This window comes from Pinus tabuliformis, chromosome 3_1 (genome assembly GCF_031772625.1).
Source record: "Pinus tabuliformis cultivar Carrire ecotype Pingquan chromosome 3_1, CPIR1, whole genome shotgun sequence".
NCBI lineage: Eukaryota > Viridiplantae > Streptophyta > Pinopsida > Pinales > Pinaceae > Pinus > Pinus tabuliformis.
In genome coordinates, this window is record NC_142301.1 from 725,085,881 (window position 1) to 725,230,059 (window position 144,179).

General features: G+C 39.7%; 1 protein-coding gene across 1 annotated transcript; it reads left to right on the forward strand.

The window, feature by feature from the left end:
* Positions 1-7,668: 7,668 nt before the first annotated feature.
* On the forward strand, positions 7,669-96,457 carry LOC149189332 (putative 4-hydroxy-tetrahydrodipicolinate reductase 1, chloroplastic). The gene is made up of 8 exons (XM_089411796.1): positions 7,669-8,290; positions 67,759-67,996; positions 68,283-68,416; positions 68,556-68,630; positions 95,114-95,215; positions 95,417-95,526; positions 95,667-95,754; positions 95,935-96,457. The coding sequence occupies exons 1-8, from the start codon at positions 8,045-8,047 to the stop codon at positions 96,001-96,003; spliced, it is 1,062 nt and encodes a 353-aa protein (XP_089267922.1). The 5' UTR covers positions 7,669-8,044; the 3' UTR covers positions 96,004-96,457.
* The last annotated feature ends 47,722 nt before the right edge of the window (positions 96,458-144,179 follow it).

Below are 144,179 nucleotides of genomic sequence, written 5' to 3' on the forward strand. Positions count from 1 at the left end.
TGCTCAACTTGCTCAAGAACTCCTCAAATCGACTTTGCAAGGATTCACTTAGCTTGTAAGAGGCAAATGGGTTGCAAATGAGGAGTGATGTGCTTTTATAAGTTTCCTTTTGATTTTTACTTGCCCAAAACCCACTTTGTAATGTTTTGAGTGTTGACACTTTTTGAATTAATTGGCCCTGACCTTTGATTTCTTTTCTTTGAAAAATTGGTTGAAATGATGATTTCTTCTGAAAATTTTTGCAAGGATAGCTTCTAGGATGCTTTGGCAAAGGAGACCAAGGCTGCACTTCGACATTTGAAGAATTTGATATTTTGAGAATTTTTACAAAAATGAGATAATGAACTTTGTTTTCAAAAATAGAGTTTTTGAGAACAAGGTGAAAATTTAGCTGTACAATGATGAGAATTTTTGAAATAATGTTTAATGAAGAACATCCCTCTGGCCTGCTGGTCCTTTATGACCTCTCAAGACAAAAATGGACTCAACCCTAGACCTAAGACCTCAAAACTTAAAGCAAGATGAATGACCCTTTGAGGATTTTATTTACTTGAACAAACCTGAACCAGCAGTGCCAAACAAGAGGGGAATAACGACACAAACTCCCTCCACCAGGATTATGGCATGCCTAACAGAATGCAACATGATCACACTGATGGGACACCTAATCATGAAATGCAAAGAGCTTTGATCTCTGGTGGAGGGCTACCAGACCGACTCTAACAGGGTCCATTGCTCCCCATTGTGCATCTCTGCTTGTTCCTCAACCTTTTTCTTGCAGTGTTTTGCGAAATGGCCGTGACCATGGCAGTGTCTACATTTAAAAGGGAGTTGTTCGTAATCCAGTTCTTGAACATGCGTCCATCCGACGACCGTTAGCTTGATTGCTTCTGGCAGTCCCTCCTCCAGATCGACTTCGACACATATGCGGGCACATGAATACTGATCTTTTTTGACTGCTTGGTCTATGTATTTTCCTAGAGTGTTGTCGATTAGCTGAAGAGACTTTTGGTTCCAGCAGTGGAGGGGAAGATGGGGCAAACGCACCCAGACGGGAACAGCTGATGGAACATCCTGAGTAGGGTCAAAATTGGGCGACCATTTGTTCAGATATAATCCTTGTGGACCCATAAAATATGGTCCATTCCTAAAGATTAAGCTTTAGTCCTCTATACTTTTGAAGATGAAAATGAAGTAGCCCTTGCCCACAAAGTATCTTTTTATGGCCTCTTTGGTTAACGAGATCCAGTTTCTCTAAACCCACTCTTCAACAGATTTTGGTGAAGGCCAGAGGCTAGTGAATTGGCCTATGAGGCCTCTCTCTGCAAGATTCAGAGCTGCTTTGCACGTTTCTTCTTTCGGGAGTGCAATAGAGGGTATGCTGTCCATTTTCTTCACGAATTTTTGTTGCATGGCGGAAGGGGTTCTCTTAATGCAAGCTGCTATCATCGTTTTGAAAGCCAGAACCTCTGGGGGGTGAGGGGGCGGACCCCCGTTGGAGTCCATTGGAGAGCTGAGGGGCTCAAGAGCTGCTGTGTGCAGCAGCCACCGGGGGCGCACAGAGCAAAGGCGGCAGACCTAGTTTGCAGCAGAGAGGCAGCACGCGCCGATTTTTTTTTTTTACCTTTCTTCATATTAGAATTGGCCCTAATTTATAACTAAGTAGATGGTATGGATTTAACCTCTAAGGAATATTTATAATATTTTGAGTAGTAGTCACGTGTCAAAGGTTAAGATTTATCTTAAAAGTTGTTATATCCTTTTCACCTTTTTAATTAAATTGATTAAAAAATGCCATATAAACACGTGTCTTATGAATATGGGTAATGGTTTTTTGGGTGCGTGGTATTATTAAGTCATGATATTGTATCAAAGCCTAATTACAAATTAAAATTCTCTATAATAAAATAAAGGTAAATTTTAATGATTAAAAATCTTATTACATTTTTCTTTTTAATATATATATATATATATATATATATATATATATATATATATATATATATATATATATATATATATATATGTTTAACTCATATATTAATTATTTTTTATAACTGATAATAATAAATTGTTGTGAATTAATAAACTTTGTATTACTCAAAAAACTAGATTACATAAACATCAAATGATGCATAGAGGGAGAACAAACTATCAACCCTCGACCTTTGTTGCCTAGACGAACCATAGGAAAATTCCACAGAAAATACAAATATATCATGTCCATAACAAATTTGGTTATCATCCCATACAAAATTGACGTTGAAGAACAGGCCAAAGCCCACAAAGCACAGATTGAAGCCAACACCCTCATCAACATTTGCCCAAGAGCACATAGAAACCAAAACTTCCGCCACAATTGAAGTTCTGTAGGGTCAATATAAACTTTCCAGTCTCGAAACTCCAAAAGAGTTTAATCATAGAAGCACACAACCGTGACCATATAATGTTGTGGTAATCCATAGGTACGATCACCACGAAAAGGCCATCCAAGAACAAAAACATAAGCTCCAGGAAAGACTTTGATTGCGCCGCCCACCACCCATACCCATATTCATTGTTCATTATCGAAAGATGAGATATGAGCTGGAACCTTTGTGCTAGAGCTAGGGGGATCCTCCATGTCTCCATCGTTTCATTCATAAGATATGTGGCTCTCTAGATGCACTGATCGAGCATCAATTTTTTCCACATAGAACCTCAAGTTTTTTAACATTCTCTTCACATCCTCTAGGGAGGAAAAAATATTATATTTTTCCACCTACTTATCTCTCAGAACCAGTGCCAGCAACGTCTTCATTTGTTAGTGGAGCATAACATAATCCAAATACTATTTACACCTACCCCTGGTGTGTCCAGGGTCTGGCACCCAAATTCAAATATCCTCTATCAACTTAGAGTCCAAAAGAGACTTCCTCTCCCACCCTACTTTAATTTCAAGCTACCAAATTTCTTGATATGTTTCAGGCTGAATTGCGTTGAATATATATATATATATAGAGAGAGAGAGAGAGAGAGAGAGAGAGTCATTTTTTATAATAATAACTCCCCCCAAAGTGGCTTCCATCCTCAAATCCTCTCCACAAGGTTTGAACCTTAGAGTTGGCGAGGACTAAACCTCATATAAACCAATTGATCTACACCTCATGTGTTTAAATGTGTGTGTGTGACACACACACACACACACATTTAAACACATGAGGTGTAGATCAGTTGGTTTGCATGGGGTTTAGCTCTCTCTCTCTCTCTCTCTCTCTCTCTCTCTCTCTCTGTATATAGATATATATATATATATATATATATATATATATAGATATATATTCATTTTTTATAATAATAATTGCGTCGAGAGGTGCTCGCCAACTGAGTATGGAAGATATGTTGTAATATTCTGTTCTGTCCCATTAAAAATTTTGACTTGGTCAAATTAGATAAAATAAAAATAAAAATAAAGTTAAAACTAAAAAATAGAAAAAATAATAATTTTAATTATTAATAAAACATTTTGAGAGGATAAAAAAAAAATTAATAATTGTTTTGGGAGGAGCTCCCTAGCCCAGTATGGTAGAGATGTGTAACGTAATATAATGTGAATATTTTGACTCCGTTAAAATAAAATAAAAATAAATAATTGACCTCCATGGTATAGATGGAGTAAATAATGTAATGTAATGTAAGTTAAACATTTTAACTCCGTAAAAATAAAATAAAATAAAACTAAAAATAACCAAATAAAAGTAAAATAAAAATAAAGTAAAAATGATCGATAGTTTCGTGTGAAATATAGGCTATTAGGGATTTTAATCATGTGAAATATAGGCTATTAGGGATTTTAATAGAATTGAATATTTTAAATTACATGAACTAAAAATAACCAAATAAAATAAAAATAAAAATGACCCATAGTTTCGTGTGAAATATAGGCTATTAGGGATTTTAATAAAATTGCATCTTGAAATTAAAGGAAATTAAATCCGATTAGGTATAATCCGTGAAACATTAGGTATAATCGGTGAAACATTGCATTATTTGAAGGAAATCGTATCACTTTATTTTAAAGGGTAAGTCTCCATTCAATCGTAATAGCCCGAATGTGATTTGCTATGATTTAATTTATCTTAGTGGATTTGTATTTCATTGTTTTGTTTAATCTTATTTAGGGATAAAGGTTTTGTACGCGAGTGTCAAAATTCTAAATTTTATTTTTTTAATTATAACTTCAAAGTAATCTTACAAAACTTCTTTGTAAAATTTCATCCTTAAATATGATGGATTGAAATTTATCTCATTGTATATACAATTGTTTTCTTTATTTTAGTGATTTTGACTATAATTATTAAATTCATAAATAGTATTTATTTTCCATTAAAGTAGATAGGCATGGTATACATGAAAATTTATTTTCAATAAAGTAGATGAAAGATTATAAAACATATATTTTACTTATTACTAAAGTTTTAAATGTTAAGATTTATTTTTTCAACATTATATTATTGTGAGTTTCACGAATTAGAACTATTATTTCAAATGTTATAATGTAATGAATTTTATAAACCAACGTAGATCCATCTAAACTTCGGATCTATCAAGTGCTGAGAGGGCTCAAATCTTTTGAGGTGCAAACCTCTTTTTTGAGTGCAAAACTTAAGAAAATGTTTGCACCTCGAGAGATTTGATCCATCTCGATGCTTGATAGATTTGAAGTTTAGATGGATCTAGACAGTGGTAATAATAATTTAGTTAAATTTTAGGATTTTATTTTTAATCTTGATAATGTGAGATGTATCATGAAGTAAGTGTTTTGATCCTTATTATGAATTGATGCCTATAGACATTTACCATCTATTTAATTTATATGGATGAACCATAGGTGTGTCTATTTTGAAATAGGACTTTCGAAATTTTAATTTAATTATCAAAATTATTAAGTAGATGGTAGGGATTTAACCTCTTAGGAATATTTAGAATATTTTCAGTAGTAATCACCTGTCAAAGGTTAAGATTTTTCTTAAAAGTTATATCATTTTTCACCTTTTTAATTAAATTGATTAAAAAAATGCCATATAAACATGTGTCTTATGAATATGGGTAATAGTTTTTTGGGCGCGTGGTGTTAGTAAGTCATGATATTGTATCAAAGTCTAATTATAAATTAAAATTCTCTATAACAAAATAAAGGTAAATTTTAATGATTAAAAATCTTATTACATTTTTCTTTTTAATACATATATGTTTAACTCATATATTAATTATTTTTTTAACTAATAATAATAAATTGTTGTGAATTAATAAACTTTTAGTTACTCAAAAAACTAGATTACGTATACATCAAATGATGCATAGAGGGAGAACAGACTATCAACCCTCGACCTTTGTCACCTAGACGAACCATAAGAAAATTCCAGAGAAAATACAAATATATCATGTCCATAACAAATTTGGCTATCATCCCATACAAAATTGACGTTGAAGAATAGGCCAAATCCCACAAAGGGCGGACTGAAGCCAACACCCTTGTCAACATTCACCCAAGAGCACATAGAAACCAAAACTTCCGCCACAATTGAAGATCTGTAGGGTCAATATAAACTTTCCAGTCTCGAAACTTACAAGGAGTTTAATCATAGAAGCACACAACCGTGACCATATAATGTTGTCGTAATCCATAGACACGGTGACCACGAAAAATCCATCCAATAACAAAAACATAAGCTCCAGGAAAGACTTTGATTGCGTCGCCCACCACCCATACCCATATTCACTATTCATTATTGAAAGACGAGATATGAGCTAGAACCTTTGCGATAGAGCTAGGGGGATCCTTCATGTCTCCACCATCTCATTCATAAGATATGTGGCTCTCTAGATGCACTGATCAAGCATCAATTTTTTGCACAGAGAACCTCAAGTTTTTTAACATTCTCTTCACATCATCTAGGGAGGAAAAAATATTATATTTTTCCACCTACCTATCTCTCAGAACCAGTCCCAACAACGTCTTCATTTGTTAGTGGAGCATAACATAATCCAAATACCGTTTACACCTACCCTTGGTGTGTCCAGGGTTTGGCACCCAAATTGAAATATCCTCTATCAACTTAGAGTCCAAAAGAGACTTCCTCTCCCACCCTACTTTAATTTCGAGCTACTGAATTTCTTGATATGTTTAAGGATGAATTGCGTTGAAATATGTCGCCATAGAGTCATGGGCAAAGAGCTTTGCCCCATGCTGCCTTGGCTGGGATCTACCACCTCCACCCCTCCTACTTCTTATCCTCTGCCTTAGCAACATCAATGAGACACAAGAGGGCGCCTTAATATCTCTACAGGGGTTTCCTCGACCTACAAAAGAGCACAAATACCAACTCGACCCAACCTCAAGAAAACCAAGATACTAGTAGACTATCTTGTCGCAGTAGCACCAAACGTAAGACTGAACCTTTGATGAAGACCCACCAGAGAGGGCAAAGGAAAACACTTCCTCAACCAATGATTTCTCCCCCTTGACCATTGAACAAGAGCTACACCACCTTGAGACCGCGAGACATCAACACCTGAAAGGCCACAAACAATTTATGAGACCCAACCTACTACACTTGCTTAAACACACAAATAAACCCATCCATACCAAGTCACGAAGAGAATTCCAACAACCCCTACAACCAAGAGGATAAGAAGACACAAAACCCGACAACTAACCACTCCAACATTCCCAACAATTTTCTCAGAACCCAAACTGCAAACCCCACAACAAGACTGAGAGACAAAACCCTGAGGACGAATTTTTTCGAAATAACTAAACAAAGGACCCAACTGAAGCAAAGATGAGACCAGAATGAGCACAAGAAATGTACAAATTGAAATCGCCAATGAGTCTTTAAAAGTAGCGAGTCACGACCTCCACCAACTAGCGAAAGCACACTACGCAAACATCTTCCTCTACCAACCACGAGAAGGGAGAAACTCTTAATATTGCTTTCCCCTTAGCCCAAACCTCCTCTGCTCTCAACACTAGAGTCTCCACAGAGACTTTATTCACACACAAATTACTCTAGGGTGTCGAGGACCTCACCTTAGCTCTAACCTTTTTATCGCAAATGGTTTCAATTACCATTCAACTCAAGATATGAAACCCTCGTCAACTGGAGCACCTCATGCTCGTGCTAGTTGCGTCCGTACACCATAAATACATAATTACTAGATCAAGCATAACAGACAAAATGCCATAGACCCCATTCCATTAATCATAATACCTGCTACATGAAACTAATAATAATAATAATTTGAAATAAAATTAATCTTTAATTTTTTTTAATCTTCACACTATAAAATAAATCTTTTAAAATTTAACCCTCATTTAATTTTTATAATTACACTAAATATACTCCTCATAATTATAATTATAATTAAAATAAAAATTATAATTATAACCTTATTCGTAAAATCTCATCCATAAACAAAATATTATTTATCTAAAGTACAAAGTTTATGACAATCTAACCAGAATTTCGATAATCCACATCGTACCATATAGCAAAATCTCTCCATACTGTGGGAGATTTTAAAAGCTTCTAGATCTACCTAAACTTTTAAATATTTGGATACAATCTTTAAAATATTTTATTTTGAATATTTTCCTTGACCAAATTCCAACTAAGCACGAAGGATACATACAGGCCTCATACTGTACTCAGGAATGGTAATCGGGTGGACAAACGAACCAATCATCTAAGTGGCAGAGGTTAATGGCTCACTAACAGCGAAAATGCGATTAATGAGAAACCCTCACTGACGCCTACTAGAGTGAAACTTACGCTTTGTATTCTGAAACTGTACACAGTCCATAGCTGAATTTAGTATACCGCCTTATAGTTGTGCCGTTTCTCAGTTGCGATCCTCTTTACCAGCTTTAGGCTGCTGAAATTTTGTTGGAAACGACAGCTGGTGCCACCGCTAGGAATAGAACGCGAACAAATTTTAATCCATTTGGAACTGATTGCAGCCAAGTGCCAATACAAGCAGGTTGCTGTAGAAGCTGTGAAAAATGTCAGCGAGGGCCATTGGCACTCCTCTTCAATCTCGCTCCCCGCTTCTGCAAAATCAACGGCGAAGCAATGCAGAACTGCACTGTCAGTGGGTTGGAAATGTACGCCCCGTAACATCTCCAGTAGCCATTCCACGGAGGTTACATATGAAGAAGAGTCTCACCTGTAAATGCGTTGCAAATGCGGACACGCTTCAAAATGTGACTCTCAAATCCACACCCACACAAATCCCTATTCCCGTAATGGTAACACCTGTTGCTCGGACCCTTTTTTTCTCGCTTATATTAAGTATTTGTTGTAATCGGGTAGCTATCAGGGTTTATGTTTAAGTGTTTTCGAGTTCCCTAAGAAACCACGCCAAGACTGTTCTATTTGGTGCTTATCATAGACTATTCGTTTAGAGACTACTGTGCTTGAATATCACGCGGTCACGTTTTGGCATATTGTATTATGGTTGTTGTGAACTTATTTTAGTCACCAATTTTCGTATGGATAACTACTATTTGAGTTAGGTATATATATTATGTTCACCTCGATTTTCTATATCAGTCCAGAGCTGTCCCTATGTTGTCGTTTCAATGATATTTGATTTTAGCTGCTAGGATTTAGGGTTTAAGGTTCTTAAATAAATCACTAATTTGACAGAAACGTGTGAAATTGCCATCACCAACGACACTTGGATGCCCAACTGTTCCTTATTCTCCCAAAGACACAAATTAACCACGCAATTTATACTCCTCCAAAACAGAAGTGCAACACTCCTTTTCAGGATCATTTTCATATGATAATTGTTTACATTTGACAGAGCAGGAACACTAAGTTAGATCAGCTAGATCATGTTTAATGGAGACCGCAATCTGTTTCAAATTACAATCTTATATTTGGAAGAACAGACTGCTTTGAACTTGTCAATTGGCAAAATCCTCAATGGCTCATCTGCTTCCTGAAGTGACCTCATCAACATCAATAACATTTATATCTACTTTTGAAAGCGCCTTAAGGTTGGCACTACACTAAAAGTAAACTGTTGGAGAAATTAATGTCTATTCATCTCTCCATGCCGTTAAGTTTAGAAGGAATGGCTTTAGATAACCTATTCTCTGATACAACCAAAAAACCCAATTTGTCTTGCCTTCCTGGAGCTGCAGGAAGGATCGAACTTTATCATTCGGTGTTGAGTGGCAACTTTCTGTTCTGATGACGTTGCAAGCTCTTACATGGCTGAATCTTTCCTTGAAAGTTCTTTTCTTCTAGTATAATCCCTTCATTTTAGACGAAATGCAGGTTTTTACAGTATCTGGATTTGAGTGCAAATTATTTCTGTGGCACAATGTTTTCTGAGATTGGTAATATCGGAAGCATTTTGTATTTAAGCTTGCCTAACAATTATCTAGCTAGGAGATTTCTGCCCGACATTCCATCTATTAAAGTACTTAAAACATTCAATCTGAACATGAATGGTTTAGGTGTTCATTCAGCAAAATGATCTTATGTGGGCAGCTCTTCTCGAACTACAATATATAAACAGAAAAGTTGTGAAGAATAAACCATGTCATCCTCATATGATTTATTTACGTTGTGGTACAAATATGTACAACTATGTTATCAAACTGGAAAGCATGATCTGACGATATAACACTAGGCACTGCCAAAAAATCATTCCTCCCTTTCCTGACATCTTAACTTAACTCACCCAAATTTCATTTCATTTTATGGTGCATGACTAACATTTGGAGTAAATCTCCTTGCCTTTGTAACAAACCAGATTGGTTCAAGTAAGCAGCTGATTTGCAACTTGCTATTGGGTTACCTCTGTTTGGAGTTTTAGAACTTGTAAATTTCCTTGGCGATTTGCAATTAGAGTCATCCCCATTGCAATCTTTTCCTGAGAAGTAATGTTGCATTTCAGCTTCTAAATTGTCATGCATCAATTTGACCATAAAAGAGGAACTGAGGCTACAAGGATGGTGAACACTGTTAGTTTATGGATTTTTGGTAGCATCAGACAAGTGTTCTAGCCTTGATTTGTGTTAAAGAGGCTAAGGAACATGAGATCTCCAAAACCCAGAAAAGGTTTCGGAAGAACACCTAAAGACCACTCAATTAAATTAGTTGATCAATAATTAAAAAGTTCCTCAGTCTAACTTAGGAAAATTGATTAATTAATGCGTACTAATTGAGGAAATCGACTTATGTTCTAGATACTTCTAGAAAGTGACTTGATGAAGTCTAAGATGATCTTAGCCATCGATCATGATTAGATCTTGGCCATTAATGCTCCAACGAGAGATTATAAGGGCAAGTTGATGGGATGGAGATAGACACAGTTGTAAGAGTTAGCAAGGCAGATTGAGCTACCCAGTTCACAACTTCAATGAGGGTGTAGTTCGAACCAGAGGGAGAGCATCAAAGAGAGGGAGTAGTCGAAAAATTTGGGAGTAGGATTCCAGAGAGTTTTTTGGTGTTTCTCCAATTGCAGAGTGGTAGGAGATTGTTGTTTTTCCATGGCATTGGATAATCTAGGTTAGGGTCTTAGAATCTCTAACACAACCAACTCAAATGCCACAACAAACTACTTTGCATAGTGGAATAAATACAACAGTAAATCAACTGTTGCACAAATAGACAACTTTTTACAATTTTTCAACATCTCAACTTCGTTATTAACTTATTTTATCATTCTATAATATGATTGCCCAGGGCTCCTGTACTAGGGATCATGGCCCTCATACAATCATTGATACAAGAATACAAACTAGGGTTTGGTGTCAACAACTATGACCACCAATCTACCCTGAACAAGATACCAACTGACCTACTAGCTGATGTAGTGCACTTCACAGCTCCACTTGGTCCATGTACCTTGAACACATTTGCTGGTCCTTCTGCTCCCAATATGCCTTTATCAATGAATCTTGCTCATTTAGGTCACTGAATACGACTCCAATTTGTCTGCTCTCTAGCTGATCATTAGTACATCAATGAGTCAACACATAGGGACTTTTGAGAGTTGTTTACAACTCCTAAGCTACCCACTTGCTTCTCCTTAGTCCTTCAAGAACACAACACTTTGGGACTTCACACTCTTCCCACTTTTGCCTTCCTGTGCTGCTCTAATGAAGACAAACTTAGGGCATGGAGGCTGCCCTCTATCACTATCAAAAGTCCTTCTCCAACAATCAACTTAGGGCTTGGTCATAAGCCCACTTGGCTGCCCTTCTTCCTTCAAGAAACAAACCCTTAGGCTTCATTTCCTCTGCCTTTCTAACAATCCTTAAGGTCCTTCTTAAGTGACTGTACTTAGGGAATAGGGTTGATTTGGCACTTATTGTCATCCGTCCAACTGCTCCTTTAAATGCCAAGACAACTGTCCAAACGAGGACTCTCATCCACTAGCAGCAAAATCAACTATGGAAAATACATACCTCTGATTTTAAGGACTCTTTCTTCTGCCTCCAAGCTTGGCCCTGTGCAGCTACAAACCTTAAGTTTTTGACTTGGTTAGGGCACTGGACCAACCCTTAACCAAACCTCAAACTACCTCAAAAACCTTCGCTCCTCCTTTTACAAGACCTGTCCCACCTGCGTTGTCACTCTAGGTTCATTCTGCTACCCTTCCAGCTATTCTAAGCCACAATTTAGAACCCAAACAGGGCTAGGCCCCACCTGTAAAAGTACTAGATATTTTCGGCCCTGTCACTTGAGAAGATCAAACTCCACGCATGCACAAAATTGCTCTCAAACGACTCAACATCCTTTTGCTCCTACTTGGCCCTTCAACCTGTCATAAGAAAGAACAACCAATCCCTTTTCCCAACTTTGTCTAGGTCTCCTTGGATGCGGTTGCCTTAGACTTCAGATTTATCTCTAATGATTCGTTGCACTTAGGATGTGAAAAATGAGGATGCTCCTCCCTCGTTTTTATATGTTTTCAAGGGTGTGCAATGTCTATCCCTCAAGGGCACCTTCTAAATCTTGGCTGACTTGAATCTTATGTTACAAGCCCACACAAACATATAAAAAATTAATTTCTCCTAATCTACCAGGCCTCTCTTGGTGTACTAAGCAACCCCTTGCTCCTTTAAGGGTGCTCTATCATCTCCAAGTGCCAAGTCATCAACTACATACTTGGTTTCACACCCACAAGCTTGGGTGCAAAACCGCCACTTTGGGTACTTAGCCCACAAATGACTTTGTGGTGCCAATTCCTCCACAACCCTGTACCCTAGGGTTTAGAGTACCTCCCAAGCTACCAATCTCAACACTCCCTCTTAGCGAGGGAGGTACTTCCAAGACTAGGAAGTAACTCTTCATCATTGTCACTATTGGCGACACTAGCCCAACTCCTGGCGGTCACCATTCCAACATACCCTATAGTATGAACTATGCCCTTCTCAGAAGTGTCATTGCATGAGAAGCCTCCTGCTCTTCTCCTGAAATGCTTTCAGGCCATCCCATGGTTCCTTCTTGCTAGCTATAGAAGCACCCTTGCTCCCCACTGACCACGCGCTCTTCTTGGGCTGCACATTCTCCCTCTGAACCTGCAAACCTCTGCTAGAACTTGACTCCCTTTGAACCTCTAGAACCTGCACCTGCTTCTGCTTCTGCTTCTCATGATCTATAGGCTTGCCCGTCAGCCTGTATAGACCATGCTCCCTAACTCCAATGACCACTCCACCAGAGTTAGAGCCTTTGGGCCTGAGCTTTGCTTTCCCATCCTAGAAAATCACGTCAAACCCCTTCTGCTCGATCACTGAGACAAACAATACATTATATCTATAAGCTCTAGTACATATAGTACATCTTGAACTCACATCAACTGACCTGACTCCATTCTGAATGGCACGACACCCATCCTTTGATCTCCTTCTGACTCTTGTTGCCCACCACCATGTGCAACTTCGAGTCCCACTCAGCTAGAGTCTTGAACACATCACACGAACCTGTCATATGCTTCGATGCACCACTGTCCACGTACCATGCAATCTTGTTGATGGCACCCTCAGAGAAATGAGAAATCAGAGCAAAATCCTCACTCTCCAATCTCTTGGAGAGATCATCTATCTCAGTAGAAGTGGCGACACCTGCAACCTCCTTCCCCTTCTTCTTCTCATTATCTCCCTGCTTCTTCTTTGGACACTTCGTCGAATAATGACCATACTCGCCACAGTTGAAACACTTCAACTTACTCAAGTCCTTCTTTTGCTTGCCCTTCATCCTCGCTGCAAGAGCCACGTCATCATCAGAAGTCTTCTTCTTCAGATGAAGCTCCTCGTCTCACAATTCTTCCTAAATGAAGTCATCCCACAACCTATTCCAGTCTGGTAGCTTCTCTTTGGCAACGATCCCTTTGATGAACAACTTCCATTCTAGAGTAAACCCCTTAAAAGCAATCCTCACCATCTCAAAATCTGAAACAGTCTCTTCGATGGCGGCAAGCTCATCTCGAACTTGAGACAATCTTGTTAGATATGAAGTCACTCCTCCACCCTGCATCATCTTGGTGGATTTCAACTTATCCTGCAATACCAACAACCGATTCTCGTTCTTATTCTGAAACAAATCTTGAAGAGCTTTCCACATCTCATGGGCAATGTTCTTCTCGGACAAATGGGGTATTAGAGGCTCCTTGACACCATCAAGGATGATTAACTTGGACTTGTATTGATCTGAAAATGGGGCACTTAAGGCTTCTTGTCAAACTTACAAGAACTTCTCCCACTTCCAAAGCTTATTTATTCCCAAGTCTATATGATTAACCAGTGCAGAATTAAATATGTGTTTGAACAGAAGGTGTATGCTGGTGTTGTTTATTAAAACTGTTTATGTGTTGTAATTTAATGTGCTCACACTGATATATAAATACATATAACAGTAAATAAAGCAGCAGAGACAATGCAGCAATAAAACACACAGAGAACAGCAATATTAATTAGGAGTTCACCCAAAACTCTTGGGCTACGTCTCCGTGAACTTTAGTCAACTCAACTAGGCTCACTGGGATTATGGTATAAGTTCTTTTTACAAGCTCTTGGCTCATTACACAAAAACAGTGGGTTCAGACACCATTTTATCCCCTGGCTCTTGAAGCTCTCGGCTCTGGCTCTTGCTCTTGGCTTTGGCTCTGGCTTTTCGGCTTTGGCTTTGGCTTCTTTGGCTCTCTATCAGTTTATACCTCTCTGGCTTTTCACTTGAACTCCAAGTGACTCCAAAGACTGCTTTGCGCATTAGCTTTTTGCTCTCTCAGCCTCTTTTTGCTTCTGCGCTCTTGCTTATTCTCTGTTTTAGCAACAACTCCTGCTTATCCTTTATTCTCTATCAGTCTATGGCTTTTAAGCCAATCAACGCTATCTGTTCATTTCCTCTTCTCGGGCTTTCTGGCTCCTAGCCTCTGTCCGTTCGAATCCCCCTTCTGAGCGTTAGCAATCATGGCATAACGCCTTCAGGGGAGGTGGCCACCTGTTCTGCAACAGAAGAGTCCATCGGGCCTTTGAAATCCCCGAAATAGCCATTCTCTGTTTACACAGAGAAATACATTCAAACACGGGAAAAATCCGCAGAAACACTATTCATCGGACCTCAAATATCCATAGATCCACTTTATACTTCTATCGGGTCCGCCTTTAATCGCTTATCGCATGTTGCAATTGCCCTGTTCTGTGGTTTCCCTTTGTATTTTAAAAATACATTAAAACATTGCAAAATCTCGTAAAATGGCTTTAGATGGACTTGAAATATTATATATTTGCATTCCTAAACCCTTTCGGGTCCGGTTTCATCGCATCGGTGCTTCCCTTCGTATTTCGTTTAATAAACGAAATATGCGAAAATACATAGAAAACTGCCGTTTGACGGATCTCAAAATATATCAAATATTGTCTATAGCCCTGTCGGGTTCGGCTATCGCATCGCATATATATATAACGGCCCCGCTCCTTTGTAATGCTCCGACATGATATTGCGATGCGACTTGTCGCAATTGCATATCGCATAAGCTTGAGGTCTTTTCCATATGGTATGGCCTATGCCAACACCGATTGCGATTCGCCGATATCGCATCGGCCCAGTCCTATCGCATGTCTGCCTTTGATATCCTCTGCCTGTCACCGCTGATTGCGATATGCCGATCGGATCTGGACTGTTGATCGGCCAGATCCAACGGCTCCTGTGCGTTGCTCCTTTGACCGTCGATAAGCCTGTTTTCCACTATTTCTTCATATTTTTGGGTCCTGATAGTGTTTTCCGCCTTTTTTTGAGGTTCTCCTTTTGCGATAGTTTTGGTCTTTAGAAGACTTAGAGGGTTTTTAGGACCCATTTTTAGGGGATTTTGCCCCTTTTTCCAAAGGATAAAGGGCAGCTTCATTTTATGATAACTTCTGCATCCTAAGTCCATTTTTGCCCATTCAAGTTGCAGTAGATTCAGAACGAGACGATCTCTACAATGGGGCTAGTTCCAGGAACTTCCTTGGACTTTTATTTTCCTCAGTGAGGAACACTTAGACTTAGGAGTCTATCCAAAATCCATTTTGGATCATGTATCGATCTCTTCATACACTTCCAACTCCTTAGGGTCAGTTGGCTTCTTGATCTCTTTCTTGGCAAACTCCCAGATCCTGTTCACCATCAGAACCAACTTGATCCTTTTCTTCCATGGACTATAGTTGGACAACCCTTCCAACCTGTCCTCATATCGCAGATTGTTAAAATTGGAAACTAGGGCCAAACTCCATGTGGGTCTTCTTATTCATGGCAACTGATATTTTCCTTGGATTCCTCTCGTTGAGAGGTGTAGGATTGATCTAAAGATCATCCGATTTCGACATGTATTCATAGAGATATGAATTTATTTGTGTTATGTGACAATTTGTCAAGGTCGGCCAACAACCAAATTACCTCCTCTCAACCTCAACGTTTCACCATAAATAGGAGAGGTCTTCAAGTCATTTGGTCACTCATCTCTTGTCATCTCTCACCACTTGTCTTTGGGTTTTGGTGGTAGGAGAGATCTAAAGAGGATACGCTGCCCTAGAGGAGTTGCCCTAGACCTTAACGTTGTCATGGAGGAGAGGCTTTAACGCAGTGAAGGAGGCTTCCATAATGCAGCAAGGAGAGACCTAAACGCAGGTTTAGAAGAGACCCTAAGCTACCCTAAACGCAGGTCTAGAAGAGACCCTATGAAGCTGATCCATGAGGCCCTAAATCCGCTGTCATAATGTGCCCTAGCCGCGGGCTTATGAGGAGATCTATACACAGAAAAGAGGAGACCTATATGCAGTTCAAAGAAGCCCCTATACGCTGTCCAAAGAGGGAGATCTAGCCACAGTAAATGAGGTCTCTTCACATCTAAAAGAAAGACCCTAATACGCAGTCCCTTGTGCCCTAACTGCTGACCTTATTTCGCAACAAAAGAAGGTCCAAATGCAACTCTATATCCACAATTGAAGGAGACTCCTATACGTTGCATAAAGGAGGTCTAAACGCTGGCAAGGGAGACATAATCTATACGCTGTTAAAGTGCCCTAATCCATAATGCTGTAGGAGACTAGATCACAGTCATGGAGGACCTATTTCCTGCTTGAGGAAGCTCCTTCTTAACGCTGTCAAGGAAAGGCCTTTGGCACAGTTAATAATGATGCCCTGCCACTGTTAGTGCAACCCTCATTCCGCAACAAAGAAAGAGACTCCTTATCTGCAGCATAAGATGACACTTATTCATAGTATAAGGAGGTCTGAAAGGACAACATATAAATTCAGATTGCTGTAGGTGACAGCATGATGATGGAAGTCATTTAAGTCATGCCTTAAGGACTCTGTGTAAAGTTGGTAAGTCACTGTTACATAATGAAGGAATGCATCTGCCCTAGATCAGCGTATGTAAACAGCTGCATGTTTTTATGATGCTGCTTGGATGCTGGTTGATAAAGGTCTGGAGGCTTATCTTTTTGCTGGGCTAGGCTGCAGGACATAGCCAGCAACAAAGGCAGTTCTCAGGGTGCCTATGAAACCTGGGCAGGTTGCAGTGGGACAGCTTATGCAGCAAGAAGACTACAACGTTCTGGGAATTATATTGAGTCAAGGTTTGACTATGTTTAGCTCTGTGTCATGAGCTTCATGTTGATGATACTTGGGTGAAAGTTTCTGTCCAGTTTAACCAACTTTGACTTCTTTGGTCAAGGGTTTTACACTGCTGTCACAAATTCTCAGATTTATGTATTTGTATTATCTCTCTCTCTCTGCTGAACTATTGAAGATCATAAGAAGATTTGATCAAGGGTTTCCCCACATTGGGGTTTGTCCCTCGCTGGCACCACATCTTGTGTCCTCTTGTCTTGGCTTGTCTTCTGATGTTTATGTTTATGTTCTATCTGCACTTTACTATCATGCTGATGTGATTGCTAATCTGAATATTGTCATTGGGCTAAAATGAAAAATTGAAGTAAATTGCTCTAAGCATAGAACATACCTAAAATTAACATGGTATTAGAGCTGAGGTGAAGACAAAGCCCAATCAAGAGTGAAAGAGAAATCACCGAAGATAGTTGGACAAGATCAAAGGCTCAATAGGTTCCTCATCCCTCTTCTCTGCTGAAGACAAGTTCCGTGGAAAGTCTGACTATCACGGATGGAAGAAGTCTCTGGATTTGACATTGGAAGGGCAATGCTGAATTTCATGAAGGGTAAAATCCCTAAGCCTTTATCAAATGCACCAGCGTCTCCAGAGATGAAGTCAAAGCGAAGAAGATTATCAGAGTGGCGCAGCAAAAGCGTTTGGTGGCCTACCTAAAGGTCACTTCTGTGGAAAGCCCGGATCTAAGGGTGGAAGGAAAGGCAGATGCCTTGCCTGCAATAAGTTTGGCCATTATGCGAGGGAGTGTCCAAAATAGAAGGGACACATCACATTATGATGATCACAATCATTCCAGGGGCAACTTCAATGATCGAAGGAATGACAGGTACAATGGCAAAGAAAAGAAGAAAAAAAGGAATGCAGGTCATCAAGGAAATGGCCGACTCTTCAAGAAAGCAAGGAACTCTAGGTATGAAGAATCAAATGTTGTTTCTGATAAGCAAGAGGAGTATTATCTTATGTTGGCCCTCTTCACTACCTCTCCTCCGGACTCGTTGGGAAACTGGCTTATTGATAGTGGTGCTTCTAGGCACTTCATTGAATACAAGGAGGCTCTCTCTAATTTGATAGAGAAGGAGACAATCGTGAAGATTATTCTTGGAGACGATGCCACCGGAAAGGGTGTAGAGAATGTTACCCTTCAATTGAATGAGGGTAACACAATTCATTTACAAGAAGTTCTGATCTCAAGAAGAACCTGGTGTCTATTTCGGCAATGGAAGTCAAAGGTTTCAAGGTGGCATTCATCGATGGAAAGGTACATGCTTGAAAAAGGAATTTTAAAGATGCTTTTACTCTTGGGTTCAGGGTTGGCACTTTGTATCAAGTTGCAGGAAGTCCATTGGGGACCATGTCGTGTGACACATCTCTTCAATGGCACCGGAGGTCTGCCAATCTTCATTGTAAGGCCATGCCCGATGTGAATCAGATGGTGAAAGGGATGCCTGAATTCAAAGAAGAGCATGAAGGTACATGTCCGAGATGTACCGAAGGAAATCTTACAAGGGGACCATTCCCCTCATGCAATAGCAAGACCACAGATGTGGAACAACCCGAGGGGTTTGAGATTCATGATTGAGAATCTCATGTATGCAGGTTGAAGGAAGCTCTCTATAGTTTGAAGCAAGCACCTCGAGTTTGATATGAGAGGATTGATAGCTATCTGATGAAGTTGAGATTCACTAGGAGTGAAGCTGATCCAAACCATTGCTTTAAGGTTGTGGATGATAGACCTCTCATACTGGTACCTTATGAGGACGACCTCGTTCTGGCAGGTGCAGACCCTCTCATTTGCAAAAGTAAGAGGGAGTTGGATTTGGAATTTATAATGGTGAATTGCAAGCCCGTGACTACCTCGATGGAGCCTAACTTTAAGAAGTTATGCGGTAGTGATGCCGGACCTGATTTGGGAAATGCCTCTGAGTTTCATAAACTCATAATAGCATTGATGTTCTTGGTGAACTCCTGTCCGGATATATGTTTTACAGTTAGCATGTTGAGCTCATATATGGTTGAGCCTCATTGGATTGGTGCCAAGAATCATTTGAGATATCTTCAGGGCACAATCTCTCATAGATTGAGATACACTGTCGGAAATGTGAAGCTGCATGACTATTTTGATGCTGTTTGGGCAAGTAGTGTGGAGGATTGCAAGAGCACTTCTGGGTGCTGGTTCTCTTTGGGTTTTGCTTCGATATCTTGGATGAGTAGGAAGCATAGGTCGGTTGCTTTGAGCACCGCTGAGGCTGGATACATAGCTGTGAGTATGGCCTCCTGGGAAGCTGTGTGGTTGTGGAAGCTCTTCTGTGAGCTTTTTGGACACGTGCTAGATACCATCGTGATCTTCTGTGAAAACCAGAGGGGGATTCGATTGTTGAGGAATCCCGTGTTATATGATCGCTCCCAACATATAGACTGTGAAAATTCTATTACTACAGCAACTGATTTATGTTACGTAGTTATTTTTGAATAAGTTATTTACGAAATCCCTTTAGTAAATATTAAAATAAATTCTACTGCAGATATCACACCATTATACATAAACAAATACATGCACAAGAATCAAACACATCAACACAGTTATTTTTGGACAATTGTCCCTGGAAAAACCCAATGCGAGAAAACCAGTCTAGCAGAGGAGGATTTTATTAATAAACTTTTCTTGAGTACAACTAGGGTGCCAAACTGGCTCACCCAATAGAGATAAATCCTCTGGCACCTCCCCTAGGCTCAACGTCTATCCAGCTAGCCTCTGCGTAGCTCTCAGACCCTCTGCGTCAGCCTCTGCCTCACTGCGTCAGCACTTGACCTCTCTGCGTCACTCACGCAGGCCCTCCAGTGACTGCGTAGTCCCATTGCCTCTGCGTCTTCCTGAGTGGCTCTACTTCTGCCTCTCTGAACTTTGTGCTAGTCCTCCGGCACTGTCCTTGCCTCTTTGTTACATACTCGCTACCTCTTGTTGCAATTCAGTCTTCTAGTTCGAATTTCTCAGCAAGCCCCGCTCTAGAAATCGAATTGACTGGTCTCCCTAAGTATATCTCCAACTGACCCTCAAGTCTTCTCTTATACTTTTCCTGTTGATGAATCAACGACCGAGATTAAGTCTCTAATCAACGGCTAAGATTAAAATAGACTTGATCTTCGTCTCTTAGAAGCTTCTCATCCTTATCTTTATTAATACCCATTAATATTTTTATTTTCCTAAGTTTAGACTTAGGAACTCAAAAAAATATTAATTATTTTAATAACTCTTCATTCAGATGGGGTTTTCCAAAACGATTTCTGGGTCTTGGAGATCTCCTGTGCTTTAGCCTCTCCACCATTTTTCATGGCTAGAGCACATCCGATGCTACCCCAAATCAACACTCCCTCTTAGCGAGGAATGTGCTCTAGTAATGCTCCACAACTGAACATTACTCTAATCATCCGACACCGGTACCTATGCTGATGCTTGGCTTGCTGCCCAACATCCTCTGCACTGCTACTTCCTGTATTGCTGTCCATGGCTTCTACCACTGCCACTGCTACATCTGTACTGCAACTCCCTCTACATCTGTGCTGTTGTTGGTCCTTCCTCCCGACACTGCATCTGCACTGCAACTCTCTCTGCATCCGTGCTGCTGTTGGTCCTTCCTCCCAACACTGCATTTGCATTGCAACATCATACCCATTTCTGCTACTGAAATGGATTCTTTATCATCCCCATCTTCTCCCTGAAATAAGCAAACTTTGTTCTTCCAAGGGCCTTGGTAAGGATGTCTGCCACTTGTTCTCCTGTAGGAGTGTAGCTCAACTGTACAGCTCCTCATTGGACACAATCTCTGACAAAGTGACACCGAATATCAATGTGCTTTGACCGATCATGAAATATTGGATTCTCAGAGAGCTTGATGCAACTCTGATTATCACACATGATCCTGGTCGCTTCCATTCTTCTTCTGAATAGGTTCACAAGCAATTTTCTAAGCCATATGGCTTTGCACGAAGCTGTGCTAGCGGCCATATATTCTGCTTCCGCTGAGCTCAGAGCTATGAATTTCTGTTTCCTACTGCACTAGGAGGTCATCCCCGATCCAATGTTGAAACAATACCCAGAGGTACTTTTCCGATCCACTGAACTTCTAGCCCAATCTGCATCAGTAAATCCACTCAACCTGATATCCTTACATCTGGTATACAAGAGTCGATAATCGATTGTTCCCTGTATATATCTGAGAACATGTTTGGCTGCTGCCCAGTGCCCCCTCTTCGGTTCCACCATGAATTGACTGAGGGTGTTGACAGCGTAACAAATGTCTGGTTTGGTATTGACCAGATACATCAGGGACCCTATGAGTTGCCTGTATAAGGTGGGATCAACATCTTTGTCTTCTGATGCATCGATTTTCTTCAAGTTGGTAATTGTTGGAGTAGCCATCGGCCTACAGTCCTGCATTGTGAATCTCTTCAGGATCTCTGTAGCATATCTCCCTTGTCCAAGGAAGATTTTACCCTTCTGCTGCCAAACTTCCAACCCCAGAAAATAATGCATCTGTCCCAAATCCTTCATGTCAAACTCTGTGGCTAGATTCTTCTTGCAATCCTTGATGAGCCATGATGATCCTGTCAGGAAGAGATCATCCACATATAATACTAGTACTAGAGGCTCATTCTCTACAACCAGATAGTAGAGATTGGGATCTGTATCACTCTTGACGAACCCCATCTTCTGCAAGTAGCCATCAATTCGACCATACCATGCTCTAGGTGCCTGTTTGAGCCCATACAAGGCTTTCTTCAATCTGCATACATGAGACTTCTTCTCATGTGTCTCAAAGTCTTCTGGCTATTCAATGTATACTTCCTCTTCTATCACCCAGTTCAAGAATGCCGTTTTGACATCCATTTGATGAATCTCCCATCCCATCTGTGCTGCAAGAGATATCACGGTTTTGATAGATGTATACCTGGCTACTGGGGCAAAGGTCTCTTCATAGTATATTCCTTCCTTCTGAGCATACCCCTTAGCCACAAACTTGGCTTTGTATTTTTCCACACTGCCGTCTGCATCCTATTTAATCTTGTAGATCCATCTCAAATCTACCATTGATCTGTCATGAGGCCTAGGCACTACTTCCCAGACATCGTTCACCATTATAGAGTTGTACTCCACCATCACATCCATCCAAACTTGATGTTGAGCAGCTTCTTGAAAACTGGAAGGCTCCCCATCTTGAGCTACTAGGGCCTGATATCTATTTGGCTGTCTTCACTCCCTTTTATTGTTTCTCGGTGCTCCAATGAAATCTTCTGCATCCCGCAGAATCTGTCGGAGTTCCCGGCTCGTTCTTCCTCTGGTAGCAGTTGCATCTGTTAGCTCCTCCTATTCCTGTTCTGAAGAAGAATTCTTGGATTTCGCTGGTTGAAGTGGTTTGACCAACAACTCATCTTTTGACTGTTCTTCGGGAGGCATTTCTTGAGATTTTCTGAAGGCCCTATCTTCCATGAACTTCACATCTCGTCGAACTACTACCTTCCTGCTCCTTGGAATATAGATTCTATATCCCTTAGCGTTCTCACTATATCCCACTAGATATCCTTTCTCTGCAGTTTGATCTAACTTATTCCTCTTCTCCTCGGGTATATGACAATATGCTAAACTCTCAATATCCTGAAATGGTTGATTTCAGGTGTCTTGCTGGTGAAGACTTTCTTTGGAGTAATCTTGCCCAATGCCCTATGAGGAGTTCTATTCTGGACATACACTGCCATGTTGCATGCTTCTGCCCATAGGAATTTTGGCATATCATGATCATACATCATGGCCCTAGCTGCGTCCACGATAGTCTTGTTCTTCCTTTCTGCTACTCCATTCTGCTTCGGATTGTAAGGAGCTATCCACTCCCTTCTGATGCCCTCCTAGGTGCAAAAATTGGTGAAGTCCTTATCGACATATTCTCCACCATTGTTTGAGCGCAAAACTTTTATTTTCTTTCTTGTCAAATTCTCCACCAGAGCCTTGAACTCTTTGAATCGATAGAAAACCTCGTCCTTGGTTTTAGAAAATAAATCCAAGTTTTCCTGGAGTGGTCATCAATGAAGGTGACGAAGTATTCGACACCACTAAGAGCTTTAGTGGACATTGGTCCGCAAATATCTGAGTGTATCAATCCTAGTACACTCTTGGCCCTGTTTTTACTTCTAGGAAATGCTGCTTTGGCATACTTGCCAGAGCACATCCTTTGCATACATCATCTCGTTCTGTACTAAGATCTGGAACTCCTGTTACAGTTTTCCTGAGAATTATCAGAGCCCCATGGTGCAAATGTCCCATTCTTTTGTGTCGTAGTTCATTCAAATCCTTGTCTCAATTACTGCCTATCAGTGCCATTGCTGATTCTAGCTGTAATATGTATAACTTGTTACTTCTGATTCCGATCTGCACTTTCTTTTCCCAGCTTGGGTGTTTGACGTATACTTTCTCCTTAATGAAAAGAACGTCATAGCCCTTGCTTTGAAGTTGTGAGACAGAAAGTAAGTTCATCCCCAGTCTTGGCACATGCAACACATTGGTAGCTCGGAACCCTCCAGTGACTGCGCAGTCCAGCTGCCTCTACGTCTTCCTGAGTGGCTCTGCGTCTGCCTCTCTAAACTCTGCGCTGGTCCTCTGGTACTATCCCTGCCTCTCTGTTACGTATTCGCTACCTCTTGCTGCAATCCAGTCTTCTAGTTCGAATTTCTCAGCAAGCCCCGCTCCAGAAATCAAACTGACTGGTCTCCCTTAGTATATCTCCAACTGACCCTCAAGCCTTCTCTTATACCTTTCTTGTTGATGAATCAACGACCGAGATTAAGTCCCTAATCGACTTGATCTTCGTCTCTTAGAAGCTTCTCATCCTTATCTTTATTAATGCCCATTAATACTTTTATTTGCCTAAGTTTAGACTTAGGAACTCAAAAAAAGATTAATTATTTTAATAACTTTTCATCCGGATGGAATTTTCCAAAATGATTTCTGGGTCTTGGAGATCTCATGTGCTTTAGCCTCTCCACCAATTTTCATGGCCAGAGCACATCCGATGCTACCCCAAATCAACATAGACATCCAGTGCCACTTTATTTGGGATATGGTACATCGGGGAGCAAGAAGGCTCCATCACTCTGGGACTGATGTGTAGGTCGCTGTTATTCAGATGAAGCCCTTGGGAAAGGCCAAAATCTTGATTTTCCGAGAATGACTAGGAGTCGTGGAGAGACTCTCTCCTGAAGGTCCTGTATGATATGGACATTGAGCTCTGGGAGCTTCGGGGGACTTGGGGGTACTTCTTGGAGCGATGAGCAACCATAAGGTGAGTGGCTCAGCCTTCCCCTAGTGCTTTGCATTGTAGGCAGGATGAGTGGTTCATCCTTCTCCTGCTGAGACACAATCATAGGGTGAGTGGTTCAACCTTCCCCTAGTGATTTGTTGTGTACAGGGTGAGTGGTTCAACCTTCCCCTGGGATACCCTAGTGACATGTAGGCAGGATGAGCGGTTCATCCTTCTCCTGCTGAGACATCCTACCCATGCAGTCTGGGACTCATGGGAAGTACCTCTCATCTGGCCAATGAGTAGGGAAATGAGGATAGGGACCATAGTACTACCGATGGATGCATCGTGTATTACCATACTTGCTATGCTAGGATGACAGATATTGACCTAGGATCAATTGGAACTGACTTCGGGTTAGTAAGAGTGGTATGGTACACTCCCTTTATTTGGAACTGATTTCGGATCAGTAAGAGTGGTATGAGACACTTTCTTTTATCTGGGATTGACTTCGGGTTAGTAGAGAATGGTATGATACATTCTTGATCACTTCTTCTTCTTCATAATTCAACGGAGCAGAGCAGTGCAGGGCATTGCGTTGATGACAAAGATAGTACAGTCTGACAGATGGATTAGCAGATGGAGTTCTCCCTAGTTGAGAGGGAGTGTTAAAATTGGCAACTAGGGCCAAACTCCATGCGGGTCTTCTTATTCTTGGTAGCTGATATTTTCCTTGGATTCCTCTCGTCGAGAGGTGTAGGATTGATCTAAAGATCATCCGATTTCGACATGTATTCATAGAGATATGAATTTATTTGTGTTATGTGACAATTCGTCAAGGTCGGCCAGCAACCAAATTACGCCCTCTCAACCTCAACGTTTCACCAGAAATAGGAGAGGTCTTCAAGTCATTTGGTCACTCATCTCTTGTGATCTCTCTCCACTTGTCTTTGGGTTTTGATGGTAGGAGAGATCTAAAGAGGATACGCCACCCTAGAGGAGTTGTCCTAGACCTTAATGCTGTCATGGAGGAGAGGCTTTAACGCAGTGAAGGAGGCTTCCATAACGCAGCGAGGAGAGACCTAAATGCAGGTCTAGAAGAGACCCTATGACGCTGATCTATGAGGCCCTAAATCCGCTGTCATAATGTGCCCTAGCCACAGGCTTATGAGGAGATCTATATGCAGAAAATAGGAGACCTATATGCAACTCAAAGAAGCCCCTATACGCTGTCCAAAGAGGGAGATCTAGCCACAGTAAATGAGGTCTCTTCATAGCTGAAAGAAAGACCCTAATACGTAGTCCCTTGTGCCCTAACTGCTGGCCTTATTCCGCAGCAAAAGAAGGTCCAGATGCAGCTTTATATCCACAATTGAAGGAGGCTCCTATACGCTGCATAAAGGAGGTGTAAACGCTGGCAAGGGAGACCTAATCTATACGCTGCATAAAGGAGGTGTAAACGCTGGCAAGGGAGACCTAATCTATATGCTGTTAAAGTGCCCTAATCCGCAATTCTGTAGGAGACAAATGACAGTCATGGAGGACCTATTGGCTGCCTGAAGAAGCTCCTTCTTAACGCTGTTAAGGAAAGGCCTTTGACAGAGTTAAGAATGATTCCCTGCCACTGTTAGTGCAGCCCTCTTTCCGCAGCAAAGAAACCCTATACGCAGCAAAGAAAGAGATTCCTTATCTGCAGCATAATATGGCACTTATTCACAGTATAAGGAGGTCTGAAAGGACAACATATAAATTCAGATTGCTGTAGGTGACAGCATGATGATGGAAGTCATCTAAGTCATGCCTTAAGGACTGTGCGTAAAGTTGGTAAGTCACTGTTACATAATGAAGGAATGCATCTGCCCTAGATCAGCGTATGTAAACAGCTGGATGTTTTTAAGATGCTGCTTGGATGCTGGTTGATAAAGGTCTGGAGGCTTATCTTGTTGCTGGGCTAGGCTGCAGGCCATAGCCAGCAACAAAGGCAGTTCTTAGGGTGCCTATGAAACCTGGGCAGTGTTGCAGTGGGACAGCTTATGCAGCAAGAAGACTACAGCGTTCTGGGAATTATATTGAGTCAAGGTTTGACTATGTTTAGCTCTGTGTCATGAGCTTCATGTTGATGATATTTGGGTGAAAGTTTCTGTCCAGTTTAACCAACTTTGACTTCTCTGGTCAAGGGTTTTATATTGCTGTCACAAAATCTCAGATTTATGTATTTGTACTATCTCTCTCTCTCTGCTGAACTATTGAAGATCATAAGAAGATTTGATCAAGGGTTTCCCCACATTGGGGTTTGTCCCTCGCTGGCGCCACATCTTGTGTCCTCTTGCCTTAGCTTGTCTTCTGATGTTTATGTTCTATCTGCATTTTACTATCATACTGATGTGATTGCTAATCTGAATATTGTTATTGGGCTCAAATGAAAAATTGAAGTAAATTGCTCTAAGCATAGAACATACCTAAAATTAAAATAGACCAACAGACAACTTCAACATCGTTATTAGTCCTTCAACAACAATGGAACCAATTCCCTCTTGAGCTGTACTTGCTGTGCACACTCTGATTCACTTGCCCTTCAAAGCGTGCTCTGATACCATGTTGTTTTTCCATGACATTGGAGAATCTAGGTTAGGGTCATAGAATCTTTGACACAACCAACTCAAATGCCATGACAAACTACTTTGCGCAGTGGAATAAATACAACAATAAATCAACTATTGCACAAATAGACAACTTTTTACAATTTTTCAACAACCCAACTTCGTTGTAGTATCAATCTATAATTACAACTGTCTAGGGCTCATGTACCAGTGATCATGGCTCTCATACAATCATTGATACAAGAATACAAACTAGGGTTTGGTGTCAACCCTGAACAAGATACCAACTGACCTACTAGCTGATGTAGTGCACCTCACAGCTCCATTTGGTTCACGTACCTTGAACACATCTGATGGTCCTTCTGCTCCCTATCTACAACAACACCAATCTGCCTCTATCAATGAATCATGCTTCATTAGGTCACTAAACATAGCTCCATTCTATCTTCCCTCTAGCTGATCATCAGACCATCAATGAGCCAACACATAGGGACTTCTGTGAGTTGTTCACAACTCCCAAGCTGCCCACTTGCTGCTCCTTAGTCCTTCAAGAACACAACACTTTAGGACTTCACACTCTTCCCACTTCTGCCTTCCTGTGCTGCTCCAATGAAGACAAACTTAGGGCATGGAGGCTGCCCTCTATTACTGTCAAAAGTCCTTCTCCAACAGTCAACTTAGGGCCTGTTCATAAGCCCACTTGGCTGCTCTTCTTCCTTCAAGAAACAAACCCTTAGGCTTCATTTCCTCTGCGTTTCTAACAATCCTTAAAGTCCTTCTTAAGTGACTGTACTTAGGGATTTGGCACTTATTGTCAACCCTCCAACTACTCCTTTAATCCAAGACAACTGTCCAAACTAGGATTCTCATCCACTAGCAACAAAATCAATTATGGAGAATACATACCTCTGATTTAAGGACTCTTTCTTCAACCTCCAAGCTTGGCCCTGTGCAGCTACAGACTTGAATTTTTCAGCTTGGTTAGGGAACCAAACCAACCCACAACCACACCTCAAACTACCTCAAAAACCTTTGCTCCTTCTACAAAACCTGTCCCACCGATGCTCACTCTAGGTTCATTTGACCACCCTTCCAACTATTCTAAGCCACAGTTCAAATCCCAAACAGGGTTCGTCCCTACGTGTAACAGTACTAGATATTTTCGGCCCTGTCTCTTAGAAGATCAACCTCCACGCATGCACAAAAGTGCCTTCAAGCAACTCGGCAACCTTCTGCTCCTACTCGGACCTTCAAAGTTCAACCTGTCATAAGAAAGAACAACCTATCCCCTTTCCCAACTTCGGTTAGGTCTCCTTGGATGTGGCTGCCTCAGACTTCAGACGAATCTCCAATGACTTGTTGCACTTAGGATGTGAGAAATGAGGATGCTCCTCTCTCCTTTTTATATGTTTTCAAAGGTGTGCAATGTCTAGCCCTTAAGGGCACCATATAAGTCTAGGCCGACTTGAATAAACCCTCACCTTGGGTACGTAGCCCACAAATGACTTTGTGGTGCCAATTCCTCCACAACCCTGTACCCTCGGGTTTGGAGTACCTCCCAAGCTACCAATCTCAGCATAGATAGGAGGTTGAATTATTTGTAGAGAAGGCAGTGGAAGCCAGTGTGTATAGCCAAAAACCCTTGAGCGAGTTGTCAGAAGAGAGTGGATTCAGTTGTCGGAAATCGGATTAGCTTCGAGGAGGTAGAGCGAGTCACTTCCAAAGGCAGAGGAGGCATGACGGCTCACTTGGAGCCAATTTCCAGGTAGTGCGACTTATCCAGAGGCAACAATGCGAGTAGCCAATGTGGGGAGGCCGAGTTGTTTAGCAGAGGATATTTGGGATCTCTAGATCATTTTGCCAATATATTTTCTGGAGGGTTGCCAGTGGGGGATCCAGATTGTTGTACTGTCAGATTTCAGATTTGCTGCATAATAATAAAATAAACCCTCATCTGTTGCATTGGTTTTCCCTTTCAGTTTATTTTTTTGGTCAGGGACTTTTTGGTCCAAAATAATTGTGTCAAATTTTATGTGTGTGCATCTATTTCTCAGTTCCTTATTTTACTTCCGCAGCGTAATTTATTTGTGAAGAATGCGTCAGTGAGTTATTTGCTATTTCCCGTAAACAAATAAACTACTAATCAATTAGGAGAATAATTTCCAGTTGGTGCATTCGAGGAAATTTCACAAACACCAATTTCTGTCATGTTGCTGCTTTTCCTATAGTGCTTCTGTATTGCATCACAGACACAATCCATCACAGACAATATATGAATATACACAACCAGAAGGTGTTCTCTAAGATATGTATGTGCAAATTGTTGTTTGTAGGCCAAAAGATACTCCAAGTGACTTTAGCATATGTAACCCATATGCGAACCACAACACCAATTAGGACCAATCCTACCCTGTATTACCAGTCCAGTTTTGGAATTGGCCTTTGTAAATATTTCACCAAACAACTGGCCAAGGATCAAATCATCATTCGTGCTGGCTCAGACAATTACCTGTCCTTCGTAAGGGGTTATTTGCACCCTTTCCCCAATGATAATTCTCTACATGCAGTGCCATTTTCCATGATTTGGTCAAGGCACAAGACTCAATTCAGTTCTTATAGAATTTAGAAGGAAACTTTGTGCATTCATTTGGTCCGCAGTCATGCCTGCTGGAACAAGCACAGAGCTTCCTAAACATGACCTACCTAAGAGCTTGATTCTTCTAATCCTGAGGTATTCATAACTTAGAAGAACACCCAAAAGGAACCACCAACATATTCAGATATAGGATGAAAATAATGCATTCAGAAAAGTGTACTCTTATCAATTGGATCAGCCCCAAGTCCAATGAATATGTGATGATGGCCGCAATAACAACTAATTTTGTCCCAAATTTATTTATAAAAGTAATTGGTAAATTCCAGAATTTGCAGATCTAAGCTTATAGAAATTGTTTTAAGGCAGAGTTGGTTCAAATTACATGTCCATTTAATACTCTTGGGATAGCACAACTCTGAACCATATTCATCCTTTGGGGGCTTATCTATCAAAGTTCAATTTTCCTTTCGTATTCAATTTATCAGTTCATCAAACTTTTGCAATGACAACATGAACATTCCTTAAACACATTAAAGACGGTCAAATGAAATGGATATTTGCTAAATTTAGGACACCTCTACCTGCACACGAAGGGTTCATCTACATATGTACAAACATTCCTGTTTTATAGCCCAGAATTCAAACGGGTAAGGTTTTACCGACGTATCTCGACGATTACATTGAAGCTCAAAGGTCACAACTTCACAAGAAGATATGCTTAAAGAACACAGACCATTGATATGAATATCCAATGGTAGAATAAGGTTTGCATGGGTATGCTTAATGAACACAGACCATTGGTATGAATATTCAATGGTAGAATAAGGTTCGTTGGCCCAGAGCGATTTTGTAAGCTCACAAGTAGAATTGGGCAAACTAGAAAGCATGCCTACAAATGCCATTTTCTTCAATAACAGAAAAAGGAGGAACACATGAACAGAAAATGAGCAAAATTAGTCAAATCTCTATTTGCCAAGAACATATAAAAACATAGCATTCTTTCTTCTTTGTTCATGAATCATGATATCTAAAGGGTGGTTTTAGTATGCTTAGCTTTATATGCAACTGGAAAAATGTTTCTACTACTGAACTTCAGTGATGGTTTCCAAATCTGAAGTAGTCATTTGCCCTGAAATCCCTCCACTGCATTTTTAAGAATACTAGACCCTCAATTCTAAAGAAGATACGTGGAGAACTAGCTGTGCTCCTGAATAAAGTTATAGATGGTAAATTCTACCTTAATCTTATAATATAGTGGTGCTGAAAAATGAATTGTTTCTTTCTGCATCCAGAGTAAAGTTTAGGTATATAGGTATGCTGCCCTCTAGGTTTTGCAATGTTGTTTACCTTCATCAATAACTGGTGAAACGTAAACTGTCTTGTCTTAGAAGAAATTTCAACATATGGGACCCAAATTGTCAAACTTGGGAGGATGATGATTTTGTCTTTAATGGAGGAAGTATTTTGCATTAAATGATAGTTTAGGGTTAAAGGCCCAAGGATTGACAATTGATGTGTGTGATCTAGGGTAATAATTTCCTAAATTTTCCTTAAGGACTAGTAAAAATTCCTCCCTTTTGAACAAATCAATTATCCAATACAATGATACAATTCCAATAAGCAGTGCTGACTCCAATAGTGTAGTAAGTCATAGTATAAACCAACTGTTCCATCAGGCAGTATAATCCACATACAACAGATAAGGATTCCAAACAGACCCTACTAATTTAATAGAATAATGGTGATCCGAATTGTATATGCAGACCTTTGCAAACATCATGGGAATCCCAGCACTCGAGCCTGTCTTTGTTCTGCCTTGGAAACTCACAGTTTCTGAACTGTGCCACTTAGAACCCTCACACTTCCTAATTTTCGCTTCCGCACTGTGACAGAACCTTGGACCTATGAAGCAGACCTCCTTCGTGTCTGGTCAGAAGATCTTACTTAACTACAGGGGACTCTGATCACTATCTAAAAACCCTCCAAATTCTGTCACTGGATTACTTCAGGAGACCTGATCCAGCTTAGAAACCCTTCGTACAGGACTTCGTTTGGCCTCAGGATATGCGGCCTATTCAGATTGATTACAGGAATGCATCTGTCCATGCTAGGCTTCAGAGAAGGTGATTTGTTCAGAAATAATACTCCTATTCTCCCAGAACAACTTTGTATCGTTTCAGTCTCGTTCTGTCCGACTTTTGCTAGGCCTTGATCACAGATAGGTTTGCAGGAGGTTTAGGAGGTCACTCAATCTATCTACCGTACAAATCACTGTAAAAACCCTGACTTTTCACAAAACCGCTTCAGGAATTTCAGCTGTCACAGGAGGAAATGATTTTACTGAATGCCTTCGATCTTTTTTGGTTGTTCTTCGCTTAGCCTTAGGGTTCTAGTCTGTCATAGGAGAATTGCCATTTGTACTATAGAGCAATTCACAAAGCCACAAAGTAGGTATTTTTCAGTGCTTTGTTTTGTTTGCCCTCAGGAATGAATCCGACTTATCTTGCTTCAGTTACTACCAAAAAGAATTTCGTTCATGTAACACCCTCCTCCCACATCTACCCAAGTAACTAGCCAACCAGGGTAAATATGCGATGAGAGGCTACTATGATGGGATTCGACCTCCTATGTGACCTTAAGGAAGTGGAATCGATGGAATTATAACACATAGACATCCAACACCAGTCTCAGGACCCACAGGAACCAAACAAGCACTTTAGACAACTTGCCCCTGGGTCCTACTGTAGTTTTGACCAACTTAGGCCAGAGTAACGCTCCCTAGACACAGCCCAAGCGAGTTATAACGCTCTCCAGCCCTTAGCCAAATGCGTTAGTCTCTAGGCTAATGCTCTGTTTGGTCAACATTCTGGGATTTGAGCCACCTTTTCAGGCCCACAACCCAGAACACTGCCCAGAATTGGATGATAACTTAAAACCGGTAAAAGTACAAGTAAACAATGATGCCAAAGCAATGAACTGAACAAGACCATATCCAGACCCCTACTAGCCATGCCAGGCATTTCGTCAAACATATCATCAACATGTAATCTACAGGTGTAAACAACAAAGTTAAGTGTAGGGATCTCATACTTATCTGAGAATCACCATGAACCATTGTTTCCTCATGTCATTCGCTGCCTTATCATTTATTAGGACATAGATACATTATCCATTCATAAACAAATAAAAACATGCTGAGAGCCATACATAGCTGCTGCCACAACATATACATATAACCAACATAATAGGAACAGAAATACCATAAACATATCAGCCATCAAAATCCATATATACATCAGTACATTTGCACATGAAAATCAAGGGAAAGAATTTCTCATTAATAAATGCAATGAACCAACTGGAGATGGGACTACCACATTCCACCCGACCATAGATTGGTTGAGCCAAGTCTCTCTTCAGCCAATCACCCCCGTGCCATATTCCAAGCATGAATGTGGGACTCATAGAACACATTAGAAAAACACCAACCAGTATGGATGCCACCGGAGTTCTCTGCCTACACTGTGAGGAGTTTGAGTGCCTCTTAGTCTCTCAAGCTTTACCGTGCATCCACAGTTTGATCCAGGGATCACTATGCCCTACACTGAGACATACTCTCTAGGCTTTATTGTGCATTCCATCCTGGAACCACTAGGCCCAATGGAGAGAAAATCCACCTCTTGGCTTTACTGTATATCCCGCCATTCAACGACAAGGTTTCCTAGGTCCATCGAGGCACACAATCTGGCTTTACTGCAACCCATAGTCCGGTTTAGGGGTTACTAGGCCAGTGGCTTTATGATCCTCAGTTCGGTTCAGGGACCACTACACCATGTGTTTGCCAATTCGGAGATCCACCCACTTAGCTTCGAATCCAATTTGACCATCTCACATAAACCGAATGAGAGAACCCATCTCATCAAAGCTATTAGGAAATGGCAAGGCTAGACTGAAAATAATGTCACACCTGGAAAAGCCCATACCATGGTAGAAAAGAAACACATGCAATCTTATGAAACCGAATTCGTCCCCCAGGCCCTACGTGTCCTGAATCCGGCGAATTGGACACGATTCGGGCAGATTCGTGTCCGAAAATCAGAACACCACGAGTCCGATCGAGACACTTCGAATTCGGAATGTGTCTCGATTGAGATGCTTTGAATCCGGAACGTGTCCCGATCGGGACACTTCGAATCCGGAACGTGTCTTGATTTTCAGACATGAATCCGGAAATTAAGAACCCGCATGGTGTTATAAAGGCATATTTCCCCATTCTATTTGCACATTCACTTGTTTAGTTTGCTATGGGTGTTTGGGAGCAAGGAGCAAAGGGTGTGGGAGCATTTTCAAGGAGATTCAAGCAACAGGTAAGTGCTAGAGCCTGTCAGATTTGATGATGGTGATACTATAGAGGGGTCATCCTCCACACCAATAGATGCAGTGATGACTTTGGATACAGAGGAGGAGGATACAACAGAGGAGAGCAGTGGTGACCATGATGATGAGGACAATGATGCTGATTTTGATGATGACTATGAGGATTGATGACTCATGAGTCATGAGGTACCTACTACCTTGAGGCTTGTATACTTGTAGACTTGTAGTTGTAGTAGTTGTTTTGTATTTTTGCTATTTCTATTTGCCATTGGCATTGCACTAACTATGTAAACAGTAACACATTTTGATTTTGATGACTTAATGAGAAAACTACAATATCTTTATCTTACTATCTTGTCTTTCTCCTATTGGATCATTGATGAATTGAATATGTATTATAAATTTATAATTTATAATTTATCATTTATGTCACAATTGTATATGCATAATGTTACTTTGTAAAACTTACATCTAGATGAAGATCTATGTTTGGATCAATAAATTTGTATCATGAATGAGAATTTGTGTAAGAAATATCTAATTTTTAATATATATGTGTGTGTGTGTGTTATATATATATATATATATATGATAAAATAATATATAACGTATCTGAACATGTCCTGTTCTAGGGGGTCAACGTGTCTGAAATATATAATTTATTGAATGAGGTTCACTCAAAACTCCATCTTTGGGTTTCTTTGCCCAGTTGCCCCAAAACTTGCCTAGACATTGGGTATTTTGGGGTTTTCCCCCTTTATCAATGACTATAGCCTAGGGGGGTCGATAAGCTAGTTTGCGACTTGGACAATTAATTTCCCAGGAACATTACACGACGTTACCTTTTGAGAGACACTTCTAAAAATTTTGTTGTATCTATACTGTCTTTTATACTATTTACTAAGTTACCAGGATATGGATATGGATATGGATCAATCAGATTTTTGCAAAGCCAGGATCCAAATACAACAGGGAAATGGCATTAATATATATATATATATATATTTTTTTTTAAATTAAAAAAAACAAATTTAGAGTTAAGAATAAAAACCATTTATGAATCATAACACTAGATTTGAAGTCACTAGATAAGTGATAAATCTGATGCCTGAAGTCATGATGCATCATGCCTCGTACAAAAATGATAATTCTAAATAGTAAATACAAAACTGTGTATCTCATCAATGATCACTCTATTGATATGATAGTGTAGAGTAGGTCTAATTACATATCCTGAAATGTGTCTACTTCGTCATCATCTAGACATTTCAACTCTACATCATGATGAACTAGTCGTCTTACTTGTTGGGTTGATTTAATTAAAATATTAATGGCACAACCATCTTGTGTACACAAAGAAACTGAAAACTAAGTATATAGTATATACCATATCCTATTATCATATACATTGTCTTAGACCTTTCCCAGAGTTTTCCCACTAGCATCATCATAAACTGATTAAGATTTCAATACGTCAGTCCTTTCCTACTAGCATTGTCATATGCTATACAGCCTATAGAATACAGGTAACTAATAACTTACCTATCGAGACACATTAATAATAAATAATCTAACTAAAAGTCTCAATGGAATAGACTAAGCTACAGGCCTGTAGCTACCATTGGGCACACTATAATATATATTTAAACTTTAAAGCCTGCAAACATGAGCATGTGAGTACTCGTCCTTCAAACATGTATTGATCAACATTACTATGGATACTATACTTGACTTGAATGAACTGTGTTACAATATAATAGTAAACTTTAAATACTGCTCAGTTTGCACTGACAGTCACTGTATTGATCAACATTACTATGGACACTCGACTTGACTTGAATGAAGAACGGTGTTACATTATAATGGTAAAGTTTAAATACTCTGGTCGGTTGACAGTGTTATCACTCTGATAATTCTTTTGAAGTAAGAAGAAAGAAAAACCAAAGGTAACCACAAACCACTTTTGGAGATCAGGACCAAGCCTTCCTGATGCTCAGAGAGGGTTCTCTCTTTATAATTTAACTTTGTTTTAGTTAAGATGATTTTAGGCTAGTTATTACTTACACTTGGGTTTTGTTTTGAAAAATTGGTGGTGGGATCACTTTACTTAGATGAATAGAGGTTTGGTTTCTACCATTGGGCTATGGAGTCGGATGTCTGACAAACAAGACTGGATTCAGTGCTAAAAACAGTGTCTACAGGGCAAGATAGATAAGTTACTGCAAATCTCAGAGGCTAAATGGTGAATGGCTTCAAATCAGATCAAAGGAGCAATTAAGGGTTCCCTAGACCGGACTTTGGAAGGAATGAAAGAAATCAACCGGGATGGGAGAGCAATCAAGGATTCTCAGATCCGGGTATCAGAAGAAAACATGTAAATGACTAACTGTGCAAAACAGAGTGTAATTAAACAAATTCTGAGTGATATTTCCAGTTAATTCATTTAGATTTTAGAACACATTTAAGATTATGAAAACACATAAGAAAGATAACAAAATCACACAAAGAAAGTACTTCACTGCAAATGGCTCATCTCATGAATCCTGTAGCGAAAAGCTTTTATTACTTGCTCCAGTCTGTTGACTTGAAAATGGTTACATTCACCCTTAGGTTTAAGATCAAAATGAATCTACAAATGTAAAATAATCCACCTTAATACTTCGAATTTTGAAGTATTTATACAAAAGGAATTGCAAAATATCCGAAACTGTATTCAGAATTAATCTAGGAAAAAAGAAATATCTTCTTGCAAGAAGATAGAGGCAGCTATTGAACTATTTCATGCTGTTCCTTTTATTTTGGTTCTGCGGGCTGTGGACTTTGATTTTTAGCCCATTATGCTGCTACGCTGTTTGGCCTTCACGCTGGATGCCCTGTTTTACTTTCATATTTCATCTGATACTCTTTTACCTGATACACTTTGATTGTGGTGAGCTGTCTTCATCCTTTTACCATGCTGTTTACTTTTTACTGTACATTTATAATTTTACTGTGCTTTTACTACAGTAAATCATTCAACTTTTCCCATCTTTCTTCATCTAGTAATTGGATATTGATCATTTTTCTGTATATCTCATCTGCCTCTATATATTTGGCAAAAGTGGGTTTATTAATAAACAAGTGTTTTACCTCATGTTGGAGGTAAAACAAGTTTTCAAATGTTTTGTACAAGACTTTTCTTGTTGGCATGCCCTTCATAGATGTAGTCATCACTTGTTCTTTGGCTACTTCTCTGATTTTCTTGTTGTAGTCCTCCTGTGTCATCAATTTATCATTATAACTAAGGGATTAGGTAATCCCTTTTCTTTCAACAACTCAAATTTAGCCATGAACCTGTCAACGACTAGCTGCATGTTCTGACACTTATCTTCTAAATTCGACATTAAGTTCCTCTTGGTGAGGACTCTCCTGACTTCTAAAATGGTACCTGTCCTATCAGGTATCTCAAGCTCTTGCAGTTCATATTTATTCTTGGAGTTGAGGAAGTGGATGATTCTTGCTGCTTCCTCTGGCATATCTCCAAGTTCTGTTTTAACCCTTTCAATGGCTTCTGTGGCCTACTTGATCAAATCAGTCTGCTCAAATATGACTTGGATAGATGGCCAAACATCTGTCAATGATATTGGCCCACAGTTGCTCTTTAGCCTTTCCTATTGGCTCAATCAAGGTCAGTTCTTTCTTCAGGCCTTTAATCCTTTCATTCATTCTTGCAGCCTTCTGTTGTTCTTCCTTATGCATGATCTGGGCTAACCTGCAATCTGTCTCCAGGCTGGTAAGTTTCTCTTTTAACTTGTTCATTTCATTGGTCTGAATGGACATTTCTTCCATTTCCTTGACCAACTTGTTTGCTTCGTCACCTGTGGTACCTGTTGCTGTTGATGTTGCTGCTGGCAATGCAGTGGCCATTGGACTAGTGGGAGCTAATGCTGCTACCAGAGTGGAGGGTACAACTGTAGTCACTGTAGGAATGACAGTTGGAGGAGCACTGTCTAGACTAGCTTGTTTGAGCTGGATTAAGCTTTCTAGTTCCTTTTCCATTTCCTTCAACTGGTCATTGAGTTGCAACACCAAGTCCATCATCTCTTCATGATTTGTTTGGCTTTCCAGGACTTCTTTTGTTTGAGGGTGCTGTGATTGAGGTAGCTTGAGCTGCTTCTTAAGGGTTGCAATGTCTTCATTTTTCTTCTTAATTAATTGTTCAGCAGCCTTGATGTCCTTTGGGTCATGGCCCAACTCAATGATCAGGTCTTCTAAGGATTTGATCCTTGTGTCTTTGGCGCTGGAAGATGCTTTTTCCAGTTTGTACTGGGCTATCACATTGTCTAATGAGTCCTTGAGCTTGAATGTTGCCATTGCTTTTACTGTGAGGGTGGAGTAGATCATCTCTCCAGCCTGCTTGTGAAATTCTATTTGATCTATGGGATGCACATCCCTGGCTAAGACCTCAAAGTTGGTCTTCTTGTAGTCTGCTGTGGTTTTAGGCTGTTGTACAGTAGGCTATAGGAAAGACACTTGCATCTTCCCTTCTTTGATGTCAAAAGCTAACATCAATCTATTCTGGTTTGGTGGTGTCATCTTCAAGTACTTGGCATAAGTGTCTGCCTTTAGCTTTTCATTCCTCATTTTAATCTCCTTGAATCTTTCCTTGATATCCGTTTCCTTGTCAGCTGACCTGACAAAGGAAGACACCTCCACACTCTTCTGTCTCTGTATGATATGTGTGTTGGAAGTAGATGGCTGCTGTGTTTTTGCTGATGCAGCTGTCTCAGTTGTTTGTTTACTGCTTTGCCCCATTGCATTAGTATCAATCATTTCTGCTGATGCAATGTTTTCCTCCTGTTCAGGCACAGGAGTCAATTTGGGCCTTTTGCTTAGTTGGAACTGTTGATCAGTGGTCTCCATAGCAGAACTTGATGCTTCTTCCCTGTTTCTTTTGGGATTCTTCTCCTCATTGAGAGGGGTCTGAATGACAGGAGTGATGTTCATTGGCTCTCCCAACTCTGGGACCTGCAAGAAAGAGCTTTGGTCAAATTGTTTCTCCAAGTCAATCATGGTGTTCTCCACATCCACCACTGTGTTGTCCTTATCTATCAATGTGTTCTCTACCCACTCTGACTGATTAGCATACTGTTCAATGTCAGGCATGGGGTAGTGGATGTAAGGTCCTAGCTTGACCTTTTGTTTGAGTTTGTTCAGAACCCCATGAAGGTCATAATGCCAAATGAAACTATGCTGGAATTTCATGTCTTGAAGCTTCTTATCGGCCTCAGGTCCAGCCTCTTTGGTGTTGCAAATGAAAGGTCCCATTTGGTTTTTCATTTTAAACTGTGTCTTCTTCCTAGCAGCTAGGAAGTTGACTTCATCTGCACTTATGATTTGCCTGAAGTATTCCAGGGCAAATATTCTCATTGGGAGATACTTAGGCAATTTGTAGGGGGGTAACTCACAGCCATAGATCCTGATTTCAGTATGATTCTGGTAGAGGTACCAGTCTCCTACTCTGCTATTCTTTGCCAGTTGCAGTACTCTTTTGATCTCAGTACTGATTCTAGGTTGAGTGCTAGAAGTGAGCATGTTTATGACAGGGTGAACAAAACAATCTATGAAGTCTTTGTATGTGAATGTTGTGTTATACCTCTGGACCAAGGGTGTCCAGTAGATGACTGATCTTTCCTTTCCCCTGGTATCTATTTTCTGAATCTTCACTGGGAACTTGTCTGTCTGGTAATATAGAAACATGTAAAACAACACTGAAGAGTATTTGAAGACTCTTTCAGTGGGCAATCTAGTGAACTGTTCATGCATTTTATCTACAATGAACTAGGCATAATCATACATAATGGCAGGAGGCTGGCCTAGAGTGAAAATGGATAAGAAGGCCATGATTATCTCATCCACAAACTCGTCTGATGTGAATCCTAGGATGCTTGAGATCATGGTGATTATTCTCCTACTAGTCTCTGAAAAAATAGCAAAAACATAGGGTGGAATGTCTTTAGGAGTATGGCACTCCTCAATGATGAAATTTTGAAATATTTGTTTGATCTTGGCTAGGTCCAATGTGGTATACAGGTCCAACAGGTTTGCAATGGACAAAGGAGTCAGATTAGGAGTAGACTGGACTTGCAGCATCTGGTTGATGGATTCAGCAGTGATGGTGAATAATATTTCATGGTTAGGTGCCTCAATAGCCCTATGGCTTGGAACATAACAGGCATGGCAAAAATGTACTATGTCTGGGAATGGATGGACTTTTGGGAATGTATACTTGGGTAGATTTGAGTCCCAAAGGTGGATATCATCTGCTTTGTTCAGGAATCTATCCTTGGCCCAGCAATGGATTCTCAGAAGGTTGTCTTGGGTGGTTGTGTCTTTGATTTGAAAATCCCTGTTTGCCAGGGCCAAATGGTCAATATCTAAATGAGGGGTTGTCACTGGTCTGACATCCAGAGAGGTTGGGGCAGCCATCTTTGTGATAAAATGTGGAAAATTGGGCTTTATATGGCTTTGGGAGTGAAATTTGAGTAATTGAATAACCAGGGTAGGGTATGAGCAGTTCACAGGTTGGGGTTCTGGTATTTTGGGAATAGGAGACTCTCAATTAAATTGAAATCATTCAAATTCTTTCAGTTATTTTAAGAATTTAATGTTATTTCTTTAAAGTGAGGGCAATTCTTGGTTTTTGTTCAAATACCTGGAATTTACAGTCGGGGCTGCAACTGGTTTTCAATTGGGGTTTGCAGAGGGCTTTGGTAGCTAGGATGGTGTGCAGTGGTGGCGTCGGAAGGCTCTGATAGTTGATAGCTGGTCACAGAAGTTTGGAAGGCGCAGGTGCTTCAGAGGTTCAGCAGTGCGATTTGAGCAAAAAAGGGTGAAAATGGGTCAGTTATTTTAAGAATTTAATGTTATTTCTTTAAAGAGAGGGCAATTTTTGGTTTTTGTTCAAATACCTGGAATTTACAGTCGGGGCTGCAACTGGTTTTCAATTGGGGTTTGTAGAGGGCTTCGACAGCTAGGATGGTGTGCAGTGGTGTGGCGTCGGAAGGCTCTGATAATTGATAGCTAGTTGCAGAAGTTCGGAAGGCACAGGTGCTTCAGAGGTTCAGCGGTGCAATTTGAGCAAAAAAGGGTGAAAATGGGGGTTGGAAAGCTTTTAACTGCGAACGGTTGGAAAAATGGCAGGGAAAAAAGTTTTATGAATAGTGCTGGTTTTCACTTTGGCGGGGAGGTGGTTTTGGAGGCCATCGCACCGCTTATGGGGGTCAGGCGGTATTTTGTCGGGGGAATGCGATCTATGCCAGAGGCCGACACATAGGCAAATGGGCCTCGAGCAAAACTGCCCATATTGCGTGCTCTCGAGCCGTTAAAGGTCGGACATCGCGCGAGCGCGATACGACCGATGGCCGTTGGATCTGGGGGTGGGTGATTGGACGACCATCGCGTGGGAAAGTTGTGCGGTCGGGGGATGGGGCGGAGGTTAGTGGGACCCATGGGTTTTAATTACGATTTAGAGTAATTAACCCATGTTTATGGCGAACTAATTAAACTGCGGAGTTTTAGGGGTAGCGGGGTTAGTTTACCTCACCAGTGTGGTGGGTTAAACTCAAGTTTAGTCGGGAAAATGGTTAAGTGGCGGAGTTAGTGAGGCGGGGGGGCTTTAAAGTTAGGATAAAGGGTTTAGAGGGGTTTTGGGTAATTATTGAAGTGAAAACATGATTTTAAATGGGGGAAAGGGGTTTCACACTTAGGGGAATGGATTTTAGGAGTAATTGACTAGGGAAATGTGTGAAACTAAGGGGTAGGAGTAAAAATGAGGGGAAGGGGTTCTCATAAGCCATGAAGGGGTAAAAGGGAAGTTAATGAGTATATAGTGGGGGGTGAGAGGGAGTTAGGCAAATCAGTTTATGAGCATGCTTTTTTCATTGATAACTGTTCTTGCACACTTGAAACACATAGTTAAGTATGATAGTAGTGCTTATGCTCCAAATGACTTGTATTTCTGCAACCTTTCTTTACTTACCATTTTACCTACCCTAACATTTTTTCTTCACTTTGGTGGGTGCTCTTAAGCTAGCAAACCCCTTTTCTTTCCTTTATTATTTTATTAAAAAACTATCTACTTCTAACCTTATATCTTCCAAGGGTTCAAATTAAACTGATGAGCTCCTTTTATTTCTCTACCTATCTAATGATCTGCCAAGATTAAACTGTTTGGTCAGATTTTTATTCTCTAACTATAAACATGAAATTCAAAGTATGAAACAGTCAGGATTAAATAGTTTGACTATCATCGGTTGTGGCATATAGGACAAGCTGCACACAACCATTATTTAAGGCATTAATAGTAAAAAGTAGTGGCATTTGGACTTGCACACTTTCATGATCTGTTTTTTTGTTTGGGTTCATGTTTTTTCATTTTTTGATCTTTTCTTATTTTTCTTGTCCTTTGATATTTCTTTTAGGACATACCCTCTTTACGTTTTTTAATTTTAATATGGGAAACTTTTGCAGAAAGCAAAGGTATGTACAATATTACAAGAGTTAACATTAGTCAATTCAAAATTGTGAATCCTATCACTATAGGACTCTAACAGACAGTCACTGCTCATCACCTTCTCACTCGCGAGTCGCCACATGGGTGTTCCCAAACTCAAACGAATTCTACCTTTCTGCTGAATGTCTGAACAATTGTTTACATTCTGCTGTATTTAGAGTGGGGTAGAAGAGTCTTATAGAATATCTGCTACTTAGGGTTTCAAACAGGTGGCAAACATCCTTAAGAAATAAAAAACCTAAAAATCTCATGTTATTTGCTTGGGATCTGATGTGTGGGGTTAGCTGGCTTTGGATCCATATCTTTATTGGCTGGATCTACATCTAAATCATGGATCGATTTCAGTGGCATAGGATTCATTTCCTTGTATGACGGACCCATATGCGTGGTAGATCGTACACAAATCTATGCAGATTTAAATCCAAAACACGTATCCGTGGATACAGTCTCAAGCCCTCATGGGTCTGGTAACACAAACTATCTATCTATACTAATGATTTCTTTGTTTTCTCTTCAAAGGTTATATTTTTTTGAATGTAATTAATAATTATACATGGAAACCCCTGGAGACTTCACCACTGTTGATGGGTGGTAACCAGGGTAAACTGTCAACTTAGACTATAGTAAACTCGACCTGGTAGGACATCAAGTATTAACATATAACACATAGCTGGCACGGGGACCTGAGACCTCTTATTTTGGATTCACAACACTCAAACATTCGAGCCAACACACCTGGATTCTAGAATGATTGTATATCAAATCAATTTTGATTTTTTGACCCTCTGTGTCTTCGATGGTCATTTGGTTCATCAAAGCCATTGAAAAGTGACAGAAGGTGATGCTTATGGCTTGGGTGATCTATGGTTCTACTAAGATGATCAGAGACTAGAGTGGACTTGTATTTTTTCTTCTACTTATGCAAATAAATTTCATATTTGAAAAAGGTGATTCAGTAATAAAAACACGGGTATTGTTGTTAACACACTTTAGAACACTTAACTATCTCAAGGGGTATATTTTCATAGGAATAAGATTCTATGGGGTTTCTAGATGGGTTAGATTTGTTGGAAATACTGAGAGGGGAGGGGGTGAATCAATATTCCTTTTCAATTGTTATTTTTACCAGTTAAATAATTTATATTTAGAACACAAAATGAACAATAGGAATAAATGCTTTTATTAATATAATCTTTACAATAAATCAGATACAATATATATAAGGCTCCAACATGTTGCCAAGCACCAACTTGGACTTTTTGTGAGGCTCCAACCTCTAGGGCACCAACCCTGTCTTGTCAAGGCACCAACCTTGGATTTAGGAGCACCAACTCCAAGGACACCAATCCTTCCAATTCTAAGGCACCAACCCCAAGGGCTCCAACCCTCTGCTATATATTGTCTGGATATGTTTGGTAGTAATTCTCTGCTCCCAAAATCTTCTTCACTGAATTCTGTCAATCTACAGCTTCACTGTAGTCTCCATGCTACATCATCAATGACAACCTGTCTTCATATGAAGGAGTCTTCACAACTCTTCATATTGCCCACACAGAGTTTGCAAAGTTACCTCATGATGATTTCAAAAAGCCATCATGATCTCCAATAATGTCTCCAAGATCTGCTGATACTTATCAACAAGATATCTGCGCTAGGCCTCAATGTCTTTTCAAAACAACTCTGTTTCAACCCTCTGTTCTTACTGTCATAGTAACTGCTTCGGGAGTGAGGCTTTAGGAGTAATTACTTCAAGAATGACTTCTTCAGAGGAGTGACTGTTGTAGTTTCATATTGTGCGTTCAATTAAAAAAACAACCTTGCCTTGTTCATACTCAGATAATCTTCTTAGATCCGTAGAGCGTCCTTTTGAACTGTTATTTGAAATCACACCGAAACATAGGTCTGAGATTTTCAATAAATAACCCAGTCAATAGAATGTTTGACGTTCAGTTTCCTTCTTCTTTCGCTGGACCCTTCGGCTTCCTTCTTCGCTCGCGCTTTGGCTTCCTTTCTTCTTCCGCTGGACCTTTCGGCTTCCTTCTTCGATCGCTTGATCTTCGGCTTCCTCTGCGCTCACTCGACCTTCTTCGCTCGCTTGATCTTCGGCTTCCTCTGCGCTCACTCGACCTTCTTCGCTCGCTTGATCTTCGGCTTCCTCTGCGCTCACTCGACCTTTCGGCTTCCTTCTTTTCTTGCTTGACCTTTCAGCTTCCTCTGCGCTCACTTGACCTTTCGGCTTCCTTCTTCACTCGCTTGACCTTCAGCTTCCTTTTTCGCTCGCTCAACCTTTAGCTTCCTCCAATGAGGTCCCACATCCACGTCATCAATCGCAATCGCAACTTTCGGAGGTCCCGCAATCGCAACTCTTAACATCACCGATGTAACATGGCTGATATTCATACTGCTGATGAAATGGACGCGATATAATATTAAACAATCGTCAATAGATCCGTTGGGTCCATAGCTCCATCGCAATCGGCAGTCTGTCGGGTCCACAAGTCTTATCGCAATTGCAGTTTACCATCGTTACATTTCTTCAAGACTTGCGATATGCGACGAATGCGATATTTCTTTAGGATGTATTATAATGGTGCAGCGGGTCCGCATACATATCGCAATTGGCGGATTTCAATGTGGCAAGGCTTTAAAGAGACTTGCGATGTGGCGGACGCGATATCATCTTAAGGCGTATGTAATGGAACTATCGGGTCCGTATTACATATCGCAATCGGAGGTTTTGAGTGGTGGCATAAAATAGAATTGCCGATATGATTTCTGCCGATATTATATACTGTCGAAAGGGTTCCCATGGTTTATTACTTCCTCCATATTACATATCGCAATCGGAGGATTTCAGTGTAACAACAAGGCTTCAAGACTTGTGATGCAGTGGATGCGATATTTCAATAAACAGTTGTTAATAAATCTGTCGGGTCCACAACCTTATCGCAATCGACGGTTTGCGGGACTTCGACTGGCACATGGATTAAAAACGGCCTTAACCCCCACAGTTGACCGTGATCTAAGGGTTGACTATGAGATTGACGGCTAGGATTGAGTGCGGGACTTCAACCATGATCAAGGAAGTCTATACTTTCCTACCCCGCTCTTCTGATCGTTTTCTTCTTTACCTCTCTGTTATCGCTGTTGCTCTTTGTTCTTTCGATAACACTTACCCTTGGGCATATGCGATAACTTGCTCCTCTTGCTTCGATGACTTGTTTCTTTGATGGCTTTCAATAAACTCTTCATCTTACTCTTTGGCTTCTTGCCCCTGTTGCTTTACTGGATCTACTGCGTCATTTGCTATTCAATTGCTGTTCAATTGACCTCATGCGTCGTTTGCTGTTCAATTGACCTCCTGCGTCATTTTCTATTCAATTGACCTCCTGCTGTTCAATCCACTTGGGTCCTCCATCTCATCATATATCAAACTTTCATCACTATGAGCATTATGATCAATGGGCAATCATGCATCAAAGAAAACACTACTATATTGACATCAATGACAACCTAGATTAACAATCTCCCCCTTTGTCATTGATGGCAATATTCTTCTTCTCTGCCCCTTTGACATCAATGGCAAAGGAGTGCACAAGGACTCCCCCTGTCGAACTGCTTTCGTTATTTATGAATAGTATATTTTTATGGGTATGTTACTCCCCCTGTCGTGGTGCTCTTCTTTTTACTCAAGATAGAAGGATTGCTGCCTCATCATCAACTAGCACATTATCCCCTCTTCATGTCTCAGAACTTCTTCATAATGCTTTCAACAATGCTTAAAGATGCTCCATTTCAATGCTTCCAAATAGGCTCCATATAGCCATACACCAAATGTTAAAGTCCAAGTTTTATGCTTTTGCAATCCGAATTTTGTTGTCTTCACAGTCAGAATTAGGGAGTCTTTATAATCTGAATCAGGAGCAGATGCCACTGAAATTGTCATTCTCGCTATATTTCTTCAAATCAGGATTCCTTTGTATCTCTATGCTACTCCTTAAGTTACTGAGCTATATTCGACTGCACAACATTCTCCTTTCTATAGTCCTTTTGATGAGCCATCTTTTCCTTGTGTTCTTGTAAAAGTCTCTGCAAGTTGGGAATCACGATTGCCGTTAGACCAAAACCTGCAAGTTATCTCCACTAGCAGATTTTGATATCCAATCTATGACTATCTTTTAAATTCTTTTACTGGTTGACAACTTTTTGCAATGCTTCAATTATGCTAGATTCTTCCAACTGCTCTTGCTTCAAGCTCCATTCCCAGATGTGTTTGTTTGTTTGAAGGTTGCCTCTATTACTGTCCTTGATTTACCTGTTCTCACATTATATCCCTGAGTCGAGACATTCAACTTCTGTAATACCAACAACATAGTTATTTGCCCTATTTCTCTAGCATTGGATGGCCTTCTCTGCTGCTCCAATTTCTACTTAGTGATCAAGTGGAAAACATCTTCAACAACAGTCCAAAGAATGGTTACAAGATCATGTTCTTCAATGTAGTGCTCCTGAGAAATGATCTTTATCAAAGGATGATTGCTGATATAGCTCAACAAGGATTTCATAAGGACCCTTTCATGAACAGCTTCTGCAATAATGATCAAGAATCACAAGCTCCCCCTAACTGTATGCATGGTCTCTTTTTGGTAGAATCCCATCATCAAACACTCAAAATATCAAGAATATCTTCATCAAGTCAACAACATGTGTTGTTGGCTAGAGGGTTCAGGAGATTTTCAGATTGTATTTGCTTTCTTCTCCATACTTGTGTAACTTTCTTTTCTAGCATGGTTCTAGCTTGAGAAGGTGCCCAAATCAAGTTACAATTACGTGCCATATGACCAATGTTATGACACTTGAAGCATTCTATGTTGTTCATGAATAAGAATTCATGACTTCTTCTTGCGAAATTGCTTCTCGGAGATTGATGGGGATCATTATAAGCCCTACAATCTTTTGCCATGTGTCCAAAGTTTGTACAAGAATAACAATAACCAAGAAATAAACTTTGGTACCTGGGAGATGGAGATTTCCTTGATGTACTTCTGAAGCCTTTCTGCCTTGAGATCCTTTGATGATAATTATTGCTTCTCGCATCCTTGACAACATCTACATTTCTTCTTGGAGCAGGATTTCTTCCATTGTTGCCTTGACTCTTCTCCTTGCCTTTGCTGGAACTGGGAGCATCAACATTTCTTTCTGGCTTCCTCACATCCTTTTTGTTTGAAGCATTATCATTCTTGCTTGAGGATTCACCTGCATACCCGAGACCTGATTTATCAAATGGACATCTTTGATGGTTGAGCATGTCATCCAAGGCTTGAGAGCTCTTCAAGGTTTTGTCCATCCCTTTGACCTTTTTCCTGAGGGAGACAATCTCTTCTTCCAATCTTTCGCAATCATTATTTTTCTTAGCAAGTTGTTTCTCAATCTCTTCCTTAATACGTATTGCTTCATTTGCTTCTAATTTAAGGGAGATGATATCTGACTTCATTTTGAAGATTTCTTCATTTTTCTTTGCTAGACTGCTCTCCATTTCTTCCTTGATCCTTGTAGCTTTACATGTTTTGGCCTTGAGAAGGTTGATGTTAGATTTTAATTTGAAGATTTCTCCATCCTTTGCTTTTAGTTGACATATCATGGTGTTTCTCTCCTTTTCTGCTTCATCAACCTGTCCTTCTATGATTGCCAATGCTTCCATTGTCTTCTCAGCTCCTTGTGCTTGTTTCCTTGCTTTTTCTAGTTGTGATCTAAGGGAGGAGACCTCTTCCTTGTATTGACCAATCCTTGCTTCAAGTTTGTTCAAGCTTTTGTGCCTTTGTTCAAGGTGGTTTGACAAGGCATCTTCCCGTTTCTTTGCTTTATCCAATTGATTTGTCATGGATATGACTTCTTCATGATGCTTTCTTTTGCTTTGATGAAATTCCTTCTTAAGCTTGGCAAGCTCTTCATCCCTTTCTTGTACTGACCAATCCTTGCTTCAAGTTTGTTCAAGCTTTTGTGCCTTTGTTCAAGGTGGTTTGACAAGGCATCCCGTTTCTTTGCTTTATCCAATTGATTTGTAATGGATATGACTTCTTCATGATGCTTTCTTTTGCTTTGATGAAATTCCTTCTTAAGCTTGGCAAGCTCTTCATCCCTTTCTTGTACTTGAAGCTTGACAAGGTCAACTTTCTTCCTTGTTTGGTCTTGGTCTTGGTCACCAACTAGTGCTTTCTTATTAAGTTCCTCGTTTTCCTTTTTCAAATTGATAATCTCTTCCATGGCAGCCATAGGTTTAGCGAGGAGATCTTCTACAAAATCTTTTTCATTCTCTTCATCTTCTAGGTCTTCTTTAGCCTTGATGTCATCATTCTCATTTTCAGCTTCTATGATGGGTTCTGGATTTCCTTCTTGGTTTCCATCATCTTCTTGATTGGTGGTCATGGTCAATGCTCCTTTTGAGTGAAGGTCATGAAGTTTGTCCCATATACCCTTTGCTGATGAACATTTTCCTAAATTGTTCTTTATAGAATCTGGTAGCCCATTCAAGATTGCCTTCATTGCTTTTGCATTGTACTCCTTGGATTCTCTATTCATCATGTTATCAGTAATTACTGATTCCCATACTTCAATGCCTTGAGTCTTTAAGAAATTCCTCATTCTTGCCTCCCATATATCAAAGTTTCCATTGAACCATGGAGCCTCCACAAATTGATTGACTTATATTTCAGTGGTAGAGGGAGACACATCTTTAGGAGGATTGGAGACTTTCTTCCTTGGCTTCGCCATTTGTGTTCTAATGATCAACCTTCAAGCTATTAGGCTTTGAGTGAAGGTATTGGCTCTGATACCAATTTTTGGAAATACTGAAAGGGGTGAGAGGGGGGGCAGGTGAATCATTATTCCTTTTCAATTGTTATTTTACCAGTTAAATCATTTATATTTAGAACACAAAATGAACAATAGGAATAAATGCTTTTATTAATATAATCTTTACGATAAATCAGATACAATATATATAAGGCTCCAACATGTTGCCAAACACTGACTTGGAATTTTTGTGAGGCTCCAACCTCCAGGGCGCCAACCTTGTCTTGTCAAGGCACTAACCTTGGATTTAGGAGCAACAACTCCAAGGACACCAATCCTTCCAATTTTGAGGCACCAACCCCAAGGGCTCCAACCCTCTGCTATATATTGTCTGGATATGTTTGGTAGTAATTCTCTGCTCCCAAAATCTTCTTCACTGAATTTTGTCAATCTACAGCTTCACTGTAGTCTCCATGCTACATCATCAATGACAACCTATCTTCATATGAAGGAGTCTTCACAGCTCTTCATATTGCTCACACAGAGTCTGCAAAGTTACCTCATGATGATTTCAAATAGCCATCATGATCTCCAATAATGTCTCCAAGATCTGCTGATACTTATCAACAAGATATCTGCGCTAGGCCTCAATGTATTTTCAAAACAACTCTGTTTCGACCTTCTGTTCTTACTGTCACAGTAACTGCTTTGGGAGTGAGGCTTCAGGAGTAACTGCTTCAAGAATGACTTCTTCAGAGGAGTGACTATTACAGTTTCATATTGTGTGTTCAATTAAAAAAAACAACCCTGCCCTGTTCATACTCAGATAATCTTCTTAGATCCGCAGAGTGTCCTTTTGAACTATTATATGAAATCACACCGAAACATAGGTTTGAGCTTTTCAATAAATAACCCAGTCAACAAAATGTTTGACGTTTGGTTTCCTTCTTCCGCTGGACCCTTCGGCTTCCTTCTTCGCTCGTGCTTTGGCTTCCTTCTTCTTTCACTGGACCCTTAGGTTTCCTTCTTCCACTGGACCTTTCGGCTTCCTTCTTCGATCGCTTGATCTTCGGCTTCCTTTGCGCTCACTCGACCTTCTTCGCTTGCTTGATCTTCGGCTTCCTCTACGCTCACTTGACCTTTCGGCTTCCTTCTTCTCTTGCTTGATCTTCGGCTTCCTCTGCTCTCACTCAACCTTTCGGCTTCCTTCTTCGCTCGCTTGATCTTCGGCTTCCTTTTTCACTCGCTCGACCTTCGGCTTCCTCTAATGAGGTCCCACATCCACGTCATCAATCGCAATCGCAACTTTCGGAGGTCCCACAATCGCAACTCTTAACATCATCAATGTGACATGGCCGATATTCATACTGCCGATGAAATGGACGCGATATAATATTAAACAGTCGTCAATAGATCCGTCGGGTCCATAGCTCCATCGCAATCGGCGGTTTGTCGGGTCCACAAGTCTTATCGCAATCGCAATTTACCATCGTTACATTTCTTCAAGACTTGCGATATGCGACGGATGCGATATTTCTTTAGGACGTATTATAATGGTGCAACGGGTCCGCATACATATCGCAATCGGCGGATTTCAATGTGGCAAGGCTTTAAAGAGACTTGCGATGCGGTGGACGCAATATCATCTTAAGGCGTATGTAATGGAACTATTGGGTCCGTATTACATATCGCAATTGGAGGTTTTGAGTGGTGGCATAAAATAGAACTGCCGATATTATATACTGTCGAAAGGGTTCCCATGGTTTATTACTTTCTCCGTATTACATATCGCAATTGAAGGATTTCAGTGTAATAACAAGGCTTTAAGACTCGTGATGCGATGGATGCGATATTTCAATAAATAGTTGTTAATAAATATGTCGGGTCCACAGCGTTATCGCAATCGATGGTTTGCGGGACTTCGACTGACACATGGATTAAAAACGACCTTAACCCCCACAGTTGACCGTGATCTAAGGGTTGACTATGAGATCGACGACTAGGATTGAGTGCGGGACTTCAGCCACGATCAAGGAAGTCTGTACTTTCCTACCCTCGCTCTTCTGATAGTTTTCTTCTTTACACCTATGTTATCGTTGTTGCTCTTTGTTCTTTCGATAACACTTACCCTTGGGCATATGCGATAACTTGCTTCTCTTGCTCCGATGACTTGTTTCTTTGATGACTTTCGATAAACTCATCATCTTACTCTTTGGCTTCTTGCTCCTGTCGCTTTACTGGATCTACTACGTCATTTGTTGTTCAATTGCTGTTCAATTGACCTCCTATGTCATTTGCTATTCAATTGACCTCCTGCTGTTCAATCCACTTGGGTCCTCGATCTCATCATATCATTATATATCAAACTTTCATCACTATGAACATAATGATCAATGGGCATCAATGGCAATCACGCATCAAAGAAAACACTGCTATATTGACACCAATGACAACCTAGATTAACAAGATTGAAATGTTTATTGGTGTATCAAGTGTGCTATCGTCAATATTTTATTCACCAAAGGTTATGTGATCTCCACTTGTGTTAGTGTTCCCTTTTCATAGTTGTTGATTGTTTTATTCCACCTTTTTGTTTTGTTAAATGTGGCAATTTGGCATGCTATATTGAGCCGAATCCAAATAATGTTATATTATTAAGACCCCAAGATGTTCATTCTGTTGTTGCCATCTGGTCTATGCAGACCCTCAGAAGTCTGAGAAATCTGGATTCAAAGTAAATATGGATCAGCCAAACGCTGTAGCTCAAAGCATGGGATGTTAGAATGGCCTGAGACATGGGCTTTTTTGGAGACTCTTCAAATTATTTTCAAACTTCAAAGTTACATAGCATGATATAGAATAAACTTGAATATGTTTTGTTTCCTTGTAGCTAATAATTGCGGTGAATATATGGAAGTTAAAATTGGACGTAATAACCTTGACATACCATCTTTACATGCGAGGCTTGACATATTTTTGCTAGTCCAATATCAAAAGGAAAACTGATGTTTTTCTTCTAGAACTCTACTACATCTTGATGCTTTGCTCGTTTGAAAATTGAACTTGTAGATGTGCATTTGATTCCTTCCCTAATTCACCAAGTATTTTTTTTTGGCCATACCAACAATTTAACTATGTATAAGTTACTATAGAGCTTGTCGCATAGAATGTCTAGGCACTGTGACAACGACTCAGATTGGGGGTTGTCACCTTGATCCCCAATCTCTCCGTTTAAGTTGTCTCCTAACAGCAGGGTAAGGGGGGTAGACCCTACGAAAATGAAATGAAGGAGAACTAGTTGGGAATCAACCAGTTCGGGAGACACAGTTAAGCGACCAAGAACTTGATTTTAGATTTAGCAAGACTTATAGGATTCGATTATATTTAAACAATTGATACCAGTGCCTTATGGAGTCAACTATCTTGGTATGAAATTTAGGACTAAGTAAATGATTAGCAAATGCTACTTAGATTAATAACTATCTTATATGAAGTGAAAATCCTAAAATTGATGTGAGATGCAGGAATCTTGGTTAATTTTAATTAAATGTCTATCTAAGTTTTAACCCTTCGATTCTTTCTATATTGAGCCTGATTCTGTAGTACGTCGCAGAGAGAACATAAGGTGAAGCACACTAAGGTGTGATTAACGATACCTCTCCTGAAAATCTAACATACCTGGTGCCTTTGGTGCTGTAGAGAGCTGTGGCTTTGACGACTGCAAGGCCACCGTTTTAAGTACTATTAAAAGTAGGTTTCTCAAGCAAAGATGGATGGGTACTTATCATTCTATCGACCAAGCTTATGCTTGGAAGTAAATTTAACTTAATATGCAAATGCACAAGATGATTAGAAGATGAGATGAAGTTAGATTCAATGGTTGAAAGTGCTTATGTCGTGATCTATAAAAGCCCTTAATCACCAAAATGAAATGTTCACTTCACTAGACAAAGACTAAAAGATAAACTTCTCAGCAATATCACAATTAAACCACAAGCTTACTTCAAATCTTTTTAATACAATTATAGCTCAAAGAGAACAAAAACTTCTTCACAATTTAATATCAATGCCAATAATAGCTCAAAAATACTTAGTTTAAGAAACAAAAGATATGCAATTTACCACAGTTCCATGAAAGAGTACTTAAAAATTACTTGAAGAATTCTCAAAAGTTTAATAGGCAATAAATATTCAATAATTCAAGTAATTAAACCACGCTTAGAATTACTTTAACGATGAGCAATCTCAATAGATGTCAAATATAAAAAAATGTTCAAAACCTTAGCATGCAAAATACTTTAGCAACTAAATTTCGAAAATTTATTACCATGTAGAACCATGAAATTCAAATGCTAAACACTTCAAACAACTCCGGATTAATTTTTTTTTTTTCTTAAGTGACCCAAATCCAGAAAAATTTATTGTTTTCCTATAGTCAAAATTTAGTGATGATTTAAATGATATTTAAATGTGTCTTGACTATAGAGAAATTTAAATTTTTTCAAACACCGCAAAATTTTCCTTTGTCTTTTTTTTTAAGTGCCAAACTCCTAACACAAAAAACCCCAAAAGGAAATTTAGATTAAAAAATTGAATTATTCCTTCGGCAAATTTAATGTGATAAAGTTCATGAATGAAGAAAAAATTTAAATGTGGCAAATATAAGAAAAAGGCTTAGTTAATTAAAGTTTTGATGGGCCAAAGACCACATAAAAATTTAATCTTGAATTTTTTTTTTTTACAAGAACGGTTATAGGATTTCATTAACTGCTTGGCTAAAGGCCACACATTCGGTTACAAAAGGAGGAGCAAGTTTCAGCATGCCTTTCTACCAAGAGGGAAATGGCGCCTGCTCTTATCAGCTTCCTCTTTTTACAATTGTTAAAATGCACTTTTGCTGCTAATTGTCCAAGCTGAAAGATACAAACGAACTGATGTAGAAGAAAGCAGTAAAACATGACTCTTTAAGGGATTGGTGCCCACAGAATTTTCTTATCTTTGAGAATAGTTCCAGCCTCTAATTGTACTGCCTTGTTTGCCTCAATGTCTGCTGCTTTATTATTTGTTCTCAATACATGAAAATAATTCAGATGTAGGGACTTTGACATGCTTTTGATCCTTGTAATTAACCTTGCTAGCTGCAGATCCGCTGGGTTGGAGTTGGTCGCCACTGCTCTTATGATTACTTGGGAGTCTCCAAAGACATTTGCCTCCCGGATTCCCAGCTCTTTGAGGAAGTTTACCCCTTGAAAGAGGGCCAATGCCTCGGCTTGTATGCTAGAGGAATGGCCTAATCCCCAAGCGAAATTGTGCGGAGGTGTGTTGTCTGGATTGATGATCTGTCCTCCAGCTCTGGCCTTTCCGGGATTCCCTTTTGCTGCCCCATCAAAGAAGAGGGAGGGAAGTGGTTGATTGGACAACCATTCCTGAAAATCTTCTTCATTTTTCCTAATTTGCCAGTCTTCGAGAATTGGAGGAGAACTTCTTGGTTTTTGAAAATTAAACTTGAGGACAGCTCCCAAATCTCTGTCTTGCTGGCTTAGATTTGAGTCGTCTCCTTTGTCTTCCAGCCACTCGGTTAGCTGGCTTTTCACTGAGTTGGCAACTATTCTGTGGTCCTGATTCTTGCTCCGAAATATCCTCCTGTTTCTTTCCAACCAAACTTGCCAACTGATGAATTTTGGCAGTGCACTCCATGCTGTCCTAATTGTTTTGTTTTTTGGGTGTGTGCCTGGATATCTGGCCATCCAGCCCGCGAACAAATCCTGAACAAAAGTAGGAAATATGAACTTATAATTCCAAGAATCTAGCAGCTCCTGCCAAATAGAGATTGTGAATTTGCACTCAATCATGAGGTGGAGGGCAGTTTCTGAGTTTTCCTTGCAAAGCATGCATCTAGAAGGCCCATTGATTCCTCTTTTCTGAAGTCTGTCATCAGTGAGGATTTTTTGATGACAGAGAAGCCAACAGAAATAGTCTACTTTAGGAATTGAGGGGAATTTCCATATACCTACCCAAGGGGCAGGATTGGGAGGCACGTGGGGACGTTCAAGGCACTTAGAGTATCCCTGAGAGACGGTGTATCCTGCCCGGTTTTTGCCCCAGCCTCTCACGTCCTGCCTGCGCGCGTGGATAGGGGCCAGCCCGTGCAAGAAATTTCTGAGCGATGCCAACTCAGGCTGCAAGGCGGTGGGCATAGGGAGGTGTTTCCAACCCGCCCAGTCATTCTCCTTCCACGTCGAGAGGTCCCACAGGGTGTGGACGTTTGCTTCAGACAGCCAGTTCTTTAACTCAGTAAAGTCTCTCAATTCTTCCAGCGGAGGTCGATCCAGAATTCTGTCACTCCACAACTGAATTCGTTTGCCATTTCCAGGAATCCAGTAAGAATAATTTTTTATCATCGGACCAATTCTGTTAATGAACATGCTGAAAGGAGTTCTAAGTTGGTTTTTGGGCTGATCCAAACATCTGAGTCTTGTTCCTCTAAAGTATTTCCTCCACAAAGCAACCTGAGCCCAATTTGGATTAGGAGCAATGATTTTCCAAATTAATTTAGCTCCCATGGCTAGATTTTGAGCTCTGAGATCTTTGAAGTTCAATCCCCCCTCAAAAAATGGTTTGGTGACTATTTCCCAATTGACTAGGGAGAATCTCTTATCGTTTTGTTTGCCTCCTTTCCAGAAGAATTGCCTGATTAGTTCCTCCATCTTTTTGATGATTCCCACAGGTGCCAGGAGGACAGAGAATTTGAAAATCGGAAGACTGCTGAGGACTGCCTTGATGAGCACTGCTTTGCCGGCAATGTTGAGCCAGGAGGATCCCCAGGCTTGCATTTTTGCTTTGAATTTGTCTAGCTGAGTTGACCAGTCTTTGCTTAATGCCCTCTTGTTGAAGATTGGCAGACCAAGATATTTGAATGAGGACCAAGTAGTGGAGGCTGCAAATCCGAGGCATCTGGCTATGGAGTTTGCAGTTGAAGCAGGGGTGTTCCAACAATATATTTGACGCTGCTTGAGACCTTACAGTAGTCGTCCAAAACTGCTTTAAATTTCATAGCAGAATGCGGGGAAGCAGCTCCCAACAGTAATGTATCATCGACAAAGAGGGCATGATTGATGCATTTAACCCCTCTTGCAATGCACAGGCCAGCAATGTCTTGTTCTTGCTGCTTTTTATTCAGATAGAAACTGAGGACAGAAGCCTGAATGACAAATAAGAGGGGTGAAAGGGGACACCCCTGCCTCAGTCCTCTAGAGGCTTTGAAGAATTCAACGGCCCTTCCATTCACCAGAGGGGCAATCCAAGGCTCCGAAATGCAAGCTTTTATCCACTTTATGAGGTTTTGCCTGAACCCCAATTTATGCATTACATCAAACAAAAACCTATGTCTAACACGATCAAAGGCATTTGCTAGATCTAATTTAATAACCATACCTTTTTCCTTTCGGTGTTGGCTGGAATGGATCGCCTCTTGCACCAGCACGAAGTTGTCCACCAGCTGCCTGCCCTGAATGAACCCACCTTGATTGTCCGGAATGATTTTAGGGAGGATTCTTTTCAACCTGTTTGCTATCACTTTGTACCCAATATTACATAAGGAAATTGGGCGAAATCTGTTGAAAGAATTTGCACCTTTTTCCTTGGGGATGAGGGCGAGAAATGCCGAATTTGTGCAGCCCCCAATCTTTTGACAGTCCTGGGATTTCTGAATCATTTTGAGGAACTCCTTCTCAACTATCTGCCAACAGGTTTGTAAAAATCTAGGCGTGAAACCGTCAGGTCCCGGAGCTTTATCGGGATCCATTGCGAAAAGGGCCTCCTTGGCTTCCTTATGCGTGATTTTGCATTCAAGAGCCTGGTTCATCTTGGAGGTGATGAGGCTAGGGACAGCGTCCAGCAGGCTGTCGTTTTGCTCAGCTCCTATTTCTTCCCTGTACAGCTTCTCAAAATGTTCTGAAGCTGCCTTTTTTATGCTTGCAAAGTCCTTCAGAACGCAGTTTTCTTCTTTTATTTCGGTGATGGAGTTACGTCCTTTCCTAGCTTGAGCTTGTTTATGAAAGAAAGAGGAGTTTCTGTCGCCCGATTTGAGCCAAAGACTTCTAGACTTGAGCCTCCAGTACTCCTCTTCTGCCAGGCATGCCTTATGGAAATTTTGCTGAAGCTTGGCCTCCTTTTCCAATTCTTCTTTAGTGATTTCAGCTGTTTCAAGATGGAGATGCTGGCTTTCTAGACCGATTTGAATTTTTTTCCTTTCCGCAGCAGGGTTGGGCAGGGTCTTAGCCCAATTTTTTAGCATGACTTTAACTCTTCTGAGTTTTTCCTCCCACACAAAGAAGGCGGATCCCTTGACCGGGTCTTTCCAACAGTCTCTGACCTTGTCCATAAAGTCTGCCTCTTTGATCCAGAGAGAGCTGAACCTGAATGGAATAGGCCCCAGGTCCTTGGGGGACAGCAGTTCCAAGCTAATAGGCTTGTGATCTGATATGCTGCTGTGAAGGATGCACGATCTAGCTTCTAATCCAAGAAGCAGGAAGGAACTTTGCACCAAAAATCTGTCCAGTCTTGCAGCTATGTGACCCGGGCCAACCCTCTTGTTTGACCACGTGTACTTGCCAATAGTCGGCTTAATGTCTATCAGATCCCAATCTTGCATGAGATCTTCCACTGATTCTCTTGCCGGATCTCTGACAATACTGCCTCCTCTTTTTTCTGACGAGAGGAGGGTGAGGTTGAGGTCTCCGGCTATGATTATGTTCTCCATATTTTCTAGATCTGCCAGATTTTTGATGGAGTCCCAACATAGTTTTTTTTCACCTGCATTGTTAGGAGCATATACATTGACCAAACTGATAATTTCCTTAGATTCTAAGTGCTGCAATTTTAACAAAATCCAATGAGTGTTCAGGGACTCAGAGATTAGAGAGAACTTATTTGGATTCCAGAGCGACCCAAGTCCTCCCGATGCTCCACGGGTAGAGGTTGCATGCGCTCCATCTTTCTTCCAAAATTGTCTGCTTGCTTGGAGGAAGGCTGAATCCTCCAGTTTAGTCTCCTGGATGAGAAGAATGTCCGGGGCTTCCAGTCTTATTAGGCTATTCATTGCTTCTTCCTTGGCTTTGGAGCCCATTCCCCTACAATTCTAGGAGACTATCTTCATCATTTACTTTTGCTGTGATGAGCTCCTTTGGAGCTCTAGGTTTGAATCCTCTTCATCTTCGGGGTTTTTGCTAGGAGTTTCTCTAGCGTTGTCTCGCTGCCCTGAAGCTTGTCTTTGTATGTTTCTTGATCTCTTTTTTCCTTTATTGACATTCGTCCTCTTGTAGATCTTTTGGGGGTAGACTGAGAATCCCCTATTTCCCCTTCTTCCTCTGATTCCTCGGACTCTTGGGTTTCCTCCTCTTCTTTTGACATCTTCCCTTTGGATCTCTCTGGTACGCTTTTAGATTTAGGCGGAGAGACTTCTTTCGGAATTTCTGTCTCCTGCGTATTCATGATTTCAGATCCAAGGATCTCAAATTTGTTCCCTTGGCTTTCCATGGGTGGTTGCTGAGCAGGGCCCATTTGGGGGGCTCTAGCATTAACATTTGCATTCTTCCTGGATGAAGTTTTGGGTCTTTTTGCCTGATTCCATCCTTCTTCCTTCCCTTTTTCCTCTACCCCTTTGGACGGGCAATCTCTGGCGAAATGTCCGTAGACTTGACACTTCCGGCATTTGAACGGCAGCTGTTCATAGTCCAACTTCTGAACATGCGTCCAAGGACCTACCCTTATTTTGATGGCTTCTGGTAATCCGACCTCCAGATCTACCTCCACACAAATTCTGGCGCAGTCGTACTGATCTTTGCTGTTGGCCTTGTCTATGAATTTCCCAAGAGTGTTTCCGATATGCTTCAAAGAGTCCCAGTTCCAACAGTGAACCGGGAGATTGGGGAGCCTTACCCACACCGGGACCGCAGAAGGCACATCCACCGCCAGATCGAAGTCTGGTGTCCATTTATTTAAATACAGCCCTTGAGGGCCCATGAAGTAGGGGCCATTTCTGAAAATGAGATCCTTGTCCTCTTTTTCTGAGAATTCAAATAAGAAGTATCCTCTTCCGAGGAAGTAAGATGTTACCTTGTTCTTGATCAGCGGAGCCCAGTTCCTAGCAACCCAATTCTCTGTTGATTTCGGGGAGGGCCAGAGACCTGTAAACTGACCAACCAGAGCACGATCCGCCAGAGATAATGCTACTTGAATCGGACCTTCAGGAGGAAGGGCAATCTCGGGGATATCTTCTAGCCTTTTCACGAACTTGGCAGCTTCCACAACTTTCTTCTTGGGCAGAGAGGCCAGCAAGGATCTGAAGGCCTCAGCGGTAGAAGGCGGAGGAGGGGAGGAAGACCCCTGGGGGGGAGCCGACTCCTCCATGGAGAGCCAGCAGATCAAACCCTAGCCGACTGCAGCCAGAAGCAAGAGCCCTCGGCGGATCCGCCCGCAGGAATTAGAGTATGCAGAAGGCGGGCGCGCGCGCAGTCTTCAAAGTCCGTGGGTTGCGGATCTCACAGGTTGCAGAGGAGTGCGCAGCCAAAAGACCCAACGGAAGATTTAATCTTGAAATATTAAAGCCTCCCCTTAAAAAATTAAAAGCCACAAATGAAAAATGAAAAAATCTTTTAAAGTTAAAAAAAAAATGAAAAGCAAGTTCATAAAAAAATAAAAAAAAACGAAATTTTTAAATTTTTGTTTCTATCTAAAAAAAACCAAACAAAATCAAAATGATATAAAAATTCAAAAGAAAAAGGAAAAGCAAACAGATAATTTTTTTTTTTTTTCGATTTCTAAAAAGAAATAAAAAATTGAAAAAAAATTAAAAAAAATCAAACTTTAAAAAATTGAAGTCACAAAGAGAAATTAAAATCGTAAAGGAAAAGAGGAAGAGATGAGTGTAGGGTTTTGGTTGACGACGGTGGAAGAAAGATGTAGGTCGAAGGATGGACGCGGAAGAATGGAGCGGGCAAAGAAGAATGGAGGATGAGCAAGCAAATGGCAACAACTTGGAGAAAGGAAAAGCTTGGACGCGGAAGAAAGTTGAGTGCAAGTTGGATGGCAGCGAAAGAGCTCAAAGGAAGTTCGCGCGGAGAAAGGAGGACGCAGACAACAAGATGAAACCGACGCATAGGGCAGCAATAGGTAAAGAACGTAGGCAACAAAGGAAAACTGACGATGCCAGACAGAGAAGAAAGGCAACGAACATAAAAACAAGGGTTGAGAGATACTAAATGAAAGAAGAAAAACGCAACAACAGAGAGTTGTGATTTGGCGGCAAGGGAAAAGAAGGCTGCTGGAGGAAAAAAGAAAAGAAAAACGCAGCAAAAGGAGGAAGAAAAAAAATCGATTTTTTCCAGAGAGGAGAAAAATGCAGCAGAAAATGGTAGCCCAAGAATCCCAGAAATTTATAAAAAAATAAAAAATTTTAATTTTTTTTTGCCTAGAATTTTAAATTTTAAGCCAACATATTTCTGTTTTGAAGTTTGCTCTTAGAAAAACTTCAGATCTGAATTTGAAACCCTTGGACTGAAAATAATTTTGAATAATGTCCCTGCAAAATGGTATTGAGGCCAGATCTTGCCCTCCAGGGTCTAGATCTGGCTTCAAATTAAACTTCTCTTTCAGATCTGCACTTGCAAAACGAAAACAAAAATACCCAAAACCCAAATATAAAACAAAATGAATAAAAACCCCAAAACCCAAATTAGAAAATTTCCAGATCTATATAATTTTTTTTTTTTATAGATTTATACACAAAAGTTGCAAATCTATTAAATCTGAGGAGTATGAGTCCAACTCCGCTCCCAGATCTGATAATCGAAGGCTCTTAATAGCCAGATCTATCAATTTTTCCAAAAAAATATTTAAAAGCTTTATAATTTTTTAGGTACTAGCCCAAAAACACCCTTAAGAAAAATAATTTATCGTTAGATAAATCCTGGAGCTTATATGAGGTAGGCTCATTAGAAAATATATGCTGAGAGTTGGCTGGTCCAATCGAGGACTATCTACAAACGCTCAACGAAAACTAGAGAGATCTCTTGCAAACACTAGATCAACCATCAAACCAGGTAGAGAAATAGAACAACATTTAAATTCTGAAGAAATAAAGATACTTGCTACTTCGATCAAAATTAAAAATGTTACCGTAGATCCAACAAACTGAATAAGGTATCTGTATTCAAATTATTCTAAGGGAGCTATTGATTGATAGTTTTCACATAATATTAAGCAGGGATTAAAACAATGTTACCATAAATTCATGAAGAGGAACACCGCCGCACGTTGAAACTCCAAAGATTTTTGCATTAATTCAAAAAAGTAAACAAGAGAGTTTGAGAGCTTAATACACGATTCAAAAATCTAATGAAAAACAGGCTGACACCGACCTCTAATTTATAGGTAAAATCTCCAACAGCTAGTTGGCTTGATCCTTGTCAAATTAATCTCGAACGGTCATAAAGATTTAATTAATGTTTAATTATCACCGTCAAAATTATTTATTATTTGAGGAAAAATCGAAATTTTGATTTAACTGATTTTTAATTAACTCAAAATTAATTATTTTGAGTTAATTTCCTCAAAAAATTGAATTTGACTTAACCACCAACGCCCAAGGGTCTGAAATTTCTTGATTTCTTCAATATTCCTTTGGTTGGGGACCTCCAAAAATTAACTTCTTTAAAATCCACGAATTTCACCGTTGGAGAATTATATATATATATATATATATATATATATATATATATATATTTTTTCCCAGTGGAAAAATCGGTAACTTTTTATTAAGAAAAATGAAAAGTTACACTTGCAGATGCATTGAAGCATTTCCATAATCTGCCCATTGGGCTCGAGTGCTTCCGCACCCCACGCAACGTTAAAGAACTAACGTGTAGATTGAAAAGAAAAAAGAGAAAAAAGAGAAAAAAGAGGGCAAGAAAAACTGAGTTTCGACTTTACACATCAAGTTTTTCTTCCCTTTTTCTTTTCGACCTTGCGCCATTCTCCTTGGGTGGGCTCGATCGAAGCTATAACTAACTGGGTTTCTGCTTTCTGAGAACCTCCTTCCTTGTCTGAATCTGAAGTATCTGACTGATGGTGCCGTTTGATCCCTCCCATACTTTGATCCTCGTTTGCCTTTTCTACCTGATTTGGATGAAGCTGTGAGACCTTATTGTCTAATGTGGTTTCCTTCTGGGTCTCCTTTTCTTGGGATGATTCAGCATTCTCTGCAGGGGAATCTTCTTCTTCTGCTTCTGATTCTTCACCTTCTGCATTAGGGGGAGAAAATTGCCATCCTTTCCTCTGCTTCCCTTTCTGCTTTCTTTTGCCGTTTGCTTTCTTGGCTTCTGGGCATGTGCTTTGCAGATGTCCTGTTTGCCTGCAAAGCCTACATCTGAAAGCTGTGTTTTCATAGTCTAGTGCTTGCAGCCAATTTTGTTGTTTGTAGATCAGCCTTATATTGTCTGGCAGCCCTTTGCTTAAATCTACTTCCACACAAATGCGTGCGAAAGTGTAGACCCTTTCATCAATCCTTTCCAGATCTGTTTTGATGTATTTTCCTATGCTGTTCCCTATTCCTTCCAAAACTTGTTCACTCCAGAAATGGAGGGGAAGGTTGTATAAATGGACCCAGACCGGTACTTTGGATACAGTCATTTTATTTGGGTCAAAATCTGGAAACCATGGAGTCATGAACAGTCCCGACGTTCCCCAGAACCAAGGTCCAGCACTGATGATTGTATCCCAAGGAGAATTAAATTTTACCTAGAACACAAAATTAATTAAATTTCTGGCTTAGGATTTTAATTTAATTTTGCTAGAAAATTTAATTAATTGACTTATGAGGGGATTAATTATTTTTCCAACCCTCTAATGCCATGGTGTCTACTTATGAGAGACCATGCACTAAATATTTTTTACATCAAGATTTTCCAGTTTAATACATGGAGGGGGAAAACCCGTTCATTATAAACCCTAAAAAAAACCCATTCTGTGACACAAATTATAATCCAGTAGACCAAGTGACTTGTAATAAAATAATCTAGCCAATTAGCTAAGATTATTCTTAAATCACTTTTACATAGACTCGATCTAAAACATTAGGACTTGCCTAAGGTCTTAGCGACAAAATCCATTCTAGCTTTGGGGTAAGAGTGGAGGGAAAAACTCTGTCGATCATTTGTGTCTAGAGACAGATGAATCAGTGAGATAAAAAACTACTTAAAATGGAGATCTTCACCAAAGCCATAGGTTTACCTAGGCTGTTACATACAGACATGGTCATACTAGGATTATTTACATTATACATATGCAGAATGGGTTGACATCTTTACAAAACTGCCCACTAATGATGAAATCTGAAAGGCGCGAACACTAGAACATGATAGATCCCTTTTGCGAAAAAAGGGGTGCACTACTATGGGGTCGTTGCCACAAAGTGGTCAACAGAGCTTTAAATAGAGTTCAAGATTGAAAATCACCTTATCTGATATGCCAACCTGTAGTCTTATAGAGTCTAGACTAGCGTAGATCCATGTTAACTTGGGATCCATTAAGTGGTGACAGGGTTAAAAGAAATTTGAGGTATATCTGTAGATTCTCTTTTGATTTCTGTTGGTGCTTAATAGATCCAGTTGGATATGGAGCTATCTTAAGAAACCGGATTCGTCCTCCCCCTCGTGTTTCGAATCTCACGTGTCAGACACGATTCTTGAGGGACACATATCTGATTCGTGGCTCAAGCATGTCCTAACACGTGGGATTCGTGTGCCAAGCGAATTGAATTCGACTTGCCAACGAATCTCGATTTCAGGACACATGTCCCTTTGAAAAGAGTACCGCGGGTCTTTAAAAGCCCGATTTGGGCCAATTTTTTCCTCATTCTTATGTGTCTCTCTTGCTGTGAGTGTGTGGGAGTGAATAGCAAAGGCTTTGGGTGCATTTTGGAGGTGATTCAAGCAATCGGTAAGTGCATTTTGCTTCTATTCTTTTTTCCATTTTTGCTACAACAATTTGCTTGTCTATTTTGTTTAAATGCTAGTGCATTTTTGTTTTTTACAACATTCATGGCTCAATCAAGGACAATAGGGAAGGGGCAAAAGAAGGGGAAGAATGTCCTCATTGGTGATGCCCCTCCTTTTTCAGTTTCATTAGGGTCTGCAAGTGTTCCCTCTGTTGGAAGTGGGGTTGCAACAACAACTTCAAGTGTTGAAGGCAGAATAAATTTAGAAAGACAACAACCTCAAGAAAGTAAATATCCCTTGTGGAAGTATGTCACAAGAGATCAAGGACCAGGCAACAAGTTAAAAGGAGGAGGCAATGTTTTTTGGACATGCAACTATTGCAACAATCAATTCAAGAGCACTTATTTCTGTGTGAAAGCTCATTTGTTGGGCTTACCAGGTTGTGGAATTGGAGCATGTGCAAATGTGTCTGTAGCTAAGAGGAAAAAAATGGAAAAAGAGGCCAATGCTGGTGTGGCAAAGGTGGTTGCATCATCTAGAAATAACAAGAATGAGGATCCCCTTCCATTCTTGAGGAAAAGCAACAACAAATTTCCATTTGAGAGTTTTGGTGGGGGTGTAGGTCAAGCAACAAAAAGAAAGGCAGTGGCACTTGGTCCAATGGACAATATATTTTAGAAAGAGAGATAGGAAGAGCTTGATATCACCATTGCCTTCTTTTTCTATTTGAACTTCATATCATTTAATGTTGCACGATCACCTTTATTTATTGAGATGTGCCAAGCTCTAACTCAAGGGGCTCCATCAGGGTATGTGCCTCTTGGGTCAAAGAAGCTTAGAACCACATTGTTGACTAAGGCAAAGAAAGAGGTTGACAAAATGCTTGAGCCTATTAAATCAACATGGCCAAAATTTGGGGTTAGTATTGTTTATGATGGATGGACAAATGCAACACGCCACCCACTTATCAACTTCATGGTGTCTTCTTTGAATGGACCAGTTTTCTTGAAATCAGTGGATGCACTTGGAAAATACAAGGGTGCACAATATATGGGTGAGTTGTTCATTAAAGTTGTTGAAGATGTAGGTGTTGATTCTTGTTTGCAAATTATTACAGACAATGCACTTGTTTGCAAGGCTGTTGGCATGATTGTGGAAGCTAAATATCCACAAGTATATTGGACATCTTGCATTATCCATTCCTTGAATTTAGCACTTAAAACTATTGCTTTTGATGTGCCTTGGATTGGAAGTGTTATTGAGGATGCACAACATATCCGCAACTTTGTACAAAATCATACTAATGCCCTCACAATCTATAAGGAGCACCCATCTATCATTGTTGAAGATTGCAGATACACGGTTTGCCTCTTCAGTCATCACGCTGAAGAGGTTGAGGGAGGTCAAGACCACTCTTGGGGCCATGGTTATTTCAAAGTGTTGGTCTTTTTGGAGAAAGACAGATCAAGTAACCTAAAAAAGAGTCAAGGACACAATGTTAGATGATGCTTGATGGGAGAGGGTAGATCTAACTACTAAGATCATGGATCCTATTATTGCTTTACTACGATTTGTAGATACAGACCAACCCATCCTAGGAGAGGTTTATGAGGGATGAGATTCCATGATTGAGTCTGTGAGGACCATTATTTTACAGAGTGAGTGCCCTGAGTATGAGACATGATCAAAGGCCTTCTTCACCACCATATAGGATATTCTTGTCAGCGGGTGGGACAAGAATTGCACACCTTTGCATTGTTTGGCTCACTCATGGAATCCAAAATACTATAGCCATGAGTGGCTTAATGGTGGACCTTCCCACATATTCCCCCTTCACATGGATGGTGAAATTTCACAAGGGAGGAATGATGCATTGAGGTAGATATTTTGGGATAGAGCATCCCTTGATGAGGTAGAGGATGCCTTTGTAGAGTTTTCCATTGGCACTAGGTGATTTGCAGGCTATGATGTGATTAGAGACAGAGGGGGCTAAGAAGCCCTATTCTTGGTGGGGAACTCATGGGGCAACATGCTCTCGTCTACAACAGTTAGCCATGAGACTCCTCTCTCAGGTTACTTCATCCTCTTGTTGCGAGAGGAATTGGAGCACATATGGGAATTTGTATAATGTGAAGAAGAGCAGGTTTGAGCATTCCAGGGCAAAGACAATGGTATATGTGCACGCCAATCTTCGCCTCATTTGCAGGCAGAGAGATGAGTGGTTGAAGGGAAAAACAAAGATGTGGGATGTCTTTCCTGATGATATGGGTTTGGACAACAATGTTGAGTTGGCATTGGCCAACTTGGATCTTAATGAGCCAATGCTAGAACATATCACTTTTGATGATGGTGATAGTCTTGAGGGGTCATCCTCCACACCAACAGATGTAGAGATTAGATTGGATATAGAGAAGGAGGATGTAAAGGAGAGCAGTGGTGACCATGACAATGGTGCTGAATTTGAATTTGATGATGATGATTGATGAGCTACCTACTACCTTGTAGTTGTTTTGTATTTGCTATTTCTATTTGCCATTGGCATTGCTAGTCAGGAGTCCTTAGGACTCAATACCTATGTAACACATTTTGATTTTGATGACTTAATGAGAAAACTGCAGTTTCTTGTCTTTCTCCTATTGGATCATTGATGAATCTGTCACGATTGTATTTGTATGCATAATGTTACAACTTACAAATTTACAATGTAGAATCTAGATCTATGTCTGAATTTGTATCATGAATGAGAATTTGTGTAATATGAAATCATTGAAATATCTATTTAGTATGATATATATATTTTAATATAATAATATATAATGTGTACTACATGTCCTGTTCCGGGGGGTCTACGTGCCCATGTCGGACACTTGAATTTGCGTGTCCCGCGTGTCTCGTGTCCCTGTGTCAGGTGAATTAGGGATCTATGCTAGTTTTATAATTGTTTTTGAAATCTGGTAAACTAGAGAAATGAGAGATGGGATACTTTTTTTTTTTTCTAATTTTCTTATTTAACATTAGCACACACAAAGACACCTAAGCCCCCCATCCGGGCTGTAGAATACAACACTTCTCTTAGTACAACCACCTGATTAGTGTTCTTTCCTTAAACCAAGTCTCAAATAAACACCTGGGGCTTGCATTATTTGAATCTATTGAAGGCATACTTTTGGGATGGCTGTTAAAGTTATTTGTTGAGATTAGTTATGTAAAACATGGAGGAAAGTTGACTTGCCAAAAAGCCTTTGCTCGAACCTTCAACTGTGGGGAGCCTTTTTGAAAATCTTTACTCCATGTTTTTAGAGTTTTTGATAACGTTTTTGGAATTGATTCTGTAACAAGTGTAAGATTTTTTTTGAATATTTCTGTGGGATTAATTATATGACAGGTAAATGGGTGTGCTGGTAACATGGGCAGAGCAGTGGCAGAAGCAGCCCTTATTGCAGGCCTTCAGCTTGTTCCTCTGTCTCTCACGAGTCCTGATCTAAAAGATCAAAAGGTCCATATAGGAGACATGGAAGTTGATGTACGCAGTGCATCAGAAAAAGAGGCTGTCTTTGATTCCGTCCTTCAGAAGTACCCTGATGTAGTTGTAGTAGATTTCACGGTCCCTTCTGCTGTTAATCGTGAGTGAAATTTAATTTATTCTCTCTTAAATTGTTTTAAGTATGTAGGTTAGCATCAGAAACTTTCATCAGATAAAGGGACATATTAAGTGTTTGCTATCAAGTTACTCATGGTATGCTTTAAATTGCAATATCTCCCTTTCAAAGCTTTATTCTGAAACATAAGGAGTTAGTAAAGATGTTGTTCATAGATACAGAGATTTGAGGCTATAGCGCATGGTTAGTAATTTCTCAGTTAAAATTTAGTCTACTGACACAATCTATGTTCTTACCATCCAATGTGTAGAAAACGCTGAACTTTACTGTAAATTAGGTGTTCCATTTGTAATGGGCACCACTGGAGGAGACCGTGAAAAGCTATTTGACTTGGTACAGAAGTCTAATAACTATGCTGTCATTTCACCGCAGATGGGAAAACAGGTAATTGCTTATCCAATATACTAGATTATTTATTTATTTATATCCATAAATTTGTTTTATTCTCATGCATTTTAGTGAAAATATTGCATTTGCATTTGAATGTTGCTTTCTTAATAATAGTTTGTTATTGTTTCTTTAGGTGGTTGCATTCCAGGCAGCGATGGAGATAATGGCAGAGCAGTTCCCTGGGGCCTTTTCGGGATATACACTTAAGGTTTGTCTATTCGTCTCTGTCTGCTTTCCACACACTTATAAATATTTGTATATGATTGTGTGCCCTTTTCACTAAGTATTTATTTCTGTTTGATATCAAATTTTCTCTCTTTAAAGCATTGTCTGTTTTGTTCTGCACGCATATATATACCTAGTTGCTATCTATATCAGCTTTGCGTAAAGATTGATGGAATTATGTCTGCGGTGTTTTAACCTGGCTTTCTGATAAGATGGCAATTTTTTTTTGACAAATTGGACAATTTGCTTGATCAATTTCTTATTGAAAGATCACAATGTGTCACCGAGGGTTTGATAGTCTGTATGGAAAAGCTCTCAACATATGTCATTCCATTACCATAGTGTATGGCTACTTTTGACAACTGCTCCATCTAAGATTGTCTGCTCAATCTGGTGTTCTTGCAGATAATCTGCTGGTGATAAAAGGTCTTGAGCAGCTTCCTCCACAATGTCCATATCTATTACTTTAATGCAGAAAATGCTGTAACTAATAGATCAAGTCGGACTTATGAAAATTCTATGAACTTAAAAAATAAGCAACCCCCATAGCACATAATAGTGGTGGATATGGAGATTTGAATGTTCATTTAAATATCAACTGTGATGTAAATGACCCCATTAACTATCAAGATAAAAGTGTTTTTGTTTTTTTCACAGATAAAAAGTGTAATGTATTAATTCAAAAAAGAGAATTACATAACATTTTGTACTTATGCCTGTAGTATAATACCTTACTGACAGCCATAAATTCATATTTCTAGTGCTGAAGACTGCTCCACCATTATCTTTAAAACTCAAAAAAACTGCCAACATAGGTCGATACTGATTGGCATGTAGGCCATTAGAAATACTATCATAGATCATTTTATCGGATACATACAAGGATACCCCATCCAGGTCCAGACTACATCACTAACAGATAAAAGCAGACATGAACAGCAAATGAGGTTGACAGAAAACGACAGAAAATAGAAAGGAGGACAGACAGACCAAACTCGTTTATTCTCTTCTTGCATCTTGATCAAACCATCTTCTACACTCCAGCTTTCAACAGAATTGGGTTTTTGGCATTGAGTTCTCTGAATATATGTGTAAAGGAGACGGGCAAATCTGCTTTTCATATCAGAGATCTGATTCATGATTTCTTGGAGGCTGACGTTCTGAAGAATAAGCTTGCCATTTAACCAATTCACAGTAATTTTAGAGTCACCATAAACTGTTAAATTTCCATGAAAGTCTGCAACTACTTAGATAAATAAGTGAAAACTGAATCTAGTTAACTTTCACCAAGATACATAATTTCTTAATAATTCATCAGCAGCGGAATAAAAACACAGAGATAAAAACACATCACACAAATTGACACATTCATTTTTCGCAGGAAACCCAACAGGGAAATTCTGCTTGCTTGATGTGGTATTTTATTGATTGTCTTGGAGCAATTGAATCTATTGGAAAGCAATTTGTCTCTCTTGACAAAGTGTTCTGCTTCTCTTACAAATCTCAGCCAATATGGTTGATCTCAGCTGGCCTTGATCACTGCTTGATCTCGGCTCTCTAGCTCGCAATCAATCCTCTGCTGCCTCCTTGACTTGCTCTGCAAACTCTGCTCTCTTGATTCAATCCTGCTCCTCCTTCCTTGCGCACTTGGCACCCCTAAATCCTTGCCCACTTATCCTATTTTCTTGCGCACTTCAGGTCTTATTTTCTAGCGCACTTTTTGCCTCCTATTCTTTAGGACCCAACTCCTATTTATGTGCACAATCACCTCCTAAATCCTTGCGCACTTGTTCCCCTATTTCTTTGGAAACAATTCCTGCACTCTACACAATCAAGGCTTCTCTCACAAACTCGTGAGCTGTCTTGTCACACAAACCTTGTGTACAAAACTTATCAATTCTTTGTGCTTTTGCCCTCCTCTTTATAGGCCCAATTCGAACATGCAAGGTGGCTTAGTTCTATTTTAGAAGTTGAGTTTTGATTGAGAGCTAACTGAGAGTTCTTCTCGTCCTTTCTCCAATCAACATTGGAGTTCTTAACTCGTTCTCTCTCGAATCAACACTAGAGACTAACTCATTCTTCCTTCAATCAGGCCTGGAGACTAACTCGCTCTAACTGAACTTGTAATTGCCACCTCGTTTTGTAGTCAAACTGATAAAGACTCCACTTAAATGAAGCTCCAACTCTATGCATGCTAACTTGATGATTATTCCAATAAACTGGAAATAACTCATCCTAATTGAAGTCTAACTCATGAGGACACTTTGAGGTCTTTGTTGGCTAACGCACAAGCCAGAAGACCTTGCTCGCTACATTTTCAATATAAACATATAGATTGCTCACATTTTTCTCTATTGCAGTTCTAAGAAGGGTTGTTATGGCCAATAATCTAGCCCAACTATTGGTCCCAAAACCTAGGCCCGAAAAGGAAGAAATACAGTGAGAGGAATTAAAAAAAGGATGCATCCGTTGTCCCACATTTCCCGGGCTTGTCCTGGGAAGCACCCTTGAAGAAGCCTGAAGGTCTGGATTCATCTATAACCAAAGAATTAATTTAGTGCTTATGGGATTCCTTCACATTATCATTGTAATCATTGTTGCCTCAAAGTCTAGCAGGCCTTGTGAGAGGCCTCACAAGTGAAAGGCTAGACCTTGTTGCAACAATGAGGGAGATAGCCCAGAGTTGCAAAAACTGCCCACCCTGGTTCAAGAGGCGGATTTGCACCCCAAATAGGTTTGTGGGTGATCCTCGGGCGTAATCACTGTTCAAAAAATTGGAACCCCATTTTTTCCCTTTTTTCATGGTTTTGGGACTTTCGGAACCATGACGATTCTGAACTGCGGTTTAGCAAGCTCAAACGTCGGTTCTGTACGCTTGAACCGTTGTTCCACCACGATTCCTAAAACCACTCGCACAATTCCACGAGCCTTTTTTTTTTTTATTCTGGAATTTTCAAACTGCTATGTGAGAGGCCTCAAAGTTTAACAGGCCTTGTGAGAGGCCTCACAAGTGAAAGGCTAGACCTTGTTGCAATAATGAGGGAGATAGCCCAGAGTTGCAAAAACTACCCACCCTGGTTCAAGAGGCGGATTTGCACCCCAAATAGATTTGTGGGTGATCCTCGGGCATAATCACTCTTCCAAAAATTGGAACCCCATTTTTTCCCTTTTTTCATGGTTTTGGGACTTTCAGAACCATGATGATTCCGAACTGCGGTTTAGCAAGCTCAAACGACGGTTCTGTATGCTTGAACCGTGGTTCCACCATGATTCCTAAAACCACTCGCACGATTCCACGAGCCTTTTTTTTATTCTGGAATTTTCAAACTGCTATGTGAGGAACCATGCTTTCCGGACACTCTCTTGATGCTCCCTAGACGCTTCCTAGATGCTCCCTAATGGTAATGTTAAGTTCTTAAAGTAAAATGATGAAATTACTTAAATTTTTAACATTACCATGAAATGACTCAGGATGTTTGAGAGTGGTTCCAACCTCATTGGACTTCATATGGAGAAAAGATAATTTCATAATCCATCTGAAATTTAGCAGACTTAACAGTTTTTAGGATTTCAAGATCAATGGGATTGTGGCATTTCGTTAGATTATATAATGTATGAGGGTCTGTGATTGGCATTTAATCAAGAGCACCAAGCCTTGTATGTACCTCGGTGTTGGTGGTGTTGATTGTTGAACTCCTTTGTCATGGCCTTAGCAAAAATGTACCCTTCACTCAAGTCAAAATCATTGATCAGACATGTTAAGCTTTTTCTACCATATTATAAGACTTGGATTAGGTAGTTTGATCAAAATTTGGCAATGTTGACTAATATCCCTATATAAGATAAGATAAGTGTTGAAAATTGACAGCTAAGGGATGAATTTCCTTGCATAAAATCTCCTTTCTAACTATTCTAGAGCGACTTTCAAAAAATAAAAAGTCATGTTTATCATCTCAAGCATGACTTTCCAAAAATAGTAAATCACCTCGCTTCAATTGGTAATCAAATATAGATGATGGAAAATCACTTAACTTATTCTTATCAATCTTAATTATTCAATTTTTACTTAATCATCAATATTATGATTATTATGATACTATTATATTATTATTAAAAAGAAATTCAAGTCATTCAATCATGGGACTCAATCATGTCATATGTAACTCTCCTCAATTAATGCATATGTTGCTCTTTCTCTTACTTAATGGATACATTACACTCTCTTACACACTCATTAAAAGCATGGCATATTCCTCTTATGCACTCATTAAAGCATGTCATAAAAGATTCCTCTTATGCACTCTTTAATGCATATGTTACATTCTCTCCTTTATGGAATAAGTTACTAAGACATGCATTTCTCTCCTTAATGGCATGAGTTACACTCCCTAATTGGCATATGTAACTCTCCCTCAAGGCATGTGAGTTACTCCTCCTTTATGATTCAAAATCCTTGCTCCTCCTATATATATGTGCCTCTCATCGTCTCTTCTCAAAAGAAGGATTCAAACTTGAGAGAGAGTTGGAGAGACTTGAAAAAGAGTGTGAGAGAGAGAGAGACTTGGAGAGTAAGAGAAAAACTTGAAGGTTGACTTAGTGTTTGCATCAACTGCTGCTACTAGTGACTTTCATGCTACAATGTTGCTGCCTCGCTTGCAGACTTAGGTTAGTGTGGGAAAAAGACTCAACCCCACAAGGTGTGTTCTGAGTGGCAAACTCAGAGAAGGGGCTATCACCTAATCCCAACTCTCTTCGTTAGAGCTCTCTCCTAGTCAAGCTAAGGGGGATGGTCCTTAAGAATGATTAGTAAAGTGGAATTTGAGGTTCTATGAGACTTAAGGTTAATGGAACTACTTTTCAAAGATAACTTGATTCAAGATATAAGCAAGCCTGTAAATGTATGAACAATATAAGAATATATTCAATGATGATCCATATGACATTCAAGAATAAACAGTACAAATCAGTGCCTTGTTAATGATTGCCCAAATGTAAATAACAAGTACTTTGTTAAAATTGGCAACTAGGGCCAAACTCCACGTGGGTCATCTTATTTATGGTAGCTTATATTTTTCTTGGATTCCTCTCTTCGAGAGGTGTAATATTGATCTAAAGATCATCTGATTTCGACATGTATTTATGGAGATATGAATTTATTCATATTATTTGACAATTTGTCAAGGTCAGCCAGCAACCAAATAACCCCCAGCTCAACTTCAACATTGCATTTAAATAGAGGAGGCCTCAAGTCATTTGTCACACACCTCTTATGATTTCTCTCCACTCGTTTGGGTTTGGTGGAAAGAGAGGTCCTGAAGGAGACATAGACGCAGTCACAAAGGAGCCCTGGTTGCAGTCATGAAGGAAGACCTAGCCGCAGTCTTGAAGGAGCCCTAGCTGCAGTAAAAGGCATCCCTAACCGCAGTCAAAAGGAGGCTTAACCACACCAAAGGAGAGGCCTAAAGACGCAATCAAGAGAGGCCTAAAGACGCAGTCAAAAGAGAGCTCCAATACGCAGCAAAAGGAGACCCTAAGACACAGCTAAAGGAGACCCTAAGCCGTAGTCAAAAGAGAGCTCCAATACGCAGCAAAAGGAGACCCTAAGATGTAGCTAGAGGAGACCCTAAGCCGCAGCAAAAGGAACCCTAGTTGCAGCAAGAGGAGGAGCCTTAAGGCAAGAAAAAGGATCTTTGTTTTAGGGTTGCAAGTTAGGGCTACTTCAGCAAGGAAGGGAAGGATGTTAGGGTCATTCTCATGATTGTCTTGAAGGACAAATGAACCAGCATTAAGGCCGCATTAAGGAGACTAATTCTGGGCTGTTTGTAAGAGCATTTGTGGCAAGCTTCACCTCTGTTTTGGGCAGCAGATTGCATAGGAAGGATTGCAAGGAGAAAAAGCCCTAAACAGTGGGTTGTTGGGTGAGTATAGGGGCTGGTGTTAGCCCTATACTCCTGCGTAGGACAACAACAAAGAGGAGGGACCAAGCCGCAATGTTAGAAGGTTGTTTGGGTGCATGCTTTAGGGCTGGTGCAGGCTGCAACATACCATGATGCCCTAACCAGTAATGCAGCAAGTGAAGGATGGTCTTGTGGAAGGAAAGCCACTGTACTCTAGGTGATTGGTGGAGCAGTTTTAGGACTATCATCTGCTACATAGAAATCTTCAGCCCTTGATGCCAAAACTGTAATTTCATTGACTCATCCTCATGGTTAAGATCTATGATGTTTGCTCTCCTATTTGGCAAGTCATTGACTTTAAATCATTGTACTCTATCTCTATCTCTCTGTTGAACTATTGAAGACTAAAGAAGATTTGATCAAGGGTTTCCCCACATTGGGGTTTGTCCCTGGTTGGTGCCACATCTTGTGTCCTCTTGTCTTGGCTTGTATTCTACTGTTTATGTTTATGTTCTATCTGCATTTTACTATCATGCTGATGTGATTGCTAATCTGGATATTGATATTGAGCTAATAAGAAAATTGAAGTAAATTTATCTAAGCATAGAACATACCAAAAATTAACATGGTATCAGAGCTGAGGTGAAGACAAAGCCCAAGCAAGAGTGAAAGAGCAATCACCGAAGACAGTTGGACAAGGTCAAAGGCTCAATGGGTTCCTCATCCCACTTCCCAGTTGAAGACAAGCTCCATGAAAAGTCTGGCTATCACGGATGGAAGACGTCTTGATCTAACATTGGAAGAACAAGAAGTGCTGGATTATGTGAAGGGTAAAATCCCCTAGCCTCCATCAAATGCACTGGCTGCTCCAAAGAACAAGTACACCAAGGGTGAAGTCAAAGCGAAGAAGATTATCAGAGATTCCATTAACAAGCGTCTGGTGGCCTACATCTCCGATCTAAACACCTCCAAGGAGATCTATGATAGATTGGTAGGTATGTTCAAGGTTAGTGATGCAAATCAAATTTTGTTCCTCAAAAATAAGTTGAAGAATATTAAGAAGGGCAAGGACGAGGATATTCAATCCTACTTCTTAAGGATCACTGAGATCAAGAATGATCTTCTATAGATTGGAGAAGTCATTCCTGACGGGGAACTTACTATCACTACTCTTGGAGGACTCCCATCCGAGTGGTATATGTTTAGAATCATTATTCTCAATAATGATCGAATTCCAGGGTTTGAAGAATTGATGTCGAGATGCATTCAAGAAGAAACTAGGATGGTGGAGCAAGAAATGCCTTCTAATAGAGGCAACCCTATTGCTTTCTCCGCTCATGCCAAAAGGAGAAATAATGCAGGGTCTAAAGGTCACTTCAATGGAAAGCTCGGATCTAAGGGTGGAAGGAAGGGCAGGTGCTTTGTTTGCAATAAGTTTGGCCACTATGCGAGGGAGTGTCCAAATAGAAGGGACACATCACATGATGATGATCACAATCATTCCAGGGGCAACTTCAATAACAATGATCGAAGGAATGACAGGTACAATGGCAAAGGAAAAAGGAATGCAGGACATCAAGGAAATGGTCGACCCTCCAAGAAAGTAAGGAACTCCAGGTATGAAGAATCAAATGTTGTTTCTAATAAACAAAAGGAGTATTATCTTATATCAACCCTCTCCTCTACCTCTCCTCCAGACACTGGGAAATTGGCTTATTGATAATGGTGCTTCAAGGCACTTCACCGGATATAAGGAAGTGCTCTCTAATCTGATAGAGAAGGAAACAAACTTAGAGATTATTCTTGGAGACGATGCCAACTATCCTGTAAAGGGTGTAGGGAATGTTACTCTTCAATTGAATCAGGGTAACTCAATTCATTTACAAGAAGTTCTATATGTACTTGATCTCAAGAAGAACCTGGTGTCCATTTCAGCAATGGAAGACAAAGGTTACAAGGTGGCATTCATCGATGGAAAGGTACGTGTTTGGAAAATGAATTTTAAAGATGCTTTTACTCTTGGGTTCAGGGTTGGCACTTTGTATCAAGTTGCAGGAAGTCCATTGGGGACCATGTCTTGTGACACATCTCTACAATTTGAACTATGGCACCGGAGGTTTTCCCATCTTCATTACAAGGCCCTACCCGATATGAGACAGATGGTGACAGGGATGCCTGAGTTCAAAGAAGAGCATGAAGGTATATGTCTGGGATGTACCGAGGGAAAACTTACAAGTAATAGCAAGACCACAGATGTGGAACAACCCGAGGGGTTTGAGGTTCATGACCAGGAATCTCATATTTGCAGGTTGAAGAAAGCTCTCTATGGTTTGAAGCAAGCACCCTAGGCTTGGTGTGAGAGGATTGACAACTATCTGTTCGGAGTGAAGCCGATCTAAACCTTTGCTTCAAGTTTGTGGATGATAGACCTCTCATACTGGTACTTTATGTGGACGACCTCTTCTGACAGTTGCAAACCCTCTCATTCACAAACGCAAGAGGGAGTTGGATTCCGAATTTGAAATAAAGGACCTAGGACTGATGCACTACTTCCTAGGGTTGGAGGTTTGGAAAAAGCTAGGAGAAATTTTCCTATCACAAGGAAAATATGCTGTGAAGATATTGAAAAGATTTGGGATGGTGAACTGCAAGCCTGTGACTACCCTGATGGAGCTTAACTTTAGGAGGTTATGCAATAGTGCTGCCGGACTTGAATTGCGAAATGCCTCTGAGTATCGTCAACTCATAGGAGCATTGATGTCCTTGGTGAACTCTTGTCCGGATATATGTTTTGCAGTTAATATGTTGAGCCAATATATGGTTGAGCCTCATCACTCACATTGGATTGGTTCCAAGAATCTTCTGAGATATCTTCGGGGCACAATCACTCATGGACTGAGATACACTGCTGGAGATGTGAGGTTGCATGGTTATTCTGATACTGATTGGGCAGGCAGTATGGTGGATCGCAAAATTCACTTTTGGGTGATGTTTCTCTTTGGTTTCTTCTTCGATATCTTGGATGAGCAGGAAGCAGAAGTCGGTTGATTTGAGCACCGCTGAGGCCGGATACATAGCTGCGCGTATGGCCTCATGTGAAGCTATCTGGTTGGAGAAGCTCTTCAGAGAGTTGTCTGGACATGTGCTGGATACCACCGTGATCCTCTACGACAACCGGAGTGGGATCCGATTATCAGAGAATCCCATATTTCATGATCGCTCCTAGCACATAGACATCAGGTACCACTTTATCCGGGATATGGTACAACGAGGAGTAATAAGGCTCCATCACATTGGAACTGATGAGCAAGTCATCGACATTCTGACGAAGCCCCCAGGAAAGGTCAAATTCTTGACTTTCCGAGACCGACTAGGAGTCGTGGAGAGACCCTCTCCTGAGGGTCCTGTATGATATGGATATTGAGCTCTAGGAGCTTCGAGGGGCATGGGGTACTTGTTGGAGCGATGCGAAACCATAGGGTGAGTGGTTCAGCCTTCCCCTAGTGGTTTGCTATGTAGGTAGGATGAGTGTTCGTCCTTCTCCTGCTGAACACAATCATAGGGTGAGTGGTCCAACCTTCCCCTAGTGATTTGTTGTGTATATGGTGAGTGGTTCCACCTTCCCCTGGGATATCCCATGGCGACATGTAGGCAGGATGAGTGTTTCATCCTTCTCCTGTTGAGACATCCTACCCATGTAGTCTGGGACTCATGGGAAGTACCTCTCATCTGGCCAATGAGTAGGGAAATGAGGATAGGGACCATTGTACTACCGATGGACGCATTGTGTACTACTGTACTCCCTATGCTAAAATGATATTGATTTGGGATCAATTGGAACTGACTTCGGGTCAGTAAGAGTGGTATGAGACACTCTCTATTTGGAATTGATTTCGGATCAGTAAGAGTGGTATGAGACACTCTCTCTATTTGGAACTAATTTCGAATCAATAAGAGTGGTATGAGACACTCGCTTTATTTGGAACTGACTTCGGATTAGTAAGAGTGGTATGAGACATTCTCTCTATTTGGAACTGATTTTGGATCAGTGAGAGTGGTATGAACACTCTCTTTCATCTGGGACTAACTTTGGGTCAGTATACAATGGTATGATACATTCTCGATCACTTCTTCTTCTTCATAGTTCAACAGAGTAGAGCAGAGCAGTGCAGAGTAGTGCATTGATGGCAGAGATAGTACAGACTAGCAGATGGATTAACAGATGGAGTTCTCCCTAGTTGAGAGGGAGTGTTAAAATTGGCAACTAGGGCCAAACTCCATGTGGGTCATCTTATTTATGGCAGCTAATATTTTTCTTGGATTCCTCTCTTCGAGAGGTGTAGGATTGATCTAAAGATCATTCGATTCCGACATGTATTTATGGAGATATGAATTTATTTATATTATTTGACAATTTGTCAAGGTCGGCCAGCAACCAAATAACCCCCAACTCAACCTCAACGTTGCATTTAAATAGAGGAGGCCTCAAGTCATTTTCAATGTTCCACCAAGACTCCGGTGTGGGGAGACATGGGTGCGGGGAGGCGCATAAGGGGGGACGTGTGGGAGTACCCTCAAATTTTAGGGAAATTTCAGGGCTACAGGGAGACGTCAGGGTATATAATTTTTAACTATATATATAATTCAAGTTCATATTCATTGTTCAATAATGAAAGCAAAATATTAAATAGACTAGTAGTAATATGGATACCAATACATTGAAAATTGAAATTTGATCCACACAAAATTTAAATTCATAATTGAATTAAATAATGACATACATTGATCCATCCTTATCATTAATTCATTGATCCATGCTCATCATTAATTTTGATACATACATCATTCATATGACATACTCATTATTCATCCATACCATGAGATTCAATAAAAAAAATTCAATAATGAAATATTCAAATATATTGATCCATATCATTCATCATTCTACAATCTACATGGATTTAAAAAATAAATTCATCATTCATCATTCTAGAATCTAAATTGAAAGCAAAACATACTAGTATGTTACAATATACTATATACTAGATACTGAAGTTTTGAGGGGGGACGCCCAGACACACCCCTTTTGGGGAGTCTCGTCCCCCACACTGGGGAAATGCACCCCCTTGCGTCTCCCCAAGACTCCCCAAAAAGGGTGCGTGGGAAACGCACCCCCAGTAGACTCCCTGTCCCGAGTGCGTGGGGTGCGTGCACCCGACCCTGGGGGACACGTCCCCGTGGAACACTGGTCATTTGTCACACACATCTCTTATGATCTCTCTCCACTTGTTTGGGTTTGGTGGAAAGAGAGGTCTTGAAGTAGACATAGACGCAATCACAAAGGAGCCCTAGATGCAGTCATGAAGGGAGACCTAGCCGCAGTCTTGAAGGAGCCCTAGCCACAGTAAAAGGCAGCCCTAACTGCAGTCAAAAGGAGGCTTAGCCACAACAAGAGAGAGGCCTAAGACGTAGTCAAGAGAAGCTTAAAGATGCAGTCGAAAGAGCTCCAATACACAACAAAAGGAGACCCTAAGAAGCAGCTAAAGGAGACCCTAAGACACAGCTAAAGGAGACCCTAAGCCGCAACAAAAGGAATCCTAGCCGCAACAAGAGCAGGAGCCTTAAGGCAAGAAAAAGGATCTCTGTTTTAGGGTTGCAAGTTAGGGCTACTTCAGCAAGGAAGGGAAGGACGTTAGGGTCATTCTCATGACTGTCTTGAAGGACAAATGAACCAACATTAAGGCCGCATTAAGGAGACTACTTCTGGGCTATTTGTAAGAGCATTTGTGGCAAGGTTCACCTCTGTTTTGGGCAACGGATTGCACAGGAAGGATTGCAAGGAGACAGAGCCCTAAACAGTGGGTTGTTGGGTTAGTATAGGGGGTGGTGTTAGCCCTATACTCTTGCGTAGGACAACAACAAAGAGGAGGGACCAAGCCGCAGTGTTAGAAGGTTGTTTGGGTGCATGATTTAGGGCTGGTGCAGGCTGCAGCATACCATGATGCCCTAACCAGTGATGCAACAAGTGAAGGATGGTCTTGCAGAAAGCCATTGTACTCTAGGTGATTGGTGGAGCAGTTTTAGGACTATCATTTGCTGCATAGAAATCTTCAGCCCTTGATGCCAGAACTATAATTTCATTGAGTCATCCTCATGGTTAAGATCTATGATGTCTGATCTCCTATTTGGCAAGTCAGTATTGACTTTAAATCATTGTACTCTATCTCTATCTCTTTGTTGAACTATTGAAGACTAAAGAAGATTTGATCAAGGGTTTCCCCACATTGGGGTTTGTCCTTGGTTGGTGCCACATCTTGTGTTCTCTTGTCTTGGCTTGTCTTCTACTATTTATGTTTATGTTCTATCTGCATTTTACTATCATGCTGATGTGATTGCTAATCTGGATATTGATATTGAGCTAATAAGAAAATTGAAGTAAATTGCTCTAAGCATAGAACATACCAAAAATTAACATACTTTCACAATGGAAATGGAAATTCAAGTTACAATGACAAGTAATTCTGCAAAACCAATGTTAGATCAAGATTGTGAAATATGAGCAATGGGAAATATAGCTTGCAAGGTAAATAAAACTTGCACTTGTAAAGAAAATGTTCAAGTAAAAATACATAATGACATTAAATAACCATGAACCAATTAATGACAAGTACAAGGGTTAGATAACAATATTGCAAGTAAAATTGAAAATGCTCATAAGACAACTTGGTTAGGATGATATGGAAAAGTAACTATGTGAAATGAAATTATCTTGGTTAATTTTAGATACCTAATCTAAGGTGAGAAATTCCCCTTTCAAATTCTTACCAAAGGGTAAAAATTGGGGTAACTTGCAAGGAAGAGGGGCTCAGGAAGCACTAAGTCCATCGTGTTGAGAAATTTAAGGGCAATGCAATTGTTATATTTCTCTTTGTTAGATAACTACTTGATATATTATTTTCTTCAGATTTGATCGATATTATTACTATGTATCATTATCATCAACCAGCTTTCAAAACAAGAAAATCAATCATGCACAAGTACACAAAATTGGCACCATGCTAGGGAAAAAACCTCTCCAAAACTTGAGAGGAAAACCCTTGAACTCTTTCTTATAGAACCTTTATTGAGAAATTACATGACCCAAACTTGACCTTGAAATGCCTTCAACATCAAATGACAGTACCTCATAATATGTACCCAATAACAGTGTTCAGTTCTGCAATTGAAGAATTATATCAGTCTGCACCAAAACAGTTCGGATAGGCTCTTCTAGCCTCGATCTACTCTTGCTCCATATATCTAATTATTATACGTTGTCATAGTTATGAATATAGCTGATGTACAAGGCTTCCACAAGATGATTTGGTTGACTGTCACCACAGTGAAGGAGGATGCCCTGGATTTTAGAGTGTATGTGCATAGTAGATGGAGTTAGGGCTCTTCTAGCCTTATGGTACCCTCGCACTATCATCTGCAGTCTCTTCCTTCCTATTGAGGTCAAGACTGCCCTTCAAACCCTTTACGCAAACATGAAATGCAATATGCTAACCTAGATCTGGATGTTGAGACGAGGTGCATGCTCGATGAGGGGACAAACTTCCTCATATGCTATGGCTACTTCGCTACCTTGCTTCTTCGTGACAGAAGTGTATTGAATTGCCTTGTGGAGGATCCATACGTAGCCTATATATAGGCTTGCCTTCCCATTCATTGAGCCGACGTTTCCTTCGATCATTTAGCTGAGCCGACGTGGTTTCATAACCTTCCTTTGAGCGGTTTCTAGAGTAAAATTGTGGGTACACATTTGAGTATTTCTTTGATGATCTAGAAGGACTTACATTCATTACATTTACACAAATAATACATGACTTGTCTTGAGCTCTTTAATTAGAGCAAAAAATAATTCTTTAAATACAAAAATACATTAATGCAAAAATAATGAAGACCGAACCTAGTTACACTATTTTCAACACTCCCTCTTAACTAGGGAGGTATTCATTCATACATGGTACATGGACATTCTCAATGCAAGAGTTCTCATAAGCAAAGAGTCAGATTAGTTATCCATCTGTTATAGCATCATTTCAACCAACATTGTTTCCATATAGCAAGGCCTTGACTAATTGCTCTATCTTTCAATCATAGATCAGAGCACAATGTTGGCGAGACCAATGACTTATAGACACACTCGTCATTGTCTCTCTTAGGGTCATACCCACCCGGGTGTTCTTCGAGTATGCCCTACTAGGACTATTCTCATCTTGGGTTCCCAACCCTCAAGAATATCGGTCCTCTTGCCCACTCTTGTCTTGGATGCCCTACCTCATCCTCAAAGAGTGTCAGATGCCAGATGATAACTCAATCCTCCATTCTTTCTTCCAAACTAAAGACAAGAATGTCGTGTCTAACTCTCCCTCTTAACCAGGGATGAGTTCCAAGTTTCTCTTCATTTAGAAACTTGCTCGAGTTCCTTTACTCATAGGAACTTCCCAGAGCTCCCTCTTACCCAGGGACTCTATCATCAGTGCTTTATAGGGTCTTCTAGTCGACTGATGATTCAAGATCTAGATGTCATCAATTTCTTCATGTGTAGGGTTCATCCATCCATCACTTTACTTCGTCATGTCATTCCTTCTTTCTTGGAAAGTGTCCTCCTTGGCTTTACATTTGGGGCTTCCTTCATAAGTTCATCTGTCTTCATTTTTTAACAGTGATTGCTCTGGATCACAAGGTACATAGTTGTGACATCCTTCACAACTCTCCTTTCCATGATCCTGCACACATACCCAGACTTTTCCAAGAGGTCAGACACCAAAAACAAATCACATATTACCTTTTGGTGATGGCCTTCTTTCAGTGACATCTTCTTGTAGGCATCAATCATCCTGCATCTATGTTGACACATCTCCCAATGATATCTGTTGTCAAGGGTCCTCATCTTTTCAGACTTCCATCAAAGTCTACTCATCATTCCGGGAGGTTTCCTGGTCAAGTCTTCCTGATCCTCTGGATGTTGACTGCCTTCGTCATGGTTGCATGTTTCACGATCTCTTTCATCCTCATGTCTTTCATTCCCAGGAGCTCTCAGAGTTCAATCGTAGTCAACTACCTCATACTTCATATGAGGACATATTATGTTGATTTCATCGAGTTAAACTTATGTCTTTCCACATCCTTTCAGAGGAGGAGATCTATTTCCTTTTGATCATGCTTGATCTATTTCACCTGCAACCATACATCATGACCTTACAATATTAAATATAAACATAAGCATACACCTTGTTTTACCTTCCCTGCTTCCAGCAGCTTCCTTGATTGAAAAGATCTTCAATCCCTTGGTCTGCTTCATTTCTCATGTCATTGGACCATCATCTCATGAATTCCAAAGGTTGGATTTCCTGATGAAACACTTGCTGCCTTTCCTGACTAGGGGATCCTTCGCGGAGCTTTTCATAAGAGAATCTTCAAGGTCTTGTAGATCCCCATCTGGCAAATGTTTCCTTTGACTTCTTGTCCTATCCAATGAGATTCCCAAGAGCTATGTCCTTCATGCTCGACTGCCATGGATTTTGTCCTTCATGATTACGAGCTCTTGTTTTCATGATGCCATGATGCATCTTATTATCATGAACATATTTGCAGGAGATTTGGAGCTTGTGATAGGACCCTTTTGTGAGGGACACCATCTCACTCATAGTAGAGGTCTATTACTTCCTCTTTCCTTCTGGTGATATGAGCTCCTTTCCGTAATCTTCCCATAGCACTGAAAACTGTCTGGTTTGAGGACCAAACTTCCCTTCTCATGCTTTAGTCTTTTAACCTTCAACACTTTTGTCCACAACTTGTCCATCTTTCTCAGATCTCTCAATTGAGATCTCATGAAGATGACCCTCTTTACTGCATTTCAGAGAGTACGTTTTCCAACATTTAAATTAGGTCACTGCTGCACCATGACTGTAATCATCCTTGTTGCTCCTTCACCCAGATCATCATTGCTGTACCTTTATTGCACCGAGATCTTTACTGCTGCTTCTTCATTATATCAACGAGGTCTGTTGAGATTTTCACTGTGACAATCATCATGATGACTGATTCATCATGTTTCCATAAGCACTAGGATCATCACTATACCTTAAGATCGTATGCCAAGAGAATATGTCGAGACTGTAAGCATAACTGAGGGATCACTGTGATCCTCCTTATGCCGAGACAGTTAGTCTTTTATCATCATATAAATACATCCATCGAGACAGTGATAATGTTCTAGATCCTTACCCTTTTATTGATGCCAAGGCAGTAATGGATACTGTGCACCGAGACTACTGTGATTAGGAATGCGTCTTTGTTTTTCACTGATACTGTAACCAAGTATAACGTTGCACTGGGATCTGCTGAGGGTATGCACAGATACACTTATGAATATGCCGAGACTATTAGCCCAGACTTCATGCCAATGTTGTGTCCTCATTCGCAGTCCTCTCTGCCTCATCCATCCGAGATTTACTAGGTATGCCGAGAATGAGATCTCTGCTCCATCCATTCGAGATCTACACCTTTAAATCATGGATATGCCGAGAATCACCAAGATTCATTTTATGGTAATGCCGAGTATGCTGAGAGTATATTTCTAGACTGTGAGATCTCATTCTGAGATAGTGAGACGATATAAATACAGTGAGGGTTCCGAGCCCTTCTTCATCATAGGTATACATTGACTGTTATGAAATAAGTCCACCGAGATTGAGATACTTAACTTCCAGTGAGACTATAATAGTTATTGTTGCTTCTAATACTGTTATAATTCTAAGACTGATCATCTTTGTCACTAGTTGTTTCTGCGTCTTTTCATCAACACTGAGGTTATATTCAATGATACAGTGATCATCAAGTATCCGACAGAGATATCATATGCTGCATCTAACTTGAACGTTAATATCATTACAGATCTGAATGCCGAGATGGTATATGAAAAGATCATCTATATAGAAATGCTAAGAATGTAGCCCTACTTCACTGCTGTTCATCATGCCGAGACTGCTACAGGAATATCACCTAGATCCACTCCATCAATGATATGCCGAGACTGAAGTTATGCTTGGAGAGAATGCCGAGGATGTAATATACATATATATAAGTATGCCGAGATCAAACATGATCTTCATGAAGCCGAGACTGCAATAGATACACAGTGCTCTTCGTCCATCCGAGATCTATTCGTGTGAGATCACTGTGTCATCAAATATATATTCTCCTTCGGGTATGCCGAGATATTTAGCCCTGCTGTAGGATCTCATAGATCCTCTTTGCCACAGGAATACTGACTCTGACCCCTTTCATGGAAATGAGTACCACCGATGAGGAGAGAATTATCACTGTGATAATTACCGCATTTGTTAAGGCCTTCTGAGATCTATGTCAACCAAGATCTTCCTTCTGCCTTTTTGCGCTGACCCATACTTGCTAATTGCTGCATGAGGGAGCTGATCTTCTTTACGCCCTTTGTTGAAACCTCGCTCTGATACCATGTTGAGAAATTTAAGGGCAATGCAATTGTTATATTTCTCTTTCTTAGATAACTGCTTGAGATATTATTTTCTTCAGATTTGATCGATATTATTACTATGTATCATTATCATCAACCAGCTATAAAAACAAGAAAATCAATCATGCACAAGTACACAAAATATTGGCACCATGCCAAGGCAAAAACCTCTCCAAAACTTGAGAGGAAAACCCTTGAACTCTTTCTTATAGAATCTTTATTTAGAAATTACATGACCCAAACTTGACCTTGAAATGCCTTCAACATCAAATGACAATACCTCAGAATATGTACCCAATAACACTGTTCAGTTATGCAATTGAAGAATTATATCAGTCTGCACCAAAACAGTTCGGATAGGCTCTCCTAGCCTCGATCTACTCTTGCTCCATATATATAATTATTATACGTTGTCACAGTTATGAATATAGCTGATGTACAAGGCTTCCACAAGATGATCTGGTTGACTGTCACCACAATGAAGGAGGATGCCTTGGATTTTAGAGCGTATATGCATACGTGGATGGAGTTAGGGCTCTTCTAGCCTTACGGTACCCTCGCACTGTCATCCGCAGTCTCCTCCTTCCTATTGAGGTCAGGATTGCCCTTCAAACCCTTCACGCAAACATGAAATGCAATATGCTAACCCAGATCCGGATGCCGAGATGAGGTGCAGGCTTGATGAGGGGACAAACTTCCTCATACGCTGTGGCTACTTCGCTACCTTGCTTCTTCGTGACTGAAGTATATTGAATTACCTTGTAGTAAGGCTTCCTATAACATACAAGGAGTCTCCTTGAGACTTTCATCAACATTCCCTTATGACTTTGCTCTCTATATGTTCTTCCTTTAGGAATGGCCTCCTTATGTAGGCTTGTTAAGGAAATGGGAAGATGAATATGCTCACCTAGGTCCTAAAGAAGTTTGTCTTGTGCACAAATTCTTAGATCATATGATAAGGCATCTCAATTCAAATTTAAGTCAAATATATCTCCTTGGAATTGAGCAATTCTAGAAGGTAGGGACTTCCATCACTCTGTCCTAGTGCATCTGGAGCGATGGTGACATGTTCATTGCTTATTGTAAGTTGCAACTAAACGATGCATTACCTTATGCAAGGTCGTTTGGAGTGATGAGCTTTTGACATTCAAATATTGCCTTCCCAAGGTTAGAAGTAGGGTATCACGACCTGCTAACTTAGGTAGGTTTCTCCTCGAATTCAAGGGTGTCAAATAGGGTTATAATAGTTGGTTCATGGGGTACAACCTTATATTCAATTGATACTTAAACCAAAGGAGGAGGAGGCAGTTGACAAGATTGTGGCCAAACATTTTCTATGGAGTGACATTTCCTTTCAACATTGCCAAGAACAACCCATTCTACCATTCCATGTTTGAAGTTGTTGCTATTATGTGCTTGGGGCACAAGGCCCTTCCTATGATGACTTTAGAAGGCCTCTCGTTCAAGGGGAAAAGATTGATTACACTAAGAGATTGGCTAAGCTTTGGGAATCATGGGAAATTACAGGTGTACCATTATGTTAGATGGATGGACAGATGAGAAAGGTAGGTCCTTTTTTATTTTCTTGGTTAACTGTCCTAAGGGGACAATATATATCAAATGTGTTGATGCATTTGTGTATGTTAAAGATGCATTGTTACTATGTGAGTTGTTGGATGGCTTCATTTAGTAGATATGTCTATTGTGTGTTGTCCAAGTCATTATGAACAATGCTGCCAATTTTGTTGCTGTTGGTAGGTTGCTTATGGAGAGGTATTGAACCTTACATTGGACTCATTTTGTCGCCCATTGTATTGATTTGATGTTATAGGACACAGGAGAAATTTCTTGGATCAAGGAAATCATTGATTCAACCAGGAGCGTCACCATATATATATGTATATATTATTCCCTATATATATATATATAGATACTTTTTTTCCATGAGAAATATCTTTTTATTCCATATGAGGAATATACATGTGATGCCTTTGAAAGACTATTCAGATTCAACAACAAGGTTTGAAGCCATTACGACAAAACTCATCATGTTAATTGCGGGAATTGAACCTAAGTGGGGTGGATAGCAATCATTCCTTCCAAACCTAATTGATATGAGTCTCACTATACACACACACACACACACACACACACACACACAAATCATACATATGTTGTTACACTCATCACACACACACACACACACACACACACACATATATATATCATACATATCTTGTTACACTCATGAGACTATTCATAGAGAACAAGGAGTGTTAAATTTTCATTAAACCTAGGACTTGGTAAATCATCAACCTAGCAAAAAGCAGATCTACTGAATAACTTATATAGCTAGGTTCTTAACTCAGTTAGCTGAAGCAAAAAATAAATAACCAATCTCATAAAATAACACACAGATTTTGCCCAACAATTTTTCATTAATGATCCAAAATTACGTGGGCTCCTATTCTAGGATAATGGCCTCACTGAGAAAATACATAATACAAATAAACCTGGATCTGATCTAGCATATTTGCCCTAGATCGATGCTCAATCTCCCCTGCAGATTTAGATTTCCAACCCTTTGTACTCCCTTGAACCCAACACACTTCCTCACTAAGATGCCTATCTCAATCTTGTGTTGTTGTAGTGTGTCTTTTTTTTCTCCTTAGCCTTGCTTTTATAACTTTACATTGAGCTAAACCCTTAACCCTAACCCTAATCTCAAAGTGATTAACAAATGTGATTAGATCTTGCCTCACTTGAGATCAACGACTAAGATTAAAACATAATCACTAAAGTAAATTATTTACTTTTCCAAGTTTCTTTTAGCTCAATAAGCCAACATAATAATATGTGCTTTTTCTTAAGTTAGACTTAGGCTAAGTTACATTAGCAATCTTGTTCATGTTGAGAAATCAAGGGCAACTAGATAAGGGTGATTTCTCTTACTTTGATAACTGCTTGTGATGTTCTTTTACTTAACTTGATGTACTTGTAGTTAACTTCTTCTTATCTTGATTATTATAGTGTTCTTTAATCATCAAACAACTACCAAACAATGAAGATCAATGAGACAAGAGGACACAAAATGTAGGCTACTAGCTAGGGCCAAAACCTCTCCTCTTGAGAGGAAAACCCACAAGATTTCTTCTCTTCTTATAGAATCTTCAAATGATGAATTCCAAGACTTAAGAACCTTGTCAAAGACCCCTCCAAGGCCAAGTCAACCTTTCCTTTAATGAGCTTCTCTTCAACAAAGTCAACCCAAGTCAAACTAGCTTCATACTTCATATTTTCGGCCTCTGCTTCATATTTTAGTCACTGCTTTAGAACTGTGCTTTTCGGCCTACATGTACTTTCTGCAATTTCGCACGTGTGATTGTTTTAGGGCAGAATAGAGACTTTTTCTTCTTTGCTGGGCTAGCTCTTCTCTTCTAAGGTACTCGACTTCTTTTCTTGATCTTCTACTTCACACTTCAACTTCTTTTGAGGAGTTTGCAATTCGATTTTGCTATAACAAATATGATGCCCTAATCTTCGCACGTGTGAGAGGTAGTAGCCCTAAAACAGTCCTTCTTTGGCTTGGTTTCTCCTTGTGAACTTTGCTTGCCCAAGATACTCCTTTCTTCTTAGATTCAAACTCTTCTCTTCCTTGATCGAACTTCCTTTTGCTTGTGAGTGAGTGATCTTCAAATGAGGTCAATAGGACACTTATATATACCTTCCAAGGAGCTTGAACTGTCATCATGAGGCCAACTTGTCTTGTCTTGTAGGCCGACTTGTCCTTTGCTTAGGTCGACTTGTCTTGGAGGGACTTTGACACATTTTATGACTCAAATGAATTTTCTTGCAAGATCCAAAGTGACCAATGGAGTCTTTCATACATGACAATGACTTAATTGACTTCTTGACTCAATGACAAAACCTATAAGCACTCAATGGGTGCTTGACCTATAAATAAATTGACCTTGAGCATGAAACCCATGCTACAAAATAATAATAATAATAATAATAATAATAATAATTTTTCTTTCTTTTTACAATATACAAGAATCAAGAGTACATTTCATAATTATGAAGACCGAACCTAGTTACCTATTTCAACACTCCCTCTTAATTAGGGAGTTATTCATAATCTGTACAAGGTACTTGGACATTCTTGTATTGAAGAATTCACATAAGAAGAGTCGGATTAGTAAGTCATCTCATAAGCTATCTTATCAACTTATATCTATGCATCTCATCGTATCAACCAACATTGTCATATAGCAAGGCCTTGACTAACAATTCTATCTCTTCATAAGAATAGAGAACAATGTGGGGGAGACAATGACTAATAGACACCTTCATCATTGTCTCTCAAGGCACATACCCCATCCGGATGTTCACAAGGTATGTCCTTATAAGACCATCTTCATCTTGGATTTACACATCCTCATGGAATTCTCTCTTCGACTACCCTTACCTATTGGATGCCATACCTCATCCTCAAAGAGTATCAGAATCAATCTCAGATGCTTATCCGTTCCTCCATTCTTTCTTCACAACATGAAGACAAGAATGATGTGTCTGTCTCTCCCTCTCAACTTGGGAGATCTACCCATTCCTATAAAAGGAATATACCCAAGCTCCCTCTTAACTAGGGACTTGTTACCAACAACAACTATCTGCTCTTCAATGGAGATCATGGTATTGTCAACTGCTTGTAGGGCTCCTTTTCGCATCATCATGTCATGGATGAACTTCAACTTCTTCATCATGGAGCCTTCTTCTTCATTACTCCTTTATAGGGCATCAACCATCTTCTTCATCACATCCCTTCAACGAAACATAGTGTTGAACCAATGGTCATGTCATCATTTTCTTCATCGGGAAGTGACCTTCTTGTCATCATCTGGCTATCCTTCATACAACTACCTCTTTCAAGTTATGTTTCTTTCAGGATCTTCCATCCAATCTCAGTTGTAGATGAACTTCTACAACCCTCTTTCGTTAGCCTTGTTACAACCCAACCAGATTTTTTTGTCAAAAATAAAAAATGAACATCAAATCAACATTACCTCTTTATGATGGCCTTTCGTCATGACATCAACTTCTTGCAACATCAACATCCCTTCACATATTGTATGAATCCATCTCCAAGACATATATTAGCAAGATTCTCCTTTTCCAACATACATATGAGGGTCTTCGTATTTTTTCCACGGAGATGTCATAGCTAATCCTTCTAGTTATTAGATGTTGATCATTTAACTTATCTTACATGACTATAGAATCTAGATACATCTTTCACGAACTCGTCTTTCATCTTTCTTGGCATATTGCTTCCTCAAGCTCTTTTATACATAGTTCCTTTATCATATGAACAATGATTGCCAACCACCTCATTTTTCTTTATGAGGTCATATTATGTTCATTTCATCTTGTCAATATATAGAAGAGTTCAAGGCACATCGTCTACATGCCTTTATGCATCATTCTAATGGAAGAGTTTCTTCTTCTTTCATCATGCTCATGAGATAGAGCATTCTAATCATTCTATCTGCAACTATGTGATGACATGAGTTTATTTATCTATTACCAAATATATACATACCTCTTCCTTCATGTGGTCATCTAGGCTTCCTTTGGCAACTTCCTTTCCTTGCTTGAAGATGATAATGCTTCAACCAACTTGACATGCTGCATTTCTTTGTCATCATACCGTCATCCTTCTAACCAGCGAATCCCACACAAGGTGGAATGTTGACTATTTGCGAGACACTTGCTTCGTCTAAGGAGAGGTGAACCTTTTAACAAAGATTCCAATGGAGGATATTGATGATCCTTATTCTGCAAATGCTTCTTCCTAATGATGATGATGTATGATGATCTGTCTTTTGTCTTTGCTAGATGACTTACTCCAATTATATAAACTGCTACTTTGATTGTCCTTCTATGCGTTCAATGAAGATGCCATGAGTTACTTACTTTCTACCATGTACTATCACTGCTTCAACCACATAGACTTCTACTTCGGCTATCTTTCCATGATGTCATTTCAATTTCGGCTACAATGCATCCTATACTGTGATGCTTTTCATCGTGACTACTATCTTCTACAAACTGAAAAGAACCAAGTATATGATGTTATCTTAGTCATAGTAAAGGTCTTTCCCTCTTCCTTCTTTGTCTTTTTCTTTTCAGGTTCTTTTACTTCTTTGGTGACATGGGCTTCATTTCTTTCCTTTCTCTTCTTATTGTCCTTCTTGAGTTTAAGAATTTTTTTTTGAAATTCCCATATTCATTACATTCATAGCATTGAATCTTGGAACATGTCAATTTTCTTTTGAAACTTCTTTCGAGGCTCAAACTTTCCAAATTTCCCTTTCTTCCTTGCCATAGTTGCAAATGTTTTAGTTTGTTCATTTGATCCAACATCGTTTCTTTGCCTTCAATTTGGTTTCTTCAATTTTGCATAATGACCATAGATCGTTGAATGGGGTAGTTTCCTTCTTTCCATAGATACTTGATACAAAGTTGCCTCATTCATTTGGTGGTGCGTTGAGCACAATGGTGGTCATCTCTCAATCAAACATTACTTCACCTAGCTCTTGTAGTAGGTCTTTTATTTGAGACACCCTCCTAAGGTATGAGGTTACCCCTGATACCTTCATCTTGTATAGGTCGGTTCTTAACTATATAGTTTCTTCTGTAGTTCTTATAGAAAACATTTCCACCAATTTGTCACAAATAAAGAGATGTCTTCAACCTTGCTACATAAGGAATGAGAGAATCTTTGATTGAATCAATAAGGATTCTTTGAGCTCTTACGTCTCCTTTCATATATTTTGATAGTGCTTGAGATTGCTCTTGAGAAGGTCTAGTGATAGAGCCCTTAACATATTCAATAACTTCATTCTCCATGAGAATTAAATCAATTCTCTTCTTCCATGCAAGGTAGTTCAAGGTCCCAACCAATTTATTTTTCTCCTTGCAGAAAGAAGTCATTTGGTTTATAGATTGAGACATAAAGTATAAAGTACTTGTCAAATGAAGATACCTCCTTTGATCATGATATCTTCAACTAGATGCCTTCTTGATGATGATGACTTGATGATATTCTTCAAGGATGTTTGAGATGTAATCTTTTCTTCAATTTGAGGGACATCACTTTGGTTCCTTAGGTGACGATGAAGTGTTTATTTTTGCTTCCTTTGATTGATGATTGTAGAATGTGTAAGCTTCCTAGGAATGCTTCAAGTGTAGAGTCCTTCTTTGAATGGAGGTAGGGTCTTTGAGGTCTTCTTCTACTTACACAAGTTGATGATGTGATCCTTGTGATGTGATGGGTACTCCTCCTTGATGCTCTTTGTTTTCCTTGATAGTGTGGTGTCTTTGATGCTTCTTAGTTCTCTTTGGTGATCTCCTTGTGCTTGGTCCTTGTGTATCCTTCTTCAATTATAAGCATGTAACAATAGTTGGTACTGTTGGAAATATTGAGAGGTGGGGGGTGAATCAATATTTCTTTTACAACTGTTATTTTTAACTAGTTAAGATCACTTAAATAGGACACAAAATGAATAATGACAAAATAAATAATTTTATTAATCAATATATGTTGAGGACACAATCCTCCTTTTACAATAAAACAAGCACACAAAAATCAGGGCTCCAACATTAGATGAAGACACCAATCTTCAAGTCAACTAGACTTCAACCTGCACTTCAAGGCTCCAACCTTGTGCTTCACCAAGCTCCAATTTGATATTAGAGGACTCCAATCCTTTCAACAACATAGGCTCAAACCTAATTTTTCCAAGGCTCCAACCTTGTTTTATGAGGCACCTATGTCTAGGGCACCAACCCTTTCAAGTTCTTCAAAATGAATACAAGTAGATTTTAAGGCTTCCTGTTAATTTTAGATAACAATGGTATGTTCTATGTTTAAGAGCAATTTACTTCAATTTTCTTATTAGCCCAATATAAATTTCCAGATTAGCAATCACATTAACATGATAGTAAAATGCAGATAGAACATAAACAATAATAGTAGAAGACAAGCCAAGACAAGAGGACACAAGATATGGCGCCAGCCAGGGACAAACCCCAATGTGGGGAAACCCTTTGATCAATTCTTCTTATTATTCTTCAAAAGTTCAGCAGAGCGAAAGAGTACAATATGTAATATTCATTTGCCCAATCAAAGTGAAGTCTGTCCAGTCAAACAGTAGCCACAGAAAGCCCTAACCAAAAAGTCAACGCTGGTCAACAGGGCAAAATTTGATCACGAAGACAACTCAGTCAAACCCAGTCAACTCGCCCTCCAACAATTATCCGAATCAGCTCAAAACAATTCTGAAAAACTTAATAAAACTTGGTCAATGCTGCAGTCAAACCCTTCTGCAGTCAACACTGGTCAAACAATACGGATTTCCTCGATTTCTGTGCCAAAAAATGCTTCCCGGCCAAACAGAAAATTCCCTCACAAATTCCCTCATCAGTCAACAGGTTCTCTAGGGAGGCGCTCTCATCTAGAGGCTCCTGCTCATCTGTCAGCTGTGACTGACTAAGTAAACGTGCCCTCTGCATACCTGTTGTCGGGGAATCATGCACCCTTTTACAGAGTACCAAGTATCTGCCACAAAGAAAGAACCCATTTTTAAATTTCAGAGTATTGGGTTCTCCATACCCGAACCGGGTTCGGAAGGGTGCGTTTGAGAAGAACCCGGATCTGTTTCCGGTGCTTGGGTGCGTGAATCGTGTACGGGTACGTGAACCCCACCCCTGGTATTGCGTACCCCTACTTCATAGGTTAAGGTTGAAATGATGTTATAAACAAAGGAATGCAGTAGTCATGTCTTTAATGAGGCCACGACTTATTGATTAATTATCCTTTACTTTAACACTCCACTCTTGCAGATTCCCTCCCAAAAATTAATTCCTTGGTAAACTCTGGGTTGATAATGATTATTGCATGTTTACTGGTACACATTTACTGTATACTTGTAATTGTTGGTTTATGAAGTGTGTATGTCATTTCAGGTCAGAGAATCTCATCAGTCAAGTAAGATAGACACATCGGGCACAGCAAAAGCAATTGTTTCAAGTTTCCAAAGGCTCGGCGTTAGTTTCAATTTGGATCAGGTAATTGTTAGTGCTCTCTGATGGCAATGGTTTGTGGAAGTCCAGTACTTTGTCTATAGGATTATATATCTTTTTAGATGCTATTTTTTAATTGTATTATTGTACGGATAATGTTCTATGCTTATATGAAAGAATCCCATGTTAAATCTATTTATTGGGAGAATGGCCAAGGCAATTGAAGATTGCATTTTCCAATTCCAGATAGAGAAGGTTCGAGACCCCACTGAACAAATTAAAAATATGGGAGTTCCAGAAGAATATTTGGGAGGTCATGCATTCCACACATATAGCCTCACATCTCCTGATAACACGTAATGTTCTGTATTCCTCCTTTTCTTAATCTACCCTTGCTTTGTCCTAACTTATATGATCTCATATTAGAAAATTAAATGCTGTCCTATTATAAACTTTTCTGTGCACCAATAAATCTGTTTATGTTGGACTGGAGCAGAGTTGCTTTTCAATTTCAACATAATGTCTCTGGAAGGTCAATATATGCCCAGGGTACTATTGATGCTGTCATTTTTCTGGCAAGGAAGGTATGTGCCCTTTATATCGAGCATCCTTTATTTTTTAGGTTTTCTTTGTGTTTAAAGCCAATTTTCATTGTATTCTAGGGAGGTTTCATTTGACGAAGCATTTTAAGAAACCTTAGTTTTGAACAGTTAATGATGAGGGCTTCGCAGAGTGATTGTGTTTTCCATTTTTTTTTGTTGCAGGTTCAATTGAAGGCAGAGAAAAGGCTTTACAATATGATTGATGTTTTGCGTGAAGGTAATATGCGTTGATACTATGTATATTTGATCCAACAGAGTTTGGTGTCAGATGATATTCCCTTTCTACATCTGCAATGATGAGAGGAAATGCTAGAAGCTGTTAGTTTGTTGACAAGAGAAAGATTCTTCCCATTCAAATTCTCAGGTGGCCTTTATCTTCTTGTCCTTGGAGCATATTTGAATATCATTTTCATTTTTCGTCTTGTGGCTTTATTTGGATGATTTGATCATTTTTACTTAGAGGATTGAAAAGGCGTATTTGAACCTTATTCTTGGCCTATTTAGCATATGATAAACACAAAATACTTTAACTATACACAATATCAGTCAATTTTGTTACAACTTTGGTTACACCAGTACTGCTTGATGTATTTAATGGCTAGAACTGTGGTCCACCCCTCTAAAAACTGTTTTCTGAGGGCATATTAAACATTCCTCAATGAAGATGTATTGCTACATTAAATCATTTGTGGTGTGGTGTGTGTGTGTAAGTATAAGTTGCTGGAAACACCCTTCCATCCATTTCCAGGCCACAAACCTCCGGTGGGTGCGGAGGGGGGGGGGGTGTTTTGGTAGTGGAAATGGGTCCCCAAACGTGCCCCCACATTTCCCACTTGTTTTGGCCCAAACATCCCATGTTTTTGCCCACAAAAGCTCTTATGTAAAAGGTACTTGGGACGTGCAAGAAGCACACAAATGCATAATGACAAGAAAACATTGATGAATTAAGTATAAATAATTCCCAAAACGCTAAATTTCTTGATCTTTTCAATCAAATTTGGAAAATAATGTGCTATTTAAAAGAAATCTCTTTTATGTAATATTTATCTTTTTAAAGTATTGCGTTTCTGCATTTCTGTATCAGAAGCTTGTACCCATTTCCATGTTTAATGCAACTTCAAGAGAGAGGGAGAGAGAGTGCTGGTTGCAGGCACCATACTTTTGTTTGCCATACCCATTAATCTTGAGTAAACCAGAAATGCTTCAAATTTTCTGTAAGATGCAGGTCAGGAATAAACAACCTTAGCTGATGGCCAGGGTCAATTCCCACAAATGTATTTAGCGTACAGACTCGAGCATACATTTGAATTTGATGTTTTTAATGTAATGATGGACAAGGGGAAATAACTTAGTAAACATCAAAACTGTAAATTATTTATTTAGGTAGGATGCTGAACGACTGCATTGGAAGTTGCCATAATGGCAAACAATATACGTTGGCGTAGACTGTATCTGTAGATTTTTTTTTAATAATGCAAGCTTTAAGCTCACTATGTGGAATGGTCTTTGAAGTGGGCATACATTTAGGAGTTTGATATAGGAGAGCTATAGCTTGAATTTCATTCTGCTTGGTTTTAAACTCATTGTTTACAAATTACAAGCTTTTAGTTAAGCCTCTTCCAATAATGTGTTTTGAGAGAAAAATTGGTTCCATTAGAGAGGGTTGATGAATAAGCATCTCTGCTATGGCCAACAGAGTAAAATATATATAATATTTATAACTTTATAACTGAGACTGGTATCGGGTGATCAATTTTACTGTATTAATCTAATCTAGCTTTTTCAGATAAAAAATGATCTGAAATTGTTTAGACACATTGTGCGTTAAGTGGTGATTGATTCCTATGTCCTGTATACAAAATGTTTTTAATGAAGTTTGACAAATAAGCAGCTGTATCCGGTTAGAGGGGGCAAATAACCCAAGTTAACCATGACTGGTATCTGAATATTAGTTTTGTTAGAGAGAACCCATTACCCTTAGCATAGCTTAATTTGTCAATCGGTTTTCCAAATGCACCTAGATTAAGTGGGGTGATGCCTACCTCCTCAGAAGTCCCAGGTTTAAATTTCAATACCAGGGCAAGGCTTTTATATATACGATGTCTGAAGATGTAGTTTCGGTCTTCTCGTATAACTAGTAGTGGGTGAAAGTGATTCAAACTAGAGCACGAGGCCTTGAAATATAAAACTTCTGAAGGTGTATTTTAGGTCTTCTCATATAACAAGGGGTGAAATTGATTTAAACTAGTCTGTAAGACTTTGATATATAAAATATCAGATGGTGAGTTTAGATCTCGTGTAACAGGTTAGCTGAGAAAAATTTAAGCTTTGGGTTTGCTAAACAAATAGCCGGGAAGGGTGTAAATACTAAATATTGAAGATGGCATCATTCAGCATCTTCTCCGCATTAGCAGGGGTCTATCAGTTAATCCTAATATGTTCTCGATTCAGAAGTCTTTTCAAGGTTTGTAATTGATATGTTGAAGTACCACTCCTTGGAACGTGTTTGCCCATCCATTTCTTTTTCCTTTTTGTAAATTGGTATAAAATTTTCATTAATCAAAAGATGTTTACAAAGAGTACATGGATATGACAGGCGTCATCTGAAAGTGCAAAACGCTTTTAACCAGAGGAATGTGTAACAACCCTGAGCACATTTCTGCTCCAAAAAACTATGTATGCCATCCCTTAACATTGCCAAAGTAGACATTACTCAGGGAATTCCATTTACTGTGTCCAAGACCAGGATCGAGCTTCTGAGTACAAAAGGAAACAAAACAAAACCCATATAGAGAGAACAAAATAATAGAAGAGATGTCATGGAGAGTAGGAACCAGACCATAAATGCACTGACAATCTTGAAAAAAGTCAAAAACAAAAGCTGCTATGAAGCTGATACCTCTAGTCGGAGATAACTACCGAAGATAGATGATATCTATTTGCTGGAGGAGTAGTGTTAAGAGGTGGTGCGTTGAAGAATGTAACTAGGTTCGGTCTTCATAATTGTACTTGAAGTCAAGATGTAATATATTTGTCAAAAGAAAGCAAAAAGAATTTTTATTATTATTGAATTGACTTGTTAAAGCATGGGTTTCATGCTTGGGTCAACTGTCATAGGTCAAGCCTCCATTGTAGGCTTTAGGATTGTTTATTTGGGTCAAAGTCAATTTGTTGATTGGTCAAAGACTCCTCCATCAAGTCTCCTCTTGTTGGCTTCAAATAAATCATCATCAAGTCGACTTTGTTCAAGTGAAATCATGTCGGCCTATTTCAAGAAGAAACAACTATATATACCAGCCTAAGAACCTCGCATTCCACATAGAAGAACAAGCTCGGATTATCTCTGAAATGAAGTTCAGATATCATAGTAAGGTAATTTCAGATCAAATGTGGATTAAGGTTCAGTGCTACCACAGTTTCAGTGCTACTACAATAACACAGTCTTGGTGCCACAACAGTGAGAAGGGTCAACAATAGATCTCAGTATAACTACAGTGATAAGGGTTCGGTACCACAACAGTGAGAAGGTTTTGGTGTCATCAAAGTAAGAAGGTCTCGGTGCCTAACGCAGTCTCGATGCAATCTGTCTCAGTGTAACTACAGTGATAAGGGTTCGATGTCACAACAGTGAGAAGGTTTCAGTGTCATCACAGTAAGAAGGTCTCGATGCCACCACAGAAATGAAGTCTCAGTGTTATAACTATGATGAGGTCTCAGTACTATTAAAGAGGTAAGATCTCGGTCTCGGTAGTATTGCAGTGATGCTGTCTCAGTGCAAACTCAGTGGCAAGTATTCAATGCAAACTCAGTGACAAGAATTCGGTGCTAACACAGTGACATAGATCTTGGTATGCAAACACAGTGAAAGGAGGATGACTTGATGGAGGTAGTCTCGAGTCTAAGTTGTAAGGGTCTTGGTCGTCTCATCTTGAATCTACTGAAGGAAGAATTTTGACTGGGTTTTCCCCTAGAGTGGGGTTTTGCCTTGGCAGCATGCCTACATCTTGTGTTCTCTTTTATTTGTTGCTTAGCATTAGTCTTGATGATAATAAAAGATAATTCAAAAGAACAAATAATATTAACGAAAAACATTACAAGATAATGTCATAATAAGGGAAATCGTTTAACTGCCATCTTGTGGATTTCTCAACATGGTATCAGAGCTATGGTCAAGGTCAAAAGGCAGTTTGAAGACCACTTATACATCTTTGAAGGATCCTCAGCAAAAGGTTCTGTTTGCACTAGTCTTGAAGAACAGGTCAAAATCAAAATGGACATTTCTGAGCTAACGGAACTAATATTACAGTGAGCTAGTTCAAGACACCTTAAAGAAGAAGGAGAAGGTTCGGATGTCTCAATGATGGATTCTAATATGTCACAATAAAGAAGTTCGGTCAATTTCAAAGAGGAGAATGGCAGTGATAATCTCAGAAACAAGTGCAGTTTAAGATCGGCGCAAATCTCAGCAGGCAGTTTGATATAACAATGATACATTTCGGTGCATCTTGATAAGACAAGTTCAGATCAATTTGCAGTAGTATGAGGATCGGTGAAATCAGAGTTCAGTATAGAGGAACAACTATTAATAGAAGGTGAAGTAGTACATTCGGTCTACAACTCGTTGAGGAAAAGGATTTCGAAATCACTGCCTATGGAAAGCTACCAATGATCTGAGGTATCTCTGACTACAAGAAGCATTCAGTTTGAAGGGAACCCAAAGTCTGTCCTATGAGAAGCACAAGGTACCAGCTCAAGGAAATCAAGTTTTGTCACGTAATAAAATTCACTTGCAACAAGTCTAATGAAATTAAAGGTGTGTAAACTCAAGGTATGTATGTTCATAAATTTTCAAAGTATCTAGTCTTAAATGGTTCATATGATCCTTGTTTATAGCTAGACTAGGATAAAGATAGTACTCCCTAGATATCATACAAAAAACTTCATATTAGAACCTTAATACTTGTTTTCTAGAGTTTACAAATAATCTTGGCTATCAAGTAAAAGTCCTACTGTTGATAGAAAGAATTAATAGCTTATCATAGGATTCCATCCTCCATGATTATGTAGAAGATCTAACTTGAGAAATTAAATTATGTCCTTGGTATCACATGTTGTGCTTGTAAGTATGTACTACAGGTATAAAAGATGATGGCTTAATACAAAGCGTACACTTCAAGGAATCTTTACAAGGTTTGCCAAGGAACATCTCTAGGTATGTCTTAAACTATACACCTTACAAGATTCTCTTAAAAGTATAATCATCTTAGTTTTGAAGTTTGCATTACATTACTAACATCATTATGTCTAGCTGTCTTGAATCATAAAGATTCTTGTTTAGGGTGATTCATCACTTGATAAATCTACCCTCCTCATATTCTTAATTGATTTTTATAGAACCCTAGACAGGTTCTATGGAAAACCCTAACCTAAGGGTATGCTAATGTTAATGTCTGAAATCCTAAAACTGCCTAGGGTTATTGGGGAATGCTATTTTAAGTTTTTGTTGATGATGTCATGTTTGGGGTTTTAGTATGATCTTAAAAACCCTAACTTGTTAGGGTTGAAATGGTGTTGTCTAAAATCCCAAACCTATGAAGTTTTGGTATAATAGGATTTGCTTTGCTATGTTATGAAACCCTAGATATTTAGGGTTTGGTTGGGCCTATAAGCAAAACCCTTGTTATGATAAGATCCTATGAATGAAATCCTAGGTATATATGTGTCCATTGGTTGAAACCCTAGCTTGGTCGAGGTGTATATCAATATTTTCTGACATATGATATGATTATGCATGATAATGAATTCCTAGATATGTGTGTTGACCTAATTATTGATGGTCACAAGTCTTAGGGTTTAATATAAGCCCTTGTCTGAGTTTTATATTGTAAGATGATGCTGTTTGGGAAATCTAGGGTTTTGTAGCTAAACCCTAGTAATAGCTAAATTTTCTATTATGTGTGATATAACAATCTAGAATCTATGAATCTATATAGCGATTGTTGAAATAAGTAAATCTAGGGTTTGTATGAAGCCCTAGTAGGAAGTCTAATATACAAATTCTGAAAATTGTTATATACCTTGTAGATCTATTTTTGTTTGAATTGTTTCTAGGGTTTGCTATATGTTGTAGTAGGGTATGTCATACCATTGGTAGAAACATTGAAACCCTAGATGTAATGAAAGTTGTTATATAAGCCTTGATGAAGTAGTCTAGGGTTTAGGACAAAGTCCCTAGCAAAATGTTGAAGAGTATGTGCCTTTTTGGGTATTTGATATATAAATTTGAAATGCTTCTGTGAGTATGATATGGCCAACTTCATGCTTCTATAGATTTGGTTGTGCTTGCTATCTAAGTTTTGCAGGTACATATAATCTTCAAGATGGTAAAGATGTTCATAAAATAAAGTAGATGTGATAAGCATGATGTGAATAATGATGATAACTCTGATGAGATGGTTGGAAGCCACGAAAGATTCTCCAATGTCGAAGAGCTGGATTAAGATGGAGACTGAATAGAGGAAATCTCCCTGAGAGCATAATTTTGATTGAAGAATGAATTTTGAAGGATATGTTGCTGCATGTGAAGAAGAAAAGGAAAATATCTTCTGTCAAAGATTCGGTTGATAGTCCTACCGTGTTGAGAAGCAACATTAGAAAAGCCTCGAAGGTTTGTGTTTAATTATGAATATGTGAAAGTATATTATTGATTGGGGTTGTGTTTGTACAGGTAAATCTCTCGAAGGTTTTGATCAATGTTACTTGGGAGCGGGAGCGAAAACGGGAGTGGGAGCGACCATTTTCAGAAGCTCCCGGTTTGGGAGCGAATCCGGGAGCGATTTTTTAAAAATATATATATATATTTTTAATTTTTGATACATATATGTCAACAAAAACATGTAGAATGATGAATTAGATATAAAAAACATAAAAAAACATAGATTGATCATTGAACCATATCACATCAATCATCTAGATTCTAGAAATTATAATCTTCATCAACCATGTCCACAAGTTAGTAAAATACATATTACAACTGCAACATATTGAGTCTCGTGAATCATGATTCATCAAATTCAATCTTAAAGTTTCAACTTCAAGCTTTCAAAATTGAAAATTCAATATATAACATTTATCATCATTGATCACCAAAGTTGTACTTGTAAGCTAAGTTTAACCATTACAAGAAGTAATATCTTAGATATTTCTAAGTCCTAACTTCTAACTGTTAACATGAAATGAAATGTTATAAAATGAAACATGAATAATGAAATGAAATGAAACAACTTTAGTCTTTCACAAAGCATCATATTCATAATTCACAATCATTACCAATGAGTTATAATTGCCAACTTCAAACTTCAAAAATTTCATTGTCACAGTCATATATTGTTTACAAAAAATATCATTATGATATGAAAGAGTCAAGAGTCAAGAGTCAAGGACTCAAGACTCAATAGTTATGAAAACTAATAGAAACTAGAAAAGACAAGTAAAATGTAAATCTACATGTGGCCCTTGCCACGAGAGTTTGCAGGAGTATAAGCAGGTCGTGGTGGTCTTCTAGGAGTCTTCCGCACAGACCGACAACCAGAACTAGAAGGCACATGCCCTCCACGTGAGGGTGTAGATGGAGGTGGTGACAACAAAGGAACAAGACTCGGACCTCGAGCACTGCTACTGGATGGTGGAGGTGGAGGTGGCATGGCTACTACAGCGGCAGCTGCTTCATCTTCATCCCTTATAAGTTCCTCTTCCAGTGCTTCAAGATGCACTATACCATCCTCCAAATTGTCATCCTCTGGGTGATTGTCCCAAATTTTATATGTGGGATCCTCATAAGCCCGATCACAGTAATGACTCAACAACCTCAAGTTGTAGTGCACATAAACCAAGCTTTCTGCTCGGTTTTCATTGAGTCTGTTTCTTTTCACATTCTGTATGATGCTGTAGGTGCTCCAACACCTCTCTGTAGAAGAAGTATTCACAACCTGTGATAGAACTTTTTTTGCCAATTTTGGCAAAAGTCCGTGGCCGCCATATGTTTCCCACCATGTGAGAGCATCAAATCTGTGTCTGTCTTCCATTGCATGGAAGGTTCCAAACAAACCAATGCCACTGAAGTATTTGCCTATTTCAAGGCGCACAACTGCACATTCCTCCCTGTCAGGTATCAACTTTTCTAATGCTTGCAAATATCCACTAGTTACCTCTGCATCTAAATGGGGTTTGGTCCTAATCCCACCCCCTGGTGCATGTTGGCCCAACCAAGATGTAGAGTAGTATTTTGGCGTAAGGATATATGCCAAGCAATGTAGTGGAAGATTAAGTCTATTCCACCGTTCACACACACAATCATGAATTAGTTTGTACAAGTTGGGATCTCTGTTATGAACAATATCTTTTATTTGCCCCAACATGGTATCCATTTGCTCATACACCTCGCCAATCACTGGTTTGTCTGTATCTGCAAACCGAATCATGTGATAGATGGGCTTGGTGAAATCCAATACTTGCCTCACACTTGTCCAAAACTGACCATCAAGAGCGGTCTCCTCCACCAGTTCAAAACCTTGCCTGTCAGCTGCATTTGTAGCCCTTTCCTTTAATACCTGCCAATGTGGACTTGATACCATGCTAGCCAATGACTCTTTTACCTTCAAAAGGCGCCTGAAGGTGAGGTAATAGCTACCAAATCTGGTCTTTGCAATCTTCAACAACTCCAATCTTGAGTGATTGCGGAAAAGGCCATGGGTATTGCTATGGTTTATAATAAATTTTATCATTCGTTTGCCTTTCTTGTACAAATCACCTATCCATTGGTATTGTGCATTTTTGTTCTTGACAACATCATGCATCAGAAGGTTCAATGTGTGAACCAAACATCCAGACCAATGTTGGGGTATTTATCCTCAATAATTGCTCCTGTTGCCTTACAATTAGGAGCGTTATCAGTGATGACTTGGATGACATTGTATGGCCCAATACGGTCAATTGTTTCAAGTAATGCTTCTGCAATGTTGATGCGGTCCTGAACTTGTCTGAGTAATCATGTGTAGTTAGAAAGATGGCACCACTAACAGACACAGCAAGAACACTTATCAATGGCTTGCCTTTTACATTTGTCCATCCATCAGATACAATGGACACCCCATGGTCAGTCCAAGAACTTGTCATTCTATTCAAAGAATGTGATATTTTTGCTTTTTCATGATCAAGTCCAATGGTTCTTGCCTTGTTATACCCAGGGCTCTTGTATCCTTTAGGGGCATCATTTATGGCAGAAACCATTTCGTGCCAATAAGGTGAGCGAAGAACATTGAATGGTATCCCACATGCATAGAGAAACCTATAAACCTTTGAATCCACATCATTCCTACACCCCTCATCAAGGAAATCTGATATGGTTCTATGCCTTAAACCTGATGACCCTGTGCCTCCATATCCACTGCCTTGGGAGGATGCTGAAGGAGTTCTTTGTGCTTGTGATTGTGAGCTTGGTTCAAAGAAACCCCTTGATTTTTTTGATTTGTATTGGGCTTCCTCCTCTTCCCTTATGTATTTGGCTCTATCTGCTGTTGACACTGCTGGACAAGTTTTGATTCCTATTTGTTTGTCTCCATCCCATGGCCTTTTCCCGCAGAGGTGTTTTCTGGCACGGGTGTATGAACCTGTGTAATCATTGTTGCAATGGGGGCAATGAAATTTAGTGGTTCCACCCCCTTTCCCTGCTTCAAGCCTGTTAACATATTTCCACAATGGGGTTTGGTCTTGTTTAGTTTTTTGAGAGTCATGTTCACCCTCCTCCAGCTCCTCCTCACCGGGGTTTTCACCAATTTGATTTTCTCCAGCTTCTTCATCCCCCTCTTCATTTTGGCCCCTCCGTTTCCTACTCTCCAGCACCATAATAACCATAGAAGGGACCAAGAAGAGGAAAATCCCAAGAAATATAGCCAGGTCCATGATGTTTGATATTTGCAGGCTTTTGAATCTGCAAATTAATTTAATTTATTTAGATTAATTAATTTAATAATTTTAATCTATTAATTTAATTTAGATTCATGATTTTTTTACTAAATATAGTTTATAAACTAAATTAAACTACCTAAATTACTACCTAACTAAATTAAACTAACTAAACTAACTAAATTACTAAGTTACTTACCTCTCGGCAGGCTTGCTCCTCGCTTCTCCTCGCTCCTTTGCTCTTGCTCTCATTCAAGTGATAATGAAATGTTTGTTTGCCCCATTGGGTTTTTAAAACAATTTTTTTTTTGTTCTTTTATTTATTATTATTTTTTTAAATTATATATATATATATATATATATATATATATTATCATTTTTTTTATTTTTTTTTTGCGGCGTTTTTTTCCACCCGAATCACTCCCGGCGTCGGTCGATTCGCTCCTGGAGCGAATCGACCGACGCTTGGGAGTGATCGCTCCCCGATTGCTCCCGAGCATTAAATATTCGCTCCGGGAGCGACGCTCCCGATGTCGCTCCTGAAATTGGCAAGGAGCGCAAATTTTTTTATCGGGAGTGCGCTCCCGACCCACTCCCGAGCTGCTCCCACCCGGAGTGCGGATTGGGAGCGGGAGCGCGGGGGGGGTGGGGGGGCGGAGCGCTCCCCCACAACACTGGTTTTGATAGCATGCTGGTTACCAATCAGTTTGATCGGGAGAGATTTGTTGTCCTTGATCTGCTGGATCAAGGAGTGTTGAGGCTTTGTGAGTGAAGCATTGCCTGGGAGGACATCTGGCCGACACTTTGTGTTGATGTCTAGGTCTCGAAGTTGGAAGGGTGGTGTTGGTCATAGAGCTTTGACCTCGGATACACACCTGGATCCCTGGGTTGATGGTTAGCAAGTAAGCCTGATGGTACCTAGAGAGGTTGAAAGCTTGAGTCCATCTTAGTCCCACCTGGATAGATTGCCTTGGTCAGGAATCTAGTCTGTGGCATTGCGGTGCCTAAATTGTTGAGAGACCAATGGATAGATTGCCCTGGTCAAGAATCTAGTCCATGGCATTGCGGTGCCTAAACTTCTTTGTAGATGATGTGTTTTGAGATCTTCGATGTATCTCTATGGTTATATGCAAATCTCTGTGTTATAACTATGATGAGGTCTCAGTACTATTACAGTGGTAAGATCTCAGTCTCGATGGTATTGCAATGATGATGTCTCAGTGCAAACTCAGTGGCAAGTATTCGATGCAAACTCAGTGACAAGAATTCGGTGCTAACACAATGACATGGATCTTGGTATGCAAACACAATGAAAGGAGGATGACTTTACGGAGGTAGTCTCGAGTCTAAGTTGTAAGGGTCTTGGTTGTCTCATCTTGAATCTACTGAAGGAAGAATTTTCACTGGGTTTTCCCCTAGAGTGGGGTTTTGCCTTGGCAGCGTGCCTACATCTTGTGTTCTCTTTTATTTGTTGCTTGGAATTAGTCTTGATGATAAGAAAAGATAATTCAAAAGAACAAATAATAATAATGAAAAACATCACAAGATAATGTCATAATAATAGAAATCGTTTAACTGTCTTCTTGTGGATTTCTCAACATGGTGCAATGGTGACCAGTGGAGCGTTGATCACTGTTGGAATCTCAGAAATGTTTTCTGAGTCAGAGTCTGAATTTGACACAACGTACTTCTCCACCCTTTGTAGACATAATATAATATCATCCAAGCAGTACCAAATGCTTCTGAGCAGGCATTTCAAGTCTTGCTGACTTGCAAATATTCTGTAGTGGTCCACTTGTTTTTCTTGGATGACCAAACATAATAGGGAGTCTAACTGCTGGTAACTTGCCACAGAATGTAGGAAGTGCAATTTCCTCTTTCGAAATTTGCCAGGGTATGGAATCCATTTGAACTCCTGATTTCCCACTTTGGAGTCTGAAAAGTAATCTTTGTCCCCAAATTCTCGAGATTCAAGTTGTCGAATCTCCTTTCTAACTTCCGGGGGATTGAGTCAAACAAAGTTGCCACGGAGTTCCATCCGAACAAATGCTTGGACTGAGAGATAGACCTACTGCTGGAGCCTCCACTACAAATTGCCATTCTATTTCGAGGTGGCATAGTCGCTTGGAGAAGTGCAACAAGAGGACAATGTAGATGAACCCCAATACTACCCTGAGGGATTTTAACCAAACATGAAACGAAATTCACAGAGCGGATGTGAGGTACTTGGACAAAGGACTATATCATCACAAAACCCACAATGCACCGAAATGGATAAAATCCACCCCATTTGAGGACTCCTCTATCCATAAAGTCAAAGGGAGTTAAAAACAACACCATAGAGAGAACTAAATCCACTCGCAATTTTTGTGAACCCTCGTGGTCAATGGGTGCTTTAAACAGGAGAGGGAAGCGAGAAGCGATAATGGTACAAGGGACAAGTGCTCGTGGCAGGGAGGGGAGACTAGAAACAACAATTAGGCCGAGGCCAATTGTTTTGCAGCCTACATGATACCAAGGCAAAGGAAAATCATGTGTAAACATAAACAGGAAACAAATCCCCCCCCAAATTATGCCCCAGAAAGCAAAATAATCCCCATTGTGTCTTTGAAGGACTAGAGAAAAATACACCATTAAAACCAAATCGAAAAAATTCCCCAGTACTTTTAGTATCCTCAGGCAATATTTTATTTTTTTTAATACAAGGATGCCAACGTTTCCACAAAAAGCTTTCCCCTGCAATTAAAATAATCTTTGCAATAATTCAATGTAATTAAAACCTTCGGTTAAGCGACAGATTGAACCAAAACCCCTTAACAATAAGGCATAATGAACAAAACCATATGAATTTAGTTCATAGACCACAATATAATAATACCATATAGTCCACAATATAATAATACCATAAAAGAGTGTCCTGTCTCCCACAATGAGCATAAATTCCAAGCAATATAATCCAAATAATAATTATATGGATTCCTAACTATGATTTCTGATACGAGTTCTTGTAACAACGACAACTGCCGTGTTGGAATTTCTAAGCCTAACTGTTAGAAACCCTTCATGTACTTTTTTGATTTATTTTTGCCTACTTGTTCTGATAAATTAACAAGTTATTTACCATGTAAATACTAAAAATAAATATAAGTACATGGTCAACACATTACAGATCATCAACTGAAGGAAATAAAACAAGCACATAAGTGACACCGTTGTTTTTGGACCAATGTCCCTAGAAAAACCTAGTGTGGGAAACCTGGTGCAACCATTTGAGGGTTTTAATTATTAAGTAGTTTCAGAATACAATCTGGGTGCCAAAACTGGCTCACCCAACAGAGAATAATCTCGGCAGTAGTACCTCTTAATCGGAGACAGATGTTCTGGCTAAAACCCTGGATAAACACTCTGACAACTCCCTGCTCCAATCTTCCCCACGAAAACCCCAGCGTCAGCCTCTAGGGACCGTGTGAGCCCTTTCTGGCCCAACGTCATCCTAGCTCGCCCTACGTCTGCCCAACGCCATCCTAGCTCGCCCTGCGTCAGCCTCTGGAGGCACTGCGTCAGCCCTTCAAGTCTCTGCGTCACCCACGCTGGCTCTCTGAGGCACTGCGCAGCTCCTGACTGCCTCTGCGTGAGCCCTGGCTAGCTTTGCGTGAACCTCTGGCTGGCTCTGTGTCCCTCTTTCCCGTCTTCTGCGTTGATCCTCCTAGTACTATCACTGCCTCTCTGCTTTTGTATTCACTGCCCCTCAGCTGCAACTCTGATCACTCTTTCGACTTCCTTAGGAAACCCTACCCCAAAAAATCGAAATCTTGATCAACTCGGTGTGTTCTCCAAGTGATCCTCAAGCCTTCTTTTATACTTTTCTCTTTGACAAATCAACGACCGAGATTAAGTCCCTAATCAACAACTAAGATTAACTCTGGCTTGATCCATGACTTTTGGACCCTTCTAACACAGTTTTATATTAATTCACATTAATATTTTATTTTCCCTAAGTTTATACTTGGGGACTCCATTTAAAATATTAATTATTTTAATATCTCCCAAACTATTTAGAGTCTGCCCAAACCATTTCTGGGTATTGGAGATCTCTTGTGCTCTGGCCTCTCCACCAATTTTCGTGGCTAGAGCACATCCGATGCTACCCAAATCAACGCTCCCTCTTAGCGAGCACTGTGCTCTAGTAATACTCCTCACTGAGCATCACCCTAATCATCCGACATCGGTCCCTGTGCTCATGCTAGGCCTGCTGCCCAACATCCTCTGCATTGCTGCATCATGTACTGCTACCCATGGCCCTGCCACTGCCACTGCTACATCTGTATGGCAGCCCTTCTCATCATGTTGCATTGTGCTGCCCATGGCACTGCCATTGCTAATTGCTGCACTGTAACTCAGTTACTGAGAAGTAAGTAATTGATCTCCCAAATCTGACATCTCTGTCAGGCTAGAAACACTCCCGATGCTAAAGCTCCCTCTATCACTGACAAGTGCTCCCTCTCTGGCCTCTGCACTGCTGCAACAACTCTGTGCATCTTGCAACTGCTGCCTCACGCTGTCCTAGGACTCCTGCACTGTAGCTGCCTTTGTCACTCCATCCTTATTCGTCTCTATCGACATGCGCCAGTCCTACTACTCTTCGGGCTCCCATAGCCAGGTATAATCCAAGAGGTTGGGTACCTCAAGGATCCTGCCCCTCATCGCCTGTAGTCCGTCTAACTACAACTCGATGTCTCCCCACTTCCGCTCAAGTGGTGTGTGAGCACTCATGGCACAGTCATCATCTGTCTCCACTTCCTTCTCCGCCCTTGCTGGGGCAGCCTTGGTCTCGGAAGCCTCCCCTTTGTTCTTCTTCCTCGGACTCTGGCTCTCATAGTGACCCAATTCCCCACAGTTGAAGCATTTGACCTTGGAGAGGTCCTTCTTCTTCTGTTTCTCCTACTTTCCCTTAGATGCTAGGGCAACATCCTCCTCTTCCTCCTTGATTCTGATCCCCTTGCCGCTGCTTCTCGCCTTGCTTAGCCTTCTGATCTCTTCTTGGCGAAGAGCCGCCCACATTTCCTCCCAATCTGGAAGGGTCGCCTTGCCCAATATGCTCTAGACAAACACCTCCCAGTCTTCAGATACGTCGTTTAGGGCTGTTCTCACCATCAATTCTTAATCCGACGTGGCCCTTATGGAAGTCAGCTGATCCCGGACCTCCTTCAATCGATTGAGGAAGGTGTCGATCTGTTCTCCCTTCTGCATTTGGTATGACCGCAGCTGATTTTCTAGTAGCATCCTTCTCTTCACAGAAGTATGCTGGTACAATTTCTTTAGGGCCTCCCACATCTCATTTGCCGTATTCTTCTCGGCAATGTGTGGTACTACATGGTCCTTGACGCCGTTAAGGATGATGCTCTTGGCCCTCGCCATTGCATCCTCGTACTTATCGTTATCAGTTGGGTCAACTGGGACCGCTATTGTCCTCAAGGCGAAGTGCTTGAGATGGTTCTTGTCTAGAACATATAAGATTCTGGCCTTCCAGACTATGAAGTTTGAGGCTCCGTCTAGTCTGTCCTGGTCTCTTACCCTGTTCATTGCCATCTCGCTGCTCCTCTACTTCCCTTCTGGAAGTTCTTAGTGTGACTCCCTCTAAGCCTCAATTTCCCTCCTAGAAACCCCTCTGTCAATGTCGAGATGCTCCCCACTCTGATCCTTAGTGCAGTTGCACCACTGATCCAGATTTCTTGGCTAGAAATCCTCGGTAGCAACTCCCTCCTCCTTGGTCTTGCCTTGTTAGGTACTGTTCTGACTACAATACCCCACTAGCTTTACTCTGCAACTCACCCACAACCTCCCAAGCCCCAACAATTGAAGGTTAGAGCTTTTAGGCTTTGTGCAATTCCGACACCAGCAAAATCCGCACCTCCTGGCCACGGGCGTCAATCCCTCCTGACTGAGAAAGATGACCGGGCACTGCGTAGGTCGAGTCTACTCCCCTCTGCCACTGCGCTAATCCTCTTCCCAGCTCAAACTTGATGACGTAGGCACTGCGTCACCCCTTCCTTCCTGCTTCTCTGCTAGGAACAACTTCTGTCGCTCGGGACAACTGTTGCTGCTGCTCTGCTCCATTGTTGTCTACGTCACCCCTTCCTTGCTACTTCTTTGCTAGGAACAACTCCTGTCACTCGGGACAACTGCTGCTGCTGCTTTGCTCGATTGTTGTCCTTAGTTCTCCTGTGATTTGCAACCATGCTCTGATACCATGTTGGAATATCTAAGCATAACTGTTAGAAACCCTTCATGTACTTTTCTGATTTATTTCTGCCTACTTGTTCTGATTAATTAACAAGTTATTTACCATGTAAATACTGAAAATAAATACAAGTACATGCTCAACACATTACAGATCATTAAATGAAGGAAACAAAACAAGCACACAAGTAACACCGTTGTTTTTGGACCAATATCCCTGGAAAAACCCAGTGTGGGAAAACCGGTGCAACTATCTGAGGGTTTTAATTATTAAGTAGTTTTAGAATACAATATGGGTGCCAAAACTAGCTCACCCAACATAGAATAATCTCGACAATATTACCTCTCAATTGGAAACAAATGTTTCGGCTGAAACCCTGGATAAACACTCCGACAGCTCCTAGCTCCAATCTGCCCCACGAAAACCCTAGCGTCAGCCTCTAGGGACCGCGTCAGCCCTTTCTGGCCCAATGTCTGCCCAACATTACCTTAGCTCGCCCTGTGTCAGCCTCTGGAGGCACTGCGTCAGCCCTTACAGCCTCTGCATCACCCACGCTGGCTCTCTGAGGCATTGCGTAGCTCCTGGCTGCTTCTATATGAGCCCTGGCTGGCTCTGCATGAAACTCTGGCTGGCTTTGCGTCCCTCTCTCCCAGCTTCTGTGCTGATCCTCCTAGTACTATCTCTGCCTCTCTGCTTCTGTATTCATTGCCCCTCAGCTGCAACTCTGATCACTCTTTTGACTTCCTCAGCAAACCCTGCCCTAGAAAATCGAAATCTTGATCAACTCGGTGTGTTCTCCAAGTGACCCTCAAGCCTTCTTTTATACTTTTCTCATTGACAAATCAACGACCGAGATTAAGTCCCTAATCATGGCTAAGATTAGCTCTGACTTGATCCATGACTTTTGGATCCTTCTAACACAGTTTTATATTAATTCACATTAATATTTTATTTTCCCTAAGTTTATACTTAGGGATTCCATTAAAAATATTAATTATTTTAATATCTCCCAAACTGTTTAGAATTTGCCCAAACCATTTCTAGGTATTGGAGATCTCATGTGCTTTGGCCTCTCCACCAATTTTCGTGGCTAGAGCACATTCGATGCTACCCCAAATCAATACTTGCGCTGCCGCCTATTCTAAGGGGATTGAGCTTGTTTAATCTTCAATTATGAATTAAATTCCTTCGTATGCCTACGTTGGGTCCGCTTATCCACTGTTGATGCGGAAAACTAGGAAAACACAGATTCAATATTAGTTGCAGAGATGGGCCTGCTTTCGTTAAAGTCCACAGATTTGATTACAAAGAGCTCACTCAAACACGAAAGAGTCATTGCTTTGCCCAGGTTGTTGTGTGGCTACTTCAAAACCCTTTGACTGCTGGATGAGGCTCATTCAACTCTTTGAGATTCGGCTTTGTTGACAGTACCCAAGCTTCAAGTTTTAACCACAGAGGTGCTTCCGCTTGTGCACGAGAGGATGTTCCTTTCACGGAATGGTACCGACCTATGTAAGAATATTCACCTCAGACGAAACCTTCTTTGACCTTGCATTCAATACAGAGTGATGCCAGATCCCACATAGTACTAAAATATGTTCTCCCCAATTCGGATGGCTCCTCAGACTTTAGATTGTTCCTTTGCTGGTCTTCCAGAGAATCACCCTTCCAAAAAAATCTTTATCCTGCCTTAGAATAATCACAAACCCTGTACAATACTTCACTGCCAAATTAGAAGGGATCCGTGTTAGAAAATCAGAAAGGCAGAAATATTTTCTTTATATAGATAATTACTTGTGACTTTCTTGTTTTTATGTTCTTTTATCTTTTAGTTCATTAAGAAATTACCAAAACAATAGCACAAAGATCACAAACACCATATATAGGTGGACAACCAGGGCAAAACCCTTATTTAGGGGAAACCCAGTCAACATCTCTTCCTTGATAACTTCTTGAGATAAACGAAGACTCTTGACCTAGACACATACTTCCTCCATACCAAGTCAGCCCTTTCTCCCTTCTTGCAGATGATAACCCTTCAACAACAACTTCGACCTTGCAGCAACAACTTCGATCTGACAACTGGCAACAATAGCAACAACAACAACTTCGACTTGACAAGAGAGACTTCTATTTCCTAGAGGAATCCACACGAGAGAGATCCCAAAATTTCGATCTTGCCTTTTTCTTCCTTCTTCTCCAACTTCGCACTTCTTTTAGCCTCCTTTTCCTACTTTTCACTTTTCCAACTCTTTCTTTTGGATATCGAACTTGTGTGTGGAGAGTGAGTGCTCCAAATGAATTCAAACTGCTTGTATATATAGGCTTCTGGTGAGGTTGAATTACCCAGATTGAGGCCAACTTGGTGTGGAGGGGACAAATAGCCTATTTGACTCAATATTAATTCTTTTTACATGATTCAAAAGCCCAAGAAGGGTCTCTTTAAATGGACAATGACTCTAATGACTTAGAATAAATCCTAGAAGTCCTCAATGGGGACTTTGACCTAAAACATGATGACCCAAGCATGAAACCCATGCTTTAAAAAGTCATAATAATAATAATAATAATAATAATATCATCTTTTTCATTCTTTTGATAAATACATTTCACTGTGACTCAAATACATTTTATGAAGATCGAACCTGCTACATTCTTCAACACTCCCTCTTAACTAGGGAGGTATTCATAATAACAAGTACAAGGAAGATCTCAAAACATACGAACTATGAAGAGTTTAGGCACCACAATGCCATGGACTAGATTCCTAACCAGGGCAATCTATCTAGGTGGGATTAAGATGGACTAAAGCTTTCAACATCTCTAGGTGCCATTAGGCTTACTTGCTAACCATCAACCCAGGGATCCAGGTGTGTATCCGAGATTAGAGCTCTATGACCAAAGCCACCCTCCCTACTTCGAGATCTAGACATCAACATATAGTTCCGCCTTGATGTCCTCCTAGGCAATGTGTCTCACACACAAAGCCTCAACACATCAAATCTCTCTAACCTCAAGTATGCTTTTTTTCAAAAACCTTGAGAGATTTACCTGAACTGTCACAACCCCAATCAATAGCAACTTTTCAAATACTCATGAGTAAACACAAACCTTCGGGGTCTCCTGACATTTTGATGCTGCCTCACAATTTGTCATAGGAAGATTTTGAGGCTTTCCAAACAAACACTTGACAAAGGTTCCTTAATCATTCAACTTTCTTTCCTACTTCACATGCAACAACCAAATCTAGCTTTCCTTCTTTCAGCAACACCTTAAAATGCATTCTCCAATTTCTTCTTTCAAGGTATCCATCATGAATATGATATGCCCTCCCTCTTAACTAGGGAGATTTCTTTTATCCAGGCTCCCTCTTAACTTAGGGAGCTCAACTTTTGTCTGTAACATCGAAGAATCTTTCATGACTTCCATCCTTCTTATCAGAGTCATCATGACCATCATCATTCATATAAACTTTCTTCGTCATGCTTATCAACTTTTTCTTACAAACATCTTCATTATCTTGAAGATTATGTACCTGCACATGTTAGATAGCAAGTACAACCAACTCCATAGAAGCATGAAGTTAACCATATCAGAATCATATAATAATGGAAGCATTAGACATTAGACATCAAATACCTAAACTTAGTTAGGTTAACAAGAAACACATACTTTTATACTTCAACTACATGCCAGGGTTTTGTCATAAACCCTAGATTTCATCATCAAGACTTCGAGCACCTCAATCAAGATAACAACCTTCATTATATCTAGGGCTTCAATATTTCTTCCAGAGATATGACATACCCTACTACAATATATTGCAAACCCTAGAAGAAATTCAAACGAATATAGTTCTACAATGCATCCAACAATTTTGAATTCATATGTTAGACTTCTACTAGGATTTAGTGCAAGATCCTAGATTTCATACATGAGCCATTAAGCTTCAACAATACTCACAACACAATTTCAGATTATCACACTATCATCATATATTAGAGAACTGAACTTCTACTAAGGTTTAGTTACAAAACCCTAGAATTCACAAACAATATCATCCTAGAGTATTAAACTTCAACTAGGGCTTAGTTCCAAACCCTAGGACTTATGACCATCAACAATTAGGTCAACACATATCTTTAGGATTTCATTATCATGCACAAGCATATCATACCAACATAAGTTAGTCAAACCCAATGACATAATCACATTTAGACATCTAACATATTTGATTAGATGGACAAACATATGCCTAGGGTTTCGCTCCTAGCGCATTATCTAAAATAAGGGTCTTGCTCATAAACCCTACCAAACCTTAAAGATCTGGAGTTTCAACAACGAACCCTAATTTATCAATACTTCAAACGTTTGGGATTTCAGACATCATCATTCAACCCTATCAAGTTAGGGTTTTCATGGTTTCATTCCTAGCGCATTATCTAAAATAAGGGTCTTGCTCATAAACCCTACCAAACCTTAAAGATCTGGAGTTTCAACAACGAACCCTAAATTATCAATACTTCAAACGTTTGGGATTTCAGACATCATCATTCAACCCTATCAAGTTAGGGTTTTCATAACCATACTAAAACCCTAAACATGACATTATCAAAGCATCAAACATTTTATTTAGACTTCCCCAATAACCCTAAGTAGGGTAGGGTTTCACACATTATCATTGACATACCCTTAAGTTAGGGTTTTATAAAGAACCTTTTTAGGGTTCCACAAGAATAATCAAAGATATGAGGAGGGTAGATTTATCTAATGATGAATCACCCAATCAAGAATCTTTATGATTCAAGAGAGCTAGACTTGATAATGTTAGTAATGTAGAAATGAATCTACCTTTATCATGAAGAGAGCAAAACTTATAGTCTAAGGCATACCTTTTGTTTCTTAACAAACCTTGTAATTCCAATGCTTTGTCTTGTGAGGCCTTCTTCCATAATCCTTGAGTATTCAACAAGCTTTTCCTAAACAAGGAAAATATGAATAGAAATGTGATTAGTATTTAATGCAAACAAACTTAGATAAGTAAGGAAAACCAAAAATGAAAAGGTAATACAAGGAATAAGATACTTATCTTTGGAAGTTGGGGAGGGCTTCCTCCAAACTCGAGGGATACCTATAACCTTATAAAAACAATTCAACACTGTTTTTCCAAAATATGTTAAACCTACAAATACAAGAAATAAAAATTGAAACAACTAAATCTTAGAGCAAAGGACTTGGTAGTGTAGGTCCCTTATATCTGATTCTTTGGCTTTATTCTTCTTTGGAGATCCTTCTTCAACAACATTAGCTTGGTCCCTGTTCCTTTTCTTGTTCTTCGGATTGTCAAGACAATCACTTTTATAGTGACCCATTTTATGACATTGGTAGCATTCTATTTTGGACATGTCTACCTTTCTTCTTGGTCCTTTTGACTTCTTGAAGCTTCCTTTTTCGTGATAAGCAGAGTATGCATTTGAAACTTTTCTTCTTCATTGCTGGTTACTAATGAGATTCTCATCTCTTCTTGGCTGTAGGCATTCCATAATTGTTAGAATGAAGGAGTTTCTTTCCCGCTGTTGATTCCTGAAGTAAAAGTACTCCAAGTAGGTGGCAATCCCAATAATGCAGTAATCACTAGCTCTTTTTCGGTACAATCTCATCTATGGCTTGAAGGTCATCTCTAATTCTAGCTATCCTTACAAAGAAGGAAGTCACAATGTCATCTTTTGTCATTTTTGTGGTCCTTAGTTCATTCTTTAGACTTGTTGCTTGACCAATGTTCTTGATGGTGAACAATTTTGATAAGGCTTCATAAATTTCTTGAGCATGGTCTATGTTGGAAATGTATGGGACAAGATTGTCCTTTATACTTCTACCATAGCCAATATTTCTGACTCTCTAAACTTCACTTTATATGCATCATTAGATCCTTTGGTAGGTTTCTTCACTTTTCCTTTGACCAAATCTAGGACTTTGTTATTTTCAAGAATGAGATCAATTCTTTTCTTCCATGACCTGTAATTTGATGCTCCTTCTATTTTGTTCTCTCCCTTTATTGTGTTAGACATTGTCCTTGAAGGTAGTAAGCTTCTTTCCTTACATGATCACTTGCTGAATCCTTTTTGAGGTTTCTAAGACTCATTTCAGTAGATCCTCAAACTGCGTTTTTCCTTCTTCACCTTAGCTCTGAAACCATGTTAGAAAATCAGAAAGCTAGAAAGATTTTCTTTATATAGATAATTACTTGTGACTTTCTTGTTTTTATGTTCTTTTATCTTTCAGTTCATCAAACAATTACCAAAACAATAACACAAATATCATAGACACCAGATATAGGTAGACAACCAGGGCAAAACCCTATCTAGGGGAAAACCCAGTCAGCAACTCTTCCTTCATAACTTCTTGAGGTAATCCAAGACTCTTGACCTAGACATAGACTTCCTCCACAACAAATCAACCCTTTCTCCCTTCTTGCAGATGATAACCCTTCAACAACAACTTCGACCTTGTAGTAACAACTTGCAGCAACAACTTTGACCTGACAACTGGCAACAACAATAACAACAACAACAACAACTTTGACTTGACAAGAGAGACTTCGATTTCCTAGAGGAATCTGGATGAGAGACAGATAGATATAGCCCAAAGTTTCGATCTTGCATTTTTCTTCCTTCTCCAACTTTGCACTTCTTTTAGCCTCCTTTTCCTAGTTTGCACTTTTCCATCTCTTTCTTCTGGATATCGAACTTGTGTGTGAGAGAGTGAGTGCTCCAAATGAATTCAAGCTACTTGTATATATATAGGCTTCTGATGAGTTCGAATTACCCAGATTGAGGCTGACTTGGTGTGGAGGGGACAAATAGCCTATTTGAGTCAATATTAATTCTTTTTACATGATTCAAAAGCCCAAAAAGGGTCTCTTTAAATGGACAACGACTCTAATGACTCAGAATAAATCCTAGAAGTCCTCAATGGCGACTTTGACCTAAAACATGACGACCCAAGCATGAAACCCATGCTTTAATAAGTCATAATAAAACTATCTTTTTCATTCTTTTGATAAATACATTTCACTGTGACTCAAATACATTTTATGAAGACCAAACCTAGTTACATTCTTCAACAATCTGTAGGCAAGAACAGAAAGAGCCCAAGGTAATTTCGCTGCCTTTTAAAAGGGAATTTTGTGCTAGAGCGAGGGGATAGACAGAGTTAGTTTCTTTTAGAAGTACAATTTTTTTGTTAATACCAAATGCCCAAACCAACAAGAACTTCGCTGTCCTCTAGAAAATTCTCCTGTGACAGAAGAAATTGAATAGAAGAAAGGAGTTCTGTCAACTAGGGTGGAGTCTTTCAGTACTGAAATTGACCAGAAGAAAAGGGGTCTTAAAAACCCTCAGAGCTAATGCTCAAGAACAAATGAATTGATCCACCTTGATGCCCCCAAAATGAATCCAAGTCTCCTTTATTTATAGACTTCCTTGAGGGGTTTCACTTTCTTAAGTGGTTGAGTGTGTCTTACTCAAAACCCCAAATTTGGGTTTTTCACCCAACTTACCCAAAACTCGCCCACAATGGTGGATTTGGCGTTTTATCCCCTTTTTGAAGGACTATAGCCTACGGGGACAAATAGGCTACTAAGTCCATTGGTCCTCAATTCGTTGAGGACATCACAGTAACAGACCCCGTACACCAAAAAAAGACAGTTGAAAGAGATACCTGGGAAGTCGAGGCCTTGAAGTGCCGATGAGGGAAGCATGACCACCAGTTCGAAAACCGGCCCCAAGGTTGCACTATGTAAGAACAAAATATAAAACATTGACTTCGAAACCTTTGTGAACAGAGGGACTCTCTAACCTCAAGATCTTCTCTCAACTGAGTATGGATGAATGGTTGTCGGTGCATAGAGGAGGCCGTGCCAAGCATGAAAGAATAAACTGAAACCAAAGACCATACAATGTTTCAAACCTTACTGCAGAATATCACACCCAATTGCCACCCATTACATAACCCTCGCCATTTATAATCACACGAGGAGGGGAAATCACATGTAATTGTAGGGCCATTACTCTGCCAGGGAAGGACAAAGGTAGGACAAGTGTATAGTATGACACTCTCCTTAAGGAGCCATTAATGAGTTGCAAGCATGCTTCCTCGACTCTCATGGTGGATCTTATCAGGGCAATTAAGGCAAACCTACCGAAGACTAAGTGAGCCAGAGTCGATGCACATAACAAAAACAGATAGTAATAGTTTTCGTTTGCCACCACCTTCGCATTTTGAGTAGGGAGCGCTGCAAAATAATCAAATTCCATTCCCATCATACCTATCGTATACGTTGCAACGTTGGAGAGACACTTGTCCTTAACCTTCTGCATTGCAATACACATTTGTTGATGTGGTAGCTAACACCCCCATCAGGGACTCGCCACTATTTTGCCCTTCTCTAGCAATGTCATGATTGCGTAATTCTCCACATCCCAACCTGGAATTGGCCATGACCTATCCATGTCCAGGCCCTGCATCTGACATCCCAAATTTGCCAGGTAGTCTGTTACGCTGTTGCCTGCCTATTTTGTATGTTCAACTAGGACGTAGTCAAAACCTTTGTTAAAATTGGCCACTAGGGCCAAATTCCACCTTGGGACAGATCATGTTGAGAAATCAATGCAAGTATATTAGGGTTTGATTCCTCTTTCTTGATAATTACTTGTGATTTATGTTGGCTTCTTTTACATCTATATTATCTTATCTTTCATCAAGCAATTACCATATTATGTGTGTACGAAGATCACAAAAACACATGACACAAGATGTAGGCACCATGCCAGGGAAAAACCCCTCTCGAGGGGAAAACCCAGTAAAAAATTCTCTTCCTAAAATAGTTTTTTTTGAGACTCTTCAACCTAGACATAGACTAAACCTTCCCTCCACACCAAGTCAGCCTTTCTAGATCTTTGACCCTTTTGTAGCAGCACTTCCACCCCAACAACTTCGAATATGCAGCAGCTTACGGCATTAGGCAACAACTGGTAGCAACGACACTTGGAAGACTTTGATCTCCCAAACTAGGGCACGAAAGAGAGAGCGAGTAGCACCAAAACTTCAATTTCTTCCTTCTCCTTAGCCTTGACCCAACTCGCACTTCCTTTGACTTCCTTGATCCACTTCGCACTTTTCCCAACTTCACTAGAGATATTAAACTTCCTTGAGATAAGATGTTCCAAATGAATTCGATCTCATTCTATTTATAGGCTCCAGGTGAGGTCGAGCTGGTGTCCCTTAGGCCGACTTGGTGTGGAGGTTACATAAATCATATTTGACTCAATAATAAACCTTTTTACATGATTCCAAAGCCCAAGAAGGGTCTCTTTAAATGTATAATGACTTTATTGACTCAATATTAATCCTAGGAGTCCACAATGGGGACTTTGACTAATATAATGATGACCCAAGCATGAAACCCATGCTTTAATAAGTCATTGATACAATAATAAAAAATCTTTTCTTTATTCTTTTGACAAGTACATTACGTGATGACTCAAATACATTTAGTGAAGACAGAACTTAGTTACATTTTCCAACACTCCCTCTTAACTGGGGAGGTATTAATAATATACAAATATAAAGGAAGATCTCAAACTATATGAAAAATGAAGAGTTTAGGCACCGCAATGCCATGGACTAGATTCCTGATCGGAGCAATCTATCCAAGTGGGACTAACGTGGACTCAAGCTTTCAGCCTCTCTAGGTACCATCGGGCTTACTTGTTAACCACCAACCCAGGGACCTAGGTGCGTATCTGAGGTTAGAGCTCTACGACCAATGCCACCCTCCCTACTTTGAGACCTAGACATCAACACAAAGTGCTGACCAGATGTCCTCCCAGGGAATGCTTCACTCGCAAAGCCTCAACAAATCTCTTCCATTCTCTTATCATCAATACAATCAACAATATCTACTAAACCAAGCATGTTTCTTAGATATTCAAAGTTCTTATTAGGAAGAGACTTTGTTAGTATGTCTGCTACCTGTACATTTGTCAAGACATACTCCAACTTCACGATCCCATCCTACAACATGTTCCTAATAAAGTGGAACTTATTTTTGATATGCTTCGTTCTAGCATGAAACACGGGATCTCCAGACATTTTAGTACAACTTTGATTATCACAATTTATCACAGTACAACTCAAAGACTTCTCGAACAAATCTGTCAGAAGCTTCCTTAACCAAGCAACCTCCTTTCCTACATCACATGCAACCACATATTCTGCCTCAAAACTACTTAAAGCAACGAGATCTTGCTTTTTACTCATCCATGAGATCATAGTAGCTCCAAGACTAAAACATCCTCCGGTAGTGCTGCTTCCATCGGTCTCACTGCCACCCCAATCAGAGTTTGTGAAGCCAATTAGCTTGAATTCCTTACTATCATACTTCAGGCGGTGATGTATATTGCCACAAAGATACCTCAATATATGTTTGGCAGCTATCTAGTGATCATGACAAGGCTCTAATTGAAATCGACTAATTTACTGCAAACATATCTATGGTTTAGTATTTACTAGATACATTAGTGAGTCCACCAATTGACGATAGGAGGTAGGATCCACGAGACTTGAGTTAGAGCCCCTCAACTTCTTGAGATTGGTGATCATAGGAGTAGTCATAGGCTTGGAATCCATCATCCCAAATTTCTGCAACAACTTGATGATGTACTTTCCTTGCCCCAAATATATCTCCCCAGGTTTCTGCCATACTTCTAGACCCAGGTAGTAGTGCATCAGTCCTAGATCCTTCATCTCAAATTCAATTGCCAACATCTTCTTGCATTCTTGAATTCTTTGCTCCACACTTGTGATGAATAGATCATCCACATATAGTAGAATAATGACGGGCTCATTATTCACGACCTTGATGTAGAGATTTGGATCAACAAAACTCTTTATGAACCCAATTCTAAGGAGATATGCATCCATTCTTGCATACCATGCCCTAGGTGCTTGCTTCAAACCATATAGGGCCTTCTTGAGTCTACAAACATGAGATTCCTTGCTATTAACTTCAAAGCCTTCGGGTTGTTTGATATACACTTCCTCATCAATGGTCCCATTCAAAAATGCGGTCTTCACATCCATTTGATGGATATTCCAACCCATTGTAGCAACCAATGAAACCAAAGATCTAATGGTAGTGTACCTTGCTGTGGGTGCAAAGGTTTCTTCATAATCAATGCCTTCCTTTTGAGAGAAACCCCTTGCAACGAATCTAGCTTTGTACTTGTCTATACTTCCATCAATAGCATGTTTGATCTTATAGATCCATTTGGAGGTGACAACCGATTTGTCACTAGCTCTAGGAACGATTTCCCAAACCCCATTTTTCATAATGGATTGATACTCTTCTTGCATCACTTTCTTCCAAACCTCTTGATGAGCAACTTCCTTGAATGTAGATGGTTCAACTTCAATTAACTTCGTCATATATGCAACATAACTAGAATATCTCTTCGGTCTTTTACTTTCCCTGAAGGTTCCTTTCACAACTTCATGTCCTTCAACATCTTCTAATGTAGCTTTTAACCAATTTGGCCTTTTCCTTGTGGTTGGGATGACCATAGATTGAATAGGCTCACTTGGTCCTTCTTCTTCTTCTTGATTTGTAGTAGGGTTTTCATGATGATCTTCTTCTTCTTCAAATATTGGAACTTCTTCATCATCATAATCAATAGGAATATCCTTTGATTTCTTGTAGGCTTGATTTTCATTGAATATGACATCCCTGCTTACTTCAATATGTCTTCCTTCCTTAATGTAGATTCTATATGCTTTTGAGGAGAGACTATATCCAACGATATTCCCTTGATACTTGTGGAATCAAACTTCTTTTGCTTGTCCTCTGGAACATGGATGTATGCTAGACTTCCAAAGATTCAGAGGTGATCCACACTTGGTTTCTTTCCTGTGAATACTTCTTTGGGTGTTATGTTATTAAGACTTCTATGAGGACTTCTATTTTGAATGTGCATGACTGTCATTGCTACTTCTCCCCATAAGAATTTTGGTAGGTCTTGATCAAGGAACATTGTTCAAATGCCTTCTTCAATTGACTTGTTCTTCCTTTCAACCACTCCATTTTGTTCGGCATAATAGGGAACAATGAGCTCCCTCTTAATTCCCGCTTCCTTACAATATGCAATCAATTCTTTAGAAGTGTATTCCCCACCATTGTTGGACGTTAGATTTTTTATCTTTCTTTTGGTTAGGGTTTTCCACTTCGGATCTAAACTCCTTGAACTTTTCAAATACTTCATCTTTCGTTTTGAGAAGGTAGAGCCATGTCTTTCTAGAATGGTCATCAATAAATGTTACATAGTAGAGATGACCTCCAAGTGATTTGTCAGACGTCGGCCCACACATATCAGAATGAATGAGGTCTAATATCTCTTTAGATGCAGTTTCACCATTTGGAAATGGATTTTTTGTATGTTTTCCCAAAGAGCATCCCTTGCACACACCTTCATGATCTAACTTCATATTGGGGATGCCATGAACCAATTGATTAAGAGTAGGGATAACCTTGTAATGTAGATGACCATACCTCATATGCCATAGCTCAATGGGATTGATCTCCATGTGAACCAAAGCTTGAGGAGGCGGTGTAATGAATCTATAAAGGCTTTCTTCACGAACTCTAATAACCCTAGCTTTATCAATGCTAGAGTCTTTTCCCCAAACCAATACTTTTCTATCAACAAAAGCAACTCTATCCCCTTTATCTTCTAAACAAGAAATAGAAAGCAAATTCTTTTTCAAACCTGGAACATATAGTATGTTGTTGAGGTGTAACTTCGATCCATTTTCTAGCTTCAACAATGTTGATCCCAGGCCTCTAACAACATAGCTTTTGTTGTCACCCAATTCCACTACATGAGAAGATGACTCCTTTGATAGCAATCATGCTTGGGAGCGGGAGCGGGAGCGACCATTTTCAGAAGCTCCCAGTTTGGGAGCGAATCCGGGAGCGATTTTTTAAAAATATATATATATTTTTTAATTTTTGATACATATATGTCAACAAAAACATGTAGAATGATGAATTAGACATAAAAAACATAAAAAAACATAGATCGATCATTGAACCATATCACATCAATCATCTAGAAATTATAATCGTCATCAACCATGTCCACAAGTTAGTAAAATACATATTACAACTACAACATATTGAGTCTCATGAATCATGATTCATCAAATTTAATCTTAAAGTTTCAACTTCAAGCTTTCAAAATTGAAAATTCAATAACATTTATCATCATTGATCACCAAAGTTGTACTTGTAAGCTAAGTTTAACCATTACAAGAAGTAATATCTAAGATATTTCTAAGTCCTAACTTCTAACTGTTAACATGATATGAAATGTTATAAATTTATAAAATGAAACATGAATAATGAAATGAAATGAAACAACTTTAGTCTTTCACGAAGCATCATATTCATAATTCACAATCATTACCAATGAGTTATAATTGCCAAGGCCCAACTTCAAACTTCAAATTTTCATTGTCACAGTGATATATTGTTTACAAAAAATATCATTATGATATGAAAGAGTCAAGAGTCAAGAGTCAAGGACTCAAAACTCAACAGTTATGAAAACTAAAGTCTAATAGAAACTAAGAAAGACAAGTAAACTGTAAATCTACATGTGGCCTTTGCCACAAGAGTCTCTAGGAGTATAAGCAGGTCGTGGTGGTCTTCTAGGAGTCTCCCGCATAGACCGACGACCAGAACTAGAACCTCCACGTGAGGGTGTAGATGGAGGTGGCGACAGCAAAGGAACAAGACTCGGACCTCGAGCACTGCTACTGGATGGTGGAGGTGGAGGTGGAGGTGGCATGGCTGCTTCATCTTCATCCCTTACAAGTTCCTCTTCCAGTTCTTCAATATGTACAATGCCATCCTCCAAATTGTCATCCTCTGGGTGATTGTCCCAAATTTTATATGTGGGATCCTCATAAGCCCGATCACAGTAATGACTCAACAACGTCAAGTTGTAGTGCACATAAACCAAGCTTTCTGCTCGGTTTTCATTGAGTCTGTTTCTTTTCACATTATGTATGTAGCTGTAGGTGCTCCAACACCTCTCTGCAGAAGAAGTATTTACAACCTGTGAAAGAACTTTTTTTGCCAATTTTGGCAAAAGTCCGTGGCCGCCATATGTTTCCCACCATGTGAGAGTATCAAATCTATCTCTGTCGTCCATTGCATGGAAGTTACCATACAAACCAGTGCCATTGAAGTATCTGCCTATTTCAAGGCGCACAGCTGCACATTCCTCCCTGTCAGGTACCAACTTTTCTAATGCTTCCAAATATCCTTTAGTTACCTCTGGATCTAAATGGGGTTTGGTCCTAACCCCACCCCCTGCTGCAGGTTGGCACAACCAAGATGTAGAGCAGTGTTTTGGCGTAAAGATATACGCCAAGCAATGTAGTGGAAGATTAAGCCTATTCCACCGTTCACACACACAATCATGAATCAGTTTGTACAAGTTGGGATCTCTATTATGAACAATATCTTTTATTTCCCCCAACATGGTATCCATTTGCTCATACACCTCGCCAATCACTGGTTTGTCTGTATCTGCAAACCGAATCATGTGATAAATTGGCTTGGTGAAATCCAATACCTGCCTCACACTTGTCCAAAACTGCCCATCAAGAGCGGCCTCCTCCACCATTTCAAAACCTCCCATGTCAGCTGCATTTGTAGCCCTTTCCTTTAATACCTGCCAATGTGGACTTGATACCATGCTAGCTAATGCCTCTCTTACCTTCAAAAGGCGCCTGAAGGTGAGGTAATAGCTACCAAATCTGGTCTTCACAATCTTCAACAACTCCAATCTCGAGTGACTGCGGAGAAGGCCATGGGTATTGCTATGATTTGTAATAAATTTTATCATTTGTTTGCCTTTCTTGTACAAATCACTAATCCATTGGTATTGTTCATTTTTGTTCTTGACAATATCATGCAACGAAAGGTTCAATGTGTGAACCAAACATCCAGACCAAAATATGTTGGGGTATTTATCCTCAATAATTGCTCCCGCTGCCTTACAATTAGGAGCATTATCAATGATGACTTGGATGACATTGTATGGGCCAATACGCTCAATTGTTTCAAGTAATGCTTCTGCAATGTTGATGGCGGTCTTGAACTTGTCTGAGTAATCATGTGCAGTTAGAAAGATGGGACCACTAACAGACACAACAAGAACACTTATCAATGGCTTGCCTTTTACATTTGTCCATCCATTAGATACAATGGACACCCCATGGTCAGTCCAAGAACTTGTCATTCTATTCAAAGAATGTGATATTTTTGCTTTTTCATGATCAAGGCCAACGGTTCTTGCCTTGTCATACCCAGGGCTCTTGTATCCTTTAGGGGCATCATTTATGGCAGAAACCATTTCGTGCCAATAAGGTGAGCGAAGAACATTGAATGGTATCCCACATGCATAGAGAAACCTATAAACCTTTGAATCTACATCATTCCTACACCCCTCATCAAGGAAATCTGATATGGTTCTACGCCTTAAAGATGATGACCCTGTGCCTCCATATCCACTGCCTTGGGAGGATGCTGAAGGAGTTGTTTGTGATTGTGAGCTTGGTTCAAAGAAACCCCTTGATTTTTTTGATCTGTATTGGGCTTCCTCCTCTTCCCTTATGCATTTGGCTCTATCCGTTGCTGACACCACTGTACAAGTTTTGATTCCTATTTGTTTGTCTCCATCCCATGGCCTTTTCCCGCAGAGGTGTCTTCTAGCACGGGTGTATGAACCTGTGTAATCAGTGTTGCAATGGGGGCAATGAAATTTAGTGGCTCCACCCCCTCCCTGTTTCAACCCTGTTAACATATTTCCACAATGGAGTTTGGTTTTGTTTAGTTTTTTGAGGGTCATGTTCACCCTCCTCCAGCTCCTCCTCACCGGGGTTTTCACCAATTTGATTTTCTCCAGCTTCTTCATCCCCCTCTTCAGTTTGGCCTCTCCGTTTCCTACTCTCCAGCACCATAATAACCATAAAAGGGACCAGGAAGAGGAAAATGCCAAGAAATATAGCCAGGTCCATGGTGTTTGATGTTTGTAGGGTTTTGATTCTTGAATCTGCAAATTAATTTAATTTATTGGGATTAATTAATTTAATTTATTAATTTAATTTAAATTCATGATTTTTAAACTCAATAAACTAAATTACTACCTAACTAAATTAAACTAACTAAACTACTAAGTTACTTACCTCTGCAGGCTTGCTCCTCGCTCCTCGGCACATGCTCCTCGCTCCTTTGCTCTTGCTCTTGCTCCAAGCTCTTGCTCAATGAAGTGATAATGAAATTTTTTTAGGCCCATTGGGCTTTTAAAACAATTTTTTTTTTTTTTTTTTTTAATTGTAAATTCGATTTTTTTTGGCGTTCGCGGAATTTTTTCTGCCAGATCGCTCCCGGCGCCCGTCGAAACGCTCCCGGAGCGATTTTCTAATGCCCGGGATCGATCAGGAGCGATCGCTCCTAGGCGTTAAAAATCGCTCCGGGAGCGATAGAGCGATCGCTCCGGGAGCGATAGAGAGCGCCCAAGAGCGATTTTGGGAGTGCACTCCCGAGCCGCTCCCGCCCGGAGCGCGATTCGGGAGCGGGTTCGGGGGGGGGGGGCGCTCCCCCGCAACTATGTTTGATAGTGTATGAAGTTGTTTACTTTCTCCTGTCATGTGCCTTGATGCTCCACTATCAATGATCCATGCATTGTCATCACTAAGAGAACCTGTAAGAGTAGCCAAGAATCCTTGACTTTTGACCTTGTTGAATAAGTAGTGGATGACCTTCTTGATCCAGCTTCCAGCAGTGTTGATACCCATTCTCATATAGTTTATCAAAGAGGGAGAATCCATGTTCATTCCTTTTGAGCCAACAAAGTGATCTTCAACCTTTCTTGACCTTAGCTCTAAAACCATGTTGAGAAATCAATGCAAGTAGATTAGGGTTTGATTCCTCTTCTTGATAATTACTTGTGAGTTATGTTGGCTTCTTTTACATCTATATTATCTTATCTTTCATCAAGCAATTACCATATTATGTGTGTACGAAGATCACAAAAACACAAGACACAAGATGTAGGCACCATGCCAGGGAAAAACCTCTCTCGAGGGGAAAACCCAGTAAAAAATTCTCTTCCTTCAATAGTTTTCTTTAAGATTCTTCAATCTAGACATAGACCAAACCTTCCCTGCACACCAAGTCAGCCCTTCCACATCTTCGACCCTTTTGCAGCAACTCTTCCACCCTAACAACTTTGGCTAGGTAGCAACTTACGACATCAGGCAACAAATGGAAACAACAACACTTGGAAGACTTCAATCTCCCAAACGAGGGCATGAAAGAGAGAGAGAGGAGCACCAAAACTTCGATTTCTTCCTTCTCCTTAGCCTTGACCCAACTCACACTTCCTTTGACTTCCTTGATCCACTTTGCACTTTTCCCAACTTCACTTGAGATATCGAACTTGCTTGAGATGAGATGTTCCAAATGAATTCGATCTTGTTCTATTTATAGGCTCCAGGTGAGGTCGAATTGATGTCCCTTAGGCCGATTTGGTGTGGAGGTTACATAAATCATATTTGACTCAATAATAAACCTTTTTACATTATTCCAAAGCCCAAGAAGGGTCTCTTTAAATGTACAATGACTCTATTGACTCAATATTAATCCTGGGGACTTTGACTAATATAATGCTGACCCAAGCATGAAACCCATGCTTTAATAAGTCATTGATACAATAATAAAATTTCTTTTCTTTATTCTTTTGACAAGTACATTACATGATGACTCAAATACATTTAATGAAGACCGACCCTAGTTACATTTTCCAATTGCTCATTTGATGATTACATTAAATTCCTCTTTTCGAGAGGACCAAAATCGACTTAAAGATCATCAAATTTGGACAAGTAGAAGTGTGTTTTTGAATTTATGCCCACCCATGTTCAAATTGTCAAGGTCGGCCACATCATCATGTAGGCTCATAAAGCCCAATGGGTGTGTCACTTGAACCCCCAACAATTTGTATATATAGAGGTCCTCACAACGACATTTGTCACATCAAAGGAGCTCCAATTTGTGTTTGAGGTAGCCGAGCACATGAGGAGGACGAAGGGTTGTTTGTTCTGGGTTTTTTCTCCTGCAATAAGGGCCGAGATTCTTCAGATGGATAGCCGCAGGACTTGAGGAAATGTTTGAGCAACTTGTATGGGTAAACCTGTCATTACAGGTCCGAATTCAAGGACCGAAAGTCAAGCTGAGTATGGGTATTGTCTCCGGGACGATCTTATGGTCAATTTGGGGAAGAAATTCTCCCTTTGTGTGACCGCACTTCAGAGGTATTACTTCACATAGGTCCGCAAGTCTGCACCAACACAGACAGAGGGGTCGATAAGCCTATCATGAGTTCAAATCAGTCCTAAGTGCCAGCGAAGGGCAACTTCTTGCTTGCCAAGGAAAGCGCAGTTGTAAGGAGGGTTTTTGGATCAATTGAATGAAACAACAGTTTACTGTAAGCAACCCTAAGAAGACCTTAGTTGACTACTGTTGATAGAATGACGATATTGCAGTTTTGGGCTATTCACTTGTCTAAGGGCAGTCATATTGGATCTTCCAATTGGCAAGTCATTTTGGCTTTAAATTATTGTACTCTCTGTGTGCTTAACATTCAATGTTAATAATAAGATGAATTGATAAAGGGTTTTCCCCATCTTGGGGTTTTTCCCTCGCTTGAGTCATATCCGTGTGTTCTCTTGTCTTGGCTTGTCTTCTGCATTTATGTTGAATGATCTTTCATCAGTTACTGTTATAAGATAATGGTTAATGTGATTGCTAATGGATTAATGGAGTTAATAATAGGCTAATGAAGTAACTAACCTAAGCAAAGAACATGCTAACTCAAAATTAACAACCTTTCAAAGTCTGTGCAATATTGGCGACGATCATTTCCAATCTCCAACTGTGGACGGTTTTGGAGGTTGGTTTTCCACCTAATAATTGACGAATACACTGTATCGCCAATAGAGGGTCCCCGTGTATCTGTGTTAACTCATACCCTTGACGAGTTGCAATGTGTAGTTCTCTCTCTGCTGCGAGGAACTCGAAGAGGTTATTTGTTGCAATACCACATTCAATCGCAAACACTCTTATAGGGAATGAGTTGTGGTCGCGCAATATTCCCCCTAAACCCGCTGGCCCCGGTTCCCTTTTGATGCTCCATGGAAACTTAATTTGATGAAATTTATTGAGGGTCGCTGATAATAGTTGTTTACAGTTACTGGCGATTCTACATGAGTTCTCAGTAGAGAAGTGGTCATGTTACCTTCCAATTGCAGGTTTCTTAGAATCACTATTTCAGTGGCATCAACTTTCCAATCCCCCATGGACCATGCAACTGATAATATGGTCTCCCATAGGTTGGCCAAGATGATTGTTTTTAGTCGGTCCGATGTTTTTGCCTGTTGTCTAAAAATCATATTATTTGTTCCTTCCATAATTTCCATAAAAATAAAACCAAAGATTAGATTCCATGCTATGTTAACTATGATATTCTTGAATTGAATACTAGTCCATTGGTTAAATGTAGAAAGCATATCCTAAAATTTAGGAATCGAACGACCAAAAAATTGTATTAAGAGTTCCCAAACCTTAGTAGCAAAGGTACATGAAAGAAAGAGATGTTTTGTTGTTTCCTGTGCTTCATGACAAAGAAAACAGATAGAGGGTCCTTCATATCCTCTCCGTATGATCTTTTCCCAAGTTAAAATTTGTTGCCATGCGATTAACCATAAAAAAATTGAAATTTTTGGCTACCAGAAACTCGACCATATCCACTTCCAAACCTGTTGGTTCTCAAATGAATGTTGTCCTGCTGCAATTCGATACGCCTCACTAACTGTAAAACAACCATGTTGTTATGTTCTCCAATGTAATATGTCATCACCATTTGAAAGACAAATCCTTTGTTGACGTAGCTCTTAGGAAAGATTTTCCCATGGGAGTGGGTGAGGGACGGGGTACAGGCCAATCACTCTGCTCTTTCCATGTCCTCTAGAATGATGATTCACTGGATCTCTTCCAATAGTCCTTTACTTCTGTCATACCTAAGTTTTCCAGGTATCTTTGAATCCCTTGCAATTCAACATTTTCATTGAGTCTTGGCATCTGTCGCCAAGCCTTGTCCTAGAAATTGGCATTATTACCTGATTTCACGTCCCAAAAAGCAAATTTATTAACCATTTCTCTACTCTCTTGAGCCCAATTCCATGGCTCGACCCAACAAGAGTCTCATTAACTCTTAGCGTTTCTTCTGGTGTCGAAAATTGGGTATATTTTCGGCTCCAAATTTGTATCCATAACTGTTCTCCTCCTTTGACCCACTGCCACCATATTTTTTCTCCAAGTGCAGTGCTCATGATATTCGGATCTCGTAGCCCTATTCCCCCTTGAGATTTGGGTAAAATGAGTTTATCCCAGCCGACAAGCATCCATCTCTTTGCTTTATCTGCTCCCTTCCATAAGAAATCTCTCCAAATTGCTCTGAACTTACTCCCTATGGTTTTGGGAAGTGACATAGCTATCATCTGGTATAGAGGAATAACTTGCATTATTGACTTAATTAATACTAACCTACCTGCAAAATTGAGTGCTCGAAACATCCAATTTTGCAATTTTCTCCCCAATTTCTTTGTTAACTTCTGACAACATCCTATGCGTTTCAGATAAACGATTAATGGTACTCCCAGGTATTGTATTGGGAGGGAACCTCTTATGAATTCCAAGACCCAGGTCAAGTGATTAGCAGTGGAGTCCTTGCAATTGGAAAAGAAGACCTTGGTTTTTTCCTTGTTAATCATAGTATCTGAAATCTTCGCAAAGATTTGCATGATATTTTGGAATTTTTTTTGTTTCTTGTAATGTTGGTAATCCAAATAAACTTACATCATCAACAAATTGTTGATGCGTGACTTGCAATTCCAAACAATTTAAATCCTTTAATAATACCCTTGGAGCATGATCGTGTTAAGAATCTTCCTAGGCCTTCCATTGCAAGAATAAAAAGCAAGGGAGATAAAGGGTCCCCTTGCCTTAATCCCCTTGTTGACCTAAATGTAGAAGAAGGGGAACCATTGACTATTATGAAAAGGAAAGGCGAAGATTATGAGTGAGAAAATCCATGATATCCACTACCAAGAAGACCCAAAAGCGTCTAAAATGTGGAGTAAATAGTCCCAACTAAGACGATCATAAGCCTTAGATAAATCTAATTTTATTAACATACCATACTTCTTCCTTACTTTGAGTGAATGTACAATTCCCTGGGCTGCAAAGATGCCATCCATTTTCTGCTGACCTTCCACAAAGCCTAATTCCTATCGCAAAATGAGATTGGAGAGCGGAGGTTTTAAGCATTTGACTATAACCGTTGGTATAATCTTATAAATAACATTGCATAATGCAATGGGTCAAAAGCCACTGGGATCCTCCAAACAACCTTGTTTAGGTACCAATGTAATGAAGGTCACATTGAAGCCTCTCCATAATGACTGAGTTTGTCTCGATTCCTCCACTAACCCATGAATCTCCTTCCCCATAAACGACCAACATGCTCGGTAAAAATCGGAGGTAAATCTATCCAGTCTCGGTGCTTTATTCTTTGGCAAGCCCATAACGACTTCTTCCACTTCTTGAAAAGAGATCGGCTACATCAAGGCCATATTCTGCTCATTGGAGATGATTTGAGGTATCCCTATAATTACCTTTCTGATTTGGCCTTGCCTTTGGAAAGAAATTTTTGCTAAGAGGTGCCTATAGTATTGTACTAGTTCGGTCCCTATTTCTGAGCGTAGAGTCTTACATTCACTATTGTTTCCCATGATAGAGAAAATTCTATTATTATGCCTGCGCTACAACATTGAATTATGAAAAAATTTCGTGTTTTGTTCGCTCACCTTTAACCACTGAACCCTAGACTTATGTTTCCATAACAATTCCTCCTGTTGTCTCTGCTGTTCTAGCTGGTGTAGAGTGAGCCCTTCCTCCACAACCAGGTTCATAGTCCACCCATCAAGGATCACGCACTGCTGTAGGTCCTGCATTTTTCTTTCTAGCCTCAACTTTTCTTCAAAAATGTTGCCAAAATGCTGTTTGTTCAAAGCTTTGATACTTCTTTTTAACGGTTGTAACTTAAGTTGGAAAGTATGCATTCTGTTACTGCCTTGAATGGATCCTTCTTGCCACCAAGCTTTGTCCTATTCAAGGAAGTGAGTATCAGTTAACCAAAATCTCTCTAGGCAAAAAGGCTGATTTTTTGGCATTGCTTTCTGGTCTATTTCTAGTTGAAGTGGCCAATGGTCTGACCCCAAGCAGGGAAAAATAGTGACCTCAGTGAATATGTCCATATGTAACACTTCCTCTGTCATAAGGAATCAATCCAATCTATTAGCTATCTGATGGCGTTCTCCCCTTCTGTTATTCCAAGTAAAGGCGCCATTGACTGTAGAAATATCCACTAACCGCAAATGCTCAATGAGACTGTAAAAAGTTTTTGAGACCGGTTCGAGTCTACATAAACCCCTTTTTTTTTGCAATCGACCTTATTATGTTAAAATCTCCCCCCAAGATCCAAAATTGGTGAGGAAACCACCGTCTATGATAGAAAATCTGGGTTAAAAATTTGGGCTTTTCTGTTGATATTAGAGGTCCATAGACCACTGTCAAAACAACTAGGTCTTTGGTACCTAGGTATCTAGAAAGCCCTGTTAAAATTCGAGAGCTTGCCACCCAATCTTGAAAAACAACCTCTCCGCAGTTCCATAGTATTGCCGATCCCCCAACGCTACCTTGAGCATCAAGTGCCATAAATTGGCATCCCTTCTAGCAAAATTCAGATTTTTTTTCCAATTTTTCCCATACTAGCTTTGTTTCTTGCAAAATTAAGATTGCCGGATTTGCTTTTCTTATTTGTTTCCTTACATACCTTTGCTATTAAGGCCTTGAATATTCCATGTGAGGATCTTCATTCAGAGTGTTTTGGAACAGTTGGATAGTAATCCTCGAGCACCATGGCTAGTCTAGAAATTACAAGACATCCCTCGTCACTTGCAAAGAGCCCTTTTTATTTTTCCTTCCTTGTTTCTTTGCCTACTTAACAAGCTCCTTGACTAAAATGTCATTTCTTTTCTCTTGAAATTCTGTTATGGAATGTATACCAGGTCCCTTTTGTTGAGAAATCTAGGGCATAAGGAGTTAAAAAATTTCTTTGCTTGATAATTGCTTGTGATATAATTTTACTTCTTAGCTTATAGTCTTCTCTTCGTTATATTATTATTGTGTTCTTTTCATCAAGACAATTACCAATATGCACAATAGAAGACAAGTGACACAGTATGTAGGCTAGTCAACTAGGGCCAAAATCTCTCACCTCTTGAGACGAAAACCCGATTAAAATTCTTCTTATAGATCTTCAATTGACGAATACCAAGACCATGACAGAGACCCTTGACTCTAGTATCCTCCCAAGAACCTTGTCACTAACCTTGATGTTTTGCCTCTTCTCTTCCTCGACTTCCTTCTAGATCTCAAACTGCTCTCCTTGGCTTCCTCTAGAGAAACTTGGTCTCTATCCTTCACACCGCTTCTTCTTGGCTTCTTCTAGATAATCTCGGTCTCTAGGCTTTCACTGGTCTCTTCTAGATAATCTCGGTCTCTATTATCTCGGTCACCCAGAGGATCTCGGTCTCTTAGGTTTACCCTAGATCATAAACTCTAGTCTCTATACTGCTTCTCTTCGGCTTCCTTCTATGCAACAATAAGTTCTCCTATGATCATCTCTTGATGCCTTTGGTCCTTCTTCTTTTGCACCCAAAATGAGTACCCCAGAAGAATCCTTCCTTTGTTGACCCCATAAGAAACCTTCCTTCGTTATACCTAGAAGAATCTCACCTTCACTATACCTAGAAGAATCCTTTCTTCATTATCCAGAAGAAACCTTCCTTTGCTATAACTTCTTTGCACTTCTACTGGTCTCTACTTCGCACTTCCTCTTGATCGGATGCTTGTCGAGTTGCTTGCCTCTAAGTGAGGCTGAGTGTGGCTACTTATACACCTCACCTCATGTCCCTTAGGCCGACATGATCTCAAGTAGGTAGGCCGACTTCTTCTAGCAAGTTCTTCCATTGTTGTAGGCCGACTTGAAGAGGATAAGTGACAAGGTTTTGGAGGATACTTTACATTGACAAGTTTGACCTTTTACAAAGTGTAACATGACAATGACTATCATTTTATGACTAGATGACAAATAATTCCTAAAGACTTTCAATGAGTGTCTTGACTCAAAAATAAAATCTCTTGCTCATGAAACCCATGTAGCAAGTCAATACAATATTTTTTTTTTCTTTACATCTCATTACATAAAATCATAATTATATGTCATTATGAAGACCGAACCTAGTTACACTTTTCAACACTCCCTCTTAACTAGGGAGGTATTCGTAATGGTACTTGGCCATTCTTAATCTGAAGAATTTTTCATAAGAAGAATTTGGATTGGTAACTCATTTGTATAGCATCATATCAACCAACATTATCACATAGCAAGGCATTGACTAACAACTCTATCTCTCCACAAGCTCTGAGCTCAATGCTGGCGAGATCAATGATTTATAGACATACTCATCATTGTCTCTCTTGGAACATTGTTCTCAGGGTGTGTTCGATCAAGACTATTTTTATGTTGGATTCCCAGTCCTCAAAGAATATCGGTCCTCTACAATCACTCTTCTCTTGGATGCCCTATCTCATCCTCAAAGAGTATCAAATGCCAAATGATTACCCAATCCTCCATTCTGTCTTCCCAGGTGAAGATTAAAATGATGTGTCCATCTCTCCCTCTCAAATAGGGAGGACATATTCCAATAAAGGAATGTACTCATTCCTACAAAAGGAATGTACCTAAGCTCCCTCTTGGCTTAGGAATTTCCAAGTTTCTTCCAAGTAAGAAACTTTCCAGGCTCCCTCTTAATTAGGGACCTACAACAACTTCTCAGGTGGAGATGATGGGACAACCAGCTGCTTGAAGAACTCCTCTTCTTCGATGTCATGAATTTCTTTTGTCATGGAGTCTTCATCTTTTGGGACTTCTTCATAGGGCACAAACCATTCATCACTTTCATTCATGAGTCAGCATGTCCTCATTCCTTTTATCAGAAAGTGATCCAACAGGTTTCCATCTGGTTTTGCTTTATGTCATGTTGCTTTCTTCATGCCATATTTTCCGGAAGGATCTTACATCCTTCTATATGGTCTTCCTGGAAGTCATCCACAGATCTTCCCTTTGGCAGTCCTACATAAGCCCATCCAGATATTAGTTCAAAAATAAGAAATGAACACTTAAACCAAAAATTACCTTTGTGATGGTCTTTCATCATGACATCTTCCTGTAGGTATCAACATCCTGCATACATGTTGACACATCTCCCAAAGATATCCATTGTCAAGGGTCTCTATCTTTTTCCGACTTTCATCAGTCTTTATATCTTTCCGGGAGATATCCTAGTCAAATATTCTTGGTCTCGGATGTTGAATGCCTTCTACCATTGTTGCATATCTCATGATCTCTTCCCCTTTTTCCTCACACTCTTCATTCCTAGGAGCTTCCAATCAGAGTTCCTTAATTGTAGTCAACTCCTTTATGCTTCATATGAGAACATATTATGTTGATTTCATCTAGTGTGACCTATGCCTTTCTGCAACTTTTAGAGGAGGAGATCCCCATTTTCTTTGATCATGTTTCCCAAGATGGAAATAATGATCCATATTATTTGCAACCATATGACATGACTTTCATAATAACCTTTGTAAGCCCAGATACCTCATCTTTCTCTTGGGTCATCTAGACTTCTTGTAGCAACTTCATTTGAACGAAAGAGTTTTATCTTTTAGACCTGCTTCATTGTTATGTCATCATACCATCATCCCTTGGATCACACTAATTGGAATTCTTGATGAAACATTTGCTTCCTTTCTAGATCGGTGAATCCTCTAATAAGGATTCCATTAGAGAAACTTGAGGATCTTTCATATCCTCATCTAACAGATGTTTCCTTATTGACCATTGTATGATGATCCCAATTGATGATGACCTTTACTTCTTTCTATAAGTATCACTTGAGATTTCATTGAGGTTTCCAAGGGCTCTTATTCTTTTCAATCAATAGAATTTATTCCAGACATTCGTTTTTCTTCTCATATCAAGAGCTATTTCTTATAATGCTTCTATCACGATGCTATTTTCTAATCAGATGCATCCTACCTTATTTACACTACTTCGTATCTAAAAATTACAAGTGAAAAGTACCTTCTAGTGAAGAGGATCATCTTAGTCATAGTAGAGATATTGTACTTCTTCCTTCTTAAGCTTCTTTGTCTCAGGTTCTTTCACTTCGTCAGTGATATAGGCTTCTTCCCTATCTCTTTTGTCCTTATTACGTTTAGGACAATCTCTTCTATAGTGCCCAAGTTCCTGACATCCATAGCATCTTACCTTAGCCATGTTCTTCCTTTTCTTTTGAGGACCAAACTTTCCAAATTTCCCTTTTCTTCTTGCCATAACAGCGTATGCTTGATTTTTCTCATTTGGTCCAACATCAAATTTTGCCTTCAGTCTGGTTTCTTTGATCTTACAGAGTGACCATAGATCTTGAAATGGAGTAGTCTCTTTCTTCCCATATAAACTTGAAGTGAAGTTACCCCATTCTTTCGGTAGTGCATTCAGTACCACTGTGGTCATCTCTCTATCAGACATGACTTCTCCTAGTTCTTGTAGTTGATCTTGAATTTCTGATATCCTCATGAAGTATGAGGCTATTCCATCTTCCTTGGACATCTTTAGTTTGTAGAGTTCTTGCCTTAATGAGATTACTTCTCCTACAGTACTTACAGAAAACAACTCTACCAATTTGTCATATATAGCTTTTGCAGTCTCCAACTTTGATACATATGGGATTAGAGAGTCTTTTATAGATTCTATAAGAATCCTCTGGGCTCTCACTTCTCCCTTCATGAATCTAGCATGTGCTTGAGTATCTTCCTTTGGAGGCTGGGTTATTGACCCCTTGATGTGATCCATGACCTCATTCTCAATAAGATTTAGGTCTGTCCTTTTCTTCCATGCAAGGAAATTTGTAGCCCCAACCAATTTATTGCTTTCCTTGCAAAAATACATTTTGTTATTATCAGATATAGTCATAGACTTACTTGGGAAATCGATGCTTGCGTCCTCCTTAATCTTGATGTTGATAGAGGATTGGATTCTTGAGAGATTAATGAGAGAGATCTTGGTTCACGATCCTTCTTGAATGTTTTTAGTTTTCCTTCTTTGCAAGATTCTTGTTGGTGTAAATTTCTTTGATCTAGGGTTTTGAAGATCTTGACCTTGGTAGCCCTTGAATCTGTTACGATCCTTCTTCAAGGCTTGATGTCTTCTTGATTGAATGCCCCTTCTTGACTTCAACACCTAAGCTCTGATACCATGTTGAGAAATCTAGGGCATAAGGAGTTAAAAGATTTCTTTGCTTGATAATTGCTTGTGATATACTTTTACTTCTTAGCTTATAGTCTTCTCTTCGTTATATTATTATTGTGTTCTTTTCATCAAGACAATTACCAATATGCACAATAGAAGACAAGTGACACAGTATGTAGGCTAGTCAACCAGGGCCAAAACCTCTCACCTCTTGAGAGGAAAACTCGATCAAAATTATTCTTATAGATCTTCAATTGACGAATACCAAGACCATGACAAAGACCCTTGACTCTAGTATCCTCCCAAGAACCTTGTCACTAACCTTGATGTTCTGCCTCTTCTCTGCCTCGACTTCCTTCTAGATCTTGAACTGCTCTCCTTGGCTTCTAGAGAAACTCGGTCTCTGTCCTTCACACTGCTTCTTCTTGGCTTCTTTTAGAGAATCTTGGTCTCTAGGCTTTCACTGGTCTCTTGTAGAGAATCTCAATCTCTATTATCTCGGTCACCTAGAGATCTAGGTCTCTTAGGTTTACCCTAGATCAGAAACCCTAGTCTCTATACTGCTTCTCTTTGGCCTCCTTCTATGCAACAATAAGTTCTCCCTCAATCTTCTCTTGATGCCTTTGATCTTTCTTCTTTTGCACCCAAAACAAGTACCCCAGAAGAATCCTTCTTTCATTGACCCCAGAAGAAACCTTCCTTCGTTATACCTGGAAGAATCTGTCCTTCGCTATACCCAGAAGAATCCTTTCTTCGCTATCCAGAAGAAACCTTCCTTTGCTATATCTTCTTCGCATTTCTACTGCTGTGCTCTACTTCGCACTTCTTCTTGATCAAATGCTTGTCTCTAAGTGAGGTCGAGTGTGGCTACTTATACACCTCATCTCATGTCCCTTAGGCCGACATGATCTCAAGTAGGTAGGACGACTTCTTCTAGCAAGTTCTTCCTTCGTTGTAGGCTGACTTGAAGAGGATAAGTGACAAGGTATTCGAGGATACTTTACATAGACAAGTTTGACCTTTTACAAAGTGTAACATGACTTCATTACATGACAATGACTCTTATCAATTTATTACTAGATGACAAATAATTCCTAAAGACTCTCAATGGGAGTCTTGACTCAAAAATAAAAACTCTTGCTCATGAAACCCATGTAGCAAGTCAATACAATATTTTTTTTTCTTCTTTACATCTCATTACATAAAATCATAATTACATGTCATTATGAAGACCGAACCTAGTTACACTTTTCAACACCTTGAAGACTACTTCCTTCTTTGTGTTTTCTGGGCAAACAAGGCCTTCACATATTGATCGCGTTGCTTCTCCGACAAGTTTGCGAAGTTTCTCTTCGTCCATTCGTTGAGTAGGTCAACTAGCGAACTTTCTTCCCTAGACAAAGACTCATAGGTCTGCTTTGTCAATTGGGCAACCTGCTCAATGTCTGGTAAATCAGTAACATCAATCTTCTCACTTGTTGCCTCTGCATTCTCTAGAGTTTTCGGCGTTGCATGATGCTTTGTATCTTTCTCCTTCACATAATGGGTTCTTTATTGCATCTACACATCATTTGGTGTGTCCTCCGACGGATCTTCTTCCATCGCTGCTAGGGTATAAAAACTATTTTTTCCCGGTGGTAGATGCGGATTGATGTTAACACGCGACCTTTGATTTCTTCTGTGGGTTGTTACTTCGGTAAAACCTTCAGTTTCAACCTATCCCACTATTTGGTTATTTTTTTCGTCTGGGGCAGTCCCGAAATAGGTGGCCATGTTCATGGTAGAGTTGACAATGGAAAGGGACATGCTCATAATCAATTGGTTGAAACCATATTTCCCCTCGATAATTGAAGTTAATGGACTCCAGTAGGTTCTAGGAAATATTCATATATATGTAGAGGCGAGCATACAACATGTTCTGACTCGGTTTGGTTACTTTTGAGACTTTGACAAAGCATCCCAGTACATTCCCAATGCCTTTCAATATTTCTGGGATCCAAAAATCAACTGGGAGTGAATACAATCTTGTCCACATAGGTGCAAACAAAAATTCCTCTTTATCAAGGTTGAAACATTCTTCCCAGTGCCTTATAGACAAACCCGCATTATTATAGAAATAAGGCCTCCCTTCAAACATTCTAGCTTTGTCTTCCAAATTGGAAAAAAGAATTGTAAAGAAGCATTTACGTCCCCGCTAGAGATCAATTTCACCCTTCGGTTGCCATTTCTGCGAAATCCATCTTTCCATTTCTCTTTCTGAAGGCTAGCCTCCTATAAAGCGTGATCTTTCAACGTTTTGCAGTGATCCTCCAGGGTTTTTGGCGAAATGTTGAAAGTAGGGTTCTGAGGTGCTTTAGGGATATATCTACCTTGAAGACTTGCTTGCCATTTTGCCCCTAAAATCGGCATTTCCAAGGAATTCGCTTCAGTGTTCTCACCTTTGGTCGACCCTGCGGTAGTACTTGAGACAATATCCCTGAAAGAGGGGGAGGGGGAACTTGGTCCCCCTTTCAGAACACTCATAGTAAGAAACCCGATGAAACCCTAAGTACTGGACTTCAAGGGTTGAGACATTAATTATAGAGCTAGAGTCGCGATAAGTCCGATGGAGTTTCCCTTTCCTAGTGCGTAAAAAATGTGAAAACAAGTTGGGAAGGTGTGACGATTTGTTGCATGGGTAACTTTTTATTCAAAATATTGAATTTAAAAATGTATTTTTATTTGAAAGTGGACAATTGGTGTTATGTTAACAATTAAATATAATTAATCATAAATATAAAATTTTACCAGGGTGACTATTTTAGTTATTTATGAGTTTTATAAATACAGAACTTTAAAACTTTTTTAGTTATGAGTTTTTAAGATATATATTTTTTTTCATATTTTTCACTTATTTAGATCTGATTTCTTTTAGGATTGCAATTTTTACAAATAAATGTATAGAGGTAATTATTCACATACGCATTATTTGAAAGTAGACTCTTGGGTTTATATTAATAATTAAAAATAAATTATCACAAAAATAAAGTTTTATGTTGGTTATATTTTTTTAGTTATTTAGTTATGATTATATGAATTTTATAAATACAAAATTTTATAAGAATAACTTTTATAGTTATGATTTATGAGTTTTTAGGATTTTTATTTTTATTTTTTTCTTCCTAAAAAGGAATGTTAGATGAAAAATTTATAGCAATGAAAATCACATGATTTAATTTTAAAGAGTGGTTTTTACCTAAATTTGGATCATAGCATTTTAGAGTCTATGGATGCATAACTAAGGAGATCTTGGTAGACCTGGCCTCCAAATTAGAATGGTGCATAAGTCAGTATGTTTGCTTAACTTTGTAAATTCATGCTTATTCAAAGTTTATCATTCTTTGTAATGTTGCTCATTTTGAACATTAATATCAGGTTTATGATTGCTTGGAGCGGGTTCTCATATACCAATGTGGTATCTGGGTTGGTTGTAACCTCAAAAGTTAGATTATTATTAGAGGTGGTAGTTTTGTTTGGGGGTGGTGTTGTCATCATTGACCTTGGAGGGACTTTGTTTGGAGATTAGGTATTGCTTTCAATAACAAAGCAAAGGCATATGTGCCATGGCGAGGACTCAAAATAGTTAAACCTAATGGAGCATGATTGTTGATTGTAATGAGAGACTATAAGACTATCGTAAATCATTTGGTGTATATAATAGATAGCTTGGAGACAAACTCTTAGTCTCAATACTTCAATGAAGCAAACAAGATGCGAACACCATCAACAAAATAAAATACTACCATGTTTTGTGGGAGAATAATAGTGAAGGAGATTGGTGGGAAAACTTTGGATCAACTCTAAAAGAGAGGGATCCTATGGTTAATGACGCCCTTAGTCAAAATATCATCCCTTAATCATTCATGAGTACTAGGACACAATTAGAGCTATTATGTTATCACATGGCTTGTAATGCCAGTCACTTGAATTATCACATGACTTGCAACCTAGATTACTTCACCAAGCATCCAAATAGTTATTTGAAGGGACATGAATCCCTCCTTCATAGGCACTATGCTTTAAATGTGCATGCTTTTGTTCTGTGTCTTCAATTTTCTTTGTCTTGGGGTGGGATGATGGCATGATTGTTTGAGAGGCATAGGCGGAAAGATAGGTCCTCTTGCTTGATAGGAATCTGTATTAATTTCTTTTGGTTTATATTTGATTTTTTGCTGGAAAATTGGAAGTTTTTAGGAGAGCCTCCCTATTGGAAAATAATGGCTTTAGGATGGCATTGGATTTAGCTCTAGAACACAGGGTTTCTCTTTGTTTGTGTTTGTGGAAATATTCAGGGCCTCAATTTGATGATAGGGAAGTACTCTCAACCTTTGAAACTGGGACATTAGAGCACAATCAAGAACTAAAAATTGTGGTGTGGAAGTGGGATTGGAGGAAATGCAAAGCATTTAGTATTAACAACAAATATTGTTCAAAGATGGTGCTTAATGGATTATTGTAACACCCCATCCCACATTTACCCACTTTAACCTATTCACCAGGGTAAACATGAGATGAGAGTTACTATGCATGACCCGATT

Excerpts from the sequence above, each read along its gene's own strand:
- LOC149189332 (XM_089411796.1), top strand. The coding sequence starts at position 8,045 with ATGTCAGCGAGGGCCATTGGCACTCCTCTTCAATCTCGCTCCCCGCTT. Across the intron at positions 67,997-68,282 it reads GGTCCCTTCTGCTGTTAATC|AAAACGCTGAACTTTACTGT; the intron begins GTGAGTGAAATT and ends TCCAATGTGTAG. Across the intron at positions 68,417-68,555 it reads CACCGCAGATGGGAAAACAG|GTGGTTGCATTCCAGGCAGC; the intron begins GTAATTGCTTAT and ends TTGTTTCTTTAG.